The sequence below is a fragment of the Myxocyprinus asiaticus genome, chromosome 17, assembly GCF_019703515.2.
Source record: "Myxocyprinus asiaticus isolate MX2 ecotype Aquarium Trade chromosome 17, UBuf_Myxa_2, whole genome shotgun sequence".
NCBI lineage: Eukaryota > Metazoa > Chordata > Actinopteri > Cypriniformes > Catostomidae > Myxocyprinus > Myxocyprinus asiaticus.
Window position 1 is genome coordinate 26,681,358 of NC_059360.1, and position 144,179 is coordinate 26,825,536.

The window sequence follows — 144,179 nt, forward strand, 5'->3', positions numbered from 1 at the left end:
TTCCCTCCATGTTCATGTGTCTGGTTTTCATTGGTTTATTGTTTAATTATCTTGTTTAGAGTTCTGTTTGTTCGTTGGTTTGTTCTCCATGTATTTAAACCCTCATGTTTTCCATTGTTCTTTGTCAAGTATTGTAGATGTGTTGTGTAATGTCGTATTATTGTTCAAGCCAAGACAAGCCAAGCCAAGCCAAGCCAAGTTCATGTTTATGTTTTGTTTTGTTTTTATAGTCAAGTTGTTTATGTTGGTTTTGTTTTGTACTCATGTTTGGATAACTGCACTTTGTAAATAAACTGCACCTGGGTTCTCTTTACTTCATCGTCATTGTCATTGCCAGCACCAGCGCAATGTTACAGAATACTTGACCCAACCATGAACCCAGCAGTTCTACTCCTACGCTTACATCAGGGGAGTCATCCCCTAGAGGATTATGTCGAGGAATTCTGCGCTCTGGCCTGCCAGGTGAACTTTAATGAGGTTGCCCTAAAAGACATTTTCCGTTTTGGACTAAGTGAGCCAATCCTTTGATGCCTGGTGGTCACAGTTCCCTCAGCCTCGCTCAGTATATCGACCCTGCCCTGCAGATCACTGGTTCTACGTTCACTGTGGGAGAGGCGGATGCTAAGCCAGAGTTTCACTTCATGACCGCCAAGCCAGAGTTTCACGTCATGGCCACCAAGCCAGAGTTTCACGTCATGGCCGCCAAGCCAGAGTTCCTCGTTGTGGTCGCTGAGCTAGCGCCATCTTTTGTCACAGACACACCTCAGCCTGCTCCATACCACGTCACAGCAACGCCTTAGCCTGCTCCATGCCACGTCACAGCAACGCCTCAGCCTGCTCCATGCCACGTCACAGCCACTCCTGAGCCTGCTCCATGCCACGTCACAGCCACTCCTGAGCCTGCTCCATGCCACGTCACAGCCACGCCTGAGCCTGCTCCATGCCACGTCACAGCCACGTCTGAGCCTGCTCCATGCCACTTCACAGCCACGCCTGAGCCTGCTCCATGCCACGTCACAGCCACGCCTGAGCCTGCTCCATGCCACTTCACAACAACGCCCCAGCATGCTCTATGCCACGTCACAGCAACGCCTCAGCCTGCTCCATGCCACGTCACAGCAACACCTCAGCCTGCTCCATGCCACATCACAGCAATGCCTCAGCCTGCTCCATGCCACGTCACAGCCACGCCTGAGCCTGCTCCATGCCATGTCATGGCCACATCTGAGCAGTTGGACCTGGAGATGGTTCCTGCCCTTGTACCCAGCCTTGTACCCACACTTAGTTCTCCTGAGCAGGCAAGGGGAACTTTCAACCCTCTGACCCTGCCTGGACACTCCAAGTCCTGGACTCCGCCTTGGCCTGTCCGTCCCTCGAAATTGCCTCAGCTCTGCGTACCCTCGGCTCCACTGTCGGATTTGCCGGGGTCCCTCGTCCCTCCGGCTCCTCCTTGGTCTGTCGGTCACCTGGCTCCACCTTGGCTCTCCGATCCTCTGGCCGTGCCTTGTCTCTCCAATCCATCAGATCCACCAGGGACCTCCTTCCCTACGGCTCTACCTTGGTCCTCAGTCCCACCAGCTCCACCTCAGTCTTCTGATCCCCCAGCTCTGCCTTGCTCCTCTGAGCATCTGGCTCCACCCTGGCCCTTCGAGTCTTCAGCTACTCTCCAGGTATCCAGTTCTCCATTGCTCCGGCCCTCGAGCCTCTCACGGCTCCACCTTCCATGGCTCCGCCCCACAAGCCTCTCATGGCTCCACCCCCCCAAGGGCTCCGCCCTGATCCCGTGCTCCACGCCCTGCCAAGCCATGCCTCAAGACCACCCCCCAGCTCCCTATTGAACTTTGAATATTATGTCATGTTTTATGTGTTTTGTTCATGTGTTGGGGCATCAGGAGCCGCCCCTTCGTGGGAGGATATGTTGTGTATTTTGTTGATTCTTGTATTTCATGTCTTTTATTTTGAAAATTCTAGTTCCTGGTTCAAGTCATGTGATTCCTGTTTTCCCTCCATGTTCATGTGTCTTGTTTTCATTGGTTTATTGTTTAATTATCTTGTTTAGAGTTCTGTTTGTTCACTGGTTTGTTCTTCCATGTCCATGTATTTAAACCCTCATGTTTTCCATTGTCCTTTGTCAAGTATTGTAGATGTGTTGTGTAACGTCGTGTTATTGTTCATGCCAAGCCAAGTCAAGTCGTTTATATTGGTTTTGTTTTGTACTCACATTTGGATAACTGCACTTTGTAAATAAACTGCACCTGGGTTCTCTTTACTTCATCGTCATCGTCATTGCCAGTGCCAGCACAACATTACAATTACAATGAAGTAAAAGATTATTTCAGAGAACAAACAGGCCATATCTTATTTCAACAAGGCTACATGACACCCAGACCTATCTGGGCCTGTTTTCACAAAGGTTTTTATCCTAGGAGTTCTCCAAAGAGTTCCTAGCTAGGAGTTTTTGCTTAAAACCTATTTACAAAACTGCTAAGAGCAAGTTTTATTAAGGAAATCTTAAGATAAGAGTAAGGCAGAGTTGACCTCGTTGCTATGGATGACATCACGTTTTATTAGCATGCTCTTTTAAATCTCTCTCAGTGATTAGACAGGGAACCGCTATTTGTCAGCTAAGACAGATGAGGCACCCCCCCCCCCCCAACAACTTTGGGGGCGTGTTGAGGCGGGTTTTGCCAATGGTTCCATACAATCCACCCCTCCGGTCAACAACTTTTGGGGGCGTGTTGAAGCAGGTTTCACCCAGGGTGCCATATAAGCTAGAACCGCTACTGGGTTAATTTGAAGAACGGGTTATTTATTCTGAACAGAATCGTTTTTTACAACCTATAAGAATTTGGCATTGGTACATTGATGATTGTTTCATTTTATGGACAGGTAATGAACAACAATTGATTGAATTTTATAATTATTTGATAACAGCAGTCAATATTTAAAATTTACCTTGGAATTCAATCATAAGCAAATCACTTTCTTGGATATTTGGATTATCAAAGAAGAGAGTACATTGACCAAAAAAAAAAAAATAACATTAAGGGTGTAATAACCTGTAACATAAATAATGTAATCTATCTTTTGAAATGTCCATGTGGTCTGGGATATGTCAGCAAGACGAGGAGACCGTTGGAAATTAGAATAAGTGAACATCGTTGCAATACACGCACCGCTAATATCAATATTCCAGTGGCACTCGGTGTCTAGCCTTAGATACTAGGGTATCGAGAGAGTCCGTATCCCATGTAGGGGAGGGGATATAGATAATTTACTCCTCCGGAGAGAGCCTTATTGGATCTATTGTCTCCGCACATTATCTCTGGATGGTTTGAAAGAGGAGTTTGACATAAATCCATATCTTTAAAATATTGATTAGATTTGTTATCTATTTTTTCCCTTGTAGACTATATTTAATATATCAGTATGTGACATGTGTTGGATATTTATATTTATATTATATACGTATATGTGAGCTGTGATGGTTGTTTTGTGAAAATAATATATATCTCTGTATTTTTATGGGTATCTTATGGGTGTTGTAAATATTTCATGTATATATGTATTTAATCATGTTTATCAATCCTATAGTTTGTGTTGTCTATGTACCATCTTTAGGACCTGAGTTTGGGTGGAGCAATTAACAACAAATTGTGAACACCTATGTGACTCATGGAACTCTATGTTGAAATAGACATCACAAACTCTGTAATACTGAATACTGAAGAAGACTCTAGTGTGTGTCGAAACATTAACCACATGGTTGTTAATTAAAAGATTTTTTGAAGCAGTAAGTGTGCAAGCTCTTTTTTGTTTTTTTTTTGTTTTTTTGTTTTTTTGGATTCGTGAGGAGAACTGACTTCATGCATCCACTAAAAACAAACTTGAGACCAGTTGGTTAAAAATAAAAAGCAAAAAGTTAGTTAGATTCATTTGTTTGCAGATGGCACTTGCTTTGACATTTTGATGTCTAATACTGTAAAATATACACACTGTAAGTGTCCAAATACGTTTTGGGGTCATTGTTTGGGTTTTTGTGCAAGTGTATAATGTACCATTGTAGCATTTCAGTCTTTGTGAGCCCTTAGTTTATGCAGCTGATTATCGCAAGAAAAACCATGGCAACCGGTTATGAACTGTCAGAGTCTCATCCATTTATTTAAACTAAATATTTACTTATCTTTGGCATCGAGAGCCACAATTCATCTGTTTATTGGTAAGAAGCAATTTCTTCTGGGCTGTGAGCATGTTGCACTAGCAACATTATCATAATATATTATAAAAGCTTTTGTAAACTATAATGCTTTTATTTGTTCCTTGGACGTAAATGTCAGCCGTTGTTTAAGAAGCCGAAGGTGTCAGCTGATGTTTTCAGAAAGACCGTCTTAAGGACAAGAAAACAACGCATCTTACAGCATACAGTATATTTAATCACATATTTTATCCTAGTAGGTTAAATGACAATAAATGGATGTGTCAGCTCCTTTTGTTTTTGTTTGATAGTGTTTTAGGGACATATAAAATGCATGAAGGTTTTTGAAGATACAACTGAGATTCATTCACTTGTCAAGTTCAAATGAAAATATATGCAAGAGAACGTCTAATTAGATAGCTTAATAATTTGACCAGCGCTTTTGACTAACACACTGTTTAACCTGTGGTAAACAACAGATGATTGAACCTGAATTGATAGGCACAGTTTCATTGTACAGAATTAACTGCATAGAACTGCAATAAACAACTGATGACATTTTGATTATCCAAAGACATAACAAACCACATGAAGGTTGAAGGTAGAGGTATTGAAAATTCTCTTATGTGGTCTTCACAACACTGAAAACATTGCCATTTCCTGAACTGATCATTGACACACAGAGCAGAGAACATTGTACAGATGTTGCAGCTTAACTGAGGAGCAAATGTTCTGACACACTGCAAAGCTTCCAGGAAAGGGAAATTATCTTCATGGCATGATCTGCTCAGAATCAAGTTTTTTAATCTGATTGAGATGCTGATTAAATGTCCAAATAGGGACAAAAGTGACTTTCACAATCATTTCTTCTTTCTCTATAATTCTTCTTCAAGTCAGCACATGACATGGGAATGCAAGAATCGGCATTTTGAGGAGTTTATGTTCTGGTGCCCGCTTGTTTTTTAAGCTGACTCATATTCACAGATGACATTTAAAGGTCAGAATGATATAAATCACCAAGGGTGGACTGCGAAGAGAAATCAGCCCGGGATATTAAGTTGTTGAGCGAAAAGTTGGAGTGGGGGGTCACTGTTTCTGCATATTGCAGCCCCCTTCGGCATATCACGGCGGCCCATTTCAGCTTATCGCAGCCCATTCGGCCCCGTTTCGTGGCCGGCCCACGTGGAAAAGTCACAGTTCTCCCGATGGCCAGTCTGCCCCTGTAAATCACTGATGAATATCTCCATGATGCGGAGGACAAAACAACAACAAACAACTGTAAACACAAATCCCCTCCCGACCTCCATGACTACTGTGCCTTATGCACAGCAGTGCCTTGGCTCTGAGTTTATACCAGCCTAACACTTCAGCTCTGTCAGCGCTATCCACACAATAGTGCCTCATGGGAAAATAGAAAGCAGGATGAATGAGTGGATAAAGCAGCAAGACATCACCGTGAAATCTATGAGGCTTCATATTTTCTGAGATTGTCCGATTACCCTGTGGGCTGGCTTTCATGTTTAGGCTTGATATCCATTGTCCTTTTAGATGCTATCATGAATCTCAGAATGTTCTTCTGTTCCTTTGAAAGAGCAAAAATACTGTAGAGTAACTGACTCAAAAATGGACCAACATTGAATGAATATTAAAAACTCCATGGTATTAAAATATGATACAATTTAATATGGTCTGGCATAGATCCCTTGTACCTGCCCTGCTGAAACTAAGGGTGTGTTCACACTTGGCAGGTTTGGTTCGATTAAAACGAACTCTGGTGTGATTGCTCTGTTAGTGCAGTTCATTTGAACAAGTGGGAACGCTGTCACCCGAACCTTAGTGTGCACCAAACAAGCGGACCGAGACCGCCTGAAAAATGGGTCTCGGTCCGCTTCCAAACGAACTCTGGTGCGGTTCGACTGATATATGAACGCAACATGGACCAAAGACATCTAAACTGACCAAAAACAGGAAGTAATTTGCCTAATATTGACCTCAAGCATACCTGGTTCTTCTCATCATAGGAGCTATGTTGCCCATTACAGTTCGTTACAGGCGTCGGAACCACTGTCAGCCGTCCTTGCAGCATATTTTCGTTTGCGTGTGCAATGGAGGAATTCCTGGCGCTGTTTTGACTCCTTTACACATTTTATTAGCTCTTCATTTGTTCTCAGCTGGTAAAAATACCACCATATATACATATATAAATATAATGAGCACATTTCGCCCAGCAGCCAGCATTGTTTCGGATGTTTGGCAAGTTCCATCAAAAAATATACGTCATAAAAGCTGTCCAATCAGGTTGTGACTTTTTCCTGATGCCTTTGGGTTTGTATCGTTAGGTTCGGTGTTAAAAATGCCAGTGTGAACGCTAAGCGAACCAGGACTAAATGTATCATTTTCTTGATATGAAAGCTGTTTTGTGAACTGGGGAGCGTACCCTGGTACTTAAACCTGAGACTACTGTAGGAGGTGGTCCGAGCTTGGTTGCTATGGAACTGTAGCATGGTTTGCACGAGTAAGAAAGCAACCTGTACTCGGGTCTGCACTTGTTCAGGAAGTAAAATAATTTGCGCATGTGTTTTTGCTGTTTTAAAGGGATAGTTCAATAAAAATTGAAAGGTATCTAATCTTTTACTCACCCTCATGCCATCTAAGATGTGTATGACTTTCTTTCTTCTGCTGAACACAAACTAAGATTTTTAGAAGAATATTTCAGATCTGTAGGTCCATACAATGCAAGTGAATGGTGTTCAGGCCTTTGAAGCTCCAAAACATATATCAAGTCAGCATAAAAGTAATCCAAGACTCCAGTGTATTAATCAATGTCTTCTTCCAGTTGTTTATAGGCGAGAACAGACCAAAATATAACTCCTTTTTCACTGAACATCTTGCCATTGCAGTCTCAAGGCAGGATCATGATTTCAAGCTTGATTACACTTCCTTGCGGTTGACACAAGCGCAGAATGCTAGACAACGCTATAGGAAGTGTAATCGAGCTAGAAATCATGATCATCAAGGAGACTGCTTCCAAGATGTACAGTGAAAAAGGAGTTATATTTTGGTCTGTTCTCACCAAAAATCAACTGGTTCGCTTCAGAAGACATAGCATGTTGACATAATCAGTTGGACACACACGCACACTCACACATGCACCATGAGTGGCACAGGAACATAAGCAGCGCTGCAAATGCTGCTCGGAACAAGCTGTCTCCTCTGAAAAGACTGCCTTCTCCTTGAAAAGCATATCTGCTGAATGAGTGCATGTGACGCACAGAGGCACAAGTGTTGTCCACTCTGGAGTGCATAATGACACTAAATGAAAAAAAAAAAAAAAACACAAATATAGGGCCCTGCATTGTGCTTTCCATCATGTGCATGTTTGTGATGAGAGTTGATGATGGAAAAGCACATGGGTTCGACAGAATCTGAAACCAGACCAACACTTTTTTTTTTCCAGCAGGGTGAGCCTCATGAGATTTAGATTGAAAATTTCTATTTGTTTCTGTGTCAGTTGTGGTTTTTGGAGAAAAACTGACACTTTGGATTAAAGCTGACATATGGTTTGGGATGATTCCTGGGAGGACATACAATTAAATTGCTATATAATCAGCAAGCACATACTCATTTGTGGATCATTCCAAGTGATGCCTTGATAAATGGGCACTCAACGTTAAGAAGCTGTTGTTTTTTCCTTTGTTCATCAGCAGTGAAACAACTCTAATTAAAAAGGGATAAAGACAAAATGAGCTACATTTCTTTGACTTTCTCAATATAACTTTGATGAGATAATTTAATGCTACTGTATATCTGCTTCACCTTTAGTGGAAACTCACATCAAACAACACAAAGCAGAACAGAGCAATATTGAAGGGAAAAGACAAGACTTGAGGCCATAAATAAATTTATAATTTCTAAGCAGAGGAACAGAGCAATACTGGACAGAAAGAAAAACTTGGGACCAAAAATACATTTTACACAACACAACCCCACAATATCCACCTACCTACACATACACTCTACATCTAACAACACTGCACTCTTGCCGGTAGAAAGCCTCACTGTGCCTTGGTTTCTTAGAGTAAGAACTGAAATTCCTGAGACATACACAGCATGACAATTTGTGTGCGTGTGTGTGTGTGTGTGTGTGTGATGCAAGAGGATTTGAGGCAGGGCAAGCCGAGCTGTCTGGTTATGTTGGTGATGTACTCAACCAGAGCATAAACAGAAGCACAGATATTTCTTCTTCAGTGCCTTGGGAACATTACTGGAAAAGCAGGGACAATGCTGGATGGTCCAGACTAAGATGTCCACACCAGAGCTTTGTGCATGCATGTGTGTGTGTGTGTGTGTGTGTGTGTGTGTGTGTGTGTGTGTGTGTGTGTGTGTGTGTGTGTGTGGAGGGGGGGGGGTGATGTTAACTAAGTGGGGGGGGGGGGGATGGTGATGTTAACTAAGTGGTGGGGGGTTGATGTTAAATCAGAGCTACATTTGGGAATGTCCTCATTTGGAAGAAAAAAATGATCTTTTGATCTTAATTAATAATAATGATAATAAAATGCAAAAAGTTTCCTTTTAGGTTTAGGGTGTGGCTTAGTGCCTGTGAGTTTTAAAATCTTTGTGGGTGTGCAGGAGGAAAACCGCATTCTGCATGGAGGGTAATTCTCTTTTGACAACCAGTCCAATCAATGGACTAGACTGAAACAATCTCTACTAGTTAGAACCCATCATAACACTCAGGTAAATACTTGACTTGGCACAACTGATCCTGACCACATTTATGGCTGCCAGAAATTGGGAAGATAAAAGGAAGATATTGTGTGGTGATTGAATACCATAGAAAAATCTATATCTAGTACAGACAGTTGGCAAAGATTGAGGGGAAAGGTTCCAAATTTTCCATCCAATTCAATCAAAACAGCTTAATACAAGCATGTATTCATTCACACACTTTTTGGAATGTATACCAATATTATCTAAAAACCTATAGCTAAAATAGCCAAATATATTAACAATTTCAAGACATATTCTTTGATATAGACTTTTTCTAATTGCTGTAGCTTGTACCCAACCCAGTCTTTCTCACCTGCACGAACAAAATAAAATAAAATAAATATATAAAAGGCAAACTCCACTACATCATTCACTATATTATTATGTCTTCTTCTTCAAATATTGCAAATGAACTCTGCTGATGTTCAGCAGATATTTGTATATGTTATTCTGCATATGTTCAGTAACTTAAATGGCAGTTTATCGACAGAATGAGTTGTGTTAAGCTGCTTAACACACTGGCTCTGGTTTTTTGTCACACATTTCTATTTGATTTATAGGCTGGTGTCACGCACACCACTACATAGAGCTTTCTGTTTCTCATGGTAGAAATAAGATAATGTGGGGTTTTACTGTTATCATTGGATTGATAATTAATGCTGGCAGTATGACACCTTCCCAAACCCATTTGCTGGTTGCACTCTGAGGTGGCTTATCATTCTTTAGCAAAAGAGCCTGTCACAAGTGAGTTAGGTTTTCACTTAAAAACTGACTGATAAATTCAACTGATCTTTGATTCATGTAGATCTTTATTAAGTGACCTGCACACTACATGATGTTTATTCAAATAGATTTCAGCTATTTTATTTTTGGTATGTGAAGGTCGCATTAAAACTGTCTTGGAATAAAAAAATAAAAAAATAAAAAATTGCTATGCTTTCACATTTATGTTTTACTCTTTAAATGCATTTAATTTTATTGTCCCAGACCAATTTTTATGTTAAAATATTCAAATCCAACTTAAAATATTATTGCATTTTTTATTATTTCAACTGATAATCTAAACAAAGAGTGAAATAAACATTTAAATGCTTATTTTGTGAAAATGATTCATATAAATGTTTACACATATTACATACTGTGGTGGTGGGTTAGTGGTCAAGTGCCGGCGTGTGAATGGAGAGCAAGATGGGGAGATGAGAACGGTGAGGATCATCACTTGTCAATGATTGTCTCTAACAGCTGTTTGTCATTGCAGTGGGAGTTGGAGACAGATTTAAGAGCAAGCCAGACACCAGTGAAGAGAGAGAGAGCTACCACAAACACACTGAGACTGTGTTTTGTTTTATGTAAATAGAAATGCCTTTTTTGAGTTGGATTTCGCCATCTCCCGCTTCCTTCTTTAAGAGAGTCAAAGAACTTTTCACACATACTGTCCCTCAGTTTTGGTGTAATATCCACCTCTACCAACAATTGATCCACTTGGTTACAAAGGAATAAACAGTGTCGGTGATGTGTGAAGAAAACAAAGGAAAATCAAGGTCAACAATATCAGTTGTTAGAGGGATAGTTAACCCAAAAATAAAAATTCAGTCATTGTTTTCTTACTCCTGTGTTGTTAGAACCCCATACAACTATTTTTTTTTTCTTAACACAAAGGGAGAAATTGTAAAAAAAAAATAATAATTTTGCTTAATGATGTCATACAATGGTAGTTTATGGTGACCACCTCAACAAGCTTCAAAAGGACACAAAAGTAGCCCATAATTCTGGACTCTGATTCAAGCAAATAAAACTGGGCACAGAAATGCATCTAATTTTCAACTACAAACACTTCAGACATGTTTTGTAAGTTCTGTTTAGAGCCCGACCGATATGGGATTTTTGAGACCAATACTGATTTTAGAGAGGGAAAATTCACTGATTACCGATATGGTGGCCGATATAGTTAATTTTTGAGCTAGAATGAAAACAGACCTTTTCTATGTGGATTTTTCACCGATTTTGCACCGATATGACTATGCAAAGGTACTCAGAAGGCTGCTTTCTTAAATATTTTTATCAAAGAATATTTGACATTAATATTATACACTGTCAACAAATTCTAGAAATGAACACTGAGAAAATACAATAAATAGGTTAATAAACATCAGTACTATATGTTTAGTATCAGTCAATGGCTGACCATTTAAATAAAGAATAAATAAAAATACAATAAATAGCTAAATAAACATCAGTACTGTATGTTTAGTATAAGTCAATTGCTGACCATTAAAATAAATAAAATAAAATAAAATAAATAGCTAAATAAACATCAGTATTACTGTTTAGTATCAGTCAAATGCTGACTATATTAATACTGCTAGGTCAAGATAAACAGCAGCAGGCGTGTTACACCGTATTCTGCTATACAAGTTCAGGGGAAACTTTCAACGGTGGAAAACCAGACTTTTAAATATTACATTTTGTAAATGCAATGACTGGAATTGTTCGGCTGAAGGGGGTACCAAACTATATTGGTCAGGCACTAGTTCTGTTCTCTGGTTTGTGTGCAGCTGTGTTTTGTTTTCTGTTGTTAATATCGCTGGTGATCCTGTTGAAGTGAAACAAAAACAGTTTTCATTTGAACGCCCCATCTCGTGAGCGGCTGCAGCGTAAAGCCCCATTCACACCGAGAGCGACACCATCCCATTCATTTTCAATGAGAGCACAGCAACTTCTGGTGACACGAGCTGTTGCGGCCACTGGCGACAGAAATCGCTGTGTCGAGCGACAAGATGAGAAAATGTCAACTTTATGCAAATGACGAGCGATATTTGCGAGCGACTACCAATGAGAGAGAAGACAGCGGAGCTCACGTCATCCTGGCAGACTGGAGACATATGCGGGCAAGACGGAGGAGAAGTTTCAGCGTCGTGAGGGATTTTTACTTGTCTGTATCCACATGCATGGCTATAATAAAACAATGATGCTTGGAAAAGCATGTCAGAAACGGTAAGCATTCTGAGTGTGTGATTAATTAATTCATGATATACTGATCATCTTGTTAATGATTTATATTGATATACTGATCGTCTTGTTAATGATTTAATGCACTGAACACTGCTGCAAGTTTTATAAAACACTCTACACTGCAGACTGTATAATTTAGAGATAAGAGAACTGATTCCTTGTCAACTTGTAATGATATCTTTTACCGGTGTAATTTTCAAAAGCTATGGCCAGACGTGCAGTCCTCCAATAATGTTACAGCGACAAACAGTAGAAACACCCACTAGTGACACAGATCGCAGAGTCTAGTGACACCAAGCCACAAAGTCGCTGACAGTGTGAACGGGGCTTAACTACTTCAGTGTAACTAACGCGCACAGGAGATCAACGGTCGGTTAAGAGTTTCACTTAATAATACATTAGATTCCGGTTTGTTTCTCACCAAATCTTATCGTATTCCTTCAGGACAAGACATGAGTTGCATACAATCATTTATTAGACTTTTTGTGTCCTTTTGAAGCTTGAAGAGGTAGTCACCATAAACTGCCATTGTTTGACATCACTGAGAACAAAATATTTCCACAATTTCTCTCTTTGTTATGAAAAAGAAAGAAAGTCATATGGGGTTCTAACACACAGGGGTGAGTAAACAATAACTGAATTTTCATTTTTGGGTGAACTATCCCTTTAACAGAACATTTTCAATGTGTGTCATTTCCAATCAAACTATAACTGTGTTACATTATGCAATAAGCCTGTGAAAATTGTATCTAATTATGTGATTCATTAAGTGCAAGCTATAAAGTTAGCATAAGAGATACAAAACGGCCATTTTATTCCAAAACTGTTTATTTCCACCACAGAAACGTTTCAAACAAAATATAATTTGAGATGTGGTTGCACGTACAGTTCCAAAAAATTACATAATTCTCATATTAACTGTAGAAAAAAAGTGGGGTTTGGGTTTTATTTTAGTAGAAACATTACAATTGAACGCCTCAGTCTTTGTATTACAGTTTACCTTGATTTCGTCTTGACACATCGGGTGTAAGACTTGTATCAATCACAATAGGCTTACTGAAATCTGTAATCACCGACTTCACCTTAAGTTATTATACATATATAGTAGCCTGCACATAGTCAACAGTGACCCGTGACAGACAGAGAGGGGACAGAATTACAGCTGTTCCACGCAAGCTGTCTCTCATTGCGCGTTAAGCTTAAAAGCCTCGAGGAAAGAGCGCGTAACGTTTAATATTTTATTCTTTAACAGCACTTGAGCAGTTAGAAAGAAACACTTTCAAAAGAAAACAAAAAACAAAAACGTTTTAACATTTACCGACCCACCTCACGCGGAGAAGGAACGCTGCAGCAGTACTTCGAGAGAGAGAGAGAGAGAGAGAGAGAGAGAGAGAGAGAGAGAGAGAGAGAGCGAGCAGCACGAAACGGAACAGATTATTCTAGTAGATGTTGCTTCGCAGTAACTACTGCAAAGCAGATGTTTCTTCTCAGGTGCTGATCATATTCCAACGTTATAATAGATGCTTTTGACCTGTCTTAAATGTGTTTTGATGATGAAACTGACTTTTTCCTCTCTGGATATATATATATATATCTGTTAGACTTTGCATATAACAATGCATTTTCTTTAACCATTTAAATTCTGTTGGATATCAGATGCGCGTTAACGAGTCGGCGCAGCCGTTACGATATAAAAGTAACGGTTCTTTTGGATACTCGACTTCAAACGGACTGGTGTGTTTTATTTGAAGTCTCAAGCATGAAGAAATTTCTCCGGGAACGGAAAGAAAATCTGCGACTTCTGTTCAGTTGGGTAAGTTTTTGAAACACCTGACGATTTCTGAAACAGATGTGATGTGTGAGTGTTGCAACTAGATCTCAAAATACAATGTTATTCTATCTCACGATGACTTTTCCCATCGTCAAAATCTCAGACAACATTTATGCCATTTCTGTGTCAGTAGTAATTAAATTAAAATGTTGATGTATACTAACTCCGATAACAAATGTCACAGAAAGCTGATGTTTCTTGGGAGAATAGGTGAACAGTTAGTAGGGTGATTTGTAAAGCAAATTATAACAGACCCCCGAGACAGATGGAAACTGACCAGGTAGGAAACATCAGCTCTTGACATTGATATAACATCCCATGTGTGAGGCAGAACACCACCAATAAGCAGTTTAGATGTGTTGAAGATTAAAACATAAAAAAGTGCTGCTTTTGTTGTTGTTGTTGTTTTTTATTTATTTTTTTTTTATTTTATTTTATTTTTTAGATACTTTTAGATTAAAATACCCAAAGCTCATAGCACATTTAAAGACCCCCTTCTTCTCTCTTTCTTTCCTTGCACCCCACTAACACTATCAGCCCAATTTGAATGGTGTAATATTATATATTATAATGAATGTAGCCCACAATGACATTTAATTATCAGCCTTAATTACCAGGACAACCTTGTGGTTTAATGCTGATTCTGTCAGGCTACGTTTTCAAATGCATATCGCTTGACATGGTCAACTCTGGTTAAAGGTCATGGTACAGAATCCTACAGAGTGTGAATGTATGTGTTTGAGATTTACAGTCCATAAGAATGTAATGTGTTACAGTCAGTTCGATAATGTATGATGGGCAGAGCACAACCGGGCGACGTGGCTCACTGCACAGCGGAACAACACACTCAATCACATATGCATAATTGCTCTTCTCTCCTCTCACTTTTCTTTGCCTTTCTTTCACACCTTACTCTCCACTTTGTCTCTCTCTCTCTCTCTCTCTCTCTCTCTCTCTCTCTCTCTCTCTCTCTCTCTCTCTCTCTCTCTCTCTCTCTCATGCAAACACACCACACAAGCACACAGAGCACAGCTGCAGCATGGGAAATGGAGAGATAGTTGGTGTGAAAAGGAAGCGTATGTGCAGGCTCTTGCGGTCTGATGTCAGGGAAATAAATGGTTGCAGCGAGGAATTCTGAAACAAAGCTGTTTATGGCTTATGCATGATCTGTCCTGATATTGTGGAAATCATCCAGAGCAGAAAAATTACATCATTATTTTACTGTAATGACTCAAAATCTTATTTTTCCCTCTTTAATTACAAAATGCTAAGTCAATCTCATTTCCTCTCATATAGAACTTTATCACGGACTGTGATGACACGTTTCCACCTTATTTAGCAGCATAAATCTAGCAAACTTTTTTATATGATAATTTTTTTAAATATTGAGTGTAAGTTTATAACATTATGCTTTGTGTTATATTATCCTGGAATTTGTTTTAAAAAATGAATTACCACAGCTGCGAGGGTGTTTCGATTACTGCTGCTGCATTTTCTCTCATCTGACTGCCGTGATCCACCATTCTCTATTTTTTTTCCTCTTCTGGAAAGTCATTGAAAAGTAATAGTGGATTTTTTATTTTGGTCTTGGAGCAAATGGGTAAGTGAAAATAATATTTGCTGTGATCTCCCATTCACTCCCATTCACCACTGTCAAAGTTTACCCTTCAATCATTTAGGCTACTTCCGCATTCTAAAACTCGGATGGTGAAAAAGGTCTAACATAAATTTCTGTTTCATTTTCAACTCATTACAACTTAAATTGGCTGATTATGTTGTTGGACTAATACACAGACATGCATTTTCCTGGCTGGTCCTCACAATGTAGGTGATTTCAGGTTTTATGATCCTTGTGGGCACATTTGGTCTAGACAATGTAGGTAAAACCTGAGACACAGAAACACACATTTGTTTTTCTATTAGGATATTTTCAATCCCCAGAAAACTAGCCCTCACGGAAACCTTTTTACATTTTCAGATATTCAAAGAATATTCCGGGTTCAGTTCAAGTTGAGTTTAATTTGCAGCATTTGTGACATAATGTTGATTACCACATAAAATAATGTGACTCCTCCCTCCTTTTATTTTAAAAAGCAAAAATCGAGGTTACAGTGAGGCACTTACAACGGAAGTGAATGGGGCCAATTTTTGGAGAGTTTAAAGACAGAAATGTGAAGCTTATAATTTTATAAAATTAATCACATTAATTGTTCTGTTAAAACTTATTATTGTATTATTTGAGCTGTAAAGTTATTTAAATCGTAATTTTTATGGTCATTTTAGGGTTTATAGTGGCATGTCGTCATGGTAACATTGTTGAAAAATCGGATATACCTTTACACAGAAAAGGTTAGTAAGCAATTTTATCACACTAAAATCATGTTAGCACATACTGTTGAAGTCAGAAGTTTACTTAGGTTGTAGTAATTAAAACTAATTTTTTAACCACTCCAAGATTTCAAATTAGCAAACTATAGTTTTGGCAAGTCGTTTAGGACATCTACTTTGTGCATGACATTAGAAATTTTTCCAACAATTGTTTACAGACAGATTGTTTCACTTTTAAGTGACTATATCACAATTCCAGTGGGTCAGAAGTTTTCATACACTAAGTTAACTGTGCCTTTAAGCAGCTTGTCAAATTCCAGAAAATGATGTCAAGCCTTTAGACAGTTAGCCAATTAGCTTCTGATAGGAGGTGTACTGAATTGGAGGTGTACCTGCAGATGTATTTTAAGGCCTACCTTCAAACTCAGTGCCTCTTTGCTTGACATCATGAGAAAATCTAAATAAATCAGCTAAGATCTCAGAAACAAAAATTGTGGCCCTCTACAAGTCTGGTTCATCCTTGGGAGCAATTTCCAAATGCCTGAAAGTACCACATTCATCTGTACAAACAATAGTACGCAAGTATAAAAATCATAGGTTCACGCAGCCATCATACCACTCAGGAATGAGATGCATTCTGTCTCCTAGAGATGAACGTAGTTTGGTGCAAAAAGTGCAAATCAATCCCAGAACAACAGCAAAGGACCATGTGAAGATGCTGGAAGAAACAATTAGACAAGTATCTATATCCACAGTAAAACAAGTCCTACATCGACATAACCTGAAAGGCTGCTCAGCAAGGAAGAAGCCACTGCTCCAAAACTGCCATTAAAAAGCCAGACTACAGTTTGCATGTGTACATGAGGACAAAGATCTGACTTTTTGGAGTAATGTCCTCTGGTCTAATGAAACAAAAAGTGAACTTTTTGGCCATAATGACCATTGTTATGTTTAGAGGAAAAAGGGTGAGGCTTGCAAGCCGAAGAACACTATCCCAACCGTGAAGCATGGGGGCGGCAGCATCATGTTGTGGGGGTGCTTTATTGCAGGAGGAACTGGTGCACTTCACAAAATAGATTGCATCATGAGGAAGGAAAATTATGTAGATATATTGAAGCAACATCTCAAGACATCAGCCAGGAAGTTAAAGCTTGGTCACAAATGGGTCTTCCAAATGGATAATGACCCCAAGAATACCTCCAAAGTTGTAGCAAAATGGCTTAAGGACAACAAAGTCAAGGTATTGGAGTGGCCACCACAAAGCCCTGACCTCAATCTGATATAAAATTTGTGGGCAGATCTAAAAAAGTGTGTGCGAGCAAGGAGGCCTACAAACCTGACTCGGTAACACCAGTTCTGTCTGTAGGAATGGGCCAAAATTCCAGTAACTTATTGTGAGATGCTTGTGGAAGACTACCCAAAATGTTTGACCAAAGTTAAACAATTTAAAGGCAATGCTTCCAAATATTAACAAAGTGTATGCAAACTTCTGACCCACTGGGCATGTGATGAAAGAAATAAAAGCTGAAATAAATAATTCTCTCTACTATTATTCTAACATTTCACATTCTTAAAATAAAGTAGTGATCCTAACTGACATAAGACAGGTAATGTTTTCTACAATTAAATGTCAGGAATTGTGAAAAACGTAGTTTAAATGTATTTGGCTAAGGTGTATGTAAACTTCTGACTTCAACTGTATATCTTTTTAATGTCTTGTGGCTAAACTTTTGAAATAGTGAGTATTTTAATGTTTACAACTTGACCCCATTCACTTCCATTTTAAGTGCCTCACTGTAACCCAGATTTTTGCTTCTTTTTTCTTTTTCCTTTATGTTTTAAGAAAAAAAAAGTAGCCTCGTTTCCAAATGGTAACCGGTTAGAATTAAATAAAAGAACGGTTAATAACGTTCTTTTAAAAAAAACAAAAAAACAAAAACAAAATGGCAGTACTCTGTGCTAAATACAGCACATAATCATCCTTATACATGTTGCAGTGTTTCCAGATCTCACAAGAGAAACATGCGGCCAGGTCTGGAAAAACGAGCTAAAATTATTTATTTTTTTGCCTCACCCAAAATAATTTATCCAATTTTTTTTTTCATTTGTGGGGGAATTATCAGCATATAAACCGTAACATGTATTTTTAATATTCAGTATATCTCCAAAATATTTCAAATATGTCTGGCCATCTTAAATGAATAGCCTTAATCTCTCCTCCATGCATAAACTGTGAAGTTTGGACTAAACATCACCTTATGTGGGCCAAATTATTTTATTCATGTTGTATACCCACAAAAAGTGCATGCAGAGACCATGTTCTTTTGGAGCTAATAAAGTACTGAATCAGCTTTATATTCAATATCCAACATTGGGGTAAAACAGAAGGGAGCACACACTCATTGCTCTTCGCTTTTAGCTGTAATAAGCCTTAAAAAAAAAACTTTATCACAGAGTAAGGCCTAAATAAAATAAAAACTGTATGGATTATTACATTTTAATAACAGATCTGCTTCTCAGTCGAAACCTTGCATCATCAAATCTGTAGTAATGCATCATATCTAACAACATTTCAGTGAAGACTTGGAAACAACTGAGAAATGTATGATTTACCTCTAATATTGTTATATCTTATATCTGGATAAATCTGCACATACTGTATATGTAGTAATGATAAATAGTTGTTAAAAACCAGTTACTAGCATTTAGAAATAAATACATTTTTCACTCTGAAATGATTGAAAGGGACTTCCCGTTAGGCTTAGGTTTCCTGTTTTCAGTTAATTTCGTTTCGTTTTTGGTTTTTGTTCCTTGAACTGTTTATAGTCCCTGACTGTAGGTGATTTCAGGTTTTTGGTCCTCACAGTGTAGGCAAAACATGACCCACCCACACACAGACACACACATAGATTCCTCATATGTAGCCAGTCTTTGTGGATAGCTGTCCATCTCCTGGCCCCAAAAAATACATGTTATTTGGTTATTTTATAATATGTGTGTCTTCTTAACCATCATATGACCTATTCTTAAGAAAGGGACGTAACAGTCGCATCTCTTGCACTTTGCACTTGCGCACAACTGCATAGAATGTACACCTGTGGTGAATTAGGCTTAATTAAAACAGCAGCATCTCAAACCCCTTTTGTTTATTTTATTTTAGCATCTATTTTAACCACACTATGTTAGTACTATGATGGTTCGGAATGACTGGTGGGTAAATTTCCCTCTCCACTTCCTGTGAAGTGATGTATCGATGTACACTTATTCCCTGTGCCGTGTTGAGTGCCCTTCCAACTGAACATGTATGTTCCTTTTGGATTGGAATCTCACTTAAGATGCTTGAAATCCTTGAGAAGTTCACTTCACAGGCCACTATTGGTCGATTGGAACGCACCTCTTGTGTCTCTATGCTCTATCTCTCTGTTCACAAGCTGTGGAAGGTTGCATTTGTGTAACCATGGCAACATCTCTAGAGAATCAAAGCATTTCATGTTTTCTCTTTAGATGACTGGTCATGGAAGGTGGAGAAGGGTTTTATGTACACATGTACAATGGCTATAGTATACATATATTTGGTGTTGCTATTTGGGTTTTATATAATCATATACTCAATAATTTGCTTTTTTTTTTAACTACCATCTAATCATATGTCAAATTTCATTTTGTTCAGGGTATGCATAACATATGATATATACTGATAAATTCTATATACCTATTTATATGAAAGATCAGGTAAAATCCTAAATATCTGCCTGGTACATGTGGACATGCATTAAATGTTAATAAAGGAAGGGCTGTTCATATGAACATGCTGCAGAATAGGGCTGTTAGGTTCCAGTGTGTGAATAATGCATGTAATTATCTTGGCAATCACGTGTATGTAAACCTGTGAAATTGACTTAGAAAGGGCATGAAAATGGTTTTCGGGTATTCGCCGATCAAGGACACGGAACAGCGGTCCTACGTAGAAATGTATTTCTGAATTTAAAGCGTTTGAGCTTGTGTTAACCCAGAAAATCTAACAAAAGACACTGTTAACAATTTAAAGGAGCCATACATGACATGAGTGTACAGTATACATGCAGTTTTGTGCTTTTTTTTTTTTTTTGTACAAATTCTGTTGATAGATCTTAATTTGTACTAAACCTGGAATATTTCTTTAAGGGATGGCCAGTTTAGTCAGGGATTTAGCACCAAATACAGTATGCAAGTCTTCAATGCAAATAAAAATATTCAAAAATATAAAATATCTTAAGACATATAGAGCAGCAACAGCTATCATATTTTGCATCTGCCATTATATTGGTTGGCAAAAACTGTTTAATGTAACTAATCTGATTTAATCCAGTTTGTTTCTCTCTCTCTCTCTCTCTCTCTCTCTCTCTCTCTCTCTCTCTCTCTCTCTCTCTCTCTTTTTTTTTTTTTCTTAATTCATCAACAGTATACCTCAAAACTGTCTTTAGTGAGGTAATTCTGGAGCCCAACATACTAAACTCAGCACAAAAAAAGAAAAATCCCAGTGAGATAATATTAATCTGGGATTTTGAAGAGGAAGAACTTACTGACAATGCGATAAATGCAATATTACCTCGCACACAACAGCCTGATCTCATATAAAAATCATCAAGTGTGCGCGCCGATTTTTCTTTAGCTGAAATCGGTATACGTTGACCAAATTTGAAAACACTGCCTCCAGAGGCTAAAGCGGTATGTGTGAACATCCATGTATATCCAGGAGAGGTCGCCAGTTGTAAAAATAATTGTTTTCAGCTGAACAGGGTGTAAAACAGTGAAGGGTAATGCTTATTTTATTTAATCTACCCCCCAACCAAAACCCAAATCTAACCTTAACCATACTTGTTTGAATGGGGATTGAACTGTGGTCTCCCAAGCAACTGACGCAACGCACTACCAGTCATGCCACGAGGAAAAGTAATTGTTGTTGAGCCATTCCATATACTGTATGTCCGATGGGAGACAGGGCATGTCAGTGAGTCGGCATACTGTTGCCGATCCTAGGGTACCGGAACTTTCAGAAACAACATGCCGACTTCCTGTGTGATCATGTTGCATACACACGCATTCTGCCCACTGAAGCTCTTTCTCTCATCAATACGTTGACATATTTACCTAAAGGCCAGTTTGTTCCTTGATAACGTTTCTTTTTCTCTGTTGCTCCACATTCATTATGATATCTGGACATGATAAAAATCAAGATGTAGATTTGTCTAGATTCTTTTATCTGCCTTCCGCTCGTTGGAACTCATATTTGTGGACATCATTTGTTCTCTCTCTCAACCTTATGAGACACAATTTCCGAATCATTTTTCTAGTGTGTGAGTTCGGGAGAGCCGCGTTGTGTGTGTCTGTGTTCCTCTTGTGTTTTATGTTGTTTTAAATTAATTTATATCATTAAACTTTACGTTGACTGTTCAGCTGGTTCCCGCCTCCTCCTTGCCCATCCTCAACTGTTACAGGTTAGTGTACTACACATATTGGTTTCAGAGCGGATCTGTGCTCGATACACAGGAATTCAATCTATCTGGTGCCCTGAGTGATAGATGTGCTCCGAGTTCAGTTTCGGTGTGCTAACATACGCATTATAATTAAAGCGCTCCAGATTCACTTTAATTGCACATTTGCGTAAGTATGCTTGGCCACAACAATTTACTATTAAAATCTAAAATAACCCCATGACACCAGGTTTTTGTGGCCAGAAAGATAGATGAGAGCATTTCACTGTATTTAAATGTTGTTGTTAACTAAACTACAAACAATAGAAATGTCAGTTCCTTTAGTTTTTCGCCAAAATAAAAGCTTCCGCCAAAATAAAGGCCTGAGGTTTTAACCGGACTGCATAGCAATGCCACGAACAAGTTAAGAAATTAATATTGTTTTCTTTTTATTATTATTGTACAATGAGTATATTGCAATAATACTTTCTTAACATTACTCTTACAGTAATATAATATATACAATAATATAATATTCAAGTTGATTGTGTTTCAAAAAATAATGACGAAAGGTGAGCTGACCCTTTCACAATTTGGACAAAACAATTTACACAGCAGACAGATACAATCTGATTGTGATGTTTGTTTTTTCTCTGTATTTCTATGTTTTATTTATTTATTTAGTTTGGCTCTTTTTAAGAGGACTCATTTGTGAAAACCCTTTCTAGAACAGTATTTTTCTGGTCCACAGTAGAGCATGGGCAAAACATGGTTTAATTTTGGGTAGAAGGAATCACTTACAAGTTTTTTTTTTTCTTCTTAAATGTTTATCATATCGCAGTTCAAAGCACAATTGCAATATTTCTCTAAATCGTTACCCAATAATAATCGATCTTAGCAGTTAAGAGCATTTTCTACGAGCAATTTTAGGAACGTTTGTTATTTTTTACGTGTGTTTCCCAAAACTGTACTTAACATGAACATGTGAGGACACACTTTATGTGGTATTTAAGAGAATCACTGTCCATGTGACAGTGTTGAAATGTGACCGTATAATGCTGTTCGTCACTGTAACTTCATTATATTTGTGCATAACTTTACAATAATTTGTAATTTACCTTGCAAAAATTTTTTTTTAAAAATATATATTTTCCTTAAATCCTGCTCTGATGAAGAAAGAAGGTCATAAACATCTTGGATGGCCTGAGGGTGATTAAATTATCAGCAAATTTTCATTTTGGGTGAACTATTACAAGTTACGAAGCTTTTGGGAAACGGGCCGCAAAACTAAGATGAATCATAAGTTGGATTCTACAATCTACTTAGGCTTATGATGGATTTGGAAAACGAGGCCCTACTTAGTAGATTCTGCTGTTCTGTTAAAGTTATTATTTTTAGGGATGGGGTTATTTGTACAGTATCATGCTATATGATGAATGAGTTATACTGAGTTCCATTCAACTCAGAAAGTCAGAATTTCTAACTTCCTACCAGGAAATGTGCAATGAAACACCACTTGAAATCGAACTTCCAACTTGTAAACCTGCACGGAAATCTACAACTCTGATTTCACAGAGATGCAGGTGGATAACATCACACAAACCTGTCAGCACCCAGCAAGATTTACAGAGTTACTGATAAACATTAACTTTTATTAAATAATATGCATAAAGTTAAAGTTCACAAGTTAAAGTTCTGTGGCAATGATGACGCACACCCGGCCCCTAATCAGGTTAATCAAGCCCACGAGAGGGATAAAGGCGGCCGGAGGTGGCAGTTTGAGAGAGAGAGAGCTATAGGCAGCTGCCCTGTATGCGTTTGTGTTGTAGGTCTTTTGCTTTTAAGTTAATCATTAAATTATTATTTATGTTGTCAAGCCGGTTCTCGCCTCCTCTTTTCCCGTTTACCCTGTTACATTGGTGCTGAAGTCCTGGAAGGAGGAGGGATGCACCGTAGTAGTCCTCGCCACTAGCATCCACCCCAAAGGAGCAGCCGCGGCCATCCGCCGGGGGACTGAGGAGGCCGGCTGCCTGAAAATGGTGGAATGACCGGCAACCGCGAGGGGAGGAGGGGCTCCCTATCGACCGCCTGCAGTGGTCGGGCCGCTGCCAGGGGTGGAGGAGACCCCTACCAGCCGCTAAAACATGGTGGGGTCAAAGATAAGACCACCATCCACGAGCGGGGAGGGGCTCACTGCCGGGTGTGAGAGAACCGCTACCAGGGGCGGAGGAGACCCCTACCATCCACCAAAATGCGGAGGGGCGTTCCGTCCGCTAGGGGCCGGAGGACTGCCTCCAATCCACCCGGGGAGGAGTGGCTGTCATCCACTAGAGGGTGGAGGAGTGACCAAGGACCAGGCTACGGCGTATCAGGGAACCGGCGAGTACGTTTTTTTCTCTCTTTCCTCTCTCTCTCCCGCTGCCATTCCCTGTCTTTTTTTTTTTTTTCTCCCCTTGTCTCCCTCCCAGGTCCGAGAAGGCGGGGAAGACCTTCCCTCCCCTTGTCCCATTTTACTGTTCTTTTCTAGAATTAAATATAAAACACCTCTACTGTATCACAAATGTTTCTTCATTTCTCATTTCAACACTTCTTCAGTTCGACCCTTCTTTCAACACATCTGATGCAACTTGCAGATGCTTGGCATAAACCTGATGTCTTTGAAGACTTCTGAGTTGCTGAATATGCATGTGTGTGAATGTGTGAGTGTGAGAGGGCCAGCATTTGGTTAAAAAATAATAATAATCTGTACTCTGTTCAGTAGATCTTTTCTGCCCATCACTGCCTTTCAGTGTAGAAATAATAGCAGACAATGGATTTCAGCCAGCCTTAGGGGAGTAACAGTGAGCCAAAATATTCTTGTCACTGCGAGCCAGATGCATGTGTAAGGAACCACCCACTAATCCAACGACGGCATCCAATGGAATGGTATCTCATGTGTTACTGTCTTTTCTGATAGGCTGTAATAACACTTGTATTGTTAGAATTTGTTTCCCAAATTTATCTTGGTTCTCTCAATAATTTTATCTGACTCCAATTATGAAAACCTCGATGTTGTACTGAGATCTTAATTCGATTGTTATTATTAAATTTATCTTAAGTTTAGGCACTTTTTAAATCCAGTTAATTCTATACTTTTACATTACACTGGTTAATTTGGATTCCTGTTAGTAGAGTCTACGTACTGGCCGGGTATACCTGATCGTTCCACAAACTTGTTCAGTTTTGGATCATTATCCAGAGGTAATTGACTAATACTATTCAGACAAGTTGCTCCCTGCATACTTTTATCTGAATAATAGTTTTGTTTAGTCCCCCTAGATCTGCATACACTTAACTAAAATAACACTACTGTCAGCCAGAAGGAGTGACTAGTACTATTAGGATAGGCCCCAAGTGGTGACCAGCCTCCATGATTTCCCAACCAAACAAGGTGAGAGACGTCACAACATTCAGCACAACATTTGGTCTGTGTATGGAACATGAGGTTTGAACTTCTCCTTTCCTGTCTACAGCTGTTCTGGTAAGTCTATTGTTATTTGCCTTTTAGAAAGTCTGAGGGAAAGTTTTACACATCCCATATAGACACATTTTGTAGAACGGGTCGACATACACAGTGATAGACCAGAGACTGTAGAAATCCATTGGGACTTAAGAATTAGAAGGGAAAACATGGCTTCTCAGGGACATTACAGTGGCAGTGTAGAGAAGGGAATGATGGAAACCATGGGCATACAATTAAAAGACCTTCTTTATCACCTACGCAACAAGGAATTGGACCTCAATTGGAACAATAATGGAATTATATCCTGGTATTCTGTCGAGGGCCGAAAATTGGAATAAAAAAACAAATACAAAAAGACCCTGATTGCTATAAAACACCTGCTTCATCGTAACGACTTCAAAACCATTGCCGAGAACGAACGAACAATAGCAAGCATTAAAGAAATTGAAAAAGTGCAATCAGAGGAATTGAAAAGGCTCAAGAGCTCAAGTAGGCGCGTTTGCATATGAGAAACAAAGTTGGGCAAGACATTGCAAGGCAATGGCGAAGATTGTTGTGATAATGCAGGTTTCCCTGTAGCTGCAGTTAGAGAAGCAGTAATAAATGACACATTCATAGATTAAACTAATTATGATAGTGATGATGATGCTGCTGCGTTAGAGAGTGGGCCACAGAGAGAGACTTGTAAACGAGCTCCGGTTCAAAGGCCCAAGGAACCAAGCCAGCATAGTCCGAGAAGAACGCTGGCCAAGACCAGTGAAGTTCCTTGGAGATAAGTTAAAGTTGCTGTTCTTAAAACCATGACAAATACGAATGATGAAGTGACTACCATAAGTTGCCCACTAACATGCGAAGAATGTACCAGACATAAAGAAGTGGTAAGAATAATGCTGAGAAAAGTCCATTTCAACCATATTGGGACAGTTTAATGCTATAAGCCCCTGTATACAACTTGGAAGTTAGTAAGTCGCTCTCCTCACAATTCCCGATGAGCTCAGACCAAAATTAACATGAGAAATAAAGTCTGGAGCCATTTTGAATAGATAGGCTGATGAAACAGAGAGCGATGTTTATGACAGACTCAAACAAGCGCTGTTAGAATTACGGGGAGTGACACACGCAGAATGGGGCAAAATATTAGACATAAAACAGACGAACAAAGAGTAATTCGAGTCCTATGCCAAGCATTTATTGGTAACCTACAAAGAACATTCAGGATATGAAAATACCAACCGAGACCAGGATTTTCTTTTACAACTTCTGAAAAGCAATGCAGGCCAGCCAATCCAACAGGCGTTATTGCACAGTGTAGACCCATCCGAAAATACATTTAGAGCAGTGTGACTGGGGTTCTGAAACAGAGAACAGATGTAAACAGGCAAAGCCACTCTCAGTGGCATCAACCCAGTGGTTAACTGAGGGTAAAAGCTTTAAAAGAACACAGACACACGCTCAAATGAACCTCGTTATTTTTACTGTAAAAAGGGCAATCATCTTATGAGAGAATGTCGTAAAAAGCAGGAAGATGAAAAACAAGCTAGAAACCATTCTGACCATGACACTGAATTGATTCACAAATTAAAAAAAATTCATGACCAAACAGAAAGAACAAAAACATTCCAATAGCGAACTTTGCGCTGATTTAATCGCAGTACTAAAAAAACACAATCAACAATAGGGATGCGTGGCCTCCATTACTGTGGGGAGCATAATCAAATGTGGAAACCTGATCAAAATAAGAGCTAATCTAGGAGGCCGGTTAGTTAATGTACTTATTGATAGTGGTGCAGAATATTCTTGCACAGATATTCCACTACCATTTAAATCAAAGGCATCGGTGACACATTGATGACAGCAGCAAAATCACAGCCAATATGACTCGATTAGGCATGGTAGTGTTAGAGTCTTTTTGGTATTTACCAGACAATAGCGAGGGAACTGTATTGGGAATGGACATCATGAGAAAACATAGCTTTGTCATTGTTTTGAGAAACAAATTAAATTACAAACGAACAAAACAAAGAATTATTTTTTTTTTTTTTTTTGCCACAAACAAAGGCCAGAATCATGTCTGTTTCCACTACAGATCCCATTCAACCTCATTGACTTTGAAGTGTGCATTGAGGTGAAGTGTGCATTGAGGGGGAGCCCCCCCCCCCAGAAACAATACCGCATCGAGCCAGAGGCCAAGGCTGCTGTTCATGAAATAGTGAAACAGTTTGGAACCAGAGCTATAGTTCAGCGATATAGCTCAATGACTAATTCTTCATGTTTACCAGTTTGCAAAACCAAATGTTAAATGGCAACTTTGCATAGATTACCAGCATCTACACAATAAACGCAATAAACTTGGGAACGAATGCCGTCGCACCTTCACAACAGCCCCACATTTTTTCACAGGGCAGTGGAAGTCACACTGAACCTGTTATTGGGGGCAGGTAACATGATCCATTATGTCGATGATATTCTCATTGCTACAGAAGGATCACTTGTCGATCATTTGCAGCTTGTTGATGAAGTGCTATTGATGCTTGGTAAAACTGGTTTGAAACTGAACAAAGAAAAAGCTCAAAAAGAAGTTCAGTACTTGGGTTACACAATCACCAAAAGCCACCGAGCATTAACAGATGATAGGCGGAAGTGCATTGCAGAACTGCCCCGACCCCACACATTGTACGCATTGCAAAATTTTGGGAACAGCCAACTACTTAAGAGATTTTATTCTGGATTTCGCAAACACTGCTATGCTGTTATACTCACTCTTAAAAGGAAAATCGAAAACTTCTGACGTCTTTGAATGGACTAACGAACACGAACAAGCCTTTACGAGTCTAAAGCAACACCTCTGCGCCTGCCCTGGGTTTGCCCAACCCCTCAAAATCATTCCATATGCAGGCAGATGCACATGAAAACACGGAGTATTAGCTCAAGACCATGGGGTAAAATTGCATTCGATTGCCTATTACAGCCGCAAAAAATCTCCGGTTGAGCAGGGATTCAACCCATATACACAGCACATTCTTGTGTTTAATTGAATGTTAACAGCAACAGAACCTATTGTAGATTTTCAATCTGTTGTTGTGTATACAATGCACACACCCGTGCAGATGCTGCTGCAGGGTCGAATCAAAGGAGTATCGACACAAAGATTAGCAAGATGGCTGGCAGACATCCAAGCATGTGATATTACCATGGCTAATACCTGAATTTTGCCACATCTGCTGGGAGAGGTGTTGGGCCACCTACACACATGCCAACCAAAACAAGAAACACAAAGTCCAGTCAATGATCAGAAATTACCAAACCAACCTTAAGTGTACATTCATGGCTCCCAATACTGGAATGAAGGCCAGTTCCATACGGGATGTGCGGTGTGTGCTTCATATTCTCTCAGTTCAGATGTGGAACAGTTGCTAATCAAATTATCAGCAAATATATCCACACCAGAGGCTGAACTCATCGCTCAGCTTGAAGTGATCAAAACACATAATGAGCCACTCTGTGTGTATACAGACAGCCGGTATGCATTCGGAATGGTGCAAGATTCCTCACTGCCACCGGAACTCCAATCAAACATTTCAGCATCATCACTGCTATTTGGCAAGCTATCAAAACGCATGATTCCCCTGTCTCGATCATTAAAGTGCACACACACATTAACAAAAACCCAGACGAACATGAGCAAAATAACAACATTGTTGACAAATTGGCAAAATTAGCACCCATAAAAGGAGATGAATGGCAGCCTGACAACCTAATTGCCCCTGCTATGAGTGTAATCCTGGACATGCCCATTGACCTCAGAAAGTATCAACAATAGCTGTGGGTCTCTGATGGGGAGCTTGCACCGTAATTAAAGCAGGATCAATTAGTTAATGTCACACAGGGCATGATCCTGTCCAAATACATTGTTCCAGAGACCCTCCAGAAATCAGTGATCAAATTATACCACGAGTATGCACACATATCAGCTTCAAAAACATAACAGCTGATACAAAATAATTTCTGGTGGCCAGGAATGGCATCAGACATTAAGAGATTGTGTGATACATGCCTTGTATGTGCTACCATCAATCAAGGAAAACCTGGATGCACAAAACTGTGCAGGCCAGACCCACCAAAAGGACTATGGAAGTCCTTACAATTGGATTTCATTGGCACGGGTAATAGCGAACCAAATCCTTCCACTCTGAGGAGCATCAATTCAAATTGAATCTGATCAAGGAACACACTTCACTGGTCAGATAATGAAACACATCTGCAAAATGCTGAACATCAAGCAAAAATTTCACATCCCATACAGACCATAGAGGTCTGGAATGGTTGAACGTGTAAACCGCACCATCAAAGAGAACATCTCTAAATAAATAACCCAACATCAAAACATGTGGATTGATGCATTGCCCACAGTTCTGACAGTATTGCGAGCAACCCCATCTAAACCACGGGCATCAGTCCTTTTGAACTCATGACTGGAAGAGTCACGAAACTGCCCATAGATCCGGAAATCACCCAAACAGACCGGGGGCCCCTCATGCTCGCAACAGACTTGTGTTGAGACAATTGCAAGAGAGGCTAAAAATACTACATGCACAAGCCATACTAAAACAAAAACAGTATGACCTGACCAATGATGCACAGTTTAATCCGACTTCTGAGATCAAATTTACTGAAGGTGACATGATAATGGTACGTGTTTTGGTGAATTAAAGTACATTCACTCCCCGATGGCATGGACCATATGAAATCAAAGCTGTATGTAACAGCTCTGTGGCCACGACCATCAAAGGGAAATTGAGATTCTACCACATATCCCAGTGTAAATTGTTCAAAGGCTTGAAAAATTTCTAACTGTGTCTCTCTATCTCTCTCTGTTTCGGGGTAACCACAGCAATCCTATGGAGACCAGACACAATCAAGGTGTCTGGTTCACCTGTATAAAGCTGGGCCAGAGAGTCTTGCTCACACACACCCTGAAATGTGGGATGTGAGTGTGGAAGTACTTGAAGGGGCCTTACACATCTAAAATCACCATTACACCCAGAGAAACAATCACATGGCCCCCAGTGTAGCACCGGAACCAAATTGTGCCACACAAATTTGCTGGAAATCAGGTTCCACCCACCTCCCCACTTGAACATTTCAGGTAGCACACCACTACAACCATTCCTCCACAATATCACAGCCTGCTATAAGCTTAAAAGAACCAGGTGCCAAAACTGGTTATGCATAGACTTTGTACATAAAAAATAATGGGGTATAGATCCCAAAATTTGCTATTCAGTAAAAGATCTAGAACCCACAAAATATAAATGCACACACACAGAGCCACACAACATAACACACATAAATTACAACGAATTCATATTCAACATAACAAAATTCACACTTGATGACAAACCAAAGGCCTTTGTTTGGACCAGTCAAAAAGAAGCAATCTATTGTGTGGAAAATGTGAACAATTAATGGACAAATGCACCAACCCAAACAACTGCTCATGGACTGTCAATAACTGCTTTAATTTGACTACTTGCGGTTATAGTAAACTAAAACAATGTCCGAAGCTATACTCCATCCCTCCTGGCGGACTCATTAAGGGAAACTTCAGAAAAACATTATTACATGATGTTAACTTAGTGATGACTCAAGTTACATACAACATTTCAAACATTTTGTCTGTGTCCATTGTAGTGATAATGATAAAACATATGCATGGCTGCAGTCATGAATCGATGATTTAATTTCTGATTACAAAGGCAGACTTGCCACCCAAATTCTACCAATAAGTTCCAAACAAGACCTGCTTGAAAATATAGCAGGCCTTATTGGCTCGGTCAATTCCATAGCCAACAACTACAAAATAACTCAATCACAATTTTCAACATGGTTGGTGAACCAGGTGGCCACTGGTCTTCAACATATCACCAATAGTAATGAAAATATTATCAAAGCGGTTTGATCCGAAGCACAGGCGCTTCTGTTGGTCAGCCATACACAAGTCAATCAGACCCATAACATTGAACGTGACTTAGCCTGCAGACCATATGCACAAGATTTATTTACTGCTGCTAGACAGAAATTTTGAACCTCCATCTCCACAAGACACGTAGGCATGTTCTAAGTGATCTTATTGAAATCTTAGACCTGCATAGGTGGCTTGAATCTGAAAAAATGAAAGACATGAATTATTCTGAATTATTGTCTACTTTAACGATGTACACTGGAAATGAATGTACTGGCTGCTTTGGGTTTTTTGTCACCTTTCCTTTAATCCACCCAGATCAAGTGTTTCCAAATTCCACCACTCTATGCTCTATAGCTATGGTAGAAAAGAATCTGATAATCAAATGGGACCACTTTACTGGATACATGACCTTGAAGGGTACTGAGACCTTGTTTACCAGTCGCACATGTTGTCACGAGACTCATAACTATATAATTTGTACCTGTAACACAGTGGTTCTCAACCTTTTTTGGATGAACACCCCCCTACTTCATTACCTGACCTCATGCCGTCCCCTTCCACCCCCATACCAAATTATGTGACATTATCTGAAAGCTGAGACTTTGTGTTATCAAAAAATAAATAAATAAAAAAGAACAACATAAAACTCAATATTTTTGTTATTTGCTTAATTTGCTTGATGCAACTTACAGTTTAATAATTGTATAGTTTTGTTAATAAATTCAGCAGGCTTTCACACTATTAATGTGCGACCAAACATTGCATTTCTTGAATTCAAGCAAATGGAGGGCTATATCTGTGACCTATCAAATGAAAATGCGAAGACAGAAACTAATAATAAAAGTGATATTATTGTTATTATTATTATATTTCAAAAATAAGTTAAATGACCAATAACGTTGCATATTTTGTTCCACTGAAATGCTCATTCTACAGTACGGCATTGATTCTGAGTTGGATGCAGATGTATATTTTCTGGTATTAACAACAGTGAGGTTATCTATAACATCTATAACAAGTAAAAAGTTAACACCTAATTTATGTGGCTAAATTATAACAGTGTGACTGAGTTGGGACTCCTTTCATCAGGTTCTTATTCAAATTCTGTCAACTCTTTGAATTTCTGAAGGCAAACAAAAACAGTTATATTTTCTTATACTCAAAAATATTTTAGCCTATATTTTTAGGATTTACGAATTTCTATTTCATCTTAAAAAAAAATTAATGTATTTTGCATTTGTCCTTATGAAAATTGACTATAGTTATTTATATATATATATATATATAGTTTTAACTGTGTTATTTGTAACAAGAACATAGTAAGCACATGGAATATACATTTTCACTACCATGGTTAGATGTAACTTGATTTCTGTCAGAATGCAAGGAAGGACAGGACCCAAAAAGCAAAGGGAATAGTTCAGTTGGATTTATTATTCAACAGAAAGAGTTATTTTATAAACAAAGTCAAGCCCAGGCAATCGGTTTCCCCTGACACTCGGGCAGAAGTGAGGAATCCTCCTCCACAGGAAAACTAGGCAAATGATCACAGGTGAAGGCGATCTAGAGGGAAACCTCACCTCTAGTGACAGGCCACCAACCAACACAAAGAGCACAGTTTATAACTGGCAGCAGACAATACCTTCACGTAGACAGTAACTAACACCACAGTAACAGTCACAGTGACAGTAGACAAACGTGAGTGGTACAGCAAACACTTACAGAAACAATGATCCGACATCGGACATGACACACGTGGGGGTTTAAATAAGAGAAACAAACACAGGGCAGGTGTTGCTTGCAGCTGAAGGTTGTAATAATCAGCATTCCCATGGAAACAATCAGAGTTCCTATGGAAACGCTGATTCAGCATGCCAGCGACCCCTGAAACACATAAGGGCAAACATAAACACGCTTTGACAGAAACAGACAAAGGAATGATGATGCCACGTTCCTAATAAGGCAAACATGCAACCTGGCAAGGTGCCATGACCGTGAAATCACCGGAGGGCACACGCCAGCAAATCGCGCACAGCAATAACCCACTGCAAGACCCGTGAGCCCACACAAAACACGAAAACGAAACACAACACAGACAGGGGACGATGATGTCATGGTCCTCGTCAGACAAAGCCCAACCTGACCAGTTGACGGAACCATGACATCACCGGAGAGTGCATGGCGATGATGCACTCCTGGTGCTCCAAACAACAGGACCTGTGCGCTCACACAAAGGGGGAACACAAAACACAAAGGCAGGCCGATACTGCCACGGTCCCGTCAGGTACAACCTAAACCTGACAAGGTGACCGGACCATGACAAATTTCTATAAAACAAACTATAGCATTGTTTTGTAATGATAAACTGTAGGCCTAAACACATTTAAAAACAATAATTGCAAAATATAAACATTTATAAGTTGTAACAAAAATTAATGATATTCCCCTATGTTGCCTATTACAAATTGAATAGAGCTGAAGAAGTGATATGATCATATTTATTATGAATCTAATTCTGCCTAAAGTATAGTTAGTGTCACTATAGTAAATTCAAGGGTGGTCATGTAGAATTCTGTGCCAAATTCAAATGGTCAGATTGGCTTCACTGGTTCTTGCTTGAACTGAACTGGTCTTCGAGTAAAAATGCACCTGCTCTGTCAATTGAGCTGTATCCAACTACAGAGACATACAGGTGCATTAGTGGAGGTTGTGACTCTGCCTGTCTGTTTGAAGCTCCAAAACCAGATACTTCAGATGCATCGCGAAACTTCGGTTCAAAATCAGATGACCCACGGTACAAATGCGTACCAACCCGTATAATGGAGAACTGGTAGGCTAATATTCAGAGTCTAGATAAACGTTTTTATGCAAATACGAATTTAACGATCAATTTGATATATGACTTATAAATGCCCCCCATTTGTGATCTAATGCCCCCCTCTCAGCACCCCCTGGCATCCTTTGAATGCCCTCTGGGGGCGGTACCACCCCCGATGAGAACCCCTGCTGTAACACTTTGTAACCTTTCTCTCACAATGACACAAAGCTCATAAATGTTCAATCACTGCATGGCCACTCAGATACTTTTCAGGTGTCTCACACTCAGTGGTGCATTATCAGTAAGATGAATTCCTTCACCTGTGGAGGACTGACCTGCCCTGCTAATCACTCCTTTTGCTTGGAGGTAACAGAGGCCTTTTTGATGGGTCAGATCAACATCCTAGGAAGGATGCCACCAGACACAGAGGTTCCCTGTGGTGTGATGACACCTTCTACGAACAAGGCACACATGCCCTGGTTGACACTATGGACTTAGTACACAGGACCATCCTGGAAACAGAATACCACCTTTCCCAAGCATAAGTAGAGGCAAACCTGGCAAGAAAGACTGTACAAATTCTGTCCAACTCCTCCACCCACTCAGCACAATATGCCTACATCTGGTGGGACTGGATACTTCAGGGGTGTGCAGTTGGCAGTGCCCTCATCTTCACCTTCACATTGTTTCAGTGTTGTTGCTTCAGGTGCATCATTCGATCCATGCAAACAGCGACTGACACTGCCCTGACTCTCAGCCCACTACAACTTACCCACACTGCAGCTGTAACGGGAGCCAGCTGGTAGGTAGCTGTGCAGTGTGTAAAACTCTCTCCTGGTTACACAAATACAGAAATGATGAAGAATGTCACCATGAACTGTGCACTATGAATTTCTGACAATGACCAGAGACTCTTATGACTTGCACATGTGATCAAAGTGAGAAAACTGTAAGGCTGGTCTGAACGCAAAGGTAAAAACTCACCAGGGAGGCAAAGGGCCTCTGCAAGAGCAGGCACACAGATCTTATCACGCAATTAAAATTTACACCTGAATCAACACACCCAACAATGCAAGGGCCATAAAATTCACTCATTATTGTTCCTTCACATCTCCCCCCTTTCTCACTCATCTACCCTCCAGCTCAGAATCACCTAAGCTTCAACTAAATCCTATATGTATAAAAGTATCTCATTCTATGTAAGCAAAAAAATTTAACTATCCATGCCTCATATCATTCAAAAGGTCTCAATGCAACTGGTTCAATGGTCTTAGTACCACAACTGTAAAATACATGATAACACAGTTTTGAGGATTTAGAGGAATCCTGACCACTACCTGGGGCAGTTCTGCCTCCTTGGTCTTTCATCTGAGTTATCTCCTGAATGCAGATAAGATGTGACTCCAGGAATGCAAAACCTATACAACCCCAAATTCTTATTATAAAACCACTTGGCCTTTGATGTCTGGGTATTAAAGGAAGGGTGACAAAATCATCAGGGAATCTGTAATTCAGATCTCCCACACAATCACTGTGTGTCATTTTGCTACCAGGTATGCTTTTGATTCTCTTACTTATGTTTTTAGATTATGTTGTATTTTATTGATCATTGGTGAAATTTGTTTGATTGATTCTAATTGGATTGAAATGTATGTTTTACCTACCTGGCAAATAAATTGTTAAACTTGGTTTTATTCTGACTTATTCTAAAATTCTTGCCTTTAGTAGATTATGTTAAGTCCTTGTTAGCACACATCTGCGATCAGTGTTAGTACAAACTAATGGCTCAGTGTTGATAGAGCATTGGGGATGTCTTCTGAGACCTTAGCTTTCTGGCTAACTATTCGTATCAACTAAGTGTACCTAGACTGTAGGGACTAAATATAAACATTATTTAGAACAACAAAATGTTGATCGACTTGCCTAAATAATGTTAGTCATTACCTCTAATTACTGTTAGCATTATTCCAGCCAAGGATACATAGGAAACGTCTCGGTTACTGATGTAACCTCCATTCCCTGATGGAGGGAACGAGACGTTGTATCGATGTAGTGACACTAGGGGTTCGCTCTTGAGAGCCCCAATCACCTCTGATTTATTCAGAAAAGGCCAATGAAAATTGGCGAGTGGAATTTGCATGCCACTCTCTGCCCTGGACATACAGGTATAAAAGGAGATGGCGTGCACCACTCATTCAGATTTGTGCTGAGGAGCCGAGAGAGAGACCCGGCCATGTCAGCAGTTGGTTCAGCGCTGTGGCAGGAGGGACACAATGTCTCGTTCCCTCCATCAAGGAATGGAGGTTACATCATTAACCAAGATGTTCCCTGTCTGTCACTCACTTGATGTTGTGTTGTAGTGACACTAGGGGTCCCTATACTAAACGCCACAGGCGCTGAACCATGCCTCCCTGGTCCCGTTAAGGGTGGGAGGAGAGCCCTTACCAGAGGAGGCTACAGGTGGTGGCCTTTCCTGATTTCTGTATTAAGCAATTTCCTGCCAAACACCAGATAGAATAGCACTGGGAAAGGAGGGAGAACACTATGGAGACCACATCTTACCGGAGGGAGGTTAACATGAGGAGAATACCTCACATGGATTTACCAACCGGGAAGTTAGCATATGGAACGAAACCCCTAAGGAGGACCCTATCTATGGAGAGGATACACAGCCACAGTGACTGAGGCAGAGTGAAGCTCTGCCGAGGGGAAGACACAGGGTTCACCTATAGGGGAACCAAACAGTGGAAATACATCATACGGGATTACCGAGGGGGGAATCACCATGTATAGAACAAGTACACGGGCTCACCTGAAAAGGGCCATACCACGAATACCGGGCCTGGTGGCATTACTCCTCCACCGAGTTCATCACCGGACAGTGCTTAAGAAATCGAGAAGGCGTCCAGTGTTCATCAGTTGCGGGGAACTGTTATGGACAAGACAGCACACATTATCACCTCGAGAGGGGAAAGGCACTAATGCAAGCAATACACCCAACCGGCTGCCCGACCTTTACCTGTTGGTACCTAGTAACACTTGGGCCGAAACCGGTCACCCAACCATCATATTGGGTGTAGCCCAACCCGCTGCTCTGCATATGTCTGTTAGAGAGGTGCCATTCACCAGTGACCAGGAGGAAGCAACACCTCTGTTGGAGTGTGCCCGAGCTCTCAAGGTGCACGGCAGTTCTTGTGATTGGTAAACCAAAGATATGGCATCCACAATCCAATGGGCCAGCCTCTGTTTGAAGACAGCCTTCCCCATCTGCTGTCCTTCAAATCATAGAGCTGCTCCGAGGGTCTAAAGCTCTCCGTGTGGTCCAGATAGATGCGCAGGGCACAAACTGGACACAACAACGGTAAAGTCGGGAGTGGTGGGAATTTTGGGCACGTAATCGGGCTGGGGTCTCAAGATCACGTGAGAGTGTCCAGGCCTGAACTCCAGGCATTCGCTGGTGACAAAGAGCGCCTGCAGGTCCCCAGTCCTCTTGATAGAGGTGAGTGCTACCAGGAGGGCCGTCTTCAGTGACAGAGTGCTGAGCTCAGCTTGCTCCAGGGGCTCAAATGGGGCTCTCTGTAAAGCCAATAGGACCAAGAGGGAATCAGGCATGGTCTAGGAGAATTCAACCTCCTCATGCCTTTGAGGAACCTGATGATCAGGTCGTGCTGCTGCGAGGGTCTCCCATCCAGTGAATCATGATATGCTGCTATAGCAGCCATGTACACTTTCAGGGTGGAGAGAGACAGCCGCTCTAGACAGGGCTCTGGCCTGAGTGATTGTGTCTATCACCGCTGGCGAAAGGCCTGCTAGGTCTTCCGCGTCCCATCCAGGAGCCAGACATGGAGGTTCCAGAGGTCTGGCCATGGGTGCCAGACCATGCCCTGCCCCTGAGTGAGAAGGTCCCACCTCAGGGGAATACGCCAGGGAGGGGCTACTGCCAGGAGCATCAGGTCTGAGAACCAAGTCCGGTTGGGCCAGTACGGCACAACCATCAGGACTTGCTCTCCATCCTCCCTGACTTTGCACAATATCTGTGCAACGAGGCTCACTGGGGGAAATGCATACTTGTGCAGACCCCGAGGCCAGCTGTGCGCCAAGGCATCTGTGTTGAGGGGAGCCTTGGACAGGGAGTACCAAAGGGGGCAATAAGAGGACTCTCGGGAGGCAAACAGGTCCACCTGCACCTCCCCGAATCTCTCCCAAATCAGGTGGACTACGTGGGGGTGGAGTCTCCACTCTCCGCAGAGCATTACCTGTTGTGAGAGCGCATCCGCTGCATGATTGAGGTTGCCCAGGATGTGAGTGGCTAGCAGAGACTTCAACATCTGCTGACTCCAAAGGAGGAGGCGGTGGGCGAGTTGTGACATGAGCGTACACTGCCCTGGCGGTTTATGTATGCCACGGTTGCTGTCTTATCCATCCAGACCAACACATACTTGCCCTGAATCAACGGCCGAAGCCTCTGAAGGGCCAGCGATACTGCCAGCAACTCTAGGCAGTTAATATGCCATTGCAGGTGGGGCCCCGTCCAGAGCCCCAACACTACCTGCCTGTTGCACATGGCACTGCAGCCCGAATTCGAGGTCAGAAGCCTCTGAAATTGTTTCAGTGGCACCACTGTCCTCTGCCTGAAGGTCTTCAGGCAGGTCAGCACTGACTGTACACACTCATTCATGAGGCCGAGGAAAGAGATGCTCTGAACAGGGGAGAGCTTGCTCTTTTCCCGATTGACCTGAAGCCCCAGTTGGTCGAGATGCTGAAGCACAAGGTCCCTGTGTGCACACAATAGACCTCATGAGTGGGCTAGGATCAGCCTGTCATCGAGATAATTGAGGATGCGAATGCCCTTCTCCCTTAGCGGGTCCAGGGCAGCCTCTGCGACCTTGTTAAAGATGTGAGGGGACAGGGACAGACCGAATGGGAGGATCTCATACTGGTGCGCTCGCCCCTCGAAGGCAAACCGAGGAAACGGTCTGTGTCGAGGAAGGATCGATACATGGAAGTATGCGTCCTTCAGGTCGACGGCCGCAAACCAATCCTGATGTAGCATTGACGCCAGGATGCACTTCTGCATCAGCATTTTGAACGGAAGCCTGTGTAAGTCCCTGTTCAAGGTACACAGTTCCAGAATTAGGCGCAACCCACCCCCCTCTTGGGCACGATAAAATAAGGGCTGTAGAAGCCTTTGCGCATCTTGGCTAGAGGGATGGGCTCTATCGCTCCCTTCGCCAGAAGGGTAGTGACCTCCGTCCGAAGGACCGAGGCATCCTTGCTTCGCACCGAGGTGGAGAGGATGCCACTGAACCTGGGCGGGGGCCTGGCGAACTGGATCGCATTGCCGAGACGGATCGTCCTGATAAGCTATCGCGATGGGCTGGAGAGCGCTAACCAGGCTCCCAGCCTCCGTGCTAATGGCACCAGAGGAACGACTGGTTTTATCATGCCTGGGGTGGGTGGTTCGTGGTGGGGCAGAGCTGACACCCCACCGGGAAGACCGTCCAGGAGTGGCGAGCTGCTCTGCTGGCCCGCAACAGTGGCCAGCGGTTGGGGCGGGCGAGCGGCCCTGAGAACCACTGAACTTACCTGTTTGCCGGCTTCCCTCTGACAGAGAACAAGGGAATGCTAGGTGCTCATGTCCCACTCACTGACCAAATATATTTTCAGCGTCTGGCCATTGCGAGAGCGAAGGCCGAGAGGGCTGAGCATAAGAGAATGAGCCAGGGAGTGAGGAAACTGCTCTTTTACTGATGAGTTGGGTGCCAGGGCCCAGTGGGCACCCAGCGATGTTATAGGTGGAGGCGCGCTTGCCTCATGCTGGCCCGGGGCGGAAATGGAGCCCGTGCGCTCATCTGGGTCAGGCCGGTCAGTGCCAGCAACCTCATCCCTGGGTCGCCTGTCTCATGGCCGCTTCGGGGAATCCTGTCCTGGGTTCTTAGCGGCCGGCTGATGGGCAGGCGGTGCTGTTCTCCTGCGGGAGGATCTTCTTCTCTGAGGCTTCTGCAGGAGGATGGCCTTGGCGAGGGGCAGACGGAGCACGGGACTTCGGAGGCCTGTAGGTGGCCGAGTCGCGCTGTGGCAGGATGTGTTTAATGGCCTCCGTCTGCTTTTTCACCGTCGAGAACTAATGGGCGAAGTCCAATTACATATTACAATAACAGGAATCCAAATGAATGGGTGCAATATAAAAGTATAGAATAATCAAGTGCCTAAAGGTAAGATAAATATTAATAATAATGACTGAATTAAGATCTCAGTACAACATCGAGGTTTTTATAATTGGAGTCAGATGAAATTAATGAGAGAATCAAGATACATTTGGGAAACAAATTCTAACAATACAAGTGTTATTAAAGCATATCAGAAAAGATAGTAACATGAGAGATACCTTCTGCCATTTCATTGAATGCCGTCGTTGGACTAGTGGGTGGATCCTTACACATGTTATACACAAAACTAGAGAAAATCACACCACACTGTATCTCCGCCTCCCAGGGCACCAACTGGTGTTGATCAGATTTGGTCTGAATCTATTTCAATTTCAAGGTTAGATTCGGTAAATGTATTCTTAATTAGCTTTTAAAAAACTCAAAACCTTAAAAACAATTAATTAAACCAAACCCAAGAATTAATATTGGAAAACATGATGACAGATGATCTTAATATCTGATTCGATATGATAGAGTGGTACCCAGGCCCTCAGCTTTCACGACCAGTGATTGAACTCTGCTCTACCATACCATTAAAATTTCATCATTTCCCAGGCTCCTCCATATCACTGCAATCTCTGTTCTATGGACCCTGACGTGATGGAAGAACTTAACATGTTCATCAAGCATGCAGAGGTGTTTCACAACTCCATGCCTAAAACCAAGTTTTCCATCATTTTTAAAATGCTGACTTTTAGAGAAACCAGTGCTTGTTTTTGTTTTGTGTGTGTGTGCGTGTGGGTGGGTTTGGGTGGTTTTCGAGGAAATTGTTTTAGGTTACAAACTGGTAATAACAAGGGTATTATGCTATTAATGTGGTTTGTGAGGACATTTCTTGTGTCCCCATAATTCAAATCGCTTAAAAAACACAATAAATGTTTTTTTGAAAATATAAAAATGCAGAAAGTTTTTTGTGAGGGTTAGGTTTAGGGTAAGGGTTAAGGGATAGAATCTGTAGTTTGCACAGTATAAAAATCATTATGTCTGTGGAGAGTCCTCATAAGGATAGCCGAACTAACGCGTGTGTGTGTGTGTGTGTGTGTGTTTTAGCAAAGATACACAGAATCAAATCCATCTGAGATGAAAAGTCAATCTGTTCTTCTAGAGATCGCTGTCCTGCTTAGCACAGAGTGTACAGATTATCTCTTCACCTTATGTCCTTGTAGTTCACTGTTTTGTGCACCCATAGTTTCTGCATCATGACAAAATCTCCCACTACTTGCCAGTCCGAATCACATAAGAATCCAACATGATCACATGGGAAGTTGACATGTTGCTACCGAATGTTCCGGTACACTGACATCGAACCCATTCTGCAGAGTTACTGACAAGTGCCATCTCCCATTAGACATTTTTGCATCAATTCAAATGTGTTTACCTTTTCCTGTGGCACAGCATCAGAGACATGGGTTCATGTCCTGTGGAAACCAGGAAGTAATAGCATTCACCTAATTAAGTATAAGCATGATTCAGAGGTTGAATTTTCCTCTAAGATTACATTTTTACTCCTCTGACAGTTAGGTTTAGGGTTGTGGTTTGGGTTAGTGTATATGGTTAATACAATCTGCATTTTTGTGGACTGTATACATCATTTACAACTAAAACCAACTCACTTTTGGTGCCACTGTGGACATTTCACTTGAAAACTGGAGCTCACATGTGCCCAAACATTCAACAGCACTTCCAGTTTTTGGGGGAGTGGTGGCTTAGCGGCTAAGGCTCTGGGTTACTGATCAGAAGGTTGGGGGTTCAAGCCCCAGCACTGCCAAGTTGCCACTGTTGGGCCCTTAAGCAAGGCCCTTGACCCTATCTGCTCCAGGGGTGCCATATCATGGCTGACCCTGCACTCTGACCCCAGCTTAGCTGGGATATGTGAAAAAAAAAGAATTTCAGTGTAAATGTATAATGTGCAATAAGCAATTATAATTATTATTATTATTCATTATTATTATAGTTCCAGCCGCTGGGGGCCAGTGTTGCCAACTTAGCGACCTTTCAGACCTCTTTAGTGACTTTTATTCAAAAAAGCACCTAGTGACAAATCTAGCGACTTTTTGGACAAACCTAAGCTACCTTCCGTAGAAGAAAGTCGCCAGTACTGCCCTGCGAGCACGTGGTCTTGCTTTCCTGCCTGGACTCGGAGGCACACCTCTCTCTGCGTCTACTCTGTTCAGTGAGACTGACAGAGAGAGAGGTGAGCAGGCAAGAAGGCGGAGCAGCACAATCAGTTGACCGCACGGCAGCAGACATAGACGTGAATGAGCTGCGCATGTGCACACATCGTTGTCAAGGACCAATCACAGATCTGTATCGTTTGCTCCCTTTTGTTTTAAATTTAAAGAGTTTAATTTGACCATTTATTTTTATTCTTTTCATGCACTTAATCACAAGAGATTTTTAGACAGTGAAAAACTGAATTCAGACACTTACTTAGACAACTCTGTACATTGTACTTTATTCAAACACATAACAAACTTTACATTTTACTACATTTATATACACACACAATACAGTCATAAATATTAATACAAATACACACAGCGCTGGACATTACACACATTCAAAAAACATGTCACACTCTAAAATATACTCCCAAAAGTATAGAAAAGAATGGGAGATAATCCCTGAGTTCAAGGGGTGGCTGAAGCCATATGTGGGCAATGACACAAGGGGTTACTGTCTTTACTGCAAGACAGATTTCTGTGCCAAGTTGTCTGACATTAAAAAGCATGTGTCAACTCAGAAGCACACTGAAAAATCCAAGCCATATAACCGATCTAAGCAATATACATTGCCATTTTCTTCAAAAAACACTGACTCTTTCAAACAGGCAGAGGCAACAATGGCAATGGCAATCGCAGAGCATTGTTCCATTCTCTCGTGTGACCACATTGGTCAGGCATGTAAGGCTGCTTTTCCAGATTCCAGTGCAGCCCAACTTTTTCGGATGCACCGTACCAAGTGTACTGAAATGATCAATGGTGTGTTGGCACCATATTTTCTAAAAAGACTGGTGGCTGACATTGATGACAGCCAATACAGCCTCCTTCTTGATGAAAGCACCGATGTAAGTGTCTCAAAGTACCTTGGGATTGTAATTCGGTATTTTAGTGAGGACAAGGGAAATGTGGTGGCCACTTCCCTAGGCCTTGTTGAGCTGAAGGGAGAAGATGCTAGAACAATAGCCAGAGCAGTTTTATCTTTTCTTGGGAATTGTGGCCTCAAGAGGGAGAATCTGCTTGGCATTGGCACAGATAATGCATCTGTAATGACAGGAGTGTACAATGGTGTGCACAAAATTCTGAGGGAGGAGGGTGACTTAAAACATCTGGTCCTCATCCGCTGTGTGTGTCACTCACTACAGTTTGCTGTAAGCTCTGCCTCCAAAAACACATTTCCACGTAGTGTGGAATTCCTGGTTAGAGAAACCTATAATTGGTTCTCTATTTCACCAAAGCGCAGAGACGCATACAAGGCTGTCTATGAGACAATAAACTGTGGGGAGAGGCCTTTACTGATAACTAAGGTCTGTGCCACACGCTGGCTTTCCACAGAGCCTGCCATGTCCAGAATCTTAGATCAGTGGGAGGAGCTAAAATTGCATTTCAGCCTCACCATGGCAAGTGAACACTGCTACATGGCAGATGTTCTACATTCCATGTACAGTGACCTCCTGTACCTCACTTTTCTAAAATCTATAATTAGTGAGGTGCAGTCTGCTGTTAAGGCTTTTGAGGGGGAACAGTCAGATCCACTCAAGCTGCTTGACTGTTTAATGAGGCTTATAAAGTCTGTCTGCAGCAGGATCATTAACCCAATGGCAAAAATTGATGTGCTTAAAGAGCCAATAGATGGACACATCTCTCCCAAGCCGTACCTTTGAGTCCAAGGCAATACAGCTGCACTTCTCTCCTACATATCATAATCCATCCATCCATCCTCTATTGCCGCTTATCCTATAGGGTTGCGGGTAGTGCTGGAGCCCAGTCTCGAAGGCAGGGAAACACCCTGGACAAGTGGCCAGTCCATCACAGTTCTAACACTGACAGACAAACACATTCACACTCTCACTCACACCTACAGGCAATTTTAGAGTCGCCAATTCACTTGACCTGCATGTCTTTGGACTGTGGGGGAAACCAGAGCACCCAGAGGAATCCTCCGCAAACACGAGAAGAACATGCAAACGCCACACAGAAAGGCTGGGACTTCAGTGACCTTCTTGCTGTGAGGCGACAGTAATCTCGATTCGATATAATAACACTTATAGTAAACAACAAAGACTGAAAATTGTGTTTATATTTTAGAAAAATGTTTGAGCAAAATATGCATTATAATTTCTCATCAGAATAAAGATATTTAATACACAATATAAATACTGAAATTTCAAATAATAAAGAGTTTCTCATATACCTTTCTCCATAAGTAAGGATCACAAACAAATTTGCACCTAATCATCCTTCAAAAATAGGTGGCAACATTCAGGTTGATTAGGTGCATGACAAGCAATAGAACTGAACAGAAAGTGTCCTGAAAATATAATTCATATATATACAGGTGCATCTCAATAAATTAGAATGTCGTGGAAAAGTTCATTTATTTCAGTAATTCAACTCAAATTGTGAAACTCGTGTATTAAATAAATTCAGTGCACACAGACTGAAGTAGTTTAAGTCTTTGGTTCTTTTAATTGTGATGATTTTGGCTCACATTTAACAAAAACCCACCAATTCTCTATCTCAAAAAATTAGAATATGGTGACATGCCAATCAGCTAATCAACTCAAAACACCTGCAAAGGTTTCCTGAGCCTTCAAAATGCTCTCAGTTTGGTTCACTAGGCTACACAATCATGGGGAAGACTGCTGATCTGACAGTTGTCCAGAAGACAATCATTGACACCCTTCACAAGGAGGGTAAGCCACAAACATTCATTGCCAAAGAAGCTGGCTGTTCACAGAGTGCTGTATCCAAGCATGTTAACAAAAAGTTGAGTGGAAGGAAAAAGTGTGGAAGAAAAAGATGCACAACCAACTGAGAGAACCACAGCTTTATGAGGATTGTCAAGCAAAATCGATTCAAGAATTTGGGTGAACTTCACAAGGAATGGACTGAGGCTGGGGTCAAGGCATCAAGAGCCACCACACACAGACGTGTCAAGGAATTTGGCTACAGTTGTCGTATTCCTCTTGTTAAGCCACTCCTGAACCACAGACAATGTCAGAGGCATCTTACCTGGTCTAAGGAGAAGAAGAACTGGACTGTTGCCCAGTGGTCCAAAGTCCTCTTTTCAGATGAGAGCAAGTTTTGTATTTCATTTGGAAACCAAGGTCCTAGAGTCTGGAGGAAGGGTGGAGAAGCTCATAGCCCAAGTTGCTTGAAGTCCAGTGTTAAGTTTCCACAGTCTGTGATGATTTGGGGTGCAATGTCATCTGCTGGTGTTGGTCCATTGTGTTTTTTGAAAACCAAAGTCACTGCACCCGTTTTCCAAGAAATGTTGGAGCACTTCATGCTTCCTTCTGCTGACCAGCTTTTTAAAGATGCTGATTTCATTTTCCAGCAGGATTTGGCACCTGCCCACACTGCCAAAAGCACCAAAAGTTGGTTAAATGACCATGGTGTTGGTGTGCTTGACAGGCCAGCAAACTCACCAGACCTGAACCCCATAGAGAATCTATGGGGTATTGTCAAGAGGAAAATGAGAAACAAGAGACCAAAAAATGCAGATGAGCTGAAGGCCACTGTCAAAGAAACCTGGGCTTCCATACCACCTCAGCAGTGCCACAAACTGATCACCTCCATGCCACGCCGAATTGAGGCAGTAATTAAAGCAAAAGGAGCCCCTACCAAGTATTGAGTACATATACAGTAAATGAACATACTTTCCAGAAGGCCAACAATTCACTAAAAATGTTTTTTTTATTGGTCTTATGATGTATTCTAATTTTTTGAGATAGTGAATTGGTGGGTTTTTGTTAAATGTGAGCCAAAATCATCACAATTAAAAGAACCAAAGACTTAAACTACTTCAGTCTGTGTGCATTGAATTTATTTAATACACAAGTTTCACAATTTGAGTTGAATTACTGAAATGAACTTTTCCATGACACTCTAATTTATTGAGATGCACCTGTATATATATATATATATATATATATATATATATATATATATATATATATATATATGATTTATATAATTAATTTGTCATCATTACTATAATAAATTGAAACTTTTAAAAAATATAAAAATTGTACATTCTATTAAATAATATTATATCATGAAATTGTATACAGTATCTAATAGTGATATGAGCTGTCACTGTTTGAAATAATGTGTACAATTTACAAGTATCTACATTACATTAATTTGTATAAAAAGCACTAAAATTGTAAAATCTCTTTAAGAGTTTATCAGGCGTCTAACATAGTTCTGGTTCGGCAAACATTAGAAAGGAGTCTCTTGGTTTGTTTATCACATCCTAGCTATGTGTGATTAAAATTAATGTTTATTTGTACTTTTTGATCAACAACTGAATTTAAAGAAAGGATATTTAAAGACACATTATTCAATGAAAGTGAAGTGTGTGGATTTCATCTTTGATATACTCACATTGGGCCTCATTCATGAAACACAAGCAGAACTCATTTTTGTGTAAATCATTCGTAAAGCTGTTCTGAAGTGAATTCTCAGATTCAAGAATTTCAAAGGATTTTCTTTGGAACAGTCATAGGTCAAAATACAGTCTCAACCACTCAATAGACAAAATTAAAGATTTAAATCAACCGTAATTTACATCGATTTTCATTGTTCCCCAGCACACTGATCAGTGCAATGAACATGTGTTTAAACTGTTCTGTTTTGTATTGATATTTACCGATCTCTGCATCTCACTCCAGTGATATTTGACCCATGATCATATAGCCTCTTGAATACATAATTCAAATTTATTGCATGTTTCCTGCTGCCTGTGCTGCTTGGACTGAGGCTCAGGTTTCAGTCTCAAGCCACAGGTCTTCAATGTTTAATTCTGAAAAGCAAACCGCCAACCTGTCTCAACAAAACACCTTCCCACTTATCATTCTTGGCCTCCTTTAATGGCTGGGTTCAAAAAGGCCTGATGAATTGTAGCTACAGGACATTCACACTTAGAGAGAAAAGGTCTAAAGGACAAGGAAATATATTTACACAGCTGAGCTCTTTCTTGATTGAAGAAATCACAGGGCTGTGATAACTTTGCAGTTGTACAGAAAGAGTTTTTTTTAAAAGTTTTTTTTATGTTTCATCTACCTTAAAAAAAAAATTACCAGTACAATGTATTGCGTAAGAGTTATATATCAGTCATATCAGCTTATTTACCTTTAATTTAAAAAATGTATTTTTTTTTTTTTTTCTCATTTCAAAGTGACCTACAGTGCAGGAATTTCAGGGACAGTCCCATGGAGCAGCTCTGCACACTGCACTGATGTGCATTTTCTGAGTACACGGGTCACCACTACCTGGAATCAAACCTATGTTGTCAGCCTAAAACCTAATATACATTATGAGGAAAGAAGCAGAATCATTTTCTTGGCTTTTCTTTATGCTCTATTTGAATAACCTTGTGTAACTGTATGATAAAAATTAATCTGATACAATCTAATTATGGAATATTAGTAAGGCTGTCAATTTAACACATTAATTAATTTTCATACACACTGAGCAATTCAAGCTTGAAGTACCACCTTCATGTTTTTGAGAGTCACAGTCAACAGGCGGCAGTCAGCACAACTCCAGCTGTACAGGCAACAAACCACACTTAAAAGAGCACAACATTTTAGCATTTATGTGTGAGACATTTAAAACTAGAGTGTGACATGCTCCAAAAGCATCTGTCTGACGCATGTGACCAACAAAAATACGTCAATAGCAAAACAGGAATGCGTCCTGTGAGAGCTGCCCTGACGACCTTGGACAGACTGACGAACTCAATAGCAAAATTAATTTCTGTGGACAATAGTCTAGTGATAGGCCTTTTATCAATTATATGGAAATAAAACAAACAATAACGGACTTCTAAAGCCACTTTTTGTATTGTCTTATCTATGCTTTACTCATTTGCCACATTGACGTATTTGAATTATCTGAATTACTGTATTTATAGTTATTTTGATTATTATATATATATTAATAATTATACTATATTTAGTATTATAACAATGTAGTTAATAAATATTGAAATATCTGACTAATTGCAATTCAATCTGCATATAATTTATTAATTCGATTAATACGAGTTCACTGGTTCATATAGTCCTTGAGTGCATTAAGGTAAACATATTTGGCATGCTGTCCATAAAGGAGGGGCTCGAGCACAGGACTGGGCTTGAGCTCTGCCTCATGTTAGGGTGTACCCAGGGATAGGAAAATAAGGGAGACATAAATGGATAAAAAGAGATGGGGACCGCAGCTGTAATTGCATAGCAGATGGGACAATATTAAACATTTAAGCAGAAAACACAGCACAGTATCATGGAAGGCTTAGTCACACAGCCCGAAAGACATGTCACAGTTGTGGAATCTAGACAGCACATTTGTGCAGCTTGAGAGATGTATTGAGTGGATAAGCCAGACCATCATGTTTGCAGTGTCGCAAGGCTTAGTCATACTGCCCGAGAAGAGGGTTCTACAGTTGCTGCACTGGGATGGTACGTAGGCTTTGGTGAGAAGAAGCAGACTTGCAGTTGCAGCATAAAAATGTTGTGGTTTAAAAACGCTAAGGCCAGCAAGCAGTAACATGTGGGAGAACCCCATGTTGTGCACCTTTTGTCTCAAGCTGAGTACAACATCACCGTGGTGGTACTGGAGTGGTTCGCCAGGAGGCGGAGGAGCCCACTGCCATTCACCAAGAGACGGAGAAGCCACTACCATCCGCCAGAGAATGGAGGAGATCGCTGCCGGCTGCCTGGAGTGGAGGAGCTGCTGCCAGGGGTGGAGGAGTTTGCTGCCGGCTACCAAGAGGCGGAGGAGCCACTGACATCTGCCAGGAGGCAGAGGAGCCTGCTGCCAACCGCCAGGAGTTGATGTCCAGTGCCATCGCCTGGTGTCGCGGAGGACCGCTGCCCAGCTGGCCGAGGACCAGGCGACAGTGTGTCCAGGGACTGGTGAGCCACATTTTCTCTCTCTCTCTCTTGTTCTGTCTCTCCCACTTGCTCTTTCTCTCTCCCCACTCCCTCCCCTCGTCTCTTCCTTAGTTTCTCAGGAGGAGGGGAAGGCTGGCCGAAGGGGCAACACCTCCCCTTCAGGAGGGGGGGAGTAGGTCAGGCTGGAGGTTTCCCTAGCCTGAATCTGGAGATGGAGGAGTGTGACAATGAGGAGGGTGTGGCCGGGCCGTAATGATGCATGCCTGGCACTGAGTTGTCTAATCAGTGGGAGAGAGATAAGGAGGGGCCGGGACGCCAGTTCGAGAGAGAGACACATGTGTTGTGTGTGTGCATCTTTGTTTTGTTTGCTGCAAAGCACTTTTATTATTTTTTGAGTTATGATCTGTCATTAAATATCTGGATCGTCTGAGTAACAGTCATACACATGTGCATATACAATACTGTATATAAACCCATGGATGACTAATTTACAGAATGGAGTACCTGAAACTCAAGGAACCGCCTTCATAAAAATCTGCTGACTGGGAATCCTTGCTTTAATCATAAAACTCTGGAAGTTTTAAAAAGATCTTAAAGATAGCATTTAAAAGATCTGACCACTGTAGACGCCATGCACAGTTAGAGCAAAAATCAATAAAGATCAAAAAGATAAACTTGGCTGGTATCAGCTAAAAATGTCTAAAGCAAAATAATGACATCCAGGAAGTTTTTTTGAGTAAAAAATTAATTCTGGAAAATAAATTAAGTCTGAGATTACTTATTTAATGGTTTATATTCTGAGAGGAATTCTGCACAATGAATTTGTCAGAAGTGAACTTTACACAGAGATTCCGTCCTCAGTGCGTAGGGAGCGTGGAGCAATAATGACTGTGTATGGAGCATGTGAAACGAAACACAGCATCAATTAAGAAAACGGCTTGTTCTTGAAAAGTCATGTAAACACGAAAACCGTTTAAGGGATTAAAAAAAGGAAAGCCGTTTATCTCACCTAGATTTCTGCCAGAGAATGTGAATTATAAGACCATGTAAACACAAGCAGCATTCTTACAGAGTGCACGTGTGTATACGCTAAAGAGCACTGGGGGAATCTTGGAGTATAACGTAAGAGGGAGGCCCTGCTATTGCAGCGCAAAGCCACAATAAGTTGTGATGGGAAGTTAAGGAAATAGACAGATGCAATTGTGGGACATCTGGAAATAAGGCAAAGCAACAGAGAACGAATTGGACTGGATTCATTTTAACTGTGCAAGGAAAACGTCTTGGTTACTGATATAACCTCTGTTCCCTGATGGAGGGAACAAGACATTGTGTCGATGTAGTGACACTAGAGGTTCGATCTTGAGAGCCCCAATCACCTTTGCTTAAAATAGAAAAGGCCAATGAGAATTGGCGAGTGGAATTTGCATGCCACTCTCTGGCCCCGGACATACAGGTATAAAATGAGATGGCGTGCACCACTCATTCAGATTTATGCTGAGGAGCCGATGGAGAGACCCAGCCATGTCAGCAGTTGGTTCATTGCCGCAGCCGGAGGGACACAAAGTCTCATTACCTCCATCAGGTAACAGAGGTTATATCAGTAACCAAGACATTCCCTGTCTGTCACTCACTCAATGTTGTGTCGATGTAGTGACACTAGGGGTTCCTAGGGGTTCCACAGGCGCTCAACCATGTCACAAGTTACGGAAGAGTGGACATGGGTAAGCTGCGGCATGCTTCGCAGCGAACTCTCAACCACGTCGTGACCTTCAGTGAGTTAGGTAAGGCGTCTCCCTAGTCCCGTTGAGGGGTGGTGGGGGGAGGAGGAGGCACTTACCCAAGTAGGCCACCAGCGGTGCCTTTCCTGATTTGCTTTAAAGCAATTTCCAGCCGAGCACTTTCTAGAATAGCGCTGGGAAATGCTCTTCCCTCTCCAGGAAAGAGAGCACTATGGAGACCACATCCCACCGGAGGGAGGTTAACATGTGGAGAATACCTCACATGGATTTACCAACGGGGAAGTTCACATATGGAATTATACCACCGGAGGACCCTAACTACAGAGAGGGTACACAGCCACAGTGGCCGAGGCAGAGAATGCTCTGGCGAGGGGAAACACAGGGTTCACCTAAGGGGAAACTGAACAGTGGAAATTCATCATACGGGATTACCAAGGGGGAATCACCACGCATGGAGCACTGAGCCCAAACACACAGGCTCACCTGAAAAGGGGCATACCATGAGTACTGGGCCTGGTGTCGTTACTCCTCTGCTGAGTTCGTCACCGAACAGTGCTTAAGAATTAAAGAGGTGTCCGGGGTTCACCGGATACGGGGAACTGCTGTGGACAAAAAGGCACACACTATCACCCTTGAAAAAAGGGGAAAGGCGCAGTGCGTACCACTTACAATGCGCCTTTCTCCTTTTTTCAAAGGTGATAGTGTGCGCCTTTTTGTCCACAACAGTTCCCTGTATCCGGCCGCACTGCTACCTGCTGTTACCGCGTAACACTTGGGTCGAAACTGGGTCTATGCATAGGTTATAAAACCTCGCAAAGGTATTGGGTGTAGCCCAATCCGCAGCTCTGCATATGTCTGCTAGAGAGGCCCCCCTTGCCAGTGCTCAGGAGGATGCAACACCTCTAGTGGAGTGTACTCGGACTCCCAAGGGGCACGGCAAGTCCTGAAATTGGTATACAACAGAAATGGCATCCACAATCCAAAGGGCTAGCCTCTGCTTGGAGACAGCTTTCCCCTTCTTTCGATCTCCTCGCGCCTTTGAGGAACCTGTTGATCAGGTCGTGCTGTTGTGAGAGCCTCCCGTCCAGTGTGTTGTCATAAGCTGCTATGGCAGCCACATACACTTTCAGGGTAGAGGGAGACAGCCGTCTCTTCAGCCCTTCCTGAAGGAAAGACAGCACAGACTCGACGGCGCATCTCTGTGGGTCTTCCCCACGGGAAGATCACCAGTTCGCTAAGAGATGCCACTTCAAGGCATACAGCCACCTCGTAGAGGGTGCTGGAGCGTGCCCTGCCCCTGAGTGAGAAGGTCCTGCCTCAGGGGAACGTGCCAGTGAGGTGGTACTACCAGGAGCATCAGATCCGAGAACCAAAACTACATCAACACAACGTCGAGTCAGTGACAGACAGGGAACATTTATGCAATGGAGTAGGAATAATGGGTGCAACTTTCTTTTAATTAATTTCTAGTATGCAGTCACGAGGAGTGAAACCAAATACTTCTGTAAACAAAGAACGATCTTGAGGCCAAGCCACCCAGAAGTAGATTAGAATGTAACTTAAGAGAACAGTTACGATGGCCTGTTGAGACAAATCACTTACAAACAGCAATTCATCCACTTCTTCGATAATTATATATTCATATGAAATATTAATAGCCAATAATAAATCAGCTGGTGGAGTGCATCCTCCTTTGGCTCTGCAGTACACAATATGCCAATGATATTTACTGTAGCTATATATAAGTACAGGAAGAAATGTTTGTGAGCAGAAAAGAGATGGATTCCCCTGTGTGTGCGTAAAGGGATTGTCCAGAGTTTGTCCAGAGAGGTAAGTTCATATTGCTAGAGGATATTATATAGATCATAGGAAGAGAGCCTGATATATGATTAAATGTGCTGCATAGTGAGATCTCAATGGCATTTGTGCGGGAGAGCCAGGTTCAGATTCGAGAATATAAGGTTTAATAATTATTAGCATTCTAAATTAGAATTCCATAAATATTGGTTTCCCGAGTTAAGGCGAACTGGAGCAGACACCGTAGTGGAGGTAGCCTCAATCTTAAGTCTACTCTGGGAAAAGTTATGAGAAGAGAAGTTACCAGCTTAGCTGCTTAGGAAAAGAAAGATAGAAATTTTAAAAAGCAGAGGACGCTAAAATGGAAAGAATTAGAATTGTGGCAGCTCCTGTTCGAAAGCAACATTACTTGAGATGAAGAACAACTTGTCAGATGAGGATCGGGTTTGAGCATTAAATTTGATTGGAGAGCCGTGAAAGCATGCCGTGGGTGAGTGGGCAAGTGAAAATGCCAGAAGAATCATCACCAGTGCGAGGGAAGCAGCCACTTATATATCCTTGGGATATTATTGGCAGGTCTAGATGAACAAGCTCCTGCCGAACTTACATTTGGGACTTTTTAATAAATTGACAGCCCTAAATTTTAGTGATAAAACAGATTTTTAACAGATTTGCACTGGACCAATGGATCTTAGAAACTCAACATACTGTAACTTCATTAGAGGTCTGCAACCCGACCCGGGCCCAATGGGACCCAAGAACCTGATGGGTTTTGGGCTGGGTTCGGGTCAGTTTTTTAAGTAGGACTTCGGGTTCGGGTTTGAAATTAATGAAAAATAAACAGGCTTACCGAACTTGTTTCACGCACATGCTCTCATTCACAGATGCGCAAACTGACGAGTTAGGGGCCATTCACACCGAATGTGTTTTTGCATGCATCTGTTCTGTTTTCCCATTGTTTAAACACATGCTGGATGAATGTCTTTGACATTTGCACCACGTCTCACTTTTTCTTCAGTGTCTCACGCAGGAACGGCATATTTTTAAAACCATGTCAAGTTAAAAAAACTTCAAATTGTCAGAAACGCACATTGAGACACCTGCACTCTGTTTCATTCTTTGCGCTTTGTCTAGATTGATTTTAGCGTAGTTGTCACAAAGATTCAACGTTCTGAACAAGTTCAGGCTGCATAGAGGGGACTGTTGCATTGTTTCATATTATTCCACATTATTCTGCACCAACTGTTTCGGCAAATAAACGGTATGGCAATGCTTTTTTTCCCTTCTGCTCTAGTGTACTGAGGGGCTGCCATGCCTTGTTAAAACTGTTTACTGTTTCAGTACTGTTACGAATGTTGCCTATATTCTTATGTAAAATATAGCCTATTACAACAGTAATTGCTAGGAGAAGAAATTAGATAGCAGGCAATTTTGGGTTTGGGTCGGGTTCGGGCTTAAAATCTGACGGTATTGTTCGGGCCGGGTAGTGTTGGGCCACACGGTCTCGGGTATGGGTCAGGTTTCATTTTAAGGCCCGTGCAGACCTCTGAACTGCATAGTGCTCTACATATTTATGTCATTGCTTGAGAAATTATATTGAACTGCTCCTTGGAGCATTTTGCTTGCTAGAATCCACATCCTTTAGAGAAGAAAAAACTATTGGAACTGAAAAATCAATTTGACTGGCTCCATACACAAAATACAGAGCCTACACCATCAGGTTTGCACTGAACAGTAGGGCAGTGCAGTCTGTGTGCCTGTGTGTGTGTCAATTACAAAACCAGACTGCAAGTTCATTGTTGGAGTCTGTTTTTGATTCCATATTCATTACCTTATTCCTCTTGTAACTCTAAGGTTAATTATGAACCCACAGGTTGCTCTGAGAGAGGTAGCTATTTAATTCAAGCCTCCAGTTCTGCTCATACTGTATCTGCATCAGCAGGCTATAACACACAGATGCCTGTTTTCTTGTGTTCTAGTCACTGTTCATCTGTTGTTGAAAACTTCAGACCTAAAGCCAAACACATGAGCAAGGGGAAGAGATTATGAAAGGAGGAGGTCAAACGATATCAAAGAGACATGTGAAGCCTGGCGGCATATTTCACACCATGTTTTTTTTTTCAGTGAAGTTTTTGGTGCAAATGTAACTCTTATCGAAACTGACAGGAGAGGAGAAAGGTCAGTCGAAGCTCTTACTTGGGCTCTAGGTAGATTAGTATTACATTTATTGACCTACTTGTTTCAGTCAGACATTTACATTTCAAATGTATAATTATGTCCTGAGCAGAGGCTTACAATGAAAATGGCTAATTTCAACGAAGAAAATAAGAAAAGACATGTGTCCTTGCAGAAGTATGAGGACGTGACCTGATTATAACTTCATGTAAGAAATGAAAAAGTATAATACAGAAATATCTACTGATGAGTCTACGACATGCTGTCATCTGTAAAGTCACCTTGGGGAGCCATTTACCAATATGCCACATTCGTACCCCACACTTGATTTGTATTTAAAAAAAATTCTGTCCTGTGTATTGCAGTTCCAAATGCCCTTGAACAACTAAATGCTTAACAACAGAGTTTTTCATTAAATGTTTTATTTGTATATTCTTTGCTATTTTTGCAATAAAGTGCTAGTAGAAGATCTAGTTTTCATTGTCCAAAACTATTCTTCGTAGTTATTTACAGTCATAAGTAATGTAATGTAATAATGGAGGTTCAGCTCTGACCCGTTACGTTGAACTTTGCTGAGACTTTAAATACAATTTCACCCTTAATGCAGACTTTGCACTACTTATCACCCCATCTCACCTCATTACAGTGACACTAGCCACATTCACACATGAAACCTGGTAAATTGCAGTAAAATTGTTGGATTGTCTTTGCTGTTAAATGTACCACATGTGCTATTCACATATGCACCGGCTTTCCATTTGTTTTTTGTTTTTTTTCTCTCCATTTGCAACCATTAATGCATCAGCATCAAAATGCCATTAAATGAGATGTAGTTATATTAATCGACAAATTTCTTCATCTGCTCGGATGTAGAGAAGCTCTTTTGAGCTGAATTACACTACACTACTTCTAAAATCTGAACAGAACCTTAAAATACAAGGGATCACACACTTACCGTCTATGTAAATGGCTACAGACAAAAAGCATAAGGACACATCACACACTTAACAACTGAGGATTACTCCGGCTGTCAAGTCCATCCAATCACAAACTCACATGGAAACAAACACCCCTGTTCTAGGAGACATATGACCAATGTAAACAAATATAGACATATGGGACCACTGCTGTTGATGTTGCTGCTTCTACATTCTGAGTCTCAAAAGAAACAGGCCAAGTGCATATTGGTGCAGTCTTGGGTGGAAAGACGGAGACTATGATGCGAGTTGTATGTGAGTGGTTTTCTTCACTTTGAGCGCTTGTTTGCCATCTCCATTTCTTTGTGTTCCAGTGTTGTGGAGGCACGCAGTCAATTTTAGTTGGCTGCTCACAATATGACTTCATGTTTGAGTCGTGGATCATCATACACTACGAGATTTCCTCTATAGCCGGCTCTAAAATATATATATATATTTTAATTATATCCTCCAACTAAATGGAATAAATTTCACTATCTGTCCAGTTTGATTATTAATTTGTTTTTGACTCCAGAGTAACTGAATCATCTTCGTCTTACGTCAGCGCTTCCTGACATCGTACGTGCTCAAACCGTTAATCTTATGACTCTGTTCACACATACCATAAAAACTGAACTTCTCATTCAGGGAAATAGCCAGAGCTAAATTTAATGGTATTTTTGAATGGGTCGTGTTCACACATGACCTCTACACCGAAAATTGCAGTTAATTTTCTGGAAAAGGCTGTATGTGTTAAAGCAACTACTGACAGGCCCTTTGCCCTCAGGCCATTGTTATGCCCACAACAACTTTATCTTCAAAAAGGACAAGTCTGTATTTGAAGTTTAGGAACTGTCAGACTGTATTAACTCAATAAAGTACAACCCAATCCCATTAGATCACAGCATCTGCCTGAACACAGTGACTACAAAGGCAAAAGTCAAAGGCCTCAAATTTCAAAGCTTTGGCAACTTTGATTGTACTTTCCAGAGATGCATCAAAACTTTCTACTCCATCAAAACCTCTTATGATTGCCAGTAGTTCTGTTATTGAATGCTCATAAAAGGTGCTTTGTAGAACTGTAAGATTGTGATACTTACCTGATGAATCATCCAGGGTGGTAGAAAAGGTACAGTGGTTTTGTTAACTCTGGACCAGTGTTCCTCATACACAATGGACCTGCATCTACGAAGGTAGAGGATTGGGTCATTTATGAAGTATGTGCATTAGCTTTGCATCCACTGAAAGATATCATGCATCAATGCATGATGAGATTTCAAGACCTCGAGTCTGATCACTAATCAAAGCAGATTGGTGTTTGTCCAGTGTATTTGGTACTGGCTTTTTGTTTGTCATCCAAATTTGAGGCAGACCTGATATGAATGATGCATCAGATAATGGCTTTTTGTTTCTTTTTAAAAAATATTTTTAGACATTTTTGCCCTTTTAAAGAGTACACAGCTCAAGCTTTTGTCACATTTTGATTAACATTTCTCAAGGCATCAGTATATGCTTGGCTGTTTTTCAGTGGAACTTTTGCTGTGTTCTGTAGGCTTGCTGTCTGCAGCTGTAACTGAAAAGGGTGGTAAAAGGGCTTTTACTCCTAAACTTTCCAAAACAAAAAGTAAAATGTCACATTGACAAAATGGTTTGCTGGTCCGTCAATTTATCACGGCAGAAATATGTTATTGGAAGACTAATGGAATACTGATGGGCTAGGAAGAAAGAAGACTCTTACTCCAGCCAAACTTTGATATTGTTTTGTGAGAGTTTGTTATCTGTCAATATGGTTTGAAGGTGGGGTTAACTTATTTGTTACAGGAATTATGAGTATTGACACAGGATATGCCATATTCATACTCCACTGATGCACATCTCATCACACACAAGACTGACATCATTCAATAATATCCAAGTCCAACATAGTGAGACTGCTCTGTTACCATGGCTGCGGTCTATTTCATTTTATAACCACAGGTGGACAAATTGGGTGTGATGGAACTCAAATAAATAAATAAATAAATAACAATAAATCCTCGTCCCCGTGCATTTTCCACTCACAAATAGTTTTCTTATGCTTTCAGCTAGCACTTCAACTGTTCAGTTGTTTAGCATTTCATGGTTTAAATTCAATCGTTTTCACTTAACTCATCATTATATTTGTCTCAATGATTGCAATAATATCGGCTCTGTGTTTGTATTTGTTATTTAATAATAGGGTAGTCATAATGCTGGATTTGTATTTTTAACTTACCTTCCTCTGTACTTTTAAAGGGTTGGCTCACCCAAAAATGACAATTCTGTCATCATTTACTCACTATTACGTTATTCCGAACCTGCATGACTCTTTTTTCTTCTGTGGAACACAAAAGATGCTAGGCAGAATGTTAGCCTCAATCACTATTCACTTTAATTGCATTATTTTCCATACATTAAAAGTGAATGGTGACTGAGGCTAACATTCTACCTAATATCTCCATTTTTGTTCCACAGAAGAGGAAGAAGTAAAATGAAAGTCATAACTAATTAAAAATTAGGGAAAGCCTGTAATGATGTGTGCTAAACTGTTTATTGAAAACATCAGGTTCATGTGCCCTTTTGTTTCTTTCCATGTTTTCATGTCAAACACAAAATACTTAACACAGAATCGACAAATACAAGTTGACAAACACAAATTAAAAAGAGCATTTTAAAATATGATGTGTGTCTGTGTGTGAGCACTCTGTCAATACTGTTAGTGCCAACACATTTTGTGCTGACTGAACATTTGGTTAATTAACCTGACAGCCTTGCAGTCTCTCTCTTTTATGATATATTGACCAGGGTTTTTAATTTTGTTTTTTGTTACTTTCACCAATTACACAGAACCAAACAAAAATAGAGACAACATTGGGCTAACATTTGGAGCACGGTAATACCCTTGGGTTGGACTCATTAGCGTGCAGCCCATTGGATCTGCTGGTGCGGAGATAATCCGCTGTTGTTTCCTGCCATCTCATATGAAGTATATGCTAATCACTACACTGTTTTACAGAGATACATGCCACAACAACAGCACTACATTCTGTTCTTTATTTTTATATTATAAATCCCCCTTTTTCTAATTTAACATCTGCAACTGAATCATACATTAGTAAGTCTTTTTACAATATTCTGGCAATATTTTGGGCGGGTTTTAGCATGGTAAATGCAGAACATTTCAACCATGACTCAGTTATTATTGTTAATGAACTTAAAATAAAAACTAAATTATAACATTTTTGTTAACTACAAAAAACAAACAAACAAAAAAACATAATTGGTAAAACTGAAATACATTTTCATGACTTTAAACCTAAGTCAAAATAAAATAGGGTAAAAATGACCACAACTTAATTTTAGTTTTTGATGCAGAATATTTTCAACAATTTGAAACCATTAAAACTCACCTTCATTGGGGGCCTGGGTAGCTCAGCAAGTAAAGATACTGACTACCACCCCTGGAGTCATGAGCTTGAATCCAGGGCATGCTGAGTGACTCCAGCCAGGTCTCCTAAGCAACCAAATTGGCCCGGTTGCTAGGGAGGGTAGAGTCACATGGGGTAACCTCCTCGTGGTCGCTATAATGTGGTTCTTGCTCTCGGTGGGGCACGTGGTGAGTTGTGAAGCCTCCACAATTGCTATGTCTCCACAGTAACGCGCTCAACAAGCCACGTGATAAGATGCTTGGATTTATGGTCTCAGATGCGGAGGCAACTGAGATTCGTCCTCCGTCACCTGGATTGAGGCGAGTCACTATGCCACCATGAGCACTTAGAGCACATTGGGAATTGGGCATTCCAAATTGGGGAGAAAAGGGGAGAAAAAAAATAACACCTTCATTTTACAGCATTAAACATTTTTAAATGATATCAGTTAACACATTAAAATAAAATAACATTAAAACTAAACTAAAACTAAACCAAAGTCCATCTACACTGAAAACCTTAATAATTTTACTCTACTCATTTGATTGAGTAAACTCCTTACCTCAAATGAACTGAATAATGGCATCTCCAAAATGTATGTAATTAAGTTCAATTAACTTGGTGTTCATATAGAATGAACTTAACTATTTGGGTTCAGGTAACTAGACGCAAGTAGACTTAACTCAGATTTGCTATTTAAATATTGTTGTTTCAACTGTTATTAATGATTTTAATTGATTTGATTCAATTGTAGATCAAACAATAGCACAGCTCAAATAAAGATCATAACTGATTCTAGGTCAGTCATTAAATAAACTTAATTCTCCAAAGAAATGCATATATACCTGCACTTTAACTGCACATGCACAAACAGAATTACAGTCAAAAGGGTCCAACTTGACCAAATGGGACATTGATCACCCTAATGGTGACATCACACGAAACAACTATTTTCAACAACAACAACAAAAATAATACTACAGAATATTTAAAACATCTATAAATTCTTAATTAAAATTATTTATATGCCCCCATTACTTCCCTTTGACCAAAGAAACATAATTAAATAATTCAAGTGCAAAGCATTATGGGTATTCCCCATAGCCTCAATTTGTACTCAAAAGTTTGAGTTATTAACACTTAAAATCTTAAATCTATTGATTTTTTAGATAAATAAGTTAAATGAACTTAAATATTTGATTTATGAGCCCAAAACCTGACTTTCCAAGTAATACTTAATTAAGACAACTTGATATTTCCAGTAATGTCAACTTTACAGGTCAAGTCACTCAGCGAGAATGTTCGTAACAACTGGATGCTGTTTTCTATGGATGCAAGTACACCTCTTTTATTTCAAATAAGAAATTAAATCTGAAAACGATAATATTGTAAATTTTGGTTCTTTAGATCACGTTAAAAAGCAAAATTTGGTACAGCTAATGTGAATGCACATACTTGATGAAAACTGAAAAGCGATGCCTCTATCAAAATAGTGATAGGTTATTTTAACTGTAAGACAGGACTTTTATTCCTAGAGCCGCCATATTCAGCTTTACGATTTCTCAGAATCATAAATATACCGGTGACCCGGCTCATTCTATACGGTCTCTAACTATACTAAAACTAGAAAACACTGAAAAAAATTAAGTGATGGAGTAAAAAGTAATGAAAATGAAACAGAACTAAAAATAGAAATTCTAAACTATAATAACCCTTACATGATTTTTATTCACCTGTCACTCAAGCATAACTAAGAAGGCATAATATATGTGGAGGCCTGTGCTATTTAATGTTGAAGAGTTTGAACCTGCACATCCTGCAGTGTCATTGTTGACATTCTGTGTGTTCATCCTAGCTAATATGTACACCACGTACCAATATTTTTTGAATCTGTCCAATTGGAATGTATGACCTATGCTTTCAATTATATTACGAAAATAGCATGTTTTATACATGAAGGTCAGTGGACATGAATTATTTTGGAGAATTTCAATTTCATATCTGAATGCTTGATCCTAAACAGCATCACACAGAATACAAATTCCACCACAATTATTTTTTATTTTTCATCTTGTTAGACATGTACTGAGGTATGACATATTTTATATGACTTGCAAGAGGTTTTTCTATAAATATTCAGATATGCACATCCGTAAACGCATGCAAACTCTTACTGTATGTAACTAGGCAAACACAGGTGAAGAAATTTAAATATCAGAATGCTCTGCAGCGCACACTGGGGATTGTTAATGCTCAAGTGAAGATGTTGGCAGATGACATGAATGATGTGTGACCTAATGGCAGTCGAGTGAGCTGTGTGATTCGGTTTCTTTTTCCCATAAGGCCGGAACGAGAACACTTGCAGGTGCCACAATATGTTGTTAGTCAGACACAGGAAATGGCAGCTCTGTGTCGACAGGTTCCCCCCAAGGCATAATACTCCAGATACTCATCAATCAAAACATGAGCCTGAAAACTATAGCCAAGGGTAAAGAAACCTGTTAACAGAGATGAAAAGTTTTTTATAAAAAAGGTATGATGAAAGTGATGAATTTCATTTACAATTTAAAGATGGAGATTACATTTCTTTATCAGTGTGGTTTACAATATATGTTTATTATGGAGGGTTAGAAAATTATTAAAAATAATAATCTTCAAAATCTGACTTAATTTTGAACATTTTCAAGCTTTATAAGCATTGCTATAATACTGTAGCTATTTGTACAACAGTTCCTCTAATTTGACAAAACGTCATGGTTACTTGTGTAACCTCCGTTCCCTGATGGACGGAACGAGATGTTGGTGTCGATGTAGTGACACTAGGAGTCACTCTTGGGAGGCCGAGACACCTCTGGTCTTTGATAAAAGGCCAATGAAAATTGGCGAGTGGTATTTGCATGCCACTCCCCCGGACATACGGGTATAAAAGGAGCTGGTATGCAACCACTCATTCAGGTTTTATGCTGAGGAGCCGATATAAGGTCCAGCCATTTCAGCGGGTAGTTCAGCGTTGTGGCAGGAGGGACACAACGTCTCGTTCCCTCCATCAGGGAACGGAGGTTACACCAGTAACCATAACGTTCCCCATCTGTCACTCACTCGACGTTGGTGTCGATGTAGTGACACTAGGGGTCCCTATGCAAAACGCCACAAGGCTGAACTGTGTTAAGTGAAGTGGCGGTGTGTGGTGGGCAGACTTGCTGTGTGCCTCATAGCCAGCACACCAGGTCGACACGTAACCTCCCCCAACACAGTTATGAGTGTCGAACGGCCCTTTTTGGGGACAAGTCGACTACCCAAAGATAGAGACAGGCTTAACCCAGTCGTGGCCTCTTTTCCCCTTCTCTTTTTCCACTCCCTAAAAAAGAAGGGGGATTATCCGACTGGGCCGCCAGCTCGACTGCCACAGGGCTCGGAGGAAGTCAACCAGGGAACAAAGTTTGTTAACACTACTGGGAATTAATGGCGCACGTCTTCAGCTCCAAGAGAGGTGGAAGGCGCTATGTGCAAGCGATACACCCGGCCAGCTATCCCGGGCTTATCCGCTTGTGTTGCGTGCCACTACCTGGGACGAAACCAGTTCCACCCGGAGGTTGTAGAACCTTGCACAGGTGTTGGGTGTTGCCCAGCCCGCTGCTCTGCAAATGTCTGTTAGAGAGGCACCCTTGGCCAGGGCCCAGGGAGCCGTTACACCCCTGGTAGAATGGGCTGGTAGTCCTACCGGGGGCGGCATGTCCTAGGCGACATATGCCATAGTTATGGCATCAATGAGCCAGTGGGCGATCCTCTGCTTGGAGACAGCGCTTCCTTTCCGCTGTGCACCAAAGCAGACAAAGAGCTGCTCAGAGATTCTAAAGCTCTGCGTGCGATCCATATAGATGCGTTAAGCATGCACCGGACACAGCAACGACAGGGCTGGGTCTGCCTCCTCCTGGGTCAGCACTTGCAGGTTCACCACCTAGTCCCTAAAGGGGTGGTGGGAACCTTGGGCACATAGCCCGGTCAGGGTCTCAGGATCACATGAGAGTAACCTGGACCGAACTCCAGGCACGTTTCGCTGACAGAGAATGCTTGCAGGTCACCTACCCTCTTGATGGAAGTGAGCGCAGTCAGGAGGGCAGTCTTCAAGGAGAGTGCCTTAAGCTCGGCTAACTGCAAAGGCTCAAAGGGGGCTCTCTGTAGACCCTGAAGAACTACAGAGGTCCGATGAGGGAACGAGGTGTGGTCTGGAGGGATTCAGCCTCCTGGCGCCTCTTAGGAACCTGATGATCAGGTCATGCTTCCCTAAGGACTTACCGTTGACTGCGTCGTGGTGTGCTGCTATGGCAGCAACGTACACCTTCAAGGTGGAAGGGGACAGCCTCCCTTCCAACCTCTCTTGCAGGAAGGAAAGCACTGATCTGACTGCGCATCTCTGGGGGTCTTCCCGACAGGAAGAACACCACTTAGCGAACAGACGCCACTTCAAGGCATACAGGCGCCTCATAGAGGGGGCCCTAGCCTGAGTGATCGTGTCTACCACCACAGGTGGGAGACAGCTTAGGTCTTCCATGTCCCTTCCAGGGGCCAGACATGGAGATTCCAGAGGTCTGGGTGTGGGTGCCAGATGGTGCCCCTTCCCTGAGAAAGAAGGTCCTTCCTCAGGGGAATTTGCCAGGGGGGAGCTGTCGCGAGGAGCGTAAGGTCCGAGAACCACGTCTGGGTGGGCCAGTAGGGTGCTACCAGGACGACCTGCTCCTTGTCCTCCCTGACCTTGCACAGAGTCTGTGCAAGCAGGCTCACTGGGGTAAATGCATATTTGCGTAGGCCAGGGGGCCAGCTGTGTGCCAGCGTGTCTATGCCGAGGGAGCCTCGGTGAGGGCGTACCAGAGCGGGCAGTGGGAGGATTCTTGGGAGGCGAACAGGTCCACCTGTGCCCGTCCGAATAGACTTTAAATCAGCTGGACCACCTGAGGGTGGAGTCTCCACTCTCCTCTGAGGGAAACCTGCCGTGACAGCGCGTCCGCTGTAGTGTTGAGGTTGCCTGGGATGTGAGTGGCTCACAGCATCTTGAAGTGCTGCTGACTCCTGAGGAGGAGACGGCGGGCGAGTTGTGACATACAGCGAGAGCGCAGACCGCCTTGGCGGTTGACATATGCTACCGCTGCGGTGCTGTCCATCCGAACTAACACGTGCTTGCCCTGGATCAACGGCTGGAACCTCCGCAGGGCGAGCAGAATTGCCAGTAACTTGAGGCAGTTGATGTGCCAATGCAGTCGCGGACCCGTCCAGAGGCCGGCGGCTGCGTACCCATTGCAAACAGTGCCCCAGCCTGTTTTGGCGTCCAAAACATTCCGTAGGAAGGTAGCGATCTCCGCGCGCAGGGTGGCAGCGTTTTCACCCTTGACCAAGGTGAAGTGAATACCGCTGAACCTGGGCGGGCACCTGGCGAACTGAATCACGTAGCCGAGTCGGACGGTCCGGACCAGCCACCGTGACGGATTGGAAAGCGCAAGCCATGCATCCAAATTCCGCGCGAGGGGGACCAATGGGACAACGTCGTCAGACGTACCGGTAGGTGGGGCCTCACGGCAGGGCAGAGCGTGAGGTGCCACAGCACATCATGGCCGTGTTGAGTCTAGGGACATCGAAGCACTTACCTGGCTCCTTGTGACCACCCCTGGAACAGTCTGGGACGGGGGAGGAAGAGGCCTGTCCTCGTAACCCGTGGAGGCTGCCACATCGGGGGTGGCTGTGTGCCACAGCTGGGTGCTCAGGGGTGGAAAGGGCACCACTGGAGAGCCAAACCTGCAAGAAAAAGCCTGTGGATGGTAATCGTGGTGACGACCGTACACACCAGGTATGTGACCCAGGGAGGAAGGAAGCCGCTCTTTTGCTGAACTGTTGGGTACCACAGCCACTTGGGCGTGCGGCGAAATCAAACAAAAAGGCAACAAAAGATTTTCCACCTGGCCCTCCACCGGGGGATGGAGTGGTCTTCCTACCAGCTCCACGTGAGTGGGTTCCCTCGTCCCTGGGTTGCCCGTCTCAGGGGTGCTTCGAGGACCTCCGTGGGTTCTTTGGCGCTGGCTGTGAGACGGGTGGCATCGGCTTCCTGTGGTGGGCTCCACGCCGGGGCCGGGCCGAAGGGGCGGGCTGCGGCGGAGCCAGTGCAGTCACTGCAGGGGGACGCCCTTGGCGATGAGCAGACGGGGTGCAGGATCTTGAGCCACGCCGGGGCAGGATGTGCCGGATTGCCTCTGTCTGCTGCTTCACCATCGAGAACTGCTGGGCAAAGTCCTCAACGGTGTCACCAAATAGGCCCGCCTGGGAAATGGGGGCAGCAAGGAACCATGTCTTGTCGGTCTCGCCCTTCTCGACCAGGTTGAGCCACAGGTGGCGCTCCTGGACCACTAGTGTGGCCATCGTCCGCCCGAGAGACCGCGCCGTGACCTTTGTCGCCCGGAGGGCGAGGTCAGTCACCGAGCACAGTTCCTGCATCAAATCTGGGGCTGAACTACCTTCGTGCAGTTCTGTCAGCGCCTTGGCTTGGTGGACCTGCAGGAGACCCATGGCATGCAGGGCAGAGGCGGCTTGTCCAGCAGCACTGTAGGCTTTAGCCATCAGGGACGACGTGAGCCTACAGGGCTTGGACAGGAGCTTAGGGCGTCCACGCCAGGTGGCGGCACTCTGCGGGGATAAGTGCACCGTGAGCGCCTTATCCACCGGGGGAATCGCCATATAGCCCTTGGCTGCCCCGCCATCGAGGGTAGTGAGAGTCGGGGCCGGGCAGTGAAAGGTGCCTCCCACGACTTCGTCAGCTCCTCATTCACTTCCGGCAAGAATGGCACTGGAGCAGGGTGAGGATGTTTTGAGCGGCGCCACGAACCCAGAAACCAATCATCAAGCCGCGAGGGTTCAGGGGAGAGCGGAGGGTTCCACTCTAGCCCGACGCTCGCGGCCACCCGGGAAAGCATGTCCGTCATTTCGGCATCGGCCTGTGACTGGGCGATCGTCCCGAAGGGGGAAGCCCAGCTGAGGTTTCTGCATCCGACTGGACAAGCTCGCTCTCCGATGCTGCGCTCGAGAGCTCATCATCTTCGCGAGCTCCGAACAAGAAGCCAGAGTCACTGTGCGACGAGCTGGCGAACTCATCCGGAAGCCCGATTGGGGCAGACGAGCGTGCTGGGGAATGGGAGGTCTGCGGGGGGATATTCGGTGGAGACGATCCCATTGGGGTCCCCAAATCGCCCCCAGTGCTAGCCGCGCTGGCCTCATACCCGTAGGTAGAAGGACCGAGGCGGGGAGCTGCAGCAAGCCGCAACCGCAACATTGCCATGGTCATGTTCTCGCAGTGAGAACATGAACCATTCACAAACGCTGCCTCCGTGTGGGTCGCGCCCAGACATGAAAGACAGCGATCATGACCATCCGAAGTTGAGAGATAACGACCGCAACCAGGAATAACACACAATCAGAAAGGCATCTTTAGAAAGACGCGTCTTTAAAAAGACGTTCCGTGTGTGCGCTCTTTTAGAGAAATATACTCTTTTAGAGGGGAAAAATGCTCTTTCAGAAATATACTCTCTAGTTTTTCTGCCGAAGTGCCCAGGGGCGTTCTCTGCAGTGCACCAGTGCAGAGGAGGGAGAAGCTGCTGAAATGCGCCGTCAGATCCAGCAGAGGTGAATGAACAGTGATATTCAGCTCAATGAGCATGACCGTTCGGCTCCGAAGAGAAAATCTGAATGAGTGGTTGCATACCAGCTCCTTTTATACCCGTATGTCCGGGGGAGTGGCATGCAAATACCACTCGCCAATTTTCATTGGCCTTTTATCAAAGACCAGAGGTGTCTCGGGCTCCCAAAAGTGACCCCTAGTGTCACTACATCGACACCAACGTCAAGTGAGTGACAGATAGGGAACAAGCAGTGTTCCAAGAATGCTAGTATTTAGTATAAAAGCACTGGAACTCTTAACTGCTTGTATCACTCAACAGGATGAGAAACAAAATTCCAATTTCTCACTTTAATATTATCAAAATACCTTCTTTCATTTAAGGAAAAAAAGCTACATCACCAGGTATTTAAATCAACATAGTCTCCTATTGCAGTGGTTCATGGGCACAGAGGTATTATAAGGGAGGTGTGGAAGACATCCTCATTCTCAAATCTCATTCACTTTCACACATTCAAAAAATACGTGACAATACACGCAAGAAACAATGTGTATTTCTTTTCCTCTGACTTTTTTTCCCTTAAGCTTTGTTTATACTTCTGCTTTAACAGGACACAAATAGACAAAATAACAGGCCATATTGTGTCTAAAATGTAAGTTATTAAAATTAACTTCTTGTTGATAGAACTGTTGTATAAAAGAAATATCATACATGCATTTGTGCTGTTGTACTGATTACCTGCAGCCAAATCGCAGCTGTGTTGATATATCCAATATAATGTCACTCTTGCTCATGTTATTTTGCTGAGATTTGCTGCTATTATACAATATCTCTGACTATAGTGACTGTAGTTATTTTCTCAATGTTGCAGGCTAATTTAAATTAAATTTTTTTTACATAATGTACATTGAGTTTCTGGATTCATGACCATTTAACATACACTGTCTTATAGCGATAACCAATAATTTACACGTTCATTAATGAATGTAAGGCGAGACAGGACCAAGACCTTTGGCTTAGTTTGTAATCTTAATGAAAATAAGCGTGTGTGTGTGTGTGTGTGTGTGTGTGATTATGTGTTTTGTGCTCTCAGCTAATGAGAGTGTCGAGAACCTCATTTGCATTTTATTAAAATGCTTTCTTTGCAGAGATTCTCGGTACATTTCCACAGGTGCAATTTAAAGAGTAAACAGCATTTGAATTTGTCAAGATCCAGAAGAACATAAAGAATCACAAAGTGCTCTCTAACAGTCTCACACTTCATTCTCTCTCTCTCTCTCTCTCTCTCTCTCTCTCTCTCTCTCTCTCTCTCTCTCTCTCTTATCCAGAACTCCACTTGGATTGAGTTCACCTTAAGCAGAGCTGTATCCACAGAACCACACTCAGTTTCTGGTTCCCAGCTTGGCACATTTCACCTGGACTAACACCTTCCTGTGGACAATATTCAAAACCCAGGACTTTTACAGCTACACTTTATGTCATCTGGGAAACTGCAGAATCTTTGTAAAAAAAAAATATATATATATATATATATAGTTGCAGCCACCAAAGGAACTTCAGGGACTACAGGAATATTCTGACTCAATAGTCTGAAACACAGGAGAATATATTAAAAAGTCTTCCAACATGTCAGAGCAGAAATTATAGATACCCTGTTCTTATGGTAGACTAAGGTACAATAAATACAATAATAAGGGGATAAGGCCAATAAGGCACTGATTTAAGGGCTAAAGGAATATATATATTTGACAACTCAAGAGTAATAGTGAACACAAAGGGTAATACCGGCTACTTGTTTTTTCTGTGGCATTTAACTTTCTGTGTGTCTGAATATTACACACAAATAAAAAGAAATAAACAATTCAAGCAGTGGAATAAAAGCACCATCACTATCTACTCCCAAACTAACTAACTCTTTTGTTGCAAGACAGTTTTCATGGAATAACTGAGCATTCATTCCAACAGAATCATGCACAGATGAGAGGAACCGCTGAAAGAGTACTGGTGTATAACTTTTAACAGCAGGTGGACTATGCAATATGGATCAGGTCAACAGCACAGATGAGTTTTCCCTCATCAATGCTACGGTCATTCCCACAACCTTGGCGTCCTGGGATGATGCCACGCTCCTTGGCCTTCAGAGCTCCCTCTCTGCAGTGCTTGCGATTGTCACTTTAGCCACTGCTTTGTCCAATGCTTTCGTGATTGCCACCATCTTTCTCACACGCAAGCTGCACACGCCCGCCAACTTCCTGATCGGGTCTCTTGCAGTGACAGACATGTTGGTGTCCATTTTAGTCATGCCAATCAGCATTGTGTATACGGTCAGTAAGACTTGGACGCTGGGCCAGATATTGTGCGATATTTGGCTCTCATCTGACATAACTTTCTGCACAGCTTCGATCCTGCACCTTTGCGTGATCGCATTAGACCGATATTGGGCCATAACCGATGCCTTGGAGTATTCAAAGCGACGTACCGTGCGCCGAGCAGGACTGATGATCGGTGTTGTGTGGGTGATATCTGTCTCTATCTCCATGCCACCTCTCTTCTGGAGGCAGGCCAAGGCCCATGAGGAGCTTAAGGAATGCATGGTCAACACTGACCAGATCTCCTATACGCTATATTCCACTTTTGGTGCCTTTTATGTCCCGACGGTCCTCTTGATCATTCTTTATGGGCGAATCTACGTGGCGGCTCGTTCCAGGATCTTCAAAAGGCCAGCAACGACCGGAAAACGCTTCACCGCTGCTCAACTCATCCAGAACTCAACGGGCTCTTCACTTTGCTCACTAAACTCCACCTCTAATCAGGAAGGACATCTTCATCCTGGAGGTGGAGGTGGAGGAGGAGGGGGGTCTCCTCTTTTTACGAACAGTGTGAAAGTGAAGCTAGCTGATAGTGTTCTGGAAAGAAAGCGTCTTTGTGCCGCTCGGGAGAAGAAGGCCACCAAAACTCTTGGGATTATCCTGGGTGCGTTTATTGTGTGCTGGCTTCCATTCTTTGTGGTTACACTGGTGATGGGGATCTGTAAAGACTGCTGGTTCCACCCTGTGCTCTTTGATGTGTTCACCTGGCTGGGGTACCTGAACTCCCTCATCAATCCAGTCATCTACACTGCCTTCAATGATGACTTCAAACAAGCCTTCCACAAACTCACTAAGTTCAAAAGATGTTACTAAGAGAATTTGGCAAATCCACTCCCTGTGTTTTGACATCTTCATGACTTAATTAGCTGATTTCTCCTGAAAATATTGTGCAAATTTTGTTGTGTGTCAGCCGAGGAGGACTTTAACTAACATCTCCTGCATTTGTTTTCAGTGAACTCCTCAACACACTCATAGTGTCTGGTCGCTGTAGATTACTGTTTAATGGAATCTCATAAGACAGCTTGTAAAATAATGTGCCATATTGTTGATGTTTTCTTGTAGTTTATGAATGCATGCTAAGAATCTGATTCCTGCTCTAGAGAGTGACATTGTACTGTCTCTGTATACAATAGCTGTCTATAAACTGCCTTATTTACAAGAAAGAGATTGAAATTACAATTAAAGACAGACTTTATGGTTTCTGTTCCCATAGGAACAAGAAACACAGTACATGGGACTCTGAGGACAGTGCTGAGAGTTCATGGACATTAGCTCTAAGTTAGTTTGTTGTTGTTGTTTGTGTGTGTGTGTGTGTGTGTGTGTGTGTGTGAGAGAGAGAGAGAGAGAGAGAGAGAGAGAGAGAGAGTGTGAAAGAGGTTTGTTATCAGTTCCCTCCTATATTTTATGTCAGAGTTGGGATGAGGTTTATTATCATAAACCAGAATAAAAGGTTTATTTCAGCATGGGTCATGTCAGAGGGGTTCAAAAGTCCAATTGTGAAAATGCTTCTATTTAGCATTTTTCTATTTAAATAAAAACAAATTCCATTACAAATTATGTTATCAGCATGTCAGTTGGAGTGCAAAGTGCCATTAAAAAAAATTAACATACATTTCAGAATTTCTAGTATTTTGTTTTTAAGTGACAGCATGCACTCAATATGAAATTCACAGGTTTTGGCAAAGCCAGATGACCCTGTTTATACCAGCATGATTTGAAAATGTTACAAAGAGCATTTTCTGTGCTTCAGTGGAAGCTGGGAAATCTAACTTTTCATACAAAGGAGTTTTAACATGGTCAATGTCACAAATTTGCTTATTTGATATGTGATCAGAAATAGTGCAGAATCTTAATTATTTCATAAAACTTGCTGTTTATTTCCAAGTTTTAATTAAATCCTAGGTATTCATATGGGGCCTTAGATTTTAGAACCACATTGCATTTGTCAGCTATGGAGCTTTTTTTAGGACATCATGATGCAATAGATGAAAGACATATAATGATCAAAAGTTCACACCTTTGATGTAGCTGGCAAGTGGAGCTTTAGCTTATATTTAGGAAAAACATCTGGCCAGGAAAGAAAATATAATTTTGCAATAGCTTCAAACACTTTTGTGATGTGAAGGCCATCATTTTGTCACTTTTCAACTTTGCCAATAATGCAGCCTTGCTCAAACTATCCTTGGGAAGTGAACCACCTCTGTTATGCTTTATATGAATAATGGCTAACAGGAAATTGCCAAACTTTGCCTTCCATCAGTCTTTTTAAGATAAAGGTCAGTTGTGGTGGTTCAAAGGTTTTTTTGATAAGAAAACACAGCAATAAGAGGCTGTAGGCTTGAGTCAGAAAGGAATAATGAGGCATATTTCCGAACATGCTGCCCGTTGCTGGCTCTCAAACAATGTTAGAGAGATCACGATAGAGCTGTGCTGGTCTGTTCTGTTAAGATGGATGGTTTGTATATTCACAGTGTGTATATCAACAGAAAGAGCCCTTCTCAGTTATGCATGCAGGAAGGATGAGGTCACACCCCATGAAACAGATGTTTAGAGACCCATTATCATTCACAACCACTATATCTAAATACGAGTATATTCATTCACTAGCATACCAGCATGTGTTTAGTACACGAAGGGTGGTATGATATGTGCTTTCCCTACCAGTTGGTGGTTGACAACAGAAATGGGCTGTAAAACTCTGTGACTAGTTGGTGAGCCATAAATTGTACTGATGTGTGTGAATATGTGTTTGCATGTTGCAGAGGAGGTGCACCCTGAAGAACTAATGTTGACCCATCTGCCCTCACCCTGAATTCTCCATTTAAGTGCTTTTCCTCAGTGGTTCTCAGCTGGTTTTGCTTCAGGATCCAAATTTTATATTGGATAGCAGCGTCAACCCAACACAGTACTACTAAACAAAAAGTAAACACAAATTTTCTTAAAAATCAACCATTGAAATGTTTTTATAAAAATGTATAAATGTTTTTGCAAAATGAAAAAATGACCTAGGCTGAACAGGAAATTTGGCTTTTGACTTTTGAAATTTAGGTGTTTGGTTTCAAAATGTCTCATAAATTGAAATGGTTTCATGCTCTCGGCAGCCAATAATTCACAGCACAAAACACATTGTGGTTGGCACAAACCACATTGCAAGTTAACTTGTTTTTAATGTACTCTGGGTAATTTTTTCTTTTACCTTGTGTGGTTTTGCTCATAGTGTTTGAGGATGAGGGCATTGCTATGCAAACTGTCCAAGATGCCTAATTTTGCCAGCTTGTTGTATCGTTACAAATTAATTTGTGTCAAAATACTGTAGAATTTGATTGGATGCACAGCCTATGAAGTCAACAAATAAAAGATATAGAAGTGTTTCCTTCAAAGCAATTTATTTTGGTATCCTTACAATGCACAATTAAAGATGCATAAAGAGTTATTTTTTGAAGTATGTCAAAGTGGCTTACATTGGCTTACAATGACACCTAGTGGCCTGGATGCTGCATCATTCAAACACAGTATGAACATTAACAAGCCATTTTCGCCAACAGAATTGCCGCTCGCTGGATATTTTTTGTTTTTCGCACCATTCTTTTTACACTCTAGAGACTGTTTTGCGTGAAAATCCCAGATGATCAGCAGTTACAGAAATACTCAAACCAACCTGTCTGGCAACAATCATGCCATGGTCTAAATCACTGAGATCACATTTTTTTCCCCATTCTGATGGTTGATGTGAATATTAACTGAAGCTCCTGACACACATCTGCATGATTTTATACATTACACTGCTGCCACATGATTGGCTAATTACATAATCGCAAGAAAAAGATGATGTACAGGTGTACCTAATAAAGTGGCTGGTGAGTGTACATCTATTATTATTCACTTACCCCATTTAACCCCAGATTTCTAAATTGGATTGGTCCATCTCTGCAGAAATATTTGTCCATTATTCCTGTCTGATTCCTTACTAGCTGCCTCATAAATTAATACATACATTTTGGAACAGTGTGAGTAAATAGAGCCTCTTAAACACAGCAACAAATCAGTTTATAGTATTAACAAAAAGGTATATAAGCATTCAAATTAAAAAAATAAATAAAATCATACTTGTAGTTTTTTGTTTGCTTGTTTACAATTCTTATGTTTTTTTGTCTTGGATGTTGTCTGCCTTATTGTCTATGACAGACAAACACTTTTGGACATTGGTTCTGCAATTACACACTGTAAACCGGACTTCAAATTCCTCAACGCCGACCCACTGTTTACAAACACGCCAGCGAAGCCCTTTGTCTGGGCAGCCCAGCTGCGGAAACACAGAAGGAAAAGGGGAAACAGAGCCGGCGTTCTCATCAGAGTAAAACGTCACGCAAATCGACCCCCGCTACCCAGTATTCTACTGGCAAATGTTCAGTCTCTGGACAACAAGCTCTGCGAGCTGAGAGCGTGGATCTTTTTCCAACGAGAGACGATGGACTACAACATTATCTGCCTAAAAGAAACTTGGATGTCTGCGGAGATTCCAGACTCAGCCATCAAACCCGCGGGGTTCTCCGTGCACTGAGTGGACAGAGCGAAAGACCTCTCAGGTAAAAGCAGAGGTGGTGGTGTATGTTTTATGATCAACAAATCCTGGTGTGATCAGAGGAACATACATTCTATCAAGTCTTTCTGCTCTCCTGATCTGGAATTTCTCATACTTCTGTGTTGACTGTTCTGGCTACCGAGGGAATTCACAGCGGTCATTACCACAGCTGTGTACATCCTGCCACAAGCTGACACAGACCGGGCACTCAAAGAACTGTATGGGATTATAAGCAAGCAGGAAACCGCGCAGCCTGAAGCCACGTTCATTGTGACAGGGGACTTTAACAAAGCCAATCTCAAATCAGTCGCACCAAAATACCACCAACACATCAGTTTTAACACACGAAGGGACCGGGTTTTGGATCATTGCTACTCTCCCTTCCAGGATGGCTACAGATCCCTCCCCCGCCCACCATTTGGCAAATCGGACCACTCTTCCGTTCTGCTTCTGCCCGCTTACAGGCAGAAACTGAAACAGGAAGCACCCACCCTCAGAACGATCCAGTGCTGGTCGGACCAATCAGACTCTACGCTAAAAGACTGTTTTGATCACGCGGACTGGGAGATGTTCCGGTCCGCCTCTGATGACGACATTGAGCTTTACGCTGATAGCGTCATGTGTTTCATCAGAAAGTGCGTAGAGGATGTTGTTCTGTCCAAAACAATACGGATCTACCCAAACCAGAAACCTTGGATTAATAGCGATGTTCAAGTGGCACTTAATGAGCGGACCCCGCTTTTAATTCAGGGAACGCGGAGGAGCATAAACAAGCCAGTTATGCCCTCTGAAAAACTATCAGAGCAGCAAAATGCCAGTACAGGAACAAGATTGAAGGACAGTTTAACACCACAAACTCTAGAAGCATGTGGTAGGGAATTAATATCATCACGACTTTAAAGGGAATGAAAACTCTGCTGTGAACACCGCTGCCTCTCTCCTGGATGAGCTAAATACTTTTTATGCACATTTCTAGGGAAATAACACCGCCCTCGTGGAGAGAGCTCTCGCGGCCGAAGCTACAGAGGTTAGTTCACTCTCCGTCTCTGTAGTGGATGTAACCCGATCCTTCCGATGGGTGAATATCCGTTAAGCCACTGGTCCAGATGGCATTCCGGGCCGTGTCATCAAAGCATGCACGAACCAACTGGCTGGTGTTTTTATGGACATTTTCAACCTTTCCCTCTCTTTGTCTGTAGTCCCCACATGCTTTAAAACATCCACCATTGTGCCTGTACCAAAGCAATCCAAAATCACTTGCTTAAATGACTGGTGTCCTGTTGCTCTGACCCCCATCATCAGCAAATGCTTTGAGAGACTAATCAGAGATTACATCTGCTCTTTGCTGCCTCCATCACTGGACCCATTGCAGTTTGCTTACCGCAACAGTCTCCACTGATGATACTATTGCATCTACAATACGCACTGCTTTCTCCCACCTGGAAAAAAGGAACACTTATGTGAGAATGCTGTCTGTAGACTACAGCTCAGCATTCAACACCATAGTGCCCTCCAAGCTTGATGAGAAGCTCCAGGCTCTGGGCTTAAACAGCTCACTGTGTAGCTGGATCCTGGACTTCCTGTCAAGCAGACGCCAGGTGGTTAGAATGGGCAGTAACATCTCCTCATTACTGACCCTCAACACTGGAGCCCCACAGGGCTGTGTTCTCAGCCCACTCCTGTACTCCCTGTACACACATGACTGTGTGGCAACACACAGCTCCAATGCCATCATTAAATTAGCTGATGATACGACAGTGGTAGGTCTGATCACTGACAATGATGAAACAGCCTACAGAGAGGAGGTGCACAATCTGACACGCTGGTGTCAGGAGCACAACCTCTCCTCAACTTCAGTGTGATTCATGCCATTAAGAAACACAGTTCCACAGTTTCACAATGAATAAGACACCCTATGCCTTTGGGCATCATACATTATGTCGCAGCTAACTAATAATACCAATTTACATTTTAAAAACACGTCCACACACGAAAGCCAAAACTTGAAATGACACTTAATGCTCAAGCCTAATTTTAACTGCAGCATGACTGTTTTGTGAAATGAGTGTCTCCCAAAGAGACATTCAAAAATCATAATTTTTCATATGAATCTACCAAGGAGGTCTATAATACCTGGAAAAATCTAACTTCCGAGTTGAATGGAACTTTTCAAAACTTGAACCGACACTGAATGCTCAAGCAGTTTAATTTACACTTAGAAAACTCCTGATGTTGCTATAACAATGCAAAAAGCACTTACCAATTTGCTTGAAGTGAAAATCAGCCCTCCTTTCCTGTTTAATGAATTAAACAATTGCACGGTCATGCAGAACATCTTGTGTTTGTAAATCTATAAGGATCTCTTTCTCAACGGCAATACCAGCAGTGATGACAGCCGACTCGTCAGCAAGATCTCGCGCTCTTCGCTTTCAAATTACGTACATCACTTAAAGCGTGATTGCATCACTCAAGGCCAGCTAGAAGGCCTCGACAGGGACATAGCCTAAAGAACACACCCACCAAGAACAAATAAGTCTGATTGGCTGATGAATCTGACACTCTGACTTTAGATGCCTATTCACTTGCACTGTTGAGGGATTCTGTGGAAATTCTGAAGGCCTGAAGGGGTGGAGCTCAAACTCACGTGCTGCTTCAGCTAACGAGCTCGGCTTCGGGCATGCTATTTGTGAAACAGTTGTCACACTTTGCTTGTAAGCATCAAGGAATAAATTCTGATTGGATAAACTTTTCGTTTTTCTATATTTGTTTGTAGATTAATTAAGAGTGGAAAGCGATTAAAAATACATAGGCAAAAAGGTGATTGAGAATGAAAAGATGAAAAATATTTATTTATTTGGCATGTTAAGCCAGCAGAGAAGGCTTTGCTGGCCCTGAGAAATCGCCACTGCTCAATAGTAAAAAAAAATGTACATCTCTCGACCGAAACATTTCGCCCCCTCATTCAAGTCCTCGGTTCACACATGCTCATCAGCTGCTCACTGATCAGCAGTTCTCAGTATTATGTCCGAAAGAGGCTATTCTCAGTTAGTGTACTGGTGACTCGCAAACTGTTGTGATCGACTCAATGTACTGCTGACGCGAGAGCTGCTGTCCTTGGATCAGTGTACTGTTGACTTGAGAACTGCTGCAAACTAATCAATGTACTGCTGACTCGGGAGCTGTAGACTGGATCAGCTTCATACATTGATAAAATGGTAATACAATCAAGTCATAAACATATTTCCAGTATGTTTTATTTGTTACACCCTCAGTTGTTTAGCAAAATACACCTGAAACATACATTTCCCCCTTAATCACACACATGCTCAATGTCAGCAGCTCATCGGTCCTCAGTTTGTCGGACACCTCTGAAAGAGGCGATTCTCAGTTCAGTGTACTGTTGACTCGAGAACTGTTATGAGTGACTCATTGCACTGTTGACTCGAAAACTGTTACGACCTGAGCGTTCAGTCCAATTGCAAAGAAGAGTTGGCAAAAGTAGATATCACCAGTTCTAGGATCATATTATCGGCTAATTTCGATACGGAGTGTCAGGCACATCCGAGAGACAGGTTAAGATAGAGTAACTTGTGGATCAGTGTTGACTCCAGATGCAAACTGTTTCAGACGATTCAGTCCGATTTGGTGAACTAGTTCAAATCGTTCACTATAAAGAACCAGTTCAAAAGAACGATTCGTTCACGAACTGGACATCACTAATGGGAGCTACAACAGAGCGTTTCAGACAGAGGGTGAAAAGAGGTGCAGCATCAATGTACAGTATGAGAAAAATAATTGTTTTTCTGAACATTAAAGCATATAAACCTATTCTAGTAGACCCCCAAAATAAAATTATGAACCTGTAAATGAGCATAATATGGGCTCTTTAAAATGAATGTCACAAAATCAAATACAACATATCAAATCAAATGGCATCTGCAAACAAATTATGCAAGAAATGTTTCTTTAGAACTTGCTTTACTTTTCTTTGTTGTTTCATACGTGGATGTATGAAGTCAGTTCCCCTTAATCCACACAGATGCCTAATGTCCAAATATTTTTTGTCTTAATTTTGAACATTATTTTTTGTTTTATAGTTTGAAACCTAACAAATGTACTTTTTGTAAAATGTTTTGTTTGAAAGGTGTGTCCAAGTGCTTTGTGGTGGTTACAATTTGTGTAAAGTTCTTGTTACCATTTTTTGTTTGTTTTGTTTTTTCAAAAGGGATAGCTCACAAAAAAAAAAAAAAAAAAAAACAAATTCTGTCATCATTTAGTCACCCTCATGTTGTTCCAAATCTGCATGACTTTCTTTGAATAGAATGCTAGAGACTGACAGTCTTAGTCACCATTCACTTTCATTGTATGGACAAAAGATCAGCATCAGCATTCTTTTTGTCTTGTGTTCCATGAAAGAATGAAAGTCATCCGGGTTTGGAATGAGATGAGGGTGAGTAATTGATGACAGAATTTTCATTTTGGTGCAAACTATCACTTTAATTTCAGGTTTTCAATAGGCTTTTCTTCTCTATTCTTTTTCAGCTGAAGCAGGGTGTTGTGAAAGAGCACTCAATAAGTGAAAGGTAATCACAGGTGACACAGAAACCCAATTAGCTTGAAATCTCCTGATTTCAGCCTCAGGAAGCATTTAAATTGGCAGCATCACTGAATCAATTTAAAACAAATGGAAATGTAAATTACAAACGGGCGTTACGGCTGGGGGGTCAGATGGTCTGCCACCTCACTTTAGAAGAAATAACCAAAGAGTTTCAGATAATGTTAAGTCTGCTGTGGAAAAGGATGGATGCATTTAACCTCACTGGGTGGTGTTTGTCTGCATGCACTTAGAGGAAACAGAGATACAAGGAAAGAAAAAGACAAGGGACAAACAAAACACACAGACTCACAAAGGAGAGATACAGAGTTTAAATGAGGACAAACTAGACATTTTCAAACACTCACACACATTCTCATGCACAAGAAGTGAGAATCAGGGAGCATCACACACAAACACGCACGCACGCGCACACACGTGAGCGCACACACACACACGCGCACACACGTACAGAGACAGGACGAAAAAGAACAGCTGAGAAAACAAACTGAGTTCACCCTATGAGTGCACATCAATGTGATGTGGCCCTCTGATAGAAATAATTTGAGCCTCAAGAGCATCTGGAAAAAATACAAGCATTAAAGCTAAAGAATGAAGTGAATCAAGAAATTAAGTCTTCAAACAATGTTTTTAAACTAATTTAAAACTGAGTTTAGTGTGTAATATAGCATAACCAATTTGCAAAAATACAAATTTCAAACACATTTCCTGAACAAACAGCTTACATAGTTGTTTCTGCATAACAAACTGGGATAGAAAGTATTTTAACATTGAAAAATTACACACTTCAGCTTTAAGTGTCATCACTCGTTTCATTAGGTGAAGTGTGTTATTTCTGTGCAGTGGCGGGTTTTGATTTCCAAGTCCCCAAGCAACTGTCCAATCGGTGGCCCCGGTCCAGGGCTATATGGCTCAAAAAATTATTTCTCTATATTTTTCAGGCTGTTGATGATATTCAAAACATATCTTGATAATTGTTTATTTGCTCAAAAAATTACAAAAGTGATTTTAAATCATATTTTTATTCCTCCTAACAGCCATTGTAGCCAAGTAAATTCAAAATGTTTAATGACATAAAAATCTAGTTTTTCACTTAATGAACACAAGGAAGAATTGTATTTAATTTATAATATAATAAATATACTTTGTATGCACCAATACAACAATACAGTAATACAAATACAATGTTTACCTACATATATTTGTTTATAAAATATTTTTGTGAATGAACAGGATGTGAAAAAACAACAGTTTCACTCACTTATATTTAAATATTATTTATTATTGTCCAGTCACGTTTATTATTATAATATGATGCTGAATTAGTATTATTATTATTATGTTCAGTAGTAATACAGTATATTTCTGTCGTAGTGCACTGAAGTGTCAGTGTGTATTTCACAGTTTACAATGTTACTCATTACAAATCTGGTGAAACAGTCTCACGTCCTCCATTTCTCTGATAATGCGTTGTGTTTTCAGATTTATATAATAACTTTAAGCGGCTTCAAATGTTTGGAATTGGAGTGGGTGAACCTGCATCGCTCGTTCACGTGGTGGTTAACACTGCTACTGTTTCTGTGTTAGCATCACTAAACAGAATTGAAAAAACAATTATGGTTTTAAAAAGGTTTCTTAAACTACCGATCTGACATTGGCTGGACAAACAGATGAATCCACCCCACGCTCATGCCATTATCAGGCTGTTTTAAAAGTGCTACAGAGCCACAGTGTTTACACTTTCAACTTACAAATAACTTAATATACAGAGTCAACTAAGTAGGCCATTTGTAGATTGATTTAACCTAAATTTGCAACACTGTGGCTCTGTGTCACTATTAAAACCTCTCTCTGTTTGTTTTAGAAGCCCATCCAGTCCGACACAGCAACATTGGCTCAACCAATGGTGTGAGTTTGGGGTGGAACTATCTGTTTGTACAACTAATAAAAGACCAGGGGAGTTTTCTAGGAACTGTGTGAAAACAGTGATTACTTTTTTCCGTTTGGCAGTTCCATTTGGTGACACTAGTGGAACAGAAATGACACACTTCAGCTTTAAATTTGGCTGTACATTTTAAGTTGGGATAAGAGAAAGTATTTTAGGGCTGTTGATTCATTACAGCAATTAAGTGTGATTATATAAAAAAAAAAAAAAAATAGTTAAAAAAAAAAATTGCTGCAATTAATAATGTCCCTGGACCGTAAGAAGGAATATTCCTTCCATCGGAGCAATTCAAGCTTGAAGTACCACCTGTTTTCAACAGGGGCAGTAAGAAAAACTCCAGCTGTGTAGTAGCTGTACAGACAACAAACCACAATCAGGCTTTCTTGACGCCAGCAACAGCACAAGATGAGAATGTGTTCTAGCATTCAAAAACAGCTGGGTGGAGCGCAATTCTAAATGCCGGGATCTCGAGATGTTTTTTTTCTAAGTTTCAAACTATGTCTAACTTGACGCAGCGACCTAAAAACATTGTGTTTATGACACAACATGATGCAAGCAAAGTGAGACATCCATCTGAAAGCATCCATCTGATGGATGTGTACATCGACATGTCCTAAGAAAAGCCGTTATACTGTATATAAATCTCAGACAGACTGACAAATTAAATTGCAAAATGGATTGCTTTGGACTGTAGGCCAATGATAGGCTTATGTTCAATAATACGAAAAGAAACAATATACTGTACTGTATTCTAAAGCCATGTTTTGTATGGTCTTATTAATGCTTTACTCATCTGCCATAATAATATACTGCATTTTAATTATTTAAATTATATTTACAATATACACTACCGGTCAAAAGTTTTGAAACACTTACTCATTTTTTATTATTATTATTTTTCACATTTACTTTGCAGACATGTACTCTTGACATTTTCTCAACCAACTTCTTGAGGTATCACCCTGGGATGCTTTTTAAACAGTATTGAAGGAGTTCCCATCTATGTTGGGCACTTATTGGCTGCTTTTTTTTATTATTTGGTCCAAGTTATCAATTTCAAAAACATTTTGTTTTATTACATTTTTGTTTTATAATGAAATAAATTAATATGGTTGCACAATTATATTTTTGTCTACAAAACTAATTTCAAACATTTAAGCATACACCTTCAGATCAAAATATTTTTAAGATCATGAGAAACATTTCAGTCGTGTTTCGAAACTTTTGACCGGTAGTGTAAATTATATTATAATATGATTATTTAAATAGAATTATTTAATCATATATTGATTTATTGTTATCTAGGGGGCTTTCTCTGCAAATATGTGATTAATCACAATTAATTTAATTAATTAATCAGCATGTCATGTAATTAATTCGATAAAAAAATTTAATCTATTGACAACCCTCATTTTAACATTAAAAAATTACACTTACACTTAACATTTAATGTAACTTGTAACCATGATTAAAAGTAGAAATTAATTTGTATGAGACAAGGAAAGCATTTTCTATAAACCATCCTTACAAAACAACAGCTTATTATCCAGCATGACAGTGCCAATGATCAGCGTTGATGGTATTGTCTGAAATCCGTCATATCATGGAGTCATCCTGCTGAGGAAGGTTGGCTGACAGAAGGGAGGTTCTTGGTTGGAGCTGTTTCTAGTAAGACTCTCTCTCATTCCCAGTTATTACAAACAATATGTGGGACACCACATGAGCCTGGCAATGTTAGAACAGACAGCAAATATGAAACAATGATGAAAGGGGGGTCACGAAAGAAGATAACAGAAATATTTCACCAGCACACAGAACTGAGTAGGAGAACCTGGTGATGATCAGTAGCCATTGATTCAGAGATGGTGATAATTATAGTACAAAAGTCAGTCAAAAAATAAAAAAAGGTTTCACTGACAGGTGGAATTATGGAGACCCTGGGTATAACAAGCTTTCCAGGACGTACAAATTGCTCCAAAAGGCTTCTGTCACTATTAAAATGTTGCATCATAAAGGCTACCTTGCTCTTGGGTAGAGGAGGCTGTTAGCTATGACCATAAAGAAAACAATTTGATGTGACCCATGCTAATGGCTTTAGCTTGTGCCTCGCTGAAAGCTGTACCCTTGAAACAGTGTTCAGTATTCTTCATTCATCAAGGGACATTTTATAAAGGAATGGTTCACCCAAAGAATGTAAATTATGTCTTTGTTTACTCACCCTGTCGTCCCATAAGACTTTTTTTTTCTTCTGTGGAACAAAAAAGGAGACAAAATAGTGTATATATATATATATATATATATATATATATATATTTAAAACAAATACAGATTATTAAAATGCATCACCTTATTTAGGCACACAAGTGAAGCATTAAAAAAGACAATACAAAAAGTGGCTTTAGAATGCAAAATATTGTTTTTTTCCCATATTATTGAACATAAGCCTATCATTGGCCTAAAGTTCACAGCAATCCATTTTGCAAAGAATTCGTCAATCAGTCCGAGATTTACTGGGCTTGTTTAAGGACCCTATGTACACCTGAATCAGACAGACGCTTTTGGAGCATTTCACGTTGCATCATAAACATACCGTTTTTAGGTTGTTGTGTCAAATCAAACGAAGTTTGAAACTTAGAAAAAACATGTCTTGAGATCCCTGCATTCGGATTGGTGTTCCATCAAGCTGTGTTTGTATGCAAGAAAATTTTTTCATCTTGTGTTGTCTGCCCTCAGTAAGTTTGTGCTCTGTCTGTTTGAGCAGTGTGTTGCCCATTTCGCTTACTGCCCCATGGAGAAAACAGGTGGTACACCAAACTTGAATGTCTCACATGGAAGGAATATTCCTTATTATGGTCCAGGGACATGATTAATGTGTAAAATCGACAGCTCTAATATGTATATATACACTGGCGGCCAAAGGTTTGGAATAATGTACATATTTTGCTGTTTCGGAAGGAAATTGGTACTTTAATTCACCAAAGTGGCATTCAACTGATCACAAAGTATAGTCAGGACATTACTGATATAAAAAAAACAGCACCATCACTATTTAAAAAAAGTCATTTTTGATCAAATCTAGACAGTAGCCATCACTCCAACACCTTATCCTTGAGTAATCATGCTAAATTGATCATTTCGTACTAGAAAATCACTTGCCATTATGTCAAACACAGTTGAAAGCTATTTGGTTCATTAAATGAAGCTTAACATTGTCTTTGTGTTTGTTTTTGAGTTGCCACAGTATGCAATAGACTGGCATGTCTTAAGGTCAATATTAGGTAAAAAATGACAAAAAAGAAACAACTTTCTCTAGAAACTCATCTGTCAATCATTGTTTTGAGGAATGAAGGCTATACAATGCTTGAAATTGCCAAAAAACTGAAGATTTCATACAAAGGTGTACACTACAGTCTTCAAAGACAAAGGACAACTGGCTCTAACAAGGTCAGAAAGAGATGTGGAAGGCCAGATGTACAACTAAACAAGAGGATAAGTATATCAGAGTCCCTAGTTTGAGAAATAGATGCCTCACATGTCCACAGCTGACAGCTTCATTGAATTCTACCCGCTCAACACCAGTTTCATGTACAACAGAAAACTCAGGTGTGCAGGCCTTATGGGAAGAATTGCAAAGAAAAAGCCACTTTTGAAAGAGAAAAACAAAAAGAAAAGGTTAGAGTGGGCAAAGAAACACAGACATTGGACAACAGATAATTGGAAAAGAGTGTTATGGATCTTAACCCAATTGAGCTGTCATTGCTGCACATGGAGGATTTGTTGATGTTCTGAACATTTTTTTCAAATTGTACTCATAATGTTTCATGTTATTAATGTCCTGACTATTCATTGTGATCAGTTGAATGCCACTTTGGTGAATAAAAGTACCAATTTCTTTCCATAAGAGCAAAATCTGTACATTATTCCAAACTTTTAGCTGCCAGTGTGTGTGTGTTTATTACATATATATATATATATATATATATATATATATATATGTGTGTGTGTGTGTGTGTGTGTGTAATAAAAGCATACATTGACCAAGTGCTGTAAAAAGAACAAAAAAACAACTGATCTCCCAGGTAAATTCAGCAACAGTAGGCTGAACGTTTTGCTGCTGAAATTAGTTTGTGCTTACTGAAATTCAAATCACTGCCCCCCCCAGTGGTTGAAGATGGAAGTATGGACTCTTTTCACATATCCGTGTTGGAGAGCGGGAGTAGAGGCATAGCAGGGTAAACCTGAATGGGGTACCACAGCAAATTAAATTTTTGCTTACCCGTTTGCTCCAACAGCAAAAGAAAAAAAATCAGCGATTACGCTTTCACAGCTTTGCAAAAGAAGATACAAATATAGAGCGCTGGATATCAGCAGTAAGAAGAGAGAAATAAGCCAAATTTTCTGTCACTTCCTCAACATCTGTGTTAGAAGCCTCATGCAGCTGTGGTAACTGATTTTTTTTTTTTTTTTTACTTATTCCAGGGTAATATAATACAAAGTACAATGTTATAAATTTACATTAAATATTTAAAAAATTGGAAATATAAAAACGTTTGCTACATTTACATTGTTAAAGAAGGTGAAAATGCATCATAAAAGGTCTATGAAAAGGGTCCATTGTTGAGTTTCAGGTGAAATGTACATGGAGTGGTGCCAAAAGCAAATTGTATTTTTAGTTGCAAATGATGTAATATAGTCAATGGGAATGCATATTTGATTACCTCTACCCCCTAACCTAAACATCAGTGGAGTAAAAGTGTAATTTTAGAGTGAAAATGCAACATTTGAATATCATGCTCACCATTATTTATGTGAATGTGATTACTTCCTGGTTTCACAGGACCAGAACCTGTGTCTCTTATGTTGCTCTAGAGGGAAATGTGTTCATGCTTGAATTTATGCAACAATGATGGGGGATGGGGGATGACGCTTGTCAGTTATTCGACTAAATGAGATTAATCATGTTGAAAAAGCACCATAAAAGTGGTCATATGACTTGCTATATTCCAAGTCTTCTGAAGACACAAGATATAGTGTGTAAATAAACAAACCAAAATTTAAGTTGTTACTGACTGATAATCTTCATTCGTGGTTGTTCTCATCTCTTTCGCACTTCCACATATTCAAAATTGCTGTATTGTGATTGGTCATGTGACACATGACAATCAACGTGATGCAAATAAGATATGAGAGCTGCAGTGGAAGGAAAGATTTTCAGTTAATAAAGATTTACATTTTGTTTTCATCTGTTCCTCACACAAAGCTATCATATGATTTCAGAAGACTTGGATCATGAGTTGTAAGGACTACATTAATGGTGTTTTTTGTGTGTGTTCCACAAAAGAGAGAAAGTCATATGAGTTTGGAAAGACATAAACTATTTTTCCATCCAAGGATTTTTTGCGAAAAAAGTTTTAGTGCATTAAAATAAAGCTGATGGAAACGCAAATTATCGCTAAAATTTTGAAGCTGTTTGTAAAGTTTGGAGTGCGTCTGGACTGTGATCTGTGTAATTCTTCCTCTCCTCAGTCAGGCGCGAGCTGCAGTGCTGCTCTCGCATCATCATTAGAGTTTGTGATCTCATGTTACGTTAAATGAGAACAAACAACTATTTGACAATGAAAATTTTTGTTGTCAATGTTGTCGATAATGTCGACTAATCGTTTCATCCCTAGTGAGTGTGTGTGTGTGTGTGTGTGTGTGTGTGTGTGTATGTGTGGCCTGTTGACAAGAAAAAAATGTTTCTCCATAATTCAAATAGCTTATAACACATACTAAACAATGTTTTTTTGAAAATGTAAAAATGCAGAATTTTTTTTGTGAGGGTTAGGGTTAGGGGATAGAATCTATAGTTTATACAGTACAAAAATCATTATGTCTATGGAGAGTCCTCATAAAGATATCACCAAAATATTTTGAGTTGAAGGACCTTCACTGTAAACTTTTTTTGAATGCTGCTATCCCATTGGACCTATAATCCATAAAGCTATTCTGAGATAATGCAATTTTCCTTTCTGCCATGACCTGCCTTAGTGGGTCTGTCAAAAGCTGATGTACTGTATTGCATGACTGTCAAGTATTTCCCTGACATCCATATGAATGAAATATGGACAGCCACTGAAGATGACTAGAGTTCTGAGTACTGAGCCTCATCATCCCATGGAGTAGTCTTGAACCAGTGTATAAATATCTACATTTTTATACAGTTTTCTTTATTATTGTATTATGTTAAAGGCTGTAAAAAAAAATGTTAGGAATGCGACTGATTGTATAAATGTATAAACCTTAAAGTTACAGTTTTTTACAATCACTAACAGGCATTCACCTTTACTTTTTCTAAACTCTTAACACAGCAACACACCTACATTACACAATTAGCCAAATAGTTCATTTTCTTCTCAAAACCACATTTTGTTCATTAAATACCAACTCTACATGCAAAAAAAAAACTTTCTCTACATACACTAAATCTATCAAAACACAGCAAATCTGACAATATCTAATCATTCTGTCAAAACACTAGCACGTTTTCTATCCAACAGGAACATATGGTCAATCATAGTACAACAACTGTCAAAATACTAACAGTAGATGGCATTACAAAAACTGCATTACTTGTCATGTTTCAGTTCTACTTGCATATGACAATATGAAATCCATTGTTTTTTATAATTCAGTTCCCTTTTACTGTAAACCACTCTACATTTTTGGTTGTGTCGAATGTGTGCATTCCTGGCAACATACTATCTAAAAGTGAACGAGTCATCATTACTTTATAGAATGTACAGTACAAAAAAATAGTAAGTGACAGAATTGCTGCAGTAAAAGCTTTACAGTATTACAGTAGCAACATGAAACTGCTGCCAGTGATCAATAACAAATTCAACATACATGGCCTTTGGTTCCAAATGTGTAAAAATAAAACACAATTACAGTAAATCAGCTATTTCTCGATGTTTCAATTGATCTGTTCATTCAGAAATGCTTATCAGCTGTTTCAATATAGCTTCTGAGCTGCTGTTGTTGCAGAAGTAGAGGCTTTATACTATATTTACAGTAAGGTTTGGAACATTAGGTCTTCATTTCTGGCATGCTGTGTGCAAGCATTTGTAAATAAGACAAGAAAGATCTATGATTTTGGTGTTGGGTTAGCTTGTATGTAAATTTTTTTTAAACATTTTAGAAACGTGTTAACTGACTGCATATTCTGTGAAAACGAAATGAATTGTGTTAATTGTATGGTCCACAACAGACGAATATTGTGCTAATTTGGTTTAGAGTTTTGAAAATGTGACACCAGATTGGACAAAAGGATGTCAGCGATTGTAAAAAAAAAAAAAAAAACTGTAATTACATGTGTAATGCGCGGCGTGGCGTGAGTGTAGACCACCCTGCAGCTCGTGACTCGATGAAATTTAATGCAGAGGGATACACTTTCCATTGTCTCGGACCAGATATAAGAAGACTATGTTCGCTCAAGAGACAGTGTTTGCAACTGAGAGAAGGGGACCACACAAGACAGATGTGCAGTTGAACAAGTAAGAATTCTGTATTGTCTTGTTGTTTTAGTTGAAGAAAGGAAAAGAAAGGGGGAAAAAAAACTATAACACTAACAGTTTCAGATAAACAATTCACAAAAATAACTCCTTTGAGTAGACCTCTTAAAATTTAGTGCTCAAGGTTATTTATCCTCTTAGCTATCAAGTTTCCTACTTATTGCCTAATTTTAAATTCCTAATTTTCCTTATTTAGTTAGGTTTAGTTATATTAGATTTTAGATCTAATTTAATTTATATTAAATTACTTATAATTTACTTTGGTTATTTCTTTTTCCTTACATCAATTGTAACCAGATTTCACATATAATAACAAATACAATTCAATGTCATTCAAGACATAACCTCTGAATTATTGCTTTTCAGAACGCTTTGTGGAAAACAACAAAATAATAGAAACAGAACAATGAAAATGAAATTCACAGGTAAAATACCCAATGTTACATCAACTCAATATTCATTCAGTTAAATGTCCTTGTGAAATGCACTTACTTTCAATGTGCAATGTAATTTGATATTTACTCAGTATCAGTGTAACTTTTTTAACTCAGTTCAGTTATTCGCTCCTATTCCTCTGCGTTTCAGCTCTATTCCGTTGCAGAGCAATGCAGTTATGCGAAAACTTTGACCTTAATCCAGAATAGGATATAGTTCTTGTTCTTCACTATTGAGACAACATTCAGCAAAAGAAATGTGTAGTCCTACCACTCGGATATTCCTGTTGTGAAATGTCCCCGTTCCAGGCTCAGGTATATGATAGTTTGGCTCGCCAGTTCCTAGACAGCGTTGAACACTCTTTGCTTATTAACAGGAACAATTCCATTTCTCCAGGGGAATCATCATCTGATGTCACAGGAATATATCAGAAAAGATAGAAAAAAAAAAAAGAAAACACACACACACACACACACACACACACACACAAAACAACCTTGCAAAAGACAAGGCCGGAATCACAATTAATTCTCATTTCAACAACAATAACCCTCAACATTTCAATAACTGTCTTGTAGTGTACTTAAAATATTTAAAATACACATATATATATATTTACTCTTGTAGGGCTTTACTGGTTGTTTAGATCAGTGTTACTATCACAAATAACTGGTAATTATTTATTTAGTTATTAATTAATATTTAAATTAAATAATAGAATCTAACTCATTAAAACCTCATATGGGGCTCCAGTAAATGTAGTGCGCTACGTTTAGGAGCGGGTTTGGTTATTAGCAATAATTAATAATTATTAATTATTTAAATCAATAGAACATTGATTTGAATCAATGTTAGCTTTTTTAATCCCTTAAATCAACAATTATCAAAGATAATCATTAATTGTTAACATCAATGAAACATTGATTAAAATTAAGACTAGCTTTTTGATCCTTCAAATTCAACAATCATCAAAGATAATAATCAATTATCAAAAATCAATAGAATATTAATAAGGATCAATATTGCCGGGGCACCACCATGGAATCAGGGACTAATAACCAGATAGTATAACAGTCTCAATATTAGATTGTTCTCTTAGGAAAATCGACATCCGAATATCGATTTTCGAAAAGAAACAATGAAGGCTTAAATCCAAGCACTGACATCCCGTCAGCATTTGACACAGGTGTATGCAAAACAAACCAAAACACTTCCCTTTGAAATATAACAAAGTTTATTTATGCAGTAATATCAATTAATAATTAATACAATGCAGTCAATAAACTTCCGACTTACAACTACAAACTAAACAGTGATATGATTAGATATGGTAACCAAAATAATCCTATAACACATGAGGGTGTGTGTGTGTGGGTGTGTGTGAGAGAGAGAGAGAGAGAGAGAGAGATGTGTGTGTGTGTGTGTGTGTGTGTGTGTGTGTGTGTGTGTGTGTAAGGAGGGACGCGCACAAATTGGCGTACGTGACTCTCGTGGAGAGTATGTCACGCGAGACTTCCGGCCAGAGAATGTGGCCGTGAATGTGGGCGGAGAGAAACCAGTCAATTGCGTCTGCCAGTTTACCGCGTGTATCCGCTTGTACGATAGCTTAGGGACAAAGCTGAGCTTTATCACGAAGCTATCTACTAGCCAAAAATGTGTGCGAGAATGTTTGTGAGTGTGTGTGTTTGTGCGTGTGTGGTTAGTACAAGAGAGAGAGAGAGAATAAAGTGACAGCCCCAAAGCCAGTTTCGCGATCGTGGGAGAGAAAGCAGCTGTTAGTTTATCACTCAGAGACGCAGTGGACAGCTCGTAAACCATCCCGTGGTCTTTCATTCTTTAATGGATAAACTCAGTGTCGGTCTCACCTGCGATGGCGGAAATACACAACAGTCCAATGTGGTTGGACTACAACACAGCAGATCTCATTCATGATAACCGTACATTAAAGTAATACCTTGAGTATTAGCCACAATGAGCGGACTCGGCAGTCCATAAACTGTGCAAGCAATAACCTTGATACACAAGAATAACACACTATAATATTCTGTCTCTGCCCAGACGTAAACCTCTTACTCGAATCGCATGAGGATGTAGCTAGAATGTGTGTTCATCCGTCCTTTAACTCCGACTCGGTTCCTCGAGGCTCGGGTGATGATGGGAGGCCGTTTCCTCGCTCTGTCGGCAGGCGGTACGGCTGCTGATTCTCGGCAGGCTGGCGGAGAAATCAGCAATGTCAACTTGATTGAAGATGAAAGAGAAATCTTTTATCTCTTCACTTCTGCAGGCAAACGGATGAAGATGCGGATTGCTCGGCGGTCTCCTTCGGATCCGTTAGAGTGTTCGGAGGAACACAGAGTAATCTCAACTCGTCCGGCAAGATGGAGATTGTATGGCCACAGTTTCAAGTCGGACGTTACTTCCTTGTGCCACAAGGCTACACCTGAGAGCAGCGATGAGCAGCGTCTACACACGGTGAGCAAAGTTGCTGGAAGCAAATCCCGGAAGCATTTCAGAGGTATTTCTACTCCTGATGACATCATGGTTGAGGGGCGTTCTGTAGTGTGCCTCATCCAATAGGAGTTGAGAGTTCGATCCTTTAGTGAGCATGGCTTCATGGGATTTGTAGTCTGTTTTGGACTCCCTTTGCTTGATTTTGGCGCAGTTTTTATTAGTAAGATTTATGACTGTGGGCCTCAGTCAGGTTTTACGACTGTTAGGCCTGCCTTTTTCTTCTATCTGAATACATGAGGCCCAACACTCTCTACATCCCGCATTAATATACTGAACACATACCCTTTTCTTTAACACATTTTCTTCAGAATTATCAACTGTCACATATGAAATAATTTCTTTCATTTGCATGTATACTCAGATAACTTATAACGTGCCTCAGCACGTGTGACCATCATGCACACACATGGTTAGCAAAACTAGCACGAGATTAACGAACTCACGTAATTCCCTAAATTAGCTATCAGCACTAATTTATCATTTTACTTACAATTATGGTGTGTTCACATGAAAATATACCACTTTTTAAACCTAAATGGTCTTATACCCGTGTACCTGAACCATGTATCATACACATTTAAGAACATCTGATTCAGTAAATGATTAACCAATATTTGAACTGTAAACTACTAAATATAGTAATTATATAGATAAGAAAACTTGATAATTATCAGAAATAATTCCTAATAAAGCATAGATTTTCTGTTTTTACAGGACTTTTGTTGAATGAGATGGCATCAGTTCACAGTCAGTTCACAGTTCACGTTTATTTCTTTATTTCTGGCCTTAGGGACGGCACGTGCGATTTCTCCAGCGGCCAATGCTACCCCAAGTGAGAGAGCAGAATCCAGCAGCCTGTGATGATGCAACCCAAACAAAAGGCGGAGTTAACCGTAGTTCCCTATCTATCACTCACTCGATGTTGTGTTGATGTAGTGACACTAGGGGTCACTCTTGGGAGCCCGAGACACCTCTGGTCTTTGATAAAAGGCCAATGAAAATTGGCGAGTGGTATTTGCATGCCACTCCCCCGGACATACGGGTATAAAAGGAGCTGGTATGCAACCACTCATTCAGATTTTCTCTTCAGAGCCGAACGGTCATGCTCACTGAGCTGAATTCCCACAACTGTTCATTCACCTCTGCTTGATCTGACAGCGCATTTCAGCAGCTTCTCCCTCCTCTGCACTGATACATTGCAGAGAATGCCCCTGGGCGCTTCGGCAGAAATAAGAGTATATTTCTCTAAAAGAGTGGCACACACGGAACGTCTTTTTAAAGATGACTTTCCGATTGTGTGTTATTCCTGGTTGCGCTCGTTATCTCTCGCCTTCTGAAGGTCACAATCACTGTCTTTCGTGTCTGGGCACTACTCACGCAGAGACAGCATTCGTGGATGGGTCATGTACTCATTGTGAGGACATGTCCATGGCAATGATGCGGTCGTGGCTTGCCTTTGTAAGAAAGCAAACCACCCCAGAGGCTCCCCACCTCGGTCCTTTTACCCACAGGTATGAAGCCAGCACAGCTAGCACTGGGGGCGATTTGGGGACCCCAATGGGACCGCCACTACCGGGTTTCCCCCTGCGGACCTCTCATTCCCCAGCATGCTCATATGCCCCGATCGGGCTTCCGGATGAGTCCGCCGGCTCGTCTCATGGCGAGTTCAACCTCTTATTCGGAGCCCGCGAAAGTGATGACCTCTGGAGCGCAGCATCGGAGAGCGGGCTTGTCCACTCGGACGCGGAAGCCTCAGCTGGGCTCCTCCCTTCGGGGACGATTACCCAGTCACAGGCTGATGCGGAGATGATGACATGCTTTCCCGGGCAGCCGCGAGCATCAGCTAGAGTGGAACCCTCCGCTCTTCCCTGAACCCTCGCGGCTTGATGATTGGTTCCTGGGCTCACGGCGCCACTCAAAGCCACGCCCCGCCCCTGTTCCTTTCTTCCCGGAACTGCATGAAGAGCTGACAAGGTCATGGGAGGCACTTCTCACTACCCTCAATGGTGGGGCGGCCAAGGGCTATTTGGCAATCCCCCGGTGGATAAAGGCGCTCGCGGTGAATCTATGCCCGCAGAGCGCCGCCACCTGGCGCGGGTGCCCAAAGCCCCCGTCCAAGGCCTTTGGGCTTACGTCATCTCTGATGGCCAAGGCCTATGGTGCCGCTGGACAAGCCGCCTCTGCTCTGCATGCCATGGCTCTCCTGCAAGTCCGCCAAGGAGCTAAAGGAACTGCACGAGGGTAGTTCCGCCCCGGGATTGATGCAGGAACTGCGCTCGGTGACGACCTCGCTCTCTGAGCGACAAAGGTCACGGCGCGGTCTCTCGGGCGGACGATGTCCACATTAGTGGTCCAGGAGCGCAACCTTTGGCTCAACCTGGTCGGGATGGGTGAGGCCGACAAAACACGGTTCCTTGCTGCCTCCATCTCCCAGGCTGGAATATTCGGTGACACCGTCAAGGACTTTGCCCAGCAGTTCTCGACGGTGGAGCAGCAGACGGAGGCTATCCAGCATATCCTGCCCCGGCGCGGCTCAAGATCCCACACCATGTCTGCTCATCGCCAAGGGCGTCCCCCTGCGGTGACTGCACCGGCTCTGCCGCAGCCCGCCCCTTCGGCCCGGCCCCGGCGTAGAGCCCACCGCAGGAAGCAGATGCCACCCGTCTCGCAGCCGCCAAGAACCCGTGAAAGGCTTCAAAGCACCCCTGAGACGGGCGACCCAGGGACGACGTAACCCGCTGCTCTGGAGCTAGTAAGCAGACCACTCCATCCCCCGGTCGAGGGCCGGGAGGAGAATCTTTTTTGTTACCTTTGCATTTAATTGCGCTGCATGCCCAAGTGGCTGCAGTACCCAAGAGTTCAGCAAGAGCGGTTTCCTTGTTCCCTGGGTCACATATCTGGTATCCACAGCCGTCATCACAACCACCATCCACCACTCTATTTGGCAGGTTTGGCGCTCCAGCGGCGGTCTTCCGTCCCTGAGCGTCCAGCTGTGGCACAAATCTGCCCCCAATGTGACAGTCTCCACTGGTCATGAGGACAGGCCTCTTCCTCCCCCATCCCAGGCTGTTCCAGGGGTGGTCACAAGGAGCCAGGTAACTACTTCGATGTCCCTGAAATCAGCACGACATGGTGTGGCACCTCGAGCTCCGCCCCACCACGAGGCCCCACCCCCCAGTACGTCCGACGAGATTGTCCCTTTGGTTCCCCTTGCACGGAGCTTGGATGTGTGGCTTGCGCTTTCCAATCCGTAGTGATGGCTGGTCCGGAACGTCCGACTACCTTGCGCGTGGAGAGAACCTGAAGGTGTTCAAACAGAAAACAGCGGTTCCACTGAAATTCTTTCAGAGGCTCCTGGGGCATATGGCATCCTCAGCGGTGACCACCCCGCTCGGGTTGATGCATATGAGACCGCTTCAGCACTGGCTTCAGACTCGAGTCCTGAGATGGGCATGGCACCGCGGGACACATCACGTGGTCATCATGCCGGTCTGTCACCATCTTTTCAGCCCTTGGACCGACCTCTCATTTCTACGGGCAGGTGTTCCCCTAGAACTGGTCTCAAGGTGCGTCGTGGTCACGACGGAAACCTCCAAAACGGACTGGGGTGCTGTTTGCAACAGGCACGTAGCCGCCGGCTTGTAGACAGGCCCACAACTGCACTGGCATATCAACTGCCTCGAGTTGCTGGCAATTCTGCTCACCTTGCGGAGGTTTCGGCCGTTGATCCAGGGCAAGCACGTGTTAGTTCGGACAGACAACACGGCAACGGTAGCATATGTCAACCGCCAAGTTGTCACAACTCGCCCGCCGTCTCCTCCTCTGGAGTCAGCAGCACTTCAAGGTCGACCAGACCTCTGGAATCTCCATGTCTGGCCCCTGGACAGGACATGGAAGACCTAAGTGGTCTGCCACCCATGGTGGTAGACACGATCACTCAGGCTAGGTGCCCCTCTACGAGGCACCTGTACACCTTTAAGTGGCATCTGTTCACTAAGTGGTGTTCTTCCTGACGGGAAGACCCCAGAGATGCGCAGTCGGATCAGTGCTTTCCTTCCTGCAGGAAAGGCTGGAAGGGCGGCTGTCCCCTTCCACCTTGAAGGTGTACGTTGCTGCCATAAGCAGCACACCACAATGCAGTCGATGGTAAGTCCTTAGGGAAGCACGACCTGATCATCAAGTTCCTGAGAGGCGCCAGGAGGCTGAATCCCTCCAGACTGTGCCTCGTTCCCTCATGGGACCTCTCTGTAGTTCTTCAGGGTCTACAGAGAGCCCCCTTTGAGCTTTTGCATTCAGCTGAGCTTAAGGCACTATCCTTGAAGACTGCCCTCCTGACTGCGCTCACTTCTATAAAGAGGGTAGGAGACCTGCAAGCGTTTCTGTCAGTGAAACGTGCCTGAAGTTCGGTCCGGGCTACTCTCACGTGATCCTGAGACCCCGACCAGGCTATGTGCCCAAGGTTCCCATGACCCCTTTTAGGGATCAGGTGGTGAACCTGCGAGCACTGCTTCAGGAGGAGGCAGACCCAGCCCTATCGTTGCTGTGTCCGGTGAGTGCTTTACGCATCTATTTGGATCGCACGCAGTGCTTTAGGATCTCTGAGCAGCTCTTTGTCTGCTTTGATGCACAACAGAAAGGAAGCACTGTCTCCAAGCAGAGGATCACCCACTGGCTCATTGATGCAATAGCTATGGCATATCACGCCCAGGACATGCCGCCCCCGGTAGGGCTACAAGCCCATTCTACCAGGGGTGTGCCGGCCTCCTGGGCCCTGACCAGGGGTGTCTCACTAACAGACATTTGCAGAGCAGCAGGCTGGGCAACACCCAACACCTCTGCAAGGTTCTACAACCTCCAGGTGGAACCGGTTTCGTCCCAGGTAGTGGAACACAATACAAGCGGATAAGCCCGGAATAGCCGGCCGGGTATATCGCTTGCACATAGCACATACCTCTTTTGAGCTGAAGACGTGCGCCATTAATTCCCAGTAGTGTTCACAAACTATGTTCCCTGGTTGACTTCCTCCGAGCCCTGTGGCAGTCGAGTTTTCAGAGAGACTCGCTGCAGGCCCAGTACACGTGCTAACTAAGAGCACTGTTCTGGGGTAGGTGCTCTGCATGTGGCGGTTCCCTGTAAGGCAAACCCCATGCGATGTATATCGTCCGCTAATTCATTTCCCTGTTGGCAAACTGCATCTTCCTTGGGCAGAGCCCCTCTGCCCCAGTCTCCATGTTTGAAGTAACTCCACCCCTGTTGGGTAGGACCTACCTTGAAGACTTTCCACATGGTCAGCAAGACCATGTGATGCATTTTTTCCACTTAAATATCCCCCCCTCTCTTAGGACGAGGTGTGGTCTCCGCGGTGTCCTCCCCTTGGGAGGGACACCCCCCGACTAGACCTGGTGGCCCAGTCAGATAATCCCCCTTCTTTTTTAGGGAGCGGAAAAAAAGAAGGGGAAAAGCGGCCACGACTGGGTTAGCCTGTCTCTATATTTTGGGTAGTCAAATTGTCCCCAAAGGGCCACTCGACACTCATAACTATGTTGGGGGAGGTTACGTGTCGACCTGGTGTGCTGGCTATGAGGCACACAGTGGTCTGCCCATCACACACCGCCAGTTCACGTAACGCAGTTCAGCCAGTTGTGGCGTTATGTATAGGGACCCCTAGTGTCACTACATCGACACAACATCGAGTGAGTGACAGATAGGGAACGTCATGGTTATGATGGAGGGAACGAGACGTTGTGTCCCTCCTGCCACAATGCTGAACTACCCTCTAAAATGGCCGGACCTTGTCTCTGCTCCTCAGCATAAAACCTGAATGAGTGGTTGCATACCAGCTCCTTTTATACCCATATGTCCGGGGGAGTGGCATGCAAATACCACACACCAATTTTCATTGGCCTTTTATCAAAGACCAGAGGTGTCTCGGGCTCCCAAGAGTGACCCAAGGTGCGAAACGGGCATGGCATATCAACCACCTAGAACTACTGGCTGTCTTTCTAGCTTTGAGAGCTTTTCATTCCGATATTGTGAATCACCATGTTCTGATTCGTTTGGACAACGCAACCATAGTAGCGTACATTAATTGCCAGGGCGAACTCCGATCACCACAATTAATGAGCATGACACAATGCCTCCTCCAATGGAGCGGGCGTCATCTCCTCTCATTGCGTGCGACACATGTCCCAGGCCATCAGAATTTTGGAGCAGATCTATTGTCATGCCAGGGAGCATTACCAGGGGAACAGAGACTTCATCCTCAGACAGTGATGAAGATTTGGGAAATATTCGGCAAAGTGGAAGTCGACCTATTCGCCTCCGTGGAGAATGGCCACTGTCCCCTTTTGTACTCCATGTCCCAAGCCCCACTGTGCATGGACGCGGTGGCTCACAAATGGCCAGCGAAATGCAAGTATGCATTTTCCATGGTGCGCCTTCTTAATTGCGCCGAAATGGCCCAATCAGTCCTGGTTTCCGGAGATGACAGAAATACTAGATGGCCCTCAATGGGAGAGACCTTCTCTCTCAAGCACAAGGCAAGATTTTGCATCCCCAGCCAGAGCTGTGGAACCTACATGTGTGGCCCCTGAACGGAGAACATCGGACGAGCCAGAATTGGCTCAGTCAGTGATGAACACCATTTTACAGGCTAGAGCACCGTCCACGAGACGCCTCTATGCAGTTAAATGGCGTGTGTTTGCAAATTGGTGCTCTTCACGTGGTAAAGACCTGGTGAATTGCCCCATAGCTGAGATTTTGACATTCCTTCAAGAGCAACTGGATGCTGGTCTTACCCCATCAGTGCTCAAGGTTTATGTAGCGACTATCTCAGCATACCAGGCCCTGAAGGCTGGCTCATCGATAGGCAAACATAATCTAGTCATAAAGTTCCTTTGGGGAGCAAGGTGTTTGAACCCCCTCGCCCTGCTATGGTGCTGACTTGGGACTTAATTCTGGTGCTGAAAGTTCTCAATCTGTTGAGCTGTGGGTGTTTTCCTTAAAGACCACACTCCTGTTTGCTTTGGCCTCATTTAAACAGATGGGTGACATGCAGGCTTTGTCGACTGACAGCTCATGCCTGGAGTTTGGTCCAGATCTGTCAAAAGCCACCATTAAACCTAAAAAAGGCTATGTGCCTAAGGTTTTTTCAATGCACTTCAGGGCTCAGGTGGTTCATTTGCAAGCCTTCTTTCCCCCACCATTTAATTCAGATGAAGAGCAATCTATGCATCTATGTTATGCATGGTGAGGGCATTACATACATATGTTGAGCGCACCTGTCTGTTTAGTTTGTTGGATCAGCTCTTTATTTGTTATGGAGGTTGCACAAAAGGAATGTCCGTCTCCAAACAAAGGCTGTCTCACTGGATTGTTGATGCGATCACACTCGCTTACAAATCACAGGGCACAAATTGCCCTATTGGTTTCAAAGCGCATTCAAGCAGAGGCATGGCCTCTTCATGGGCATGGACAAATGATGTGTCCTTACAGGACATATGTTTGGCAGCAGGATGGTCCTCACAAAAACGTTCGTGAGATTTTATAATCTGGAAGTGGCCTCCATCTCCTCACATTCCTCTCTGTATAGAGCGCTTCTTACATTCAAATGGGTGAGCCCAAGCCCTTATTATGGGTAGGCTACCAACTATAATCAACATAGCCACCTAATTATATGCTGTTGAACTGACCCTTTAAAAGTCATAAGCACTCCCAGAAGAAATTAAACCTCTTTTCCATTCATGTTGTGAGAGGGTTAAGAAACCATACTGTGTATATCTATATGGTTCATATAGATCCCAGACTACATTAATTTCCATCTGGAGTCCACCACGTGGGACTATTCATATACACTTTAATATGACTTATAAGTAATCAGCCTGTGGCCTGTGACTCCTTAGGAATATCTCTATTTAATGTTATAACTCTGGGAGTATAATGTCACATAGTGTGGCATGATGGGATATCGTTCCCCATAGTGCTTACAGCAATGTCGGGTGAACTGAATAGAAAAGGAATGTCTCCGGTTACACATTTAACCTTGGTTCTCTGAGATGAAGGGAACGAGACTTTGCGAAAGCTGGCCGCACTACCACTTCAGAGCTTCATAATACAAGTGACTCACTCTTGTCCCTCAGTCATAAAATTCTGAAGAAATGGTGACTGAGTGCCTGCTTATATAGGCCGACTGCGTGCCTAAAGGGGCGGGGCACAGACACTCTTGCCAATCAAAGGATGGGCATAATTGTATAAGGCTTTCAACAAGGACATGTGTAGGACACTCCTCATAGTGCTTACAGCAATGTCTCATTCCCTTCATTTCAGGGTGTGTAACTGGAGACGTTTTTTACTTGACTGTTCTGCTCATAACTTCGTTGTTGACATTACTGTTGAAACGATGCATAGTTGGTGGATTATTTTAGCTGAATGAAACATTGTAGGTTGTCATGTAGAACACATAGATATTAAGGAGGCTAATTAGATTTACAGTTAATAAAGGAAATAGTGCGCGAGGTTGTCTTAATTTACATTGTATTAGTAATCTTAATGAAGGTGTGTAGCGATTCAAACAGGCCTGATTTGATAAAGTTGTGAAGTTGTTTTAATAAAAATTATTCCCTTTCAAGCTACTGTCTTAAGCTATTATTGAGATATATGATAAGACAACAAATCAAAGACTGTACGACAAATATGCTGTGTGCTAAGTCTAGAAGACTAGCTTGCTTTTTGTAGATGTTCATGAATTGTAGAATTGTAGGACTCATTTGACAGTTTATGATACCAATGTGTACTAGGGCAATGAAATGGTAATTCCTTAAAAGCTGAGTCCAGATATATTGGAAAAAAATCCAAGGACATCTAGGAATTTGAAAGTGCAAGAAAGGGGCATGTGAAGATGTGCATTGGCCAGGAATTAATGAAGACATTGCATCAGTAGTCTCAAAATGGCCAACATGCATCAGAATCTAGTCCAATAATCCCAAGGAGCCACTCTAACCCTATCCAATGCCATAGGCCATATAAGAAAGTAGGTGCAGAAACATGTCAGACATGCCAATATAAAATCTTGCAGTGACAGACTACTACTCTATATTGTTATCATGTATGAAATCCATCTTCTGTCACGACTTGCACCAACTCCTGGCACCTAAAGATGGAGAAGGGAAACAGGTGACTGGGTAGGATCCAGGAGTAGGGTCAGGAGGTCTGGGGGGTGGCCTCAGGGCTGGGATTGGATCCGGAGGCCTGGGGGGTGGCATCAGGGCTGGGATGGTATCCGGAGGTAGCCTCGGGGCAAGGAAAGGATCCGGGGGCCTGGGAGGTGGCTACAGAGCTGGGACAGGTTAAGGAGGCCTGGGAGGCTGCCACTGTTCGGGACACAGACACACTCACTGAGTTTAAGTCTAGACTAAAGACTCATCTATTTAGCCAGGCATACACCTAATTTATTCTTCACCACACAATTAGGCTGCTTTAGTTAGGTCTGCCATAACCTGAAACATTGATCATGAGTGGTGGTGGTGTAGTGGCCTAAAGCACATAACTGGTAATCAGACAGGTTGCCGGTTCAATCCCCACAGCCATCACCATTGTGTCCGTGAGCAAGGCACTAAACTCCAGATTGCTCCAGGGGATTGTCCCTGTAATAAGTGCACTGTAAGTCACTTTGGATAAAAGCGTCTGCCAAATGCATAAATGTAAATGATCTATAACTCTTAAAAAAATATAATGGCATCTATGCTAATATTATTCTATTTGTTTCCATGTCTCAACCTCAGGACTCCTATCCCGAGGCCACAAGAACCGGCCAGATCCAGCTCCATTCCTGCTTGGTGTCAGACTCCACTGCTACGTGTCTCTTGAGTGATGATGACAAAATGCAGCCGGTGCCAGCCAGACATCACTTCAGTCTATTATGATGGACCTCAGAGGATGAACTGATGCCAACTCCAACCATAAGGCATGGGATATTTCATATGCCATTGCCTGAACCTTGGATTTAGGATAGACCTCACAGAAATTACTGGCCGGTTGAATTGCGAAGCACCTCACTGATCTCGGCCTGCATCACCTTGGTCTAATGATGGACTACACTTGAATACATGGAAATGGAATACATAGACTATAAATACATTGCCAACAAAAGACTTTATCAGCAAACTAATAAAGGACAATGCATCTATATGAACTTCTGCAGTTAATCCAGGATGAACTTCAAAGACATTAGTCATTAATCTTACAGTTCTTACAAAATCTTTGTTTAAACACTGGCCCTTAACACTTACTTTAATAATTTTAAACCATGACTTGCACTGCACATAAATAAGTACTACTGACATTATATTCATGCTTTGAGCCAGAGGGGAACTGGCCCCCACAGTGAGCCTGGTTTCTCCCAAGGTTATTTTTCTCTATTTACCAACATCTTATGGAGTTTTGTGTTCCTTGCCACAGTCACCTTCGGCTTGCTCACTGGGTTTCTAAATACAATTATTATTTAATTACTTATATTTATACACACTTCATAATTGTATTTAATCAAACTACACAATGATGACTCTAAGACTTTATAGATATTACGGTATCATTTTCTGTTAATGCATGATTTTCTGTAAAGCTGCTTTGAAAACAATGTGTGTTGTGAAAGGCACTATACAAATAAAAATGACTTGAAACACACACACACACACACACACACACACACACACAAACTTATTTTTATATTTATATCTCCATAGACATCCATGCATTTTATGGATTTTATACAAATCTAACGATAATTTCTATCCCCTACCCCTAAACCTAACCCTCACAGAAACCTTTTTGTATTTTTACATAAATAAAAAAAAAAACATCATTTAGTATGTTTAATATGCCATTTCCCTCATGGGGACCACTGGCTGGGCCCCACAATGTAGGTGATCTCAGGTTTTACTATCCTTGTGGGGACATTTTGTCCCCAAAATGTAGTATAAACATGTACACACACACACACACACACACACACACACACACATGTTGGTGCAGCTATCCTTATAAGGACTCTCCATAGACATAATGATTTTTATACTGAACAAACTATAGATTCTATCCCCTAACCCTACCCATAAACCTAACCCTCACAAAAAACTTTCTGAATTTTTACATTTTCAAAAAAACATAATTTAGTATGTTTTTTATGCAATTTGATTTATGGGGATACTAGAAATGACCTAATAAACCACATTTATAGCATAATACCCTTGTAATTACCAGTTTGTAACCTAAACTGTCCTTGTAAACCACCCAAACCCGCCCACACACACACACACACACACTCATACACTGAGATAAATCTTAAATGTATGTGCCATGCATGTTTTAAAATTGCTGAACCATGAAGACATTCCATCAAACTGATGCTTACAGTTTACAGGAGAGGATGACACCCACACTAACACACATCTTGGCTTCTCCCTCCTGAACCCTGACCACTGCCTCACCTGGACTTCACACCATTCCATTTAGCAGAGCCATTCCTGAACTAAACACTATTATATAAATCTAACCTTCTTTCTTGAGAGGAAGATGGGTGACAGCATCAAAGGTTGCAGAAACTTTACATGAGGGACATAAGTATTCATGTTCATTAATGTGCATTGTCACTTTTTTAAATAAAATAAACATAAAATAAAAAACATGAGATCACTGATAATTACATACATTTTGAGTGACATGTTAAAGGGAACTGGCATTTTATCATTAAAAATAATTCAAAGTAACAAAATTTCTCCATTTCAAACTGGGGACATTTCTAGGTCAGAATTCAATATATCATAAAATGTTGTAAATGTTATTATCTATGAAATAAAAAGGGGGATATTTTCGGTTTGTTTCATGTATTTTTGACCATGGTAAATCTAGTTCTGTGATGATGAGCTATGGTACACAGTTTCATACTCTGTCATACTACTATAAATTACATTTAGTCATCAACTGTAAAGACTGTGCTGAGTAACCTGTAGACCCATGCTTCCAAAACAATGCATGAGGAAAGTTGCTACACTGAATTGCAATGTAACCGAACACTGTATTCAATGATATGGGGGGTTGTAAGCAAGCATATGCAATATACAGCACATGATGCATTTTTTCACTTGTCAGACTGCTTTAAATGCATAGTAAAATGGGGGCACTTACAAGGACAGTTCCAGACCACCAAAAATGAGGACGTCTTGTCGCTCTGCAATAATTTTCTTCTTTAGTAAACATATAAAATAGTTAAGATCTACTATTCTGTCTCATGTGTTGTGTAAAGTTTCCTAAAAAACAAATCCAAAATGATTTATACCCAGCTGTTCATAAATAAATCATTCTGGGATTTCCTTGCGCTAAGACCTATATAGAATATGTAACCTTTCACACTACACTGCATGCACAATTATTAGGCAAGTGAATATTCTGATCTTATCATTTTTCCAAGCACATTTTCCAACTCCAAACCATATAAACTTGAATGCTTATTGGATTCAATTATTTTCAGGTGATATGTATTTGTGTAATGAGGGAGGGTGTGGCAAAAGTGACTAACACCTTATATCAAGGTGTGAATAATTATTAGGCAGCTTCATTACCTCAGGTAAAATGGGCCAAAAAACTTAACTGACAATGAAAAGTCAAAAAATTTTAAATGCCTTTCAGACAGATGCAACACTCTTGAAATAGCTAAACTATTGAGGCGTGACCGCCGGACAATCAAACGTTTTGTTGCGAATAGTCAACTGGGGCACAAAAAAAGCATGGAGAAGAAAAGGCGCAAATTAACTGCAAAAGACTTAAAGAATTAAACGTGAAGCTACCAGGAACCCATTATCCTCCAGTGCCACCATATTCCAGAACTGCAACCTACCTGGAGTGTCCAGAAGTACAAGGTGTCAAGAGCTCAGAGACATGGCCAAGGTCAAGAAGGCTGAAACACGACCACCAAGTTGAAGTGTCAAGATTGGGCACAGAAATACCTGAAGACAGATTTTTCAAAGGTTTTATGGACAGATGAAATGAGAGTGACTCTTGATGGACCAGATGGATAGGCCCGTGGCTGGATCACTAATGGACACAGGGCACCACTTCGAGTCAGGCGCCAGCAAGGTGGAGGAGGGGTACTGGTATGGGCTGCTATCATTAAGGATGAGGTAGTTGGACCTTTTCGAGTTGAAGATGGACTGAAACTCAACTCCCAAACCTACTGCCAGTTTCTGGAAAGTACTTTCTTCAAGCAGTGGTACATGAAGAAGTCCTCGGCATTCAAGAAGGCAATGATCTTTATGCAGGACAATGCTCCATCACATGCATCCAAGTACTCCACTGCTTGGCTAGCCAGCAAGGGCCTCAAAGATGCCCAAATAATGACATGGCCCCCTTCCTCACCTGACTTAAATCCTATTGAGAACTTGTGGGCCCTTCTCAAATGTGAGATTTACAGTGAGGGAAGACAATACACCTCTCTGAACAGTATTTGGGAGGCTGTGGTTGCTGCTTCAGTGAAGGTTGATCGTGAACAGATCAAGAAACTGACAGACTCAATGGGTGGAAGGCTCATGGCAGTTACTGAAAAGAATATAGTGTCTGTATTGGTCACTAAATATTTTTGAGAGGCCAAAAATGTTATTTAATTATAACTTTGTGTTACTTATTTGTTGCACTTACTCTAAAAAATTAGAATAAACAATTGAGTTTTTGAAATTAGTTGCCTAATAATTGTGCACACTTATAGTTGCCTAATAATTGTGCACACTTATATATTCCCCTGAGAAAGATAAAAGTCATTTTTCCTTTGTTAAACATTCAGATTTGTGGTTCAATAACATTTTGGATTGACTGAGAGCATTGTGTTTGTTCAACAATAAAATTAATCCTGAGGAATACAATTTGCCTAATAATTGTGCATGTAGTGTAGAAACACCTGCTCAAATCACTTCAGACTCAGCCAGTGTAACGATTCACTGTTGTTTGCTTTGTGTTTCTCCCCTGTCATCTGTTCCTCCTGGACTACATTTCCCATAATTCCCTGCCCTCATCACTGCCAGCTGTCCTCTATTGTCCTCACCTGTGTTTCATTAACTCATTATCTCTTGTGTATATAATGCCCTGATTTCTGTTCAGTCCTTGTGAGTTATGTTTATGTACGTGATTCTCTATTTCATGTTCCAGTATAGTTGTTGTTTGTTTACGTTTTGACCTTACTTCCTAGTTCCCAGCTTTACCCTGTTTTGTATTTTGATTTATTCTTTTATCATTAAATTCTTGCTACACTTAGATCCAGCTCTCGTGACCTCCTTTCAGATGTTACAGAACAACTTACCACACAAATGGATCGAGCAGCATACTTCATTCAGCTGAGCCATATGGACTTATCCATAAGAGAATACTCCCAATTTTTTACCACCGTTGCCAGTCACACAGGATTTGATGATTCCACCCTAAAATCCATATACCAGATCGGACTCAGAGCTCGCCAGTGGAGGGAATTGCCAGAGATCAAAGATTACACGTGGGAGGAATACGTGAAGCTAATCTTAGAAACACTCGCTTAAGAGAATCCTCCTCTCTCAATCCCGATCCTGTTTTCCGAGTCTTCCACGCCTGAGTCCTCTCCATGCCATGTCCCAGCCACATCTGAATCTGTTACAAGCCATGTCACAGCCATGCCTCCGTCTGCTCCGTGCACTATCACAGCCACGCCACAGTCGGCTCCACGCCATGTCACAGTCAAGACTGAGTCTGCTCCAAGCCATGTCACAGCTACACCTCCGTCTGCTTCATGCCCTGTCACAACCACGCCACAGTCAGCTCCACACCAAGTCACAGCCAAGTCTGAGTCTGCTCCATGCCAGGTCACAGCTAAGCCTTCCGTGACTCCTTGCTCCAAGCCTCCCACGGCCCCTGTCTCCAAGTTGAATGATCCGCCACAGATATCGGTGCGTAGGGCCACAAAAACTCTTCCTCACAAATTGTCAATGCCTGCCACAGCCTATGAGCCAACACCCACGCCTGCCACAGCCTACGAGCCAATGCCCATGCCTGCCAAGTCCTACGAGCCAACGCCCACACCTGCCACGGCCAACGAGCCAACGCCCATGCCTGCCATGGCCAACGAGCCAACGCCCATGCCTGCCATGGCCAAGAAGCCAATGCCCATGCCTGCCACGGCCAATGAGCCAACGCCCAAACCTGCCACGGCCAATAAGCCAACGCCCACGCCTGCCAGCCTCGTCTGTCCCAGAACCAGCGTTGCCAGTCTTGTCCATCCCAGAGCCAGCGCTGCCAGTCATGTCCATCCCAGAAACAGCGTTGCCAGTCTCATCCGTCCCAGAGCCAGCATTGCCAGTCTCGTCCATCCCAGAGCCAGCGTTGCCAGTCTTGTCTGTCCCAGAGCCAGCGTTGCCAGTCCCGTCCATCCCAGAGCCAGCATTGCCAGTCTCGTCCTTCCCAGAGCCAGCGTTGCCAGTCTCATCCGTCCCAGAGCCTGCATTGCCTACTTTGGCCATATGGAGGAGGAGAGGAAAGGCTTCCGTTTCCAAGTCTCTGCCAGTGTTCATGACCACAGAGGTCGTTCCAGAGTCTTTGCCCATGCCCACGACCATAGAGGTCGTTTCCATGTCTCTGCCAGTGTTCACGACCACGGAGGTCATTTCCAAGTCTCTGCTCGTGTCCATGACCACAGAGGTCGTTTCCAAGTCTCTGCCAGTGTTCACGACCACAGAGGTCATTTCCAAGTCTCTGCTCATGTCCACGACCACAGAGCTCATTCCCGAGTCTCTGCCCATGATCACGACCACAGAGGTCGTTTCCAAGTCTCTGCCCAGGCCCATGACCATAGAGGTCGTTCCCGAGACTATGCCCATGCCTACGACCACAGAAGTCGTTCTCGAGCCTCTGCCCATATCCATGACCACAGAAGTCGTTCTTGAGCCTCTGCCCATATCCATGACCACAGAAGTCGTTCTCGAGCCTCTGCCCATGTCCATGACCATAGAGATCGTTCCCGAGTCTCTGCCCATGCTCACGACCACAGAGGTCATTCCTGAGACTGTGTCCATGCCTACGACCACAGAGGTCATTCACGAATCTCTGCCAGTGTTCACGACCACTGAGGTCATTCCCGAGCCTGCCACGGCTCCGCCTGCCCCGGATTCACCCCTTCGAGCCTCCCACGACTCCGTCTGCCACGGCTTCACCCCTCGAGCCCCCTACGGCTCCGCCAACCATGGCTCCACCCTCTCCCATAGTTCCAGTCTCTAGTCTGTGGTCGCCTCCCTTGCCACCTAACCCTGTTTCAGCCCTGTGGCCACCAACCAGGCCTCCTGATCATGTCCCTACCCTGAGGTGGTTTTCTTGGTCCCCTGGCCGTCCACCTGATCTGCTCTGGTTTCCTTGGTCTCATGGCCATCCGCCAGATCTGCTCTGGTCTTCTGGGTCTCCTGGCTGTTTGCCTGATCTGCTTTGGTCTCCCTGGTCTCATGACTGTCCATCTGCTCTGGTCTCCTGGCCATCCTCCTGGTCTGCTCTGGTCTTCTGGGTCTCCTGGCCATCCACCTGATCTGCTCTGGTCATCTGGGTCTTCTGGCCATCCGCCTGATCTGCTCTGTTTTCCTTGGTCTCGTGGCCATCCGCCAGATCTGCTCAGGTCTTCTGAGTCTCCTGGCTGACCGCCTGATCTGCACTGGTTTCCTTGGTCTCATGGCTGTCTCATGGTTATAAGTGTGTGCTAGCAGCGTCAACTCAATTGTTCTATTCTTAAGCACAGTGGAGAAAGTGAATGAAGTTGTGGAGAAAGGCACTGAAATTCAGTAAGGGCATATTAGCACACTTACTGGTTCCGGCTGTGAATTCCTCCGCTGAATTCACGAATCACAGTGCTAGGGAGGAAGGACATCCAGGGTTCATGGGTTCGTGAACTCGCATGGGAAAAGAAGCACACATCTTCGTCTCTTTGGAGGGGAAAGGCGCTATATGCAAGTGATACACTTGGCCAGCTGTCCGTATTCCCGAACTTATCTGTTCGTACCTGACAGAACACAGGACAAAATCGGCTCAACCCAGAGATTGTAAAATCTCGCGAAGTTATTGGGTGTCGCCCAGCCCGCTGCCCTGCAGATGTCTGCTAGGGAGGTGCCATGGCCCAGTGCCCACGAGGATGCCAGACTCCTTGTGGAGTGTGCTCATATTCCTGAAGGGGCGGACACGGCCTGGGCTTGGTATGCCACAGAGATGACATCCAAGATCCAGTGGGCAAGCCTCTGTTTGGAGACAGTGTTCCCTTTCCGCTGTCCGCCAAAGCAGACAAAGAGCTGCTCAGAGCATCTAAAGCTCTGTGTGGGATTCAAGTAGATGTGCAAAGTATGCACCAGACACAGCAACAACAGGCCTGGGTCTGCCTCCTTTTGGGGCAGCGCTTGCAGGTTCACCACCTGATCCCTGAAGGGGGTTGTGGGAACCTTGGGCACATAGCCCGGCCGGGGTCTCAGGATTACGTGAGAGTCACCCAGACCGAACTCCAGGCAGGTATCGCTGACAGAGAACGCTTGCACAAGGGTGACCTGCTCCTCGTCCTCCCTGACCTTGCACAGGGTCTGTGCAAGTAGGCTCACTGGGGGGAACACATACTTGTGCAGCCCCCAGGGCCAGCTGTGTGCCAGCACGTCTGGGCCAAGGGGGGCCCCCATCGGAGAATACCAGAGCGGGCAGTGGGAGGTTTCTCGGGAGGCAAATAGGTCTACTTGTGCTTTGCCGAACTGACTCCAAATCAGCTGGACCACCTTGAGGTGGAGTCTCCACTCTTCCCTGAGCGTCCATTGTGGCGTTGAGGTTGCCCGGGATGTGAGTTGCAACATGCGACGTGAGCGTAAGCCGCCTTGGCAATTTATATACGCTACTGTCGCTGTGTTGTCCGTCCGGACCAACACATGCTTGCCCCAGATCAACGGCAAGAGCCTCCACAGGGCGAGCAATACTGCCAGCAACTCGAGGCAGTTGATGTGCCAACACAGTCGCGGTCCTGTCCAGGAGCCAGCGGCTGCATACCCATTGCACACGGCGCACCAGCCTCGCTTGGAGGCTTCTGGACACTTGCTGTAGGGGAACTCCTGCCCATAGAAATGCAAGGTCTGTCCAAGGGCTGAACAAGTGGCGGCAGATCGGCGTGATGGCTGCGCGATGTGTGCCACGGTGCCATGCCCATCTCGGGACTCAAGTCTGAAGCCAGTGCTGAAGCGGTCTCATATGCATCAACCCTAGTGGCGTGACCAGCGCCAAGGATGCCATATGCCCCAGGAGCCTCTGAAAGTGTTTCAGTGGAACTGCTGTTCCCTGCTTGAACGACTTCAGGCAGTTCAGCACCGACCATGCGCACTCGCTTGTCATCGAGACTAAGTCTAACTCCATGCCGAAAAAAGAGATGCTCTGAAACCGGGGAGATCTTGCTCTTTTCCCAGTTGACCCAAAGCCCTAGCCAGCTGAGGTGCCTGAGCACGAGATCCTTGTGTGCGCACAGCAACTCTCAAGAGTGAGCTAGAATCAGCCAGTCATCGAGGTAGTTGAGTATGCGGATGCCCACTTCCCTTAACAGGGCATGAGCTGCCTCTGCGACTTTCGTGAAGACACGAGGGGATAGGGACAGGCCGAAGGGGAGGACCTTGTTCTGATACGCCCAGCCATCGAAAGCAAACCGTAGGAAGGGTCTATGTCAAGGTAGAACCAAGATGTGAAAGTACGCGTCTTTCAGGTCTACTGCCGCGAACCAATCTTGATGCCGGACACATGCCAAAATGTGCTTTGGCGTAAGCATCTTGAACGAGAGTCTGTGCAAGGCCCGGTTCAGAACTCGCAGGTCCAAGATTGGCTGCAACCCACTGCCTTTGGTACGATGAAGTAAGGGCTGTAAAACCCTTTCTTCATCTCGGTTGGAGGGACAGGCTCTATCGCGCCCTTGCGCAGAAGGGTCGTGATCTCCGCACGCAAGGTGGCAGCGTTCTCGCCCTTCACCGAAGTGAAGCGGACGGCGCTGGACCGGGGCGGGCACCTGGCGAACTGAATTGCATAGCCGAGTTGGATGGTCCTGGCCAACCACCGTGATGGGTTGGAAAGCACTAGCCACGCGTCCAAGCTCTGGGCAAGGGGCACTAAGGGGATGATCACATCTAACATACCTGTGGGTGGGGTCTCACGGCGGGAGGGAGCAGAGGATGCCACATCGAAGAGCCACATTTCGTCTCGAACTCAAGGCTGCACTGAGGGGACCCTCGAAGCACTTACCTGTCTCCATGTATCCGGCATCAGGGGGGTCGGCAACGGGGGAGGAGGGACTTTTTGACCATCCTCGTAGTCCATTACAACCACCTGGCCATGGGTGTGAGTGTGGTGTGACCGGACGCGTGAAGGCGGGGGCCAGCGTTCACGGCGTCTAAGTCGCAGGTGCTCAGTGCCCAGTTGCCGTGATAACGACGGTCATAAACACTGGCTATGTGACCCAGGGAGTGAGGAAACTGCTCTTTTATTGAGAATGTGGGTACTGCAGCCCGTTTGGGGTGCAGTGAACATAAAAGAAAAGGAAACCAAGGATTTACCTCCAGGCCCTCCACCGGGGGATTGAGTGGTCTGGATACCAGCTCCGGGTTTTCAGCAGACATCTCGCTCCCTGGGTCGTCTGTTTCAGGGGCGCTTAGGAGCCTTCCGGGTCCTCATGCTGGCCCATGAGGTGGGGGGCGTCAGCTTCCTGCGGGGGGCTCTACGCTGGGGCCGAGAACTGGGCTCGGGCTGAGGTGGAGCCACCTGGGCTTTCGCTGCTGCAGGGGGATGCCCTCGGCAAGCAGACGGGATACGGGATCTTGAGCCGTGCCGGGGAAAGATGTGTTGTAGCCTCCATCTGCTTCCTCACTGCCAAGAACTGCTGGGCAAAGTCCTCGATGGTGTTGCTGAATAGGCCGATCTGGGAGATGGGGGCGTTGAGAAAGCAAACCTTGTCCGCATCCCTCATCTCGACCAGATTCAGCCACAGGTGGCGTTCCTGGACCACGAGGGTGGACATCGCCTGCCTGAGTACTCACGGCGTGACCTTTGTTGCCCGGAGGGCGAGGTCAGTCGCCGAGCACAGCTCCTGCATCACATCGGGATCAGGACTATCCATGTGCAGTTCCATTAGTGCCTTGGCCTGGTGGACTTGCAGGAGGGCCATGGCATGCAGGGCAGAGGCGGCCTGACCAGCGGCACTGTAGGCTTTGGCCGTCAGAGACGACATCGTCCTACAGGCCTTGGAAGGGAGTGCTGGGCGATCCCACCAGGTGGCTGCGCTTTGCGGGCACAGGTGCACCGCAACTGCCTTATCCACCTGAGGAACCTCCGTATACCCATGGGCTGGCCCGCCAACGAGGGTAGTGAGAATGGTGAGCTGGGAGGTCGGCTTTGGGCAGAAAAAGGTGCCCTCCACAACCTTGTCAGCTCGTCGTGCACTTCCAGGAAGAAAGGGACCGGGGGGGCGTGGCTGTGAGCAGCGCCCCGAACCCAGGAACCAATCATCTAACCGCGAGGGCTCAGGGGAGGGTTGAAGGTTCCAACCCGACACACGCGGCGGCCCGGGCAAGCATGGTGGTCATCTCGACATCAGCCTCAGACTGAGCGGGCCGACCCGAAGGTGGCAGCCCATTCGAGTCCTCGGCATCTGACATCGCCAGTACGCTCTCCGATGCAGTGATCAAGCACTCATCCTGCTCCGGAGCTCCGAAAGGGACACTAAACTGGCCCTGCGGCGAGCTGATCTCCTCTCGGAACTCGCCGGGGGCAAACGAGCGTGCTGGGGAATGGGAGGTCCATGGGGATTTACCCAGCGGAGCCGTGACCATTGAAGCCCCCAAATCACCTCCAGCGCCAGCCGGGCCGGCCTCGTACCCGGGGGTAGAAGTCACGGCACGGGGCGGCTAGAGTGGCTTTCCCCCAGAAGAAGGAAAGCCGCGACCGCAATGTTGCTATGGTCATATTCTCGCAATAAGAATATGAACCATCCACGAACACTGCCTCAGTGTGATTATGACCCAGACAAGTGAGGCAGCACCCATGGCCGTCGGAAGCGGAGAGATAGCGACGCATCCAGGAATCACACAAAGACGAAAAAGGCATCTTGAAAAAGACGCGTCTTTAAAAAGACGTTCACGTCAATGTGTTTGCTCTAATAGAGAAAATATACACTTTGCAGGAATATAAACTCTCTTAGCGCAGTCAAAGCACCCAGGGGCGTAATTTGCACAGATCTGTGCAAAAGGAGAGAAAAGCTGCTGGAATGCGCTGTATATCCAACAGAAAACACTTCTTGGGAGGTGAGTGGACCGGTAATGGAAGACAGCTTGCTGACACACAACCGCTCGGCTCCGAAGAAAAAATCTGAATGAGGGGTTGCGAGCCAGCTCCATTTATACCCGTATGTCCGGGGGAGTGGCATGCAAATTCCATTCGCCAATTCTCATTGGCCTTTTCTCAAAGATCTGAGGTGTTTGGGGCTCCCAAGGGCGAACCCTAGTGTCACTACATCGACACAACGTTAAGTGAGTGACAGACGGGGAAAGGTAGATTATTAAAAATTAGAGCTCAATTTGAAGATCATGTCTTTGTTTTTGTTTGTGTATATGTACCAACTTCACAAGTAGACAGAATTGGTTTTTTTATTAGATAAATAATGTGCTGAATTATATAAAAAAAAAATTTAGTTTTGGGTGGAGATTTTAATTGTGTGGAAAAAAGCATAGATAGGAACCATATTAAACCACATATGGCTTCACGTAGAAAGCTTATACAAATGATAGAAACAAATGATTTATGTGATGTATGAAGAAATTTCCAGATAAATGTAAAACAGTATGCATGGTTAAGTATCATTTTAGTTTTTGTTTTTAAATTGCTCTATTGTTCCAGTGGGCTTTTCTGACCATAGTTTAGTTGTATGTACAATAACTTTAAGTTATGTGAAGTTAAACAGTGCTTATTGGCATTTCAGTATACCATTGTTGAGTGATTTACAGTTTAAAGATGTTTTTGAGTTTTACTGGAAGACTTTTAGAGAAGAAAAAGTTAATTTTGTTTCTATACAGGAATGGTGGGATGTTGGCAAAGTGCAAATTAAGCAATTATGTCAACAGTATACTCAAAATGTCACAAAACCTTTAACTCAATCTATAAAGAGTTTAGAAAATGGTATTTTAAAAGTTCAAGGTTTAATTCAGACATCTGGAAATCAAGACCATATAGAGTCTCTTATCTCAAAAAGATCTGCTTTGTTGGAGTTATACAGAATGAAAGCGCAAGGGGCAATGATCACATCACGATTCCAGAATATAGAGCAGATGGATGTTCCATCCAAGTTTTTTTTTTTTTTTTTTGGGTTTAGAAAAAAAGAATGGCCAAAGGCGTTACATTCAAAATTTGCGCTCTGAAAGTGGGGTTCTGTTGTCAGATCCAGCTGAAATGCATAAAAGAGCGGTTGCTTTTTATAAGGATCTTTTTAGTTCTGAGTGAATAATAGACCAGGATGATAAACAATTTTTTTTTTGAAGAGCTACCAAAAGTTTCTGAAAAAGATAATTCTAAACTTAGTAAGGCTATTAACTTAAACGAACTGTACAAAGCTTTACAAAGTATGGATAATGGGAAGGTTCCAGGGATAGATGATATCCCTTTTGAATTCTATAAGGTATATTGGGCTATTATTGGAGCGGACCTGCTTGAAGTTATCAGTGATAGTTTAGCAAGAGGGCTTCTACCACTGAGTAGTCGGAGGGTAGTTCTTACTCTTTACCCAAAAAAGGAGACTTAAGTGACATTAAAATCTGGAGACTTGTTTTGTTATTGTGCTCCGAATATAAAATTCTTTCTAAAGTATTAGCACATAGACTAGGGAAAGTCTTGGAAAATATCGTCAATCCTGACCAATCCTATTGCGTGCCTGGCAGATCTATCTTTGATAATCTATCTATCGGCTTGATTTCCATTGATCAGGAAAAGGCATTTGACCAAGTGGAGCATAATTATTAGTGGGACAATTTAGATGCTTTTGGTTTTAATTCAGATTTTATAAATTACATTAAAGTATTGTATTGTGACATTGAGAGTTTATTGAAAGTTAATGGTGGCTTATATGCTCCCTTTAATGTTCAGCATGGAGTGAGACAAAGATGCTCATTATCAGGGATGTTTTATACTTTGGCAGTAGAACCACTTCTGCGCAGGTTAAGAAAAGTGTTAAAAGGCATCTCTTTGAATGACTGTGAAAATACTCTCTGTTTGTCAGCTTATGCTGATGACATTATTGTAATAACCAAGAAACAAGCTGATGTAGATATTTTATGGAAAACATTGGAGGATTTCGAAATGATTTCAGCTGCAAAAGTCAACTGGGCCAAGATTGAAGCAGTCCTGGTGGGGAATTGGACAGCTGGGGTCCCTAAACTTTCAGATGGACTGACATGGACAAAAAAGGGTTTCAAATATTTAGGAGTTTATTTGGGTGATGAAACTTTTCAGTCAAAGAACTGGGAAGGGATATTTGAAAAGCTGAAAGGCCGTCTGGATAAATGGAAATGGATTAAACTAACATTGTCTTATAGGGGCCGAACCCTTATTATTAATAATCTTGTCGCTTCCTCCCTGTGGCATCGGCTTACTGCACTGACCCACCACCACTTCTACTTGGAAAAATTAGATCATTATTGACTTCTTTTGGGACAAAATGCACTGATTTACTCATAATTTTCTGTATCTATCAAAAGAGGAAGGTGGACAAGGACTTGTGAATTTGCAGAGCAGAACTGCGACCTTCCAATCACAATTTATACAACGTTATTTGACAGGACCAGAGTTCATAAGTTGGAGACCAGTGGCCAGCGCTATTTTAAAGACTGTCTGAGCTTGGACAAATCACTGTTTTTAATTAACTCTGGGACTTTCAACACAGCAAAATTTCCTGTTTTTTACCAGAAACTTTTAAAAGTCTGGAACCTTTTTCAATTGCAGAGGGCAAGTAACACAACATCCTTATATTGGCTTCTTAAAGAATCTCTGGTGTATGGTGCAAGATTAGATATAACTGGTACATGTGTTTCATTGACTGAAGCTTTTATTAATTCCAAAATAACAACTCTTGGTCATCTAATCAGTTTGAAAGGACCAAACTTTGGAGAAGTGGATAAAGTTGCAGCACTTTTAGGAGTTAGATCCCCTCGAGTGATTGCTAAGCTACTGCAAAAGTTACAGACTTTTCTTGCAATAGAGGAAAAAAATATGCTTAGAGAGTATTGTGTTGGAAAACTTACTCCTAATGATAAAGACTGTTTTCCAAAGTTGCTGATATCACCTAATTTAGATGAATATGTTGGAGTCAACCCCTCATTCAGTTGGAGTGTTTTTCTTGGAGTCAGAAATGGATTTGGATTTTAAGGAAGCTAATGGTAAGAAGTTATATAAATCATGTGTAAAATATTTCAATAAGAAAGCATTAGATAGAAATGTTGATTCAACTTGGCGTACTGTTCTAGGTCTGAACAAAGAGTTAAAACCACAATGGAGAACTCTTTATAAGCCACCACTAACTAAAAAAAAAATGGAGATTTACAGTGGAGATTTTTACATTGTATTATTGCTGTAAATGCTTTTATATCTGTGTTGAACACAGATGTTAATCAAGAATGCCCTTTTTGTTCTCAGAGAGAGACTGTCTTTCATGCTTTTATGTACTGTTGTAGACTTAAACCTTTGTTTGATGTCTTACAAGAACTGTTTAAGTGCTTTAATGAAGAATATGCAAATTTGTATTTTTGGTTTTAAGTATACACAGAGACAACAGAGGGAATGTCAGTTGTTAAATTTTGTTTTAGGCAAAGCTAAAATGGCAATATATATGACCAGAAAAGACAAAGTTGAACAAGATCATGATTTCAGTGTTGTAAGTATTTTTGGTGCTATGATAAAGTCAAGACTGCAAATTGACTTTCGTTTTTATAAAACTATTGCTTGTTAAGCAACATTTGAAGACATTTTGTGTCATGGGGGGCATTGTGCTTTGTTGTTGATGATGAGCTTTATTTTGCACAATTTATCTAATTATTATTATTTAAAAAAAATAAAAAAAATATGGGGTATGTGTAGTTGTTTATTTTGGAAGTTTATAACTGAAGAATGAATTGTAATAAAAGTCTTTTTAAAATTCAGTTCTCTCTCTCTCTCTCTCTCTTGATGCCTGTAGGTAGGTTTAAACATTGGTATGCATGGAGAGCAGCTGAGAGCTGCTCTTATCTGCTGTGCGGGAAAGATGTGCAGCATAGACAAAAGAGAATTAGGAGAGAAACAGAGTGTGGGAGACCACAGGCATTACTGAGCTCACATTTGTAATTACAGTTTTTATGCTATTGATTCCATAGTACAAGTCCTTTCTTTTGCATTCCAAGTTCTCCAGCAAAAGAGATTTGCACAAGCCACACAGAGTACACTGCTAAGGCAATCCAATCAGTGATGGTCAAGTCAAGGGTCTGAATACAGCTGATTAAAATAGATGTTCTACTTTTGTGTCTGTTTCTTTTGTGTTTATGCAGCTGCAGAGATAATCTGTGTTCAGGATTGGGGAGTAACGGAATACATGTAACGGGATTACGTATTTAAAATACAAAATATAAGTAACTGTATTCCACTACAGTTACAATTTAAATCATTGGTAATTAGAATACAGTTACATTCAAAAAGTATTTTGATTACTGAAGAGATTACTTTGCATTTTATTGTCATTTGTTTCATTTAATATTTAGTCCTTTCAGATGGAAAACATTTATACATATAAATAATGAGATCTAAAGTGCATTTGAACAGCAGTGAAACACTTTCTTATGATGTGTTACATTCATATGAGCAGACAGAGAAGTAAGTTTGAAGTAAGTTTGGAGCAGAAAAAATAGAAATAAACCTTTTGTAAATTGTCAGTTTTACGATAAGCTAAAATGTTATTTCTAGCCATTATACATGCACATGTTACCAGGCACGATCATATTTTTTTATCAAGAAAATTCATGTTAGATCATAATTTATTTTTTCTAGTAAGACCTTTGATATTAGGGCAAAAATCATATTCTTGATAATAATTTTTGTATTGTTTTCCTGTAAAAATATCAAAAAACCTTATAAGATCCATTTGATTTATCTTGTTTTAGAAACAACACTGCATAAGATATTTAGGTTTTTCAGAGAATGTATTTTTAACATGTGTATTTTGTCTTACTGTACTGGCAGAGTTTTTATAGTCAAAACAAGTGAAAAAATCTACCAGTGCTGAAGAAGTAATCCAAAGTATTTAGAATACGTTACTGACCTTGAGTAATCTAACAGAATACATTATAAATTACATTTTACAGCATGTATTCTGTAATCTGTGGTGGAATACAATTCAAAAGTAACCCTCCCATTCCAGCCTGTGTTTTGTCCCTTAATTGTGCTGTGATGCTATAATAAACATAAAACTTAAATTTTCCCCCAAAACTGACATGCCATTTTAATGACCTCTTATTAATTGAGCCAATACATAGAACACTTAAAAATGCATTTGTGACACCATAAGATCATTTCAAATGGTGATTAACAATTGTGCACATTTTAAAATTAATGACCAGGTACAGGACCTAACATTAACATATTCCATTGCGTATATAAGCTATAATTAGGCAAAATTTTACCTTAAAATCTTTATGTTTGCAAATAAATAAATACATTAAAAAAAAATACACACACATATATATAAACATGTTATATGTCCACTTGCATACTGTTACTGACAGCTACATACTGTGTATGTATATATATATATATAAAATTGAGCCATGGTGCAGCAGGTTCAAATCTGGCATGCAGTATTTCCTAATCTTATTCCCCCTCTTATATATAATGAAATATTTGATTATTATAATGAATAAAAGTAAAGAAATGACACCTACGTATACAGTAAATGCAGTAAATATTTAAAGTTGCACAGTGATTCAGGGAACAGACTGAACTCTGTCGTCTCTGAGCTGAGATCACCCTTCTTGCTCTCCCTCTCCCTCTTATACTCTCTCTTTCTCTTGCAAAACTGATTTAATGCTTAACCCTGCAGGAACAGAGTTATTGTAAGGGAAATATGAATTATGCAGAGACTGAATGGAAGCGGAAAGTTGATGTGCAAGATAGACAGAGACAGATAGAAAGAGAGGATATACAAAGTGATACCTGTATAATAGACCTTGACATAAAACACATGCTTCAGAGCTAAGGTTGATTTATCTGAACTCTGTTTGGTAATGGATGATGGTTTATTGAAAGTTATTATTACATATGGATCCTTTTGTATTGGTCTGCCATCCATCTGAGCTTGGGTTCTACTCCTGATTATATTATACAAGAGAAGGGATCATACAACGTCTGGCAAGCCCTTCATCAAAACCCACTTTCTCAATAATAAAAGAACTGCAGCCATCTGTTGTCAGGCTTAGCTTAATGTTGGGGTGGAGAAATCTGTGTTACTTCAAGTCTATATTACTCCAGACAAAAGCTGAATCAACTAGTCTGAAGCTGCATTAGAATTTCTGTACAATGTTACACAGAAGAAAGAAAGTTATATGAGTTTCAGACAGCATAAGGTTGAGTAAATTATGAGAGAATGATCATTTTGGGGTGAACTATTCCTATAACCTAAAAAGATTGTTTGAAGCCTCATGCGCTATACTATACTGTATTATACTTAAGTAAAATGAACATGATTAGATTTCATTTACACAACATAATTGAGCTGTTTAACCAAAAAAATAAAAAAATAAATATTGAGTATTTTTAAGGCATAATATAAATGTAGATAAATCATTTTTTTGCAACCACTTACAGTACCTTACAAAAACTGTATTTAAAAAAAAAAAAAAAAAAAGCAGTTCCCCTTTATAACAAACAATGTTTTTTGTCCAATAAATGCATTGTATTTTCACAAAGAGTCTTACAGCTTCACATCGGAACATTTCAGGAGAGTGGTGGGTACCCGTGTAGCTAATGAATAATTGGTGAAACTCATGGTGTTTCAACTCACCCCATGTGGTCACCTATGTTCTAATCTGGATTTAAAATCTGTAAGGCATCTGCATATCAATCTCCACCTTCACATTCACGTTCTTCTTTTGTTGTTGACAATTCACATTTTTTGTGCATATCACCACCTACTGGGCAGGGAGGAGAATTTATGGGGGAACATTTTTTTTAAATATTGATCGGTTTCTCACTCACACTTTTCATATTGCTTCTGAAAATATAGATTTAACCACTGGAGTCTTATGGATTACTTTAATGCTGCCTTTATGTGCTTTTTGGAGCTTCACATTTTGGTACCCATTCACTTGCAATGTGAGGACCTACAGTGCTGAAATATTCTTCTAAAAATCTTTGTTTGTGTTCAGCAGAAGAAAGAAAGTCACACACATCTGGGATGGCATGAGGGTGAGTAAATGATGAGAGAATTTTCATTTTTGGGTGAAATATTCCTTCGCACATAAGTTTCTCCTGTACTGACGGACAACCCAGCGTGAGTTCTTTTTTGCGTGTAGTAATTATTTTTTTTATTTCTATTTATTTTTTTTTTAATAATCTTTCCTTACACTTCACAGCAGATGCACTGAAGGACAGATTATATCACAACAGGTGCACTGAAGGCCATATTATATATTATCAAACATATAATGTGGTTTTTAGATGTTTATAATGATTGATTATGATAGATAAGATGTGATCGCGAATTCGTTTGCCGGCTATGTGCGCAGCTATATTGTTTACATGCAATGCAACATTGGATTCTGAGTTTGTGATAGAAGTATAGAAGGTTCCAAAAGCCTAGCCCTTCCTCTTTCCCTGCACTGGAAGTGGTTAGAATGAGTATGGAATGGGAGAAGGCTCGAGTGGATTGACTAGTATACAGTATAGTGCATATTCTGATGTATATTCTTTGTTTGATGTCAGAAAACCACATACGTGGCCGGATGTAGGCACGGGCAGGGGTGGGCTAAGCCCACCCAAACATGAGTCTTGCCCACCCAATTTTTCAAAATCAAAATGTTTTACAATTTGTGCATTGATTAAAAGCAATTTGGGGAGTGGGCTATGTGTTGCAAACATTGAGAGTGGGCTGCACCGTCCCAACAAATCACAAAATAGCAAAAGAAATTTGAAGTATTTTTCTATTTTTGTCATTGGCCGAAAGCAATGACACACTCAAGAAGCGGCTGCTGCAAACCAGAGAGTCATAGACGTCACATGAGCAAGAACGGTAATACAAGATATTTTTGTGCAATCCATAGGTTTTTATTGCCCATAAAGAAGCCTGGTGGTGTGGGTGTTTGCGAAATACTGGACCTGAATTGTAAAGCACCATACCCGCCAATATTAGCTGATGATACTGTTCGCGACAATGGCTGGATACAGTGTTTTGCAGGATGCGTGCTTCTGTTTTCCCTGTTGTACAATCATTGTCGCTGAGAGATGCTGTCTTCACCTCGCATCTTACATCTCTTTTATTTACATCTTTCTACAGTGCTGTGATAGTTTGTTGTTTTTTGTAATTACACTTTATACTATGTTTTTGCCATGAAAATAATCTTTGGTGCTGATATGGCATTACTTTCCATCCGTCCGTCCGTCCATCCATCCATCGAATTATTTTGATGTGGATTCTGCATTTTCACATAAAGTTTTCTCAGAATTTTTGCATATGAGCCAAACTTGTCTGTCACAGGACAGATCATAGTTGAAAAGATCTGATTTCAATTTTGCGTTTTGCATTTGAAGAGCAGTATAATTGCTAATTACCAGTGGTGGGCCATGCATTTACAGTTTAGGCCTTCATTGTGATTCATGCCATTAAGAAAACACAGTTTCACAATGAATAAGACACCCTATGTCTTTAGCCATCATACATTATGTCGCAGCTAACTAGTAATACCAACTGACATAAAAATCACATCCACGCACGAAAGCAAGAACTTGAAACTACATTTAATGCTCAAGCAAGCCTAAATTTAACTGCAGCATGACTGTTTTGTGAAATGAACGTCTCCTGAACAGACATTCAAAAATCATAATTTTTCATATTAATCTACAAAGGAGGTCTATAATACCTGGAAAAATCTATCTAATAATATTTGCGATTTAAATGTTGTTTGCATTAAATTTCGTTTCGTCAGGGTACACGGTTATGCTGCGTTCCATTCAAGCTGGATGTGGGATATTCCTACTTGATAACTCCGACCATAAATGCATTCCATTCCATATTTGGAACTGCAATGCTCCCATTAGCAATAGCAGGTGTTTGACTCTCATTACAAATGTCTCCTAGCAACCCAACTGATAAACAATGCTGCAGCGCTAGCATTTGTGCTACAGGTATATGCTTATCAAAAGAGATTATAATGTTTTATACACCTGTTTCTGCAGGCATTTGTTAAACAAGCTTTAATATGAACGTTTATCACTTACTTTGTATACCTCCCTGAGTGTCGACATGTTTTTGTGACATCATGCACCTGCATCTCAGCGAAATCGGAGTTGAGAATTTCTGTTTAATAAATTAAGCAATCACACGGTCATGCAGAACAGCTTTTGTTTTTAAAGAATCTCTTTCTTAACGTCAATACCAGCAGTGATGACAGCCGACTCGTCAGACAGCTTGATCTTACGCTTTTCGCTCTTGAATTACGTACATCACTTAAAGCATGATTGCGTCACTCAAGGCCAGCTAGAGGGCCTCGACCGGGACATATCCTAAAGATAACACCCACCAAGAACAAATAAATCAATCTGATTGGCTGATGAATCAGACAATCTGACTGTAGTTGCCCATTCATTTGCAATGTTGAGGAATTCTGAAGAAATTCTGAAGGCCTGAGGGGGAGGAGCTCAAACTCACACGCTGCTTTGGCTAAGGAGCATGGCTTCAGGCATGCGATTTGTGAAACAGTAGTCACACTTTACTTGTAAGCATTGAGGAATAAATTCTGATTGGATAAACTTTTTTTCTCTATTTGTTTGTAGATTATTTTGTAGATTATTTTTTGCCTAAAAATACATAGGCAAAAAGGTGACTGAGTATGAAAGGATGAAAAATATTTATTTATTTGGTATGTTACGCCAGCAGAGAAGGCTTTGCTGGCCCTGAGAATTCGCCATGCTAATTACATTTCTATTTAACCAATTATTCAAAAAAGTCAAAGAGAAATAATCATCATTTAATATATAATTACTTCTTTAAGCAGTTCCCATCTTTGTTCAAATTTTAGGTTCTTAATCTTATATGTTATTGATCTCCCCATCTATTATATTTCCTTCCACTTGATATTATTTATCTCCACTCCATCCTTGCATTCATGTGTACCCTGATATGTCCTTGTAATTTGCTTTAAGGCTGGAAGTCTATTGCTTTATTATATTTCTTGATAATGAAGATAGTATACCAGTAATAAGGTTGTAAGGACCCATTTCAATTTTATTATTATGTACAATGGTAATCCATTTATTTATTTCAATAGGTTACATTTTTAATATGGGGAATAAGTGTAAAATATAGGTGTAATGGGGTGTGACGAGGAGGAAAGCGTGGCCAGGCCGTGAGGGTGCCAGCCGGCGCTGAGTCACCTAATCAGCCGGGAGGGGGATAAAGACGCGCCGGGGGCACCGATCGAGAGAGAGAGAGAAAGAGACAAGGCCGCTGTGTGTATGCATCTATGTATTTTATGTTATGTTTAGTTCATTTATGCCATTAAAGTTATGTTGACTGTTCTGCTGGTTCCCGCTTCCTCCTTGCCCATCCTGAACCTGTTACATGGGCCTTATGATCTTAACAATTACGCCATGTTATGCCAGTTACAGACATAAAAATAAGTTATATGAGTACCCCACCCCCTTCACAAATACCCACCTATGAAATCTCCCAGCCCACCCAAGCATAGCTGGCAGGAGCCGGGCCTGGCCGCATAGCTGCAACAAAACTGTTTGCTCCGACAGTAACGGGCTTTAAGCTTTTATTTAGTGATTGTTTGAATGTTTGTAACTGTAACATATATAAATAAATATATTGAGATGTTGTGTGTTTCACCCACTTGTCTAAAATCCTATACTGACCAGCTGGGCCCCAACTTCACACAGATCTTCAACAGATCACTGGAGTAGTGTGCAGTTCCCTGCTGCTCCAAATGCTCCACCATCATCCCTGTCCCAAAGAAACCCAAAATCACAGGACTTAATGACTACAGACCCATTGCTTTGACGTCTGTGGTCATGGAGTCATTTGAGAGACTGGTGTTGGCCCACCTGAAGGACATCATTGGACCCTTTCTAGATCCCCTTCAATTTGCTTATCGAGTCTGTGGATGATGCAGTCAACATGTGATTGCATCATATTCTGCAACATCTGGACAGACCAGGGACATACGTATGCAAGGATCCTTTTTGTGGACTTCAGTTCGGCTTTCAACACCATCATCCCAGCTATTCTCCAGACTAAATTACACCAACTCTCTGTTCCCATGTCTATCTGTCAGTGGATCACCAGCTTTCTGACAGACAGGTAGCAGCTAGTGAGACGGGAAATTCACTTCCAGCACCTGTACAATCAGCACTGGTGCCCCCAGGGATGTGTGCTCTCCCTACTACTCTTATCCCCGTATACCAATGACTGCACTGCCAAGGACCCCTCTGTCAAGCTCCTGAAGTTTGCACTACTGTCATCTGCCTCATCCAAGATGATGATGAGTCTATATACAGAAGGGAGGTTGAACAGCTGGCTCACTGGTGCAATCAAAACAACCTGAAGCTGAGCACACTCAAAACAGTGGAGATGATAGTGGACTTTAGGAGGAACACCCCAACACTGACCTGCTCACCATTCTAAACAGCACTGTGGCAGCAGTGGAGTCATTCAGGTTCTTGGGCACTACCATCTCACAGCACCTGAAGTGGGAGATCCACATTGACTCCACTGTGAAAAAGGCCCAGCAGAGGTTGTACTTCCTTCACCAGCTGAGGAAATTCAACCTGCCACAGGCACTGCTGATACAGTTCTACTCAACAGTCATTGTGTCTGTCCTCTGCACTTCAATAACTGTCTGATTTGGTTCAGCTATGAAATCGGACATCAGAAGACTACAAAGGACAGTTCAGACTGCTGAGAGCATTATTGGTTGCCCCCTGCCCACCCTTCAAGAACTGTACACTTCCAGATTGAGGAAGAGGGCTTGAAAAATCACTCTGGAACCCACTCACCCAGCTCACAACCTTTTTGAACTGTTGCCTTCTTGCAGGCGCTACAGAGCACTGAGCACCAGAACCGTCAGGCACAGGAACAGTTTTTTCCCTCAGGCTATCCATCTCATGAATAGTTAAAACTGCCCCATTGAGCAATAATTATGTGCAGTACACAGCTTAGTCTATTTATATTTATCCAACAAACCCTACCTCTTCTGCCATACATTCCCTTGCATCTGTATACAACAGATTAGTATTTGTATTTCTACATACGTATATATATATATACACTGTATATATTTTTGTCTTATTGTGTATTTCTATATATACTTACATATTCTATTCACTTTTTATTTTTATTCTATTTTTTAATTATTATCTCTGTCTTGTTGTTGTATTGTTTGTGCACTGGAAGCTTCTGTCACCAAGACAAATTTCTTGTATGTGTAAGCATACTTGGCAATAAAGCTCATTCTGATTCTGATTCTGAAAAGACTATTTGAGCAGCTGGTTCATTGTGACAACAGGTCAGTCCCTATTTTGCTACTAAACAGCAGCACAAATGCAGATCACGCCAGTTTGATCGTACGCGTCTGAGCCCAGCCTAGTTTAATTAAACCAGTTTGATCATACGTGCGAAAGGCTTAACTAAATAAAAATTTGCTCTGATGCGTATTTAAAAGTAGTAGTGATGTCCGATTCTTGAATGAATCTTTCTTTTGAGCCGATTCTCAGCAATTAAGCAGACGAGCCGGTTCATAACATCGAACTGAATCGAGCTTTAGTTCCGGGTTGATGACGCAAGACACACAGCTGAAGTACATCTGGTTTCAAAAAGAACCGAATGAGCCTGTCCCAAGGATTACCAAGGACTTGCTATGTGCTGAGATGTTAATGGTAGTAGCCGATTAAAACATTTATAAACCTACAGATGTTTGTTTCTGTGTTATTTTTGAATTATGTAAAAATGTTTGCAAATGAAGGTCTTGAGACTTAAGTGGGTCATTCTACAGAAGTGGTGCAAATTCAGGGATGGATGAGTTAAAAAATTTTTTAATCATTTATTCCAAAATGTATTTTACATTTGTATTGCACTGTATCTGAAATTTATAAATTCACTATGGGTACACTGAAACCTTGAATTTGAATTTTCACACTTATTCCTAATTTTAGACAGCGTCCCAAAAAAAAAAAAAAAAAAAAAAATACAACTGTAATAAATAGAAACCAAAGTATTCTTAATTTTTGTTGATTCAATATAAAATTACAGTACATTAAATTTTTTGGTGCCTATATTAACTTTTAAGTAATTTCAGAATTATTTTCTATTCCCTATTATACTTTAATTTATTGAACTAATGTAAAAATCTATCACTTTTTTCTTTGCTAAATGTTAAATATTGAAGATATCATATTGATATTCATAGAATAATAATATGAAACATGTCCCATCCTGGTCGCCATTTAAATATAAAAATAGAAATTATGGTATAACATTCATTTTTGAAAAAAGTGTTTCAGTTGTGACCTTTATGTTTTGGTAGTGACCTTATTTTCATGGAATACCCTTTACTTAGTATTTGTTTTACATGTCAAGTCACTTAATGACAATTTTAGCAAGTATGTTCAGGTTTCAGGTTTGTTGTGGTCTGGTGTGCATTCACCTTCACTTGATGTACAAGGTGGAGTTGTTTCCCTGCAGAAGGTCTCTAGCTCTTTCTGCGCTTTCTTCCATGTCCAATGCTGTTTTTGACTTGTGCTCCATCTTGCACGAATGTATCTCTTCTCCCTGTGTGTCAAGACTTTTACATTTTTAAATTTTCCCTCTTGCATTCATCTTAAATTTTTATTCTCTTTCTTTTTTTAAGTATTGTTGATATCTTATGTGGTCATCCCTGATCCTCCGCCGATATACAAATAGGCGCTCAGCTGTACTCTTGGGCATCTCGTGTCGTTCTGCCAGTATCAGTCTACAAGTAAAAAAAATACATATACAGTATTTACACTCACTGACCACTTTATTAGGAACACTATGGTCTTAATAAAGTGCCTGACGTGGTCTTCTGGTTTTGTATCCCTTCCACCTCAAGGTGGAATGTGTTGTGCATTCTGAGATGCTATTCTGCTCACTACAAGTGTATAGAGTGGTTATCTGAGTTACCCTAGCCTTTCTGTCAGCTTGAACCAGTCTGGCCATTCTCCGTTGACCTCTCTCGTCAACAAGGCGTTTCCATCCGCAGAACTGCCACTCACTGGATGTTTTATGTTTTTGGCACCATTCTGAGTAAACTCTAGAGCAGGGGTATTCAATTAATGCTCCAAGATGTCTGGTCTCTATATTTCCTTCTCAGCAATGGTCCAGAAATAACGTACACTGGCAGGCAAAAGTTTGGAATAATGTACAGATTTTGCTCTTATGGATAGAAATTGGTACTTTTATTCACCAAAGTGGCATCCAACTGATCACAATGTATAGTCAGGACATTAATGACATGAAAAATTACTATTACAATTTGAAACAATTTAAACTACTTCAAAGAGTTCTCATCAAAATAATCAGGTGACATTTCACCCCACACTTCCTGTAGCACTTGCCATAGATGTGGCTGTCTTGTCGGGCACTTCTCATTCACCTTAAAGTCTAGCTGATCCCACAAAATCTCAATGGGGTTAAGATCCATAACACTCTTTTCCAATTATCTGTTGTCCAGTCTCTGTGTCTCTTTGCCCACTTTGCCAACCTTTTCTTTTTGTTTTTCTGTTTCAAAAGTGGCTTTGTCTTTGCAATTCTTCCCATAAGGTCTGCACCCCTGAGTCTTCTCTTTACTGTTGTACATGAAATTGGTATTGAGTGGGTAGAATTCAATGAAGCTGTCAGCTGAGGACATGTAAGGTGTCTATTTCTCAAACTAGAGTCTCTGATGTACTTATCCTCTTGTTTAGTTGTACATCTGGCCTTCCACATCTCTTTCTGACCTTGTTAGAGCCAGTTGTCCTTTGCCTGTGAAGACTGCAGTACACAGTACATCTTTGTATGAAATTTTCAGTTTTTGGCAATTTCAAGCATTGTATAGCGTTCATTCCTCAAAACAATGATTGACTGACAAGTTTCTAGAGAAAGCGGTTTCTTTTTTGCCATTTTTGACCTAATATTGACCTTAAGACATGCCAGTCTATTGCATACTGTGGCAACTCAAAAACAAACACAAAGACAATGTTAAACTTCATTTAATGAACCAAATAGCTTTCATCTGTGTTTGATATAATGGCAAGTGATTTTCTAGTACCAAATTAGCAATATAGCATGATTACTCAAGGATAAGGTTTTGGAGTGATGGCTGCTGGAAACGGGGCCTGTCTAGATTTAATCAAAAATGACTTTTTTCAAATAGTGATGGTGCTGTTTTTTGCATCAGTAATGTCCTGACTAGAAGTCACTTGACGCCATGCAAAGAGCAGACGTGTGAGCGACGAGCTCTGCACACTGCTGAATTTTCGATTATTTTCATGTTATAATCTGGTTAATTTTGATACACCCAGTTACACATTTGCCCTTTGTTGCAAAAAAATGGCAAAGATGTCAAAATCCTCAGGTTCTGGAGACATTAAAAGACACTTACATGTTCAGGATGAAAGCCCTGACAGGCCTACAGACCGTGGACTCGATTTAGATGGCGCAGCGGGAAAGGAGATCCAGCGTCAGTTGTCCAACATGTCGGTGATGTTGACGAAGATTCTTGCTGACTTGGAGGATCTCGCTGTAATACGTCGATCGATTACGGCGTTGGAAATACAATTCTCTGAGTTGACTGATGTCGAAAAATGAATTTATTTTCTGGAATCTTCGGAGAGGGAATTAACCGCTAATCCGCCCGCGACCAAAGTTGATTTGGAACATCTCTTTGTAAAGCTTGAAGAGCTTGAGAATAGAAGCCGCAGGAATAATGTCAGAATTGTTGGAATTCCTAAGCATGAAGAGGGCAGAGATATGGTGAAATTCCTAGACGAGTTTTTCCCGAGTCTGCTCGACATAACAGGCCACAAGCTGGAAATCGAGCGAGCTCACAGAGTACCAGCTCACAGATCTGCTGAGGGAGACAAGCCCAGATCGATTCTGGCCAGATTTCTGAGATCATCCGATAAAGATCTTGTGTTGCACCAGGCGAGGAGCAAAGGGAAGCTTTCTTGGAAGAACCATAATATTTTCTTGTTCCCGGACTTTGCGAGTTTGACAAGAGAGAAACGCGATCGGTTCAAGGAATGTAAGAAACTCTTACATCAGAAAAATATTTAGTTCGCTTTGATGTTTCCAGCCAAACTGAGAATAGAAATGAAAAACGGTCGCAAAGTATTTACATGTCCAAATCTGGCAATGTCTTTTATAGAATCAGTGTCTGAGTAAACCATTGGATGTTTCTCATGTGAGTGGGCCTGACTCGCTGTACTTACTCTTGAGGAAGCTGGGCGACATTTTAGGTTTTTTGTGTTGGCTCCGCCGAGCGGCTGGAGCTTGTTTTGTGAATAACACTTTTCCTTAAAGAAACTTTTGCATTGATGAAAGATTACATTTGCATTGAAGTTCCCGGACAGATTGAGAGTGGACACTATGGATGACCGCAAAATATCTACATGCTCACACAAAGGATGTCTTTTATGAAGTCGATGGATTATGTAAGTCATGGTATATACTTTTATGCAGCCTCCGAGTGAATTGACTCGATCATCCGGGGAACCGGGATGCCGGTTTTGTTTCTTTTTTTATTGGTTCCGCCTAGCGGCTGGAGCTTGTTTTATTGAAAATCACTCCTTTGAAACAGCTGTGGATTAGTCTGTTCGTTCTTCGTGCTTATTCCTCCTGCTGGCTGTAGTTTGTTTTGAGTATTTTTACGGGACATTGGAATGGTTACGTCATCCGCTGAACTCATAACAGCCGGCTCACTGAACATTCGTTTGTCTGTCTCAGGAATCTGAACGGTTTTATATCAGCTGGAATTTGTTTTGTGGAAGATCACACCTTTGAGACAGTTCTGTTAATGAATCTGCACATTCTTTGTGTTCATTCTTCCTATTGACTGGGTTTATTTCACAAAGTATTTTCTGTTATGTCATTTTGCTTCACAAATTTGTGAGGCAAAATTGAGCAATCTGATGGCAAAGTTGTTGTGGGGACTCGTGGGCGTTCATGGACCTTTTGAGTTTAGAGGGATTGTCGCCGGTTGGCGCTGTCGTGCGCGGGGTTAATGCGCACATTTTTCTTTTTTCTGTTTGTTTTGTTCGGGGGGATGTTCGGGGTTGATTGTTTCACTAATGGGGAATGTGGTCTGCATAATTTTGTTTGTCACGCACAATTTATTTTTTTTATTATATCAATATGTCAGTTGTTAATATAAGTGTACTATCTCTCTCCACATGGAATGTAAATGGGTTGGGGCACCCCATAAAAAGAAGGAAGGTTATTTCTGTTCTTAAATGTAAGAAATATGATATAGTGTTTCTTCAAGAAACACATCTCTCCCCGCAGGAAGCTGAAAAATTTGGGAAGATATGGGGTGGACATATTTTCTTTAGTGCTGGCTCAAGTAAAAGCAAGGGAGTCATTATATTGGTAAATAAACATCTACAATTCAAATGTCTCAAACAGATTAAAGATAAATTAGGAAGAGTAAATATTGTTTTAACTGAAATTCAAGGGCAAAGGTTGATTTTGGCTAATATTTACGCACCTAACGCTGATGATCAGGGCTTTTATCATATCATGATATAATATTGGGAGGAGACTTTAATCTTTTGATGGACTCAGTCCTTGATCACAGTGAAGCAAAAGTGTGTAAATCCCCTAGAGCAACAATGACGCTTCACAGGATGTGTAAAAATTTTGGTCTTGCAGATATTTGGAGACTTTTGAACCCATCTGGTAGGGACTATACATTTTTTTCATCAGTCCATAAGATTTATTCTAGAATAGATTTTATTTTTATATCCAAATCCCTAATTTCATCTGTTGTAGATTGCTCAGTTGGAAACATTTTAGTCTCAGATCACGCCCTGGTGAGTTTAGAGGTGATGCCACATATAGAGAAAAAGAAATCATATAGTTGGCGCTTTAATGTATCCCTTCTGCAAAATCCTGATTTCCAACAAATGTTAAAGTCCGAAATCAATATTTATATGGAGACCAACTGGTTCTCAGTATCCTCTGGGGGCATGGCTTGGGAGGCACTTAAAGCGGTTCTTAGGGGTCAGATCATACAGTATGCCTCATTCATTAAAAAATCCAAAGCACGAGAACTTGTGGAGTTGGAAGTAAATATTAAAAGTGCCAAGGCAGAGCTAAAGCGTCATATGTCAGCTGATGGCCTCAGAGAATTGACCCAATTGAAATACAGATATAATACTATTTTGTCGTGGAAAGTGGAGTTTTGGTTATTCAGGGCAAGACATTCATACTTTGAGTTGGGTGACAAAGCAGGGAAGCTTTTGGCTAGATATTTAAAGCAGAGAGAGTCTCTTTCTATCATTCCTTCAGTGAAATCTGCTGGCGGTGAAATTTTTACTTCAGCCATTGATATTAATAATGCCTTTAAAGAATTCTATCTTGATCTTTATAGTTCCACGCCTTCGTCTACTGATGAAGATTTTAGAAACTTTGTGGAACCATTAGATCTTCCTAAACTGATGACTGAGCAAAAAAACTCTTTTGATTCTGAGATAAACTTGGAGGAGCTTGATGAGGTAATTAAGTCCCTACCTACTGGTAAGGCTCTGGGGTCAGATGGTTTTGCCGCAGAATTTTTTAGATCCTTTGCTACAGAACTGGCTCCACTTTTGTTAGAAGTTTATACTGAATCATTAAAGAAGGTGAAACTTCCTCCAACCATGACACAAGCCCAGATCAGTCTGATTCTGAAAAAGGACAAAGATCCAAGCGAGTGTAAAAGTTAACGTCCAATCTCCCTGATCCAACTAGATGTAAAAATATTGTCAAAAATTTTGGCTAACCGATTAAGTAAAGTTATGACATCTCTTATACATATAGATCAGGTGGGGTTTATTCAGGGCCGCAGCTCTTCTGATAACATCAGGCATCTCATCAATATCATGTGGTCAGTGGCGAATGAACAATCTCCTGTCGCTGCCATCTCACTTGACACCGAAAAGGCGTTTGATATGGTAGAATGGGATTATCTTTTTAAGATTTTGGAAATGCATGGGTTCGGGAGTACATTTATTGGTTGGATTAAGTTACTTTATAAACACCCTGTAGCAGCGGTACAAACAAATGGGTTAATTTCAGATTATTTTACTCTGAATAGGGGCACTCGGCAGGGTTGCCCTCTTTCCCCATTATTGTTCTGTCTTGTCCTGGAACCATTAGCAGCCGCGATAAGAAAGGAGGATGATTTTCCAGGGGTGACAGCGGGAAGTGTGGCACATAAGCTTCTGTTTTATGCAGATGATATTTTATTATTTGTCTCTGACCCCAGTAGATCTATGCCTTGCCTCCACAGAATTATTAATTCCTTTTCCAAATTCTCAGGATACAAAGTCAATTGGTCTAAATCCGAAGCTTTGGTGCTGACAGCATACTGCCCAGAAATGGCTTTCCAGCCGGGCGCCTTCCAGTGGCCCAAACAGGGCATTAAGTATTTGGGGATTTTATTCCCAGCAAATTTGTCTTATTTGTCTCAAATTTTGAGTTAATTTTGATCCTTTAATAAAAAGGTTTGAGCGGTGTGAGCAGTTGAGCTTCATTACATTTATCGATGATTGGGAAGTTTAATGTTATTAAAATGAATTTTATTCCAAAATTCAACTACCTGCTTCAGTCTCTCCCTGTAGATGTCCCCCTCTCTTATTTCAAGCAATTTGATAGCATAGTGAAGTCCCTCATTTGGAATGGTAAACACCCCAGGTTAAATTTCAATAAGTTACATAGGCCAATTGACAAAGGTGGGTTAGGCCTACCCAAGATTTTGTTTTATTATTATGCGTTCGGTCTTAGACATTTGGCTCATTGGTCGCTTCCACCTGAGAGAGCCCCTCCCTGGTTTTGTATTGAAAAGGAAGTTCTTGCCCCTATCTTGCCACTGCAAAGCCTTTCGATCAAACTAGCCAGAGAGGTTAAGTCGCACCCCGTTATTTTGCATTTGCACTCGTTATGGACAAAAGTGTCCAGAGTGTTTAATTCGGATATTTATTTAAACGCAGCCTGGAGCATATGGCTGAACCCTAAACTATGTATTAATAAGTCCCCTTTTTGTTGGTCAGATTGGATTGTGAGGGGGGTTAATACACTTGGTGACCTGTATGAGGGTGGAGTATTGAGACCTTTTGAAAATTTGGTTCAACATTTTGGCATTCCCAGATCTCAGTTTTATAAGTATTTACAGCTTCGCCACCTACTCTGCACTGTTTTTGGGAGTGGCACACACCCCCCCTAAAGTGGCAGGTGCTTTGGGAGAGGTGATTGCTGCTTTTGGAAAAGGTCATGAAGCATCAGTGTATTACTCCCTACTAATTCAGAGTCTGGGGGATGGAGCCTTGACTTCTCTCAAGAGAGTATGGGAAAAAGATTTGAATTTGGTATTGGAGGATGGAGTGTGGACTAAGATTCTTAAAAATGTCAAGTCTGTATCTAGAGATGCAAGGGTTCGCCTTATGCAATTTAAGATTTTACATAGATTTTATTGGACCCCCTCTAGATTATATAGGCTTGGTCTTAAAGACACACCCACTTGCTGGCGATGCCAGTCAGAAGTTGGAGACACTACCCATGTCTTTTGGGGGTGTGTTAGGATCCAGGAGTTTTGGTTGAGGGTTCAGAGGTATTTGTGTGATGTTTTGAACACTCAGGTTTTGCTCTGTCCCAGACTCTGTATTTTGGGTGATGGGGCGGTCATGCATTTAGGGGATAATCACATAAAAAATTGGGTTATGACCAGTCTCATGATTGGCAGGCAAGTAATTTTAAAGGGTTGTAAGTCAAGTGGAGCACACTCTTTTTCGGAGTGGTGTGTGGAAATGGGGAGGGTAGCTGCATTTGAAGAGGCGGTAAGTAGGGGTGGGGGACTTATTTGCTAAAAAATGGGGCAAATATTTATTTTTTGGGGGGGACTCTCGGGGAGGGGATGTGGAGAGTATAGTTTAGTTTAATCATGTATGTTTATTACTGTTTTATTTATTTATTTGTGTATGTATGTGTGTGTGTGTATATATATATATATATATATATATATATATATATATATTTTATTTTATGTATGTGGATGTGTATGTAAGTATGTATGTATATGTGTATATGTGTATATGTGTATGTATGTATGTATATATATATATATATATATATATATATATATATATATATATATATATATATGTGTGTGTATGTGTATATATGTATATGTATATATATATTAAATTTTTTTGGATTGTGTGTGTGTTATGTGGGACCACAGGGGTGTTTGTTAGGGGTCAGGGTGGGATTGTATTAGTAGGGTTTAAATGTAAAGTGTTGATTCTTTATATATGTGTTGAGTTTTTTTCTACTGTCATATACATACAGTATGAATCAATACAAATGTTAATTACAAAAAAAAAGTAATGTCCTGACTATACTTTGTGATCAGTTGAATGCCACTTTGGTAAATTAAAGTACCAATGTCCTTCTGAAATAACAAAATCTGTATATTATTCCAAACTATTGGCTGCCAATGTACATGGTGTCAGTAGTCAGTATAGCTATGAAATGACATAAGGAATGCTCATTTATTGAAATAGCTATTATACATTTCCAAGTTGGCAGCAATAGTACTTTGTAAAAGAAGAAGTAATATATATATATATATATATATATATATATATATATATATATAGATATATATTAATATATAATATATATATATATATATATATATATACATATATACAGGTGCATCTCAATAAATTAGAATGTCATGGAAAAGTTCATTTATTTCAGTAATTCAACTCAATTGTGAAACTTGTGTATTAAATAAATTCAATGCACACAGACTGAAGTAGTTTAAGTCTTTGGTTCTTTTAATTGTGATGATTTTGGCTCACATTTAACAAAAACCCACCAATTCACTATCTCAAAAAATTAGAATATGGTGACATGCCAATCAGCTAATCAACCCAAAACACCTGCAAAGGTTTCCTGAGCCTTCAAAATGGTCTCTCAGTTTGGTTCACTAGGCTACACAATCATGGGGAAGACTGCTGATCTGACAGTTGTCCAGAAGACAATCATTGACACCCTTCACAAGGAGGGTAAGCCACAAACATTCATTGCCAAAGAAGCTGGCTGTTCACAGAGTGCTGTATCCAAGCATGTTAACAGAAAGTTGAGTGGAAGGAAAAAGTGTGGAAGAAAAAGATGCACAACCAACCGAGAGAACCGCAGCCTTATGAGGATTGCCAAGCAAAATCGATTCAAGAATTTGGGTGACCTTCACAAGGAATGGACTGAGGCTGGGGTCAAGGCATCAAGAGCCACCACACACAGACATGTCAAGGAATTTGGCTACAGTTGTCGTATTCCTCTTGTTAAGCCACTCCTGAACCACAGACAACGTCAGAGGCGTCTTACCTGGGCTAAGGAGAAGAAGAACTGGACTGTTGCCCAGTGTTCCAAAGTCCTCTTTTCAGATGAGAGCAAGTTTTGTATTTCATTTGGAAACCAAGGTCCTAGAGTCTGGAGGAAGGGTGGAGAAGCTCATAGCCCAAGTTGCTTGAAGTCCAGTGTTAAGTTTCCACAGTCTGTGATGATTTGGGGTGCAATGTCATCTGCTGGTGTTGGTCCATTGTGTTTTTTGAAAACCAAAGTCACTGCACCCATTTACCAAGAAATTTTGCAGCACTTCATGCTTCCTTCTGCTGACCAGCTTTTTAAAGATGCTGATTTCATTTTCCAGCAGGATTTGGCACCTGCCCACACTGCCAAAAGCACCAAAAGTTGGTTAAAGGACCATGGTGTTGGTGTGCTTGACTGGCCAGCAAACTCACCAGACCTGAACCCCATAGAGAATCTATGGGGTATTGTCAAGAGGAAAATGAGAAACAAGAGACCAAAAAATGCAGATGAGCTGAAGGCCACTGTCAAAGAAACCTGGGCTTCCATACCACCTCAGCAGTGCCACAAACTGATCACCTCCATGCCACGCCGAATTGAGGCAGTAATTAAAGCAAAAGGAGCCCCTACCAAGTATTGAGTACATATACAGTAAATGAACATACTTTCCAGAAGGCCAACAATTCACTAAAAATGGTTTTTTTTATTGGTCTTTTGATGTATTCTAATTTTTTGAGATAGTGAATTGGTGGGTTTTTGTTAAATGTGAGCCAAAATCATCACAATTAAAAGAACCAAAGACTTAAACTACTTCAGTCTGTGTGCACTGAATTTATTTAATACACAAGTTTCACAATTTGAGTTGAATTACTGAAATAAATGAACTTTTCCACGACATTCTAATTTATTGAGATGCACCTGTACACTTTGGTTACACTTTAAAATCACTTTCCCATTATCTTGACATCTTAGCATTTCCATTTTCTTAACCGTGGCTTTGTTAATTAGTGACCTCAATAAAGGAAGTCCTCAACAAAACAATAGCCTCCTATCATTACTGCAATTCCCAAAAACATTCCCAATTTAGCAAACCATGCTCCCCATGCTCCTAACTTTAGATCAAAACAATCCCACATTTGATTATCTTTTCCAGCATTTGCTTTAACTTCCGTTCTTAGGTTTTTTTAATTTAATCATGACTTCACTAAATGTTCCTCCAGGAGCAGTATTATTTGGTATAAAAGTACAACATTGATCTCCAAACATAACACATAAACCCCCTTTGTCTGCCAATAACCAATTAAGAGCCTGCCTATTTTGCCATGTCATTCTACTTGTTTCATGTACTTGTTCTCCTAATGCAGATAAAGTATCATCAGTGTAATTAATAAATCTCTGTTGATTATAATAAATATAATTGATGCATTCTGTGTTTTTATTTTGTTTGATCCAAATTAATATTGATTCAAACCCTACTTTGACTTCATCTCTAGCCTTAAATTCATTAGGTCTACCCCTGGGTTGACCAATTGAATCTGTATACACATTATGGTCTGTTTTATAAGCTCTCTTAGTTCTATTCTTATCTTCCTTCATGAATTGTCCTAATTCCTACTGTGCCATGGCAATTTCCTGGATCAGTTGTACTCTAACACATATTCCTTTCCAGCCTAGTGGTAAGGAGGCCATAAGTCATTCTTTTCCACAGACCCAAAAGAAGTCTGCTACCACTATTATCTGATCTTCATATAACTCTATTGAAGGTAATGCTATAGTTTGATTTTCACATTCTTCTGGATATATTTTCATTCCCTTTCTTAATCCTTGTGCTTGAAGTACTGGGGCTCTTACAGGTACATTTGATTGCCAAGCATTTGTTTTGTCTAAGTACCCAATAGTAGCACATCTTCCCTTGAATTCTCCCAAATTATGAGTTCAGGTTTACTATAGCACTCATGCTCTTGCCTATAATCTATGTTGTACCATTTTGGGATTTCTATCTTATTATTTTCTTTTATATCCCAATATCTACACCAATCTCACCAATGTGGTTTATTAAATTGATCCTTGAGGATAGAATTATCTGAAAAAGCCAAACACTTAGCTGAGCAGTAGAGTCTAAAATGCTCTTTTAGATGACAAATGTTTCTATTAAATTCAGCACATTTTCGATAGTCATGTGGATTTGGCCCATTCGTACCATTCATTATTTTGTGCTGTTTCCCATAAACTATCTAATATGTACATTTTCTCATTACCATTGATTGTGGCTTGAGCTTATAGTATCAGATGCAGTAGGTATGTGATGATCATCAGACATGCTATTGGACTCATTCCTTCCACTCTCTTGATTCTCTCTGCTTTGCTCAGCTCCTTGTGCATCTCTTTCTGAGCTTTTGACATTCTGCACTCTTTCATCCTGTGTCTCTGGTCTCTCCTCACTTTCTTCCATATCGTCTGTTTCAAGTCTCTCTCCTTCTCTTTCCTTCCTTACTCTGGGAACTCTTGTGCAGTGGTTTAGATGATACCAGGTGGTGCTTCCTTACACTTAGACTGCTGTTGGAGTAGTTGTCACCACTTTGTAGGGTCCCTCTCTCCTGGGCTCATTCCACTTTCTCCTGAATACCCTCTGTGGTGAGTATCCCGTGCGTTTCAGTGTCGCCCTGGAATTGGAGCTCATTTGCCAATCAACCATGGAATGCAGATGCTGATCAGCGTCACCTGAGAACGATCAGCTGGAGGGGATTTAAACGCTGGAGGAAGAGGAAGACAGTGAGCATCAACTCCAAGGCATGACACTAATTCTCTCTCTCTCTCTCTCTCTCTCTCTCTCTCAATTCCAGACTCCAGCAACGAGTGAGTGCCGATCACCGCACGCATTCCACGGAAACTTCACGAAACACCGGATTCATGAACACAGACATGCCGGCACGCTTACCCCGCCCTTGCACCGAAGACACCACGCACCATTAAGTTCTTCTTTTATTTATTGTCACAATAAAACACCCCCTTTGTGGGACTGTGCACTTGAGAATAATTGTCTGTGCCTTGTTCATCCTGCCACACCTCAAATATACTTGGTCACCTGGGACGACTGGACAAGATGTCTCTGTCTCCTCTTTGGGCTCCTTTCTCTTTTCCTGTAAATAGACAGCTTTATGTATTGCAGTTAGTTTCTTCATATAAGACCTAAATTCCATTTGCAATTGCTATAGAGGGGGTCCTTTGTAGGGACCTCTGCAATATGGCACAGGCATGGGTCGACCTTTAAGCATCTCATGCGGTGTTAAGTGCGTGCTTCTGTTAGTTTGCATGCGATAGCTCATTAGTGCAAGAGGTAAAGCATCGGTCCAGTTAAGTTTAGTACTTTCACATATTTTAAGTTTGGACTTGAGGGTACCATTTCCCCTTTCTACCATCCCTTGTGATTGTGGGTGATAAACAAACCCTAGTCTCTGTTTTATTTTCAATTACTCCAATACTTGTTTTACAGTTTTTTGAATGAATGCTGATCCATTATCTGAACTCATTTCTGATGGTACTCCAAATATAGGGATTACTTCTCTCGTTAGAAATGTAATTACTGTTCCTGCCCCCTCATCTGCTGATGGTATTGCTTCTACTGCTCTGTATCTGCTAAATCTGTCTATTACCACAAGCATATATCTTTTGCCTTGTACTCGCTTTATCATGTCCACATAATCCATCACCAGGTGCTTGAATGGTCCTTCTGGTATTATCACTACCAAAACAAATACGTCAATACTAAAAAAACCATTTGTTTGGGTTTGACAATTCAAGCTAATCTTGCCCTTGTATTAAAATGTCAGCACAGTAGAATTCTAGACATCACTCATTTGAACAGAGGAAAGTCATGAAAAACACATGCAGTTTTTTAAACATCACATCCTGTGTTTTATAAGACTAACAACAAGTTTGGTAATGGCATTTTTAAAAACACATCCAGGTTTTCTGACTTTACAACACAATTATTTAAAAATGTTAAAATACATCTACTCAACACATGGTCCAGGGAGAGGAAATTGCTTAATTTGTCTTACTGGTCACATGGTTTGTGGTGTGGCCAAGTTTTGCTTCAGTCCAGAGCATGTCGGTTAGAAATGTGTCTGAGTATGGTCCGACTTGCTCTGATGTCATGCTGACGTATGTCACAAAACTCTTGTGACAGCGAGGCGGCTGTGCCAGGCGGTGCAGTCAGGCGTAGTTGCTTTTAATTGCACTGACTTGGTATGATGAAGACATGATGGGAAACGACTTGCTGATGACACCGCTTAACCGATCTATACCTCCGAGTGGCCCCTTTTTGGCATTAAATGGCATTCAAAATTCTACTTTGTCGTGAGACTTACTTTCCAGGAATTGGGCGTTCCCCTCTCCATGTAAAAAAACATGGGTCCTTCTACCTCTCTTGAGTGGACTCAATAAACATGCAAACATCCCTGCCGCAGGATAAACTGAACAGTCAACGTCCATGTCTATACGCAATCTCCTCTCTGTATTAGGTCGCCTAAATTTCGCAAAGCGCATCATCCCGCAAGGTCGGTCTTTTATTTATTGCCCCCTGACATTAGACCATTCTGTCAATAATCTCTTGTTGATTGTTTTTTTAGACTTGTTGTTGGTTGTCGTTAAGATTTACAATTCTGGTCCATGTTTTTAAATTAGTGGAATGGCATTTCCTTTTTCTATAATGAACTAAAAGTATCTCTTGATTCTTTGTCTTTTCACATGGATGCGGCTCCTTCCTTAGGTTACGGAGGCTATGGTTCACAGAGACCCTTTCAGACCCTGGCCAGTAGTTCCTACTCTTCAGCATTGTACGAAATTTACCCCATTGTTGCAGCATGTGTCCTCTGGGGTTCAAATTGGTCACACAAACATGTCGTGGTATAGTGCAACGTTAAACATTGTTAAAATGGTAGCAGGCATCCAGTTTCACATAAAATGCAAGCTACCTAACTTCCGCCGCCTTTTTGCTAAACCGCCTATTCATTTACTACTCGGAGGCATTAAGAAATCTTCCCCCTCTTCCCCAGACAAACGTCTTCCCATTACAATAAATATTTTAATCAGCATGATTTCCACTCTCAGAAGAGGCTGTTGTTCTACATTTGTAGACACCCTTTTGGAAGCAGTATTTTTAAAAGCTTTTTATGTTTTGTTTTTTTTTACTCGCAGAATTTAATACAGATTCTCACGTGTACATTCCTTCTCGGGATTTTTCACTCTCAGATCTATCATTCTCGCCTTCTTTTTTTCCCTCTTCCTAAAGCACTCTAAATCCGACCCTACGAGCACAGGGTTACACTATTATTATATAAATAATTTGATCAGTTTTGCCCCTACGAATCCATGGTCAAATACCTTAAAATGCGTTTAGGCTCTCCAGCCTACTCCCCTTTATTTATCATTTCGGACGGCAAGCCCATGTCCTGCTACTGGTTTGGAGTTCACTTCACGTTGTAGGGCTTTACTGGTTGTTTAGATCACTGTTACTATAAGAAATAATTAATAATTATTTCTTTAGTTATTAATTAATATTTAAATTAATTAATTGAATCTAACTCATTAAAACCTCATATGGGGCTCCAGTAAATGTAGTGTGCTACGTTTAGGAGCAAGTTTGGTTATTAGCAATAATTAATAATTATCAAAGATAATTATTAATTATTAAAATCAATAGAACATTGATGAGAATCAATGTTAGTTAATCCTTTAATCCTTTAAATCAACAATTATTAAAGATAATCGTTAATTGTTAACATCGATGAAACATTAATTAAAATTAACACTAGCTTATTGATCATTCAAATTCAACAATCATCAAAGATAATTATCAATTATCAAAAATAAATAGAATATTAATAAGGATTTACATTGACGGGGCACCACCCTGGAATCAGGGACTAATAACCAGATAGTAAAACAGTCTCAATATTAGATTGTTTTTTCCCCGAAAATCGATATTCTTCGGATGTCGATTTTCCTAAGAAAACAATGAATGAAGGTTTGAATCCGAGCACTGACATCCCATCAGCATGACACAGGCATATGCAAAACAAACCAAAACACTTCTCTTTGTAATATAAACAAAGTTTATTTATGCAGTAATATCAATTAATAATTAATACAGTGCAGTCAATAAACTTCCAACTTACAACTACAAACTAATCAGTGATATGATTAGATATGGAAATAAAAATAATCCTATAACACATAAGGTGTGTGTGTGACAGTGTGTGTGTGTGTGTGTAAGGAGGGATGCGCACAAAATGGCGAACGTGACTCTCGTGGAGAGTATGTCACGCGAGACTTCCGGCCAGGGAATATGACCGCGAATGGGGGCGGAGAGAAACCAGTCAATGGCGTCTACCAGTTACCGCGTGTATCCACTTGTACGATAGCTTAGGGACAAAGCTGGGCTTTAGCATTAAGCTATCTAGGAGCCAAAAATGTGTGCCAGAATGATTGTGAGGGGTCGCGTGTGTGTGTGCGTGTGGGTGTGTGGTTTGTATGAGAGAGAGAGAAGGGACGGCCCTAAAGCCGATTTCGCGATCGTGGGAGAGAAAGCAGCTGTTAGTTCATCGCTCAGAGACGCGGTGGACGGGTCGTAAACATTCCCGTTTTCTTTGACTCTTTAATGGATGAATTCGGTTTACCTGTCTCACCCGTGATGGCAAATTTGCACAACAGTCCAATTTGGTTGGACCACAATACAGCAAAACAAATTTGTGATAATTAATACCCTGAGTATTAATAATGAGCAGACATGGCGGTCCGTAAACTGTACAAGCAAAAACCTTGAAACACAAAAATAACACACTATAATATTCTATCTCTGCCCAGACGTAAATCTCTTACTTGAATCGCATGAGGACACAGGTAGAATGTGTTTTCCTCCGTCCTTTAACTCTGACCCGGTTCCTTGAGGCTCGGGTGAAGATGGGAGGCCGTTTCCTCGCTTTGTTGGTGGGCACAGCTGTAGATTCTCGGCGGGCTAGCGGAGAACTCAGAAATGTCGACTTGATTGAAGATGGAAGAGAAATCTTTAATCTCTTCACTTCTGCAGGCAAACGGATAACGTTGCGGATTGCTCGGCGGTATCCTTCAGATCCGTTAGAGTGTTCGGTTGAACACAGAGTAATTTCAACTCGTCCAGCGAGATGGAGATTGTATGGCCACAGTTTCAAGTCGGACGTTACTTCCTTGTGCCACGAGGTTGCACCTGAGAGCAGCGATGAGCTGCGTCTATACAGGACGAACAAAGTTGCTGGAAGCAAATCCCGGAAGCATTTCAGAGGTATTTCAACTCCTGATGATGTCATGTTTGAGGGACGTTCTGTTGTGTGCCTCATCCAATAGGAGTTGAGAGTTCGATCCTTTAGTGAGCAAGGCTTCATGGGATTTGTAGTCTGTTTTGGACTCCCTTTGTTTGATTTTGGTGTGATTTTTATCAGTATAATTTATGACTTGGAATGTGGGGGCTTGAGTTAGGTTTTTACGACTATGTTAGGCCTGCCTTTGTCTTCTATCTGAATACATGAGGCCCAACAACGTTAGTCCTTCAACGCTGAAGTCTATCCTCTTGAGCCTACATGGCTCATTCCTTCAGGATCGGTTCAGCCTCAGAAGCGGCACAACAAGGTCTGTCCGAGATGACTATCAAGATGCTCGTTAGATGGACCTCTTCGTCCTTCATGAAATACATTTGCCCTAATCCCCAATTCATCGATCAAGCTCATCTCACTCTCAGCAGTAATTACCTACTTTCTCAGATAGCTGGTGGCGGTTTTCGCCGGTTTTTTGATTCGCAGAATTTAATACAGATTCTCACGTGTACATTCCTTCTCAGGATTTTGTCACTCTCAGATCTATCATTCTCACCTTCTTTTTTTCCCCTCTTCCTAAAGCACTCTAAATCCGACCCTACGAGCACAGGTTACACTATATCAAAAATCAGATCAGTTTTGCCCCTACAAATCCATGGTCGAATACCTTAAAAAGCGTTTAGGCTCTCCAGCCAACTCCCCTTTATTTATCATTTCGGACGGCAAGCCCATGTCCCGCTACTGGTTTGGAGTTCACGTCACGTTAGTCCTTCAATGCTGCAGTCTATCCTCTCGAGCCTACATGGCTCATTCCTTCAGGATCAGTGCAGCCACAGAAGCGGCACAACAAGGTCTGTCCAAGACGACTATCAAGATGCTCGGTAGATGGACCTCTTTGTCCTTCATGAAATGCATTCGACCTAATCCCCAATTCACTGATCAAGCTCATCTCACTCTTAGCGGTAATTACCTACTTTCTCAGATAGCTGGTGGCGGTTTTCAATTTATGTCCTCTTCGATCAATTTATACTTAATTATAAAAAAATTATTTAAAAAAATTACATTTGCTATTGTGCATTAAATCCATGCAGTTCTGCATGCAAATAGTTGTAACTATACACATTGCTGGAATTGCTACCCATTTCATGGGACATCTGTCTACACAGACAATGGCGTGCATCGCTAGTAATGCATGCGCAATCTGTCTCACAGATATAATCAGCTTGTATCATTTCATGATCAGCCTATATCACAGACTTATGCAATAACCTTCTCTCAAGCTCCGATTTACTAATTACATTGCAGAGATTCTCAGGCTGTTCATTCACATGAACATCACCTCAATGCCCCCCAATTCATGACCAGTCATCGCATCATCTCAGGCAGCTCATCTCATGGATCTTAAGCATTGTGGCCATGTCTTGGTCAAGCTCTTTCACAGGCACATCGCTAGCAATGCACACATTTCATGTGCGTCAGTTTGACTAACACGTCAAATGCAGTGCAACCCATTTCATGGGTAATCTGTTTCACAGGTATATCGCAAGCAATGCCAACCTTATCATAGAAGTTTAATATCAGTCACTATGCTGCCATTTTTACCAACCACGGGACAATTCTTAGTTTTTTCCCTAATAAACTATTGCTCAATTATCAGTGAGTGATGCCGGGAGAGACAAAACAGTAAGGATTGACAACGGTGTAAAATCACCTCTATCAGCTGTTTTGTCTCTCCCTGCCTCGCTCTCTGCAAATGTCACTCGGCCACGCCCCATCACCACATAAATGTTTTGTAATTTAATATTCTGGACATCATAGTTAATTTAAAGTTTCTCTCTAACTGAATTTCATCTTGTTTTTCAGATTCATCTCCCATGAAGATCTGGTTTGTAATTGATTCAGAAATATGCTTCTATTAATACATACATTTTGGGGGTTAATCTAATATTGTATT

At 41.5% G+C, this 144,179-nt stretch overlaps 1 protein-coding gene and 1 pseudogene across 1 annotated transcript; both read left to right on the forward strand.

Annotated features, from left to right (window-relative positions):
* The first annotated feature begins 13,450 nt into the window (after nt 1–13,450).
* On the forward strand, nt 13,451–72,668 carry LOC127455106 (5-hydroxytryptamine receptor 1D-like). Its single transcript, XM_051722704.1, has 2 exons — nt 13,451–13,790; nt 68,301–72,668. The coding sequence occupies exon 2, from the start codon at nt 69,012–69,014 to the stop codon at nt 70,152–70,154; it is 1,143 nt and encodes a 380-aa protein (XP_051578664.1). The 5' UTR covers nt 13,451–13,790; nt 68,301–69,011; the 3' UTR covers nt 70,155–72,668.
* Nucleotides 30,731–34,680, forward strand: LOC127454952 (uncharacterized; annotated as a pseudogene).
* Nucleotides 72,669–144,179: the final 71,511 nt, after the last annotated feature.

Coding starts and splice junctions, on each gene's coding strand:
- LOC127455106 (XM_051722704.1), top strand. CDS start 69,012: ATGGATCAGGTCAACAGCACAGATGAGTTTTCCCTCATCAATGCTACG.